The sequence below is a fragment of the Carcharodon carcharias genome, chromosome 19 (genome assembly GCF_017639515.1).
Source record: "Carcharodon carcharias isolate sCarCar2 chromosome 19, sCarCar2.pri, whole genome shotgun sequence".
Taxonomy (NCBI): domain Eukaryota; kingdom Metazoa; phylum Chordata; class Chondrichthyes; order Lamniformes; family Lamnidae; genus Carcharodon; species Carcharodon carcharias.
This window is the reverse complement of record NC_054485.1, coordinates 64,260,912-64,405,090: the sequence shown is the minus strand read 5'-3', so window position 1 is coordinate 64,405,090 and position 144,179 is coordinate 64,260,912. Positions and strand designations below refer to the sequence as shown.

The following is a 144,179-nucleotide window of genomic DNA, read 5'->3' as shown; positions in this document are numbered from 1 at the left end:
AATATTGCTGTGTGTGGGATCCTGGTGTGTACGAACATTGCAGTGCTTGGGATCCTGATGTGTACAAACACTGCTCTGTACGGGATCCAGATGTGTACAAACATTGCTGTGTGTGGGATCCAGCTGTGTACAAACATTGCTGTTTGTGGGATCCTGCTGTGTACAGACATTGCAGTGCATGGGATTCTGGCGTGTACAAATATCGCTGCGTGTGGGATCCTGCTGTGTACAAACATTGCAGTTTGTGGGATTATGATGTGTACAAACATTGCAGTGTTTGGGATCCTGCTATGAACAAACATTGCAGTTTGTGGGATTATGATGTGTACAAACATTGCCATGTGTGCGTCCCTGCTGCAGACAAACATTGCTAAGTATGGGATCCTGCTGTGTACGAATTTTACTGTGTGTGGGATCCTGCTGTGTGAAAACATTGCTGTGTGTGGGATCCTGCTGTGTTCAAACATTGCTGTGTGTGCACCAGCTTTGTACAAACCTTGCTGTGTAAGGGATCCTGCTCTGTACAAACATTGCTGTGTGTTTAATCCTGCTCTGTACAAACATTGCTATGTGTGGGATCTTGCTGTGTACAAACATTGCCGAGCATGGATCTTGCTGTGTACAAACATTGCCGAGCATGGATCTTGCTGTGTACAAACATTGCCGAGCATGGATCATGCTGTGTACAAACATTGCTGTGTGTAGGATCATGCTGTGTACAAATATTGCTGTGTGTAGGAACCTGCTGTGTACTAACATTGCTGTGTGTGAGTTCCTACTGTGCACAAACATTGCTGTGTGTGGGATCTTGCTGTGTACAAACATTGCTGCGTGTGGGCTCTTGCTGTATACATTCATTGCTCTGTGTGGGATCCTGCTGTGTTCAAACATTGCAGTTTGTGGGACCCTACTGTGTACAAACATTGCCAAGCATGGGATCCCGCGGTATGCAAACATTGCCGAGCATGGATCATGCTGTGTACAAACATTGCTGTGTGTAGGATCATGCTGTGTACAAATATTGCTGTGTGTGGGAACCTGCTGTGTACTAACATTGCTGTGTGCGAGATCCTACTGTGCACAAACATTGCTGTGTGTGGGATCTTGCTGTGTACAAACATTGCTGCGTGTGGGCTCTTGCTGTATACATTCATTGCTCTGTGTGGGATCCTGCTATGTTTAAACATTGCTGTGTGTGGCATCCTGCTGTGTACAAATATTGCTGCATGTGGGATCCTGCTGTGTACAAACAGTGCTGTGTGTGGGATCCTGCTTTGTTCAAACATTGCTGTGTAAGGGATCCTGCTGTGTACAATCATTGCTATGTGTGGGATCTTGCTGTGTTCAAACATTGCAGTTTGTGGGTTCCTACTGTGTACAAACATTGCTGTGTGTGGGAACCTGCTGTGTACAATCATTGCTGTGTATGGGATCCTGCTGTGTACAAACATTGCAGTGCTTGGGATCCTGCTGTGTACAAACATTGCTGTATGTGGGATCCTGATGTGGGCAAACATTGCTGCTCGTGGGATCTTGCTGTGTACAAACATTGCTGGGTGTTTTAGCCTGCTCTGTACAAACATTGCTGTGTGTGGGATCTTGCTGTATGCAAACATTGCTGTGTGTGAGATCTTGCTGTGTACAAACATTGCTGTGTGTGGGATCCTGCTGTGTACAAACATAGTTGTGCATGGGTTCCTGCTGTGTACAAACATTGCTGCATATGGGATCTTGCTGTGTACAAACATTGCTTTGTGTGGGAGCCTGCTGCGTATAAACATTCTTCTGTCCGGCATCCTGCTGTGTACAAACATTGCTTTGTGTGGGATCGTCCTGGTTACAAACATTGCTGTTTGTGAGATCATCCTGTGTACAACCATTGCTGTGTGCGGGATCATGTTGTGTACAAACATTGCTGTGTGTGTCATCCTTCTTTGTACAAACATTGCTGTGCGTGGGTTCCTGCTGTGTACAAACATTGCTGTGTACGGGATCCTGCTGTGTACAAACATTGCTGTGTGTCGGATCCTGGTGTGTACAAACATTGCTGCATGAAGGATCCTGCTGTGTACAAACTTTGCTGTCTGTGAGAACCTCCTGTGTACAACCATTGCTGTGTGTGGGATCCTGCTGTGTACAAACATTGCTGTGTGCGGGATCATGTTGTGTACAAACATTGCTGTGTGTGGGATCCTGCTGTGTACAAACTTTGCTGTGTGTGGCAACCTGCTGTGTACAACCATTGTTCTGTGTGTGATCCTGCTGTGTACAAACATTGCTGTGTATTGGATACTGCTGTGTACAAACATTGCTGTGTATGGGGTCCTGCGGTGTACAAACATTGCTGTGTTTGGGATCTTGCTGTGTACAATCAATGCTGTGTGTGGGATCCTGCTGTGTACAAACATTGCTGTGTGTGCGTCCCTGCTGCATACAAACATTGATGAGTACGGGATCCTGCTGTGTACAAACATTGTTGTGTGTGGGATCCTGCTGTGTTCAAACATTGCAGTGCTTGGGATCCTGCTGTGTACAAACATTGCTGTGTATGGGATCCTGCTGTGTACAAACATTGCTGTGTGTGGGATCGTGCTGTGTGCAAACGTTGCTGCTTGTGGGATCCTGCTGTGTACAAACATTGCTGGGTGTTTTAGCCTGCTCTGTACAAACATTGCTGTGTGTGCGTCCCTGCTGCATACAAACATTGTTGTGTGTACGGGAACCTGCTGGGTAAAAACATTGCTCTGTGTGGGATCCTGCTGTGTTCAAACATTGCTGTGTGTGGGATCCTGCTGTATGCAAACGTTGCTGTGTGTGGGATCCTGCTGTGTACAAACATTGCTGTGTATGGGATCTTGCTGTGTACAAACATTGCTCTGTGTGGGACCCTGCTGCGTATAAACACTGTTCTGTCTGGCATCCTGCTGTGTACAAATATTGCTTTGTGTGGGATCCTCCTGGTTACAAACATCGCTGTGTGTGGGATCCTCCTTTGTACAACCATTGCTGTGTGTGGGATCATGTTGCGTACAAACATTGCTGTGTATGGGATCCTGCTGTGTAAAAACATTGCTCTGTATGGGATCCTGCTGTGTATAAACGTTGCTGTGTACGGGATCCTGCTGCGTATAAACATTGCTGTGTGTGTCATCCTTCTTTGTACAAACATTGCTGTGCGTGAGTTGCTGCTGTGTACAAACATGGCTGTGTACGGGATCCTGCTGTGTACAAACATTGCTGTGTGTGGGATCCTGCTGTGTACAAACATTGCTGTGTACGGGATCCTGCTGTGTACAAGCATTGCTGTGTGTGGGATCCTGCTGTGTACAAACATTGCTGTGTGCGGGATCATGTTGTGTACAAATATTGCTGTGTATTGGATCCTGCTGTGTACAAACATTGCTTTGTGTGGGAACCTGCTTTGTACGAATATTGCTGTGTATTGGATCCTGCTGTGTACAAACATTGCTTTGTGTGGGATCCTGCTTTGTACGAATATTGCTGTGTATTGGATCCTGCTGTGTACAAACATTGCTGTGTGTGGTATCCTGGCTTGTACAATCATTGCTGTGTTTGGGATCCCGCTGTGTACAAACATTGCTTTGTTTGGTATCCTGTTTTTTACAAACATTGCTGTGTGTGGGATCTTGCTGTGTACAAACATTGCTGTGTGTGGGATCATGCTGTGTAAAAACATTACTGTGTGTGCGTCCCTGCTGCATACAAACATTGCTGAGTACGAATCCTGCTGTGTACGAAAATTGCTGTGTGGGATCCTGCTGTGTACAACATGGCTGTGTTTGAGATCGTGCTGTGTACAAACATTGTTGTGTGTACGGGATCCTGCTGTGTAAAAACATTGCCGTGTGTGGGATCCTGCTGTGTTCAAACATTGCAGTGCTTGGGATCCTGCTGTGTACAAACATTGCTGTGTGTGGGATCCTGATGTGTACAAACATTGTTGTGTGTGAGATCTTGCTGTGTACAAACATTGCTGCGTGTGGGATCTTGCTGTATACATTCATTGCTCTGTGTGGGATCCTGCTGTGTACAAACATTGCTGTGTATGGGATCCTGCTGTGTACAAACATTGCAGTGCTTGGGATCCTGCTGTGTACAAACATTGCTGTGTGTGGGATCCTGCTGTGGGCAAACATTGCCGCTCGTGGGATCCTGCTGTGTACAAACATTGCTGGCTGTTTTAGCCTGCTGTGTACAAACATGGCTGTGTGTGTTATCTTGCTGTGTACAAACATTGCTGCTTGTGTGTTCCTGCTGTATGCAAACATTGCTGTGTGTGAGATCGTGCTGTGTACAAACATTGCTGTGTGTGGGATTCTGCTGTGTACAAACATAGTTGTGCATGGGTTCCTGCTGTGTACAAACATTGCTGTGTATGAGATCTTGCTGTGTACAAACGTTGCTCTGTGTGCGACCCTGCTGCGTATAAACATTGTTCTGTCTGGCATCCTGCTGTGTAAAAATATTGCTTTGTGTGGGATCCTCTTGGTTACAAACATTGCTGTGTGTGAGATCCTCCTGTGTACAACCATTGCTGTGTGCGGGATCATGCTGTGTACAAACATTGGTGTGTATGGGATCCTGCTGTGTACAAACATTGCTGTGTGTGGGATCCTGCTGTGAACAAACACTGCTGTGTACAGGATACTGCTGTGTACAAACATTGCTGTGTACAGGATTCTGCTGTGTACAAACATTGCTGTGTACAGGATTCTGCTGTGTACAAACATTGCTGTGTACGGGAGCCTGCTGTGTACAAACATTGCTGTGTGTGTCATCCTTCTTTGGACAATCGTTGCTGTGCATGGGTTCTTGCTGTGTACAAACATTGTTGTGTACGGGATCCTGCTGTGTACAAACATTGCTGTGTGTGGCATCCTGTTGTGAACAAACATTGCAGTTTGTGGAATCCTGCTGTGGACAAACATTGCTGTGTATGGGATCCTGCTGTGTATAAACATTGCAGTGCTTGGGATCCTAATGTGTACAAAGATTGCTCTGTACGGGATCCAGCTGTGTACAAACATTGTTGTGTGTGGGATCCAGCTGTGTACAAACATTGCTGTGTAAGGGATCTGCTGTGTACAAACATTGCTGTTTGTGGGATCCTGCTGTGTGCAAATATTGCTGTGTGTGGGAACCTGCTTTCTACAAACGTTGCTGTGCATGGGATCCTGCTGTGTACAAACATTGCTGCATGTGGGATCTTGCTGTGTACAAACATTGCTCTGTGTGGGACCCTGCTGCGTATAAACATTGCTCTGTGTGGCATCCTGCTGTGTACAAACATTGCTGTGTACGGGATCCTGCTGTTTACAAACATTGCTTTGTCTGAGATCGTCCTGGTTACAAACATTGCTGTGTGTGAGATCCTCCTGTGTACAACCATTGCTGTGTGCGGAATCATGTTTTGTAGAAACATTGCTGTGTATGGGATCCTGCTGTGTACAAACATTTCCGTGTGTGGGATCCTGCTGTGTGCAAACATTGCTGTGTGGGGGAAGGTGCTTTGTACAATCTTTGCTGTGTGTAGGATCCTGCTGTGAACCAACATTGCTGTGTTTGGTATCCTGTTTTGTACAAACATTGCTGTGTGTGTGATCCTGCTGTTTACAAACATTGCTGTGTGTACGGGATCCTGCTGTGTACAAACATTGCTGTGTACTGGAGCCTGTTGTGTACAAGCATTGCCGTGTACGGGATCCTGCTGTGTATAAGCATTGCTGTGTTTGTCATCCTTCTTTGCACAAACATTGCTGTGCATGGGTTCCTGGTGTGTACAAACATTGCAGTTTTTGGGATCCTGCTGTGTACAAACACTGCTCTGTATGGGATCCAGCTGTGTACAAACATTGCTGTGTGTTGGATCCTGCTGTGTACAAACATTGCTGTGTGTGGGATCCTGCTGATTGCAAGTACTGCTGTGTGTACGGGATCCTGCTGTGTACAAACATTGCTGTGTGTGGGATCCTGCTGTGTACAAACATTGCAGTTTGTGGGATTATGATGTGTACAAACATTGCAGTGCTTGGGATCCTGCTATGAACAAACATTGCAGTTTGTGGGATTATGATGTGTACAAACATTGCCGTGTGTGCGTCCCTGCTGCAGACAAACATTGCTGAATACGGGATCCTGCTGTGTACGAATTTTACTGTGTGTGGGATCCTGCTGTGTAAAAACATTGCTGTGTGTGGAATCCTGCTGTGTACAAACATTGCTGTGTGTGTACCAGCTTTGTACAAACATTGCTGTGTAAAATATCCTGCTCTGTACGAACATTGCTATGTGTGGGATCTTGCTGTGTACAAACATTGCTGTGTGTGGGATCCTCTTGTGTACTAACATTGCTGTGTGTGGAAATTTGCTGTGTAGAAACCTTGCTGTGTAAGGGATCCTGCTGTGTGCAAACATTGCTTTGTGTGGGATCCTGCTTTGTACGAATTTTGCTGTGTGTAGGACCCTGCTGTGTACAAACATTGCTGTGTGTGGGATCCTGACTTGTACAATCATTGCTGTGTGCGTGATCATGTTATGTACAAACATTGCTGTGTGTGGGATCCTGCTGTGGACAAACATTGCTGTGTGTGGGATCCTGGTGTGTACAAACATTGCTGTGTGTGCGTCCCTGCTGCATACAAACATTGCTGTGTGTGGGATCCTGCTGTGGACAAACATTGCTGTGTGTGGGATCCTGCTGTGTAAAAACATTGCTGTGTGTGGGATCCTGCTGTGTTCAAACTTTGCAGTGCTTGGGATCCTGCTGTGTACAAACATTGCTGTGTGGGGAATACTGCTTTGGACAAACATTGCTTTGTGTGAGATCTTGCTGTGTACAAACATTGCTGCGTGTGGGATCTTGCTGTATACATTCATTGCTGTGTGTGGGATCCTGCTGTGTATAAACATTGCTGTGTGTGGCATCCTGCTGTGTACAAACATTGCTGTGTATGGGATCCTGCTGTGTACAAACATTGCAGTGCTTGGGATCCTGCTGTGTACAAACATTGCTGTTAGTGGGTTCCTGCTGTGTTGAAACATTGCCGCTTGTGGGATCCTGCTGTGTACAATCATTGCTGGGTGTTTTAGCCTGCTCTGTACAAACATTGCTGTGTGTGAGATCGTGCTGTGTACAAACATTGCTGTGTGTGGGATCCTGCTGTGTACAAACATAGTTGTGCATGGGTTCCTGCTGTGTACAAACATTGCTCTGTGTGGGACCTGCTGCGTATAAACATTGTTCTGTCTGGCATCCTACTGTGTACAAACATTGCTTTGTGTGGGATCCTCCTGGTTACAAACATTGCTGTGTGTGAAATCCTCCTGTGTACAACCATTGCTGTGTGCGTGATCATGTTATGTACAAACATTGCTGTGTGTGGAATCCTGCTGTGGACAAACATTGCTATGTGTGGGATCCTGGTGTGTACAAACATTGCTGTGTGTGCGTCCCTGCTGCATACAAACATTGTTGTGTGTGGGATCCTGCTGTGTAAAAACATTGCTGTGTGTGGGATCCTGCTTTGTACGAACATAGTTGTGCATGGGTCCCTGCTGTGTACAAACGTTGCTGCGTATGGGATCTTGCTGTGTACAAAAATTGCTCAGTGTGGGATCGTCCTGGTTACAAACATTGCTGTATGTGAGATCCTCCTGTGTACAACCATTGCTGTGAGCGGGATCCTGCTCTTGTACAAACATTGCTGTGTGTGGGATCCTGCTGTGTACAAACATTGCTGTGTGCGGGATCCTGCTGTGTACAAACATTGCTGTTTGTGGGATCCTGCTGTGTACAAACATTGCTCTGAGCGGGATCCTGCTCTTGTACAAACATTGCTGTGTGTGGGATCCTGCTGTGTACAAACATTGCTGTGTGTGGGATCCTGCTGTGTACAAACATTGCTGTGTGGGGGAACCTGTTGTGTACAAACATTGTAGTGCCTGGGATCCTGATGTGTACAAACATTGCTCTGTTCGGGATCCAGCTGTGTACAAACATTGCTGTGTGTAGAATCCTGCTGTGTACAAACATTGCTGTGTGCGGGATCCTGCTCTTGTATAAACATTGCTGTGTTTGGGATCCTGCTGTGTACAAACATTGCTGTGTGTGGGACCCTGCTGTGAACAAACAATGCAGTGTGTGGAATCCTGCTGTGTGCAAATATTGCTGTGTGTGGGATCCTGCTGTGTACAAACATTGCTGTGTGTGGGATCCTGCTGTGTACAAACATTGCTGTGTGTGGGATCCTGCTGTGTACAAACATTGCTGTGTGTGGGATCCTGCTGTGTACAAACATTGCTGTGTGTGGGATCCTGCTGTGTACAAACATTGCTGTGTGTGGGATCCTGCTGTGTACAAACATTGCTGTGTGTGGGATCCTGCTGTGTACAAACATTGCTGTGTATGGGATCCTGCTGTGTACAAACATTGCTGTGTACGGGATCCTGCTGTGTATAAACATTGCTGTGTATGGGATCCTGCTGTGTACAAACATTGCTGTGTGTGGGATCCTGCTGAGAACAAACAATGCAGTGTGTGGAATCCTGCTGTGTGCAAACATTGCTGTGTGTGGGATCCTGCTGTGTACAAACATTGCTGTGTGTGGTTCCTGCTGTGTACAAACATTGCTGTGTGTGGGATCCTGCTGTGTACAAACATTGCTGTGTGTGGGATCCTGCTGTGTACAAACATTGCTGTGTGCGGGATCCTGCTCTTGTATAAACATTGCTGTGTATGGGATCCTACTGTGTACAAACATTGCTGTGTGTGGGATCCTGCTGTGAACAAACAATGCAGTGTGTGGAATCCTGCTGTGTGCAAATATTGCATGTGTGTGGGATCCTGCTGTGTACAAACACTGCTGTGTGTGGGATCCTGCTGTGTACAAACATTGCTGTGTGTGGGATCCTGCTGTGTACAAACATTGCTGTGTGTGGGATCCTGCTGTATACAAACATTTCTGTAAATGGTTTCCTGCTGTGTACCAGCATTGCTGTGTGTGGGATCCTGCTGTGTACAAACATTGCTGTGTGTGGGATCCTGCTGTGTACAAACATTGCTGTGTATGGGATCCTGCTGTGTACAAACATTGCTGTGTACGGGATCCTGCTGTGTATAAACATTGCTGTGTATGGGATCCTGCTGTGTACCAGCATTGCTGTGTGTGGGATCCTGCTGTGTACAAACATTGCTGTGTGTGGAATCCTGCTGTGTGCAAATATTGCTGTGTGTGCGATCCTGCTGTGTACAAACATTGCTGTGTGTGGGATCCTGCTGTGTACAAACATTGCTGTTACGGGATCCTGCTGTGTATAAACATTGCTGTATATGGGATCCTGCTGTGTACAAACATTGCTGTGTGTGTGATCCTGCTGAGAACAAACAGTGCAGTGTGTGGAATCCTGCTGTGTGCAAACATTGCTGTGTGTGGGATCCTGCTGTGTACAAACATTGCTGTGTGTGGTTCCTGCTGTGTACAAACATTGCTGTGTGTGGGATCCTGCTGTGTACAAACATTGCTGTGTGTGGGATCCTGCTGTGTACAAACATTGCTGTGTGTGGGATCCTGCTGTGTACAAACATTGCTGTGTGCGGGATCCTGCTCTTGTATAAACATTGCTGTGTATGGGATCCTACTGTGTACAAACATTGCTGTGTGTGGGATCCTGCTGTGAACAAACAATGCAGTGTGTGGAATCCTGCTGTGTGCAAATATTGCTGTGTGTGGGATCCTGCTGTGTACAAACATTGCTGTGTGTGGGATCCTGCTGTGTACAAACATTGCTGTGTGTGGGATCCTGCTGTGTACAAACATTGCTGTGTGTGGGATCCTGCTGTATACAAACTTTTCTGTAAATGGGATCCTGCTGTGTACAAACATTGCTGTGTGTGGGATCCTGCTGTGTACAAACATTGCTGTGTGTGGGATCCTGCTGTGTACAAACATTGCAGTGCTTGGGATCCTGATGTGTACAAACACTGCTCTGTACGGGATCCAGATGTGTACAAACATTGCTGTGTGTGGGATCCTGCTGTGTACAAACATTGCTGTGTGTGGGATCCTGCTGTGTACAAACATTGCTGTTTGTGGGATCCTGCTGTGTACAAACATTGCTGTGAGCGGGATCCTGCTCTTGTACAAACATTGCTGTGTGTGGGATCCTGCTGTGTACAAACATTGCTGTGTGTGGGATCCTGCTGTGTACAAACATTGCTGTGTGTGGGATCTCTTGCTGTGTACAAACATTGCTGTGTATGGGATCCTGCTGTGTACAAACATTGCTGTGTACGGGATCGTGCTGTGTATAAACATTGCTGTGTATTTGATCCTGCTGTGTACAAACATTGCTGTGTACGGGATCCTGCTGTGTATAAACATTGCTGTGTGTGTCATCCTTCTTTGTACAAACATTGCTGTGCGTGGGTTCCTGGTGTGTACAAACATTGGTGTGTGTGGGATCTTGCTGTGTACAAACATTGCTGTGTTTACGAGATCCTGATGTGTATAAACATTGCTGTGTGTGGCATCCTGCTGTGAAGAAACATTGCAGTGTGTGGAATCCTGCTGTGTACAAATATTGCTGTGTGTTAGGTATACTACTGTGTACAAACAGTGCTGTGTGTGGGATCCTGCTGTGTACAAACATTGCAGTGCTTGGGATCCTGATGTGTACAAACACTGCTCTGTACGGGATCCAGATGTGTACAAACATTGCTGTGTGTGGGATCCTGCTGTGTACAAACATTGCTGTTTGTGGGATCCTGCTGTGTACAGACATTGCAGTGCATGGGATTCTGTCGTGTACAAACATTGCAGTGTTTGGGATCCTGCTATGAACAAACATTGCAGTTTGTGGGATTATGATGTGTACAAACATTGCTTTGTGTGCGTCCCTGCTGCAGACAAACATTGCTAAGTATGGGATCCTGCTGTGTACGAATTTTACTGTGTGTGGGATCCTGCTGTGTAAAATCATTGCTGTGTGTGGGATCCTGCTGTGTACAAACATTGCAGTGTGTGCACCAGCTTTGTACAAACCTTGCTGTCTAAGGGATCCTGCTCTGTACAAACATTGCTGCGTGTTTAATCCTGATCTGTACAAACATTGCTATGTGTGGGATCTTGCTATGTACAAACATTGCTGCGTGTGGGATCCTACTGTGTACAAACTTTGCCGAGCATGGATCTTGCTGTGTACAAATATTGCCGAGCATGGATCTTGCTGTGTACAAACATTGCCGAGCATGGATCTTGCTGTGTACAAACATTGCCGAGCATGGATCATGCTGTGTACAAACATTGCTGTGTGTAGGATCATGCTGTGTACAAATATTGCTGTGTGTAGGAACCTGCTGTGTATTAACATTGCTGTGTGTGAGATCCTACTGTGCACAAACATTGCTGTGTGTCTGATCTTGCTGTGTACAAACATTGCTGCGTGTGGGCTCTTGCTGTATACATTCATTGCTCTGTGTGGGATCCTGCTATGTTTAAACATTGCTGTGTGTGGCATCCTGCTGTGTACAAATATTGCTGCATGTGGGATCCTGCTGTGTACAAACAGTGCTGTGTGTGGGATCCTGCTTTGTTCAAACATTGCTGTGTAAGGGATCCTGCTGTGTACAATCATTGCTATGTGTGGGATCTTGCTGTGTTCAAACATTGCAGTTTGTGGGATCCTACTGTGTACAAACATTGCTGTGTGTGGGAACCTGCTGTGTACAATCATTGCTGTGTATGGGATCCTGCTGTGTACAAACATTGCAGTGCTTGGGATCCTGCTGTGTACAAACATTGCTGTATGTGGGATCCTGATGTGGGCAAACATTGCTGCTCGTGGGATCTTGCTGTGTACAAACATTGCTGGGTGTTTTAGCCTGCTCTGTACAAACATTGCTGTGTGTGGGATCTTGCTGTATGCAAACATTGCTGTGTGTGAGATCTTGCTGTGTACAAACATTGCTGTGTGTGGGATCCTGCTGTGTACAAACATAGTTGTGCATGGGTTCCTGCTGTGTACAAACATTGCTGCGTATGGGATCTTGCTGTGTACAAACATTGCTTTGTGTGGGAGCCTGCTGCGTATAAACATTCTTCTGTCCGGCATCCTGCTGTGTACAAACATTGCTTTGTGTGGGATCGTCCTGGTTACAAACATTGCTGTTTGTGAGATCATCCTGTGTACAACCATTGCTGTGTGCGGGATCATGTTGTGTACAAACATTGCTGTGTGTGTCATCCTTCTTTGTACAAACATTTCTGTGCGTGGGTTCCTGCTGTGTACAAACATTGCTGTGTACGGGATCCTGCTGTGTACAAACATTGCTGTGTGTCGGATCCTGGTGTGTACAAACATTGCTGCATGAAGGATCCTGCTGTGTACAAACTTTGCTGTCTGTGAGATCCTCCTGTGTACAACCATTGCTGTGTGTGGGATCCTGCTGTGTACAAACATTGCTGTGTATGGGATCCTGCTGTGTACAAACATTGCTGTGTTTGGGATCTTGCTGTGTACAATCTTTGCTGTGTGTGGGATCCTGCTGTGTACAAACATTGCTTGGTACAGGATACTGCTGTGTGCAAACATTGATGCCTATGGTATGCTGCTGTGTACAAACAATACTATGTGTGGGATCCTGATGTGTAAAATATTGCTGTCTGTGGGATCCTGCTGTGTACAAACATTGCTGTGTATGGGATCTGCTGTGTACGAAACTTGCTGTGTGTGGGATCCTCCTGTGTACAACATGGCTGTGTTTGAGATCCTGCTGTGTACAAAAATTGTTGTGTGTACGGGATCCTGCTGTGTACAAACATTGCTGTGTGTGGGATCCTGCTGTGTTCAAACATTTTGTGTGTGAGATCTTGCTGTGTACAAACATTGCTGCGTGTGGGATCTTGCTGTATACATTCATTGCTCTGTGTGGGTTCCTGATGTGTACAAACATTGCTGTGTATGGGATCCTGCTGTATATGAACATTGCTGTGTATGGGATCCTGCTGTGTACAAACATTGCTGTGTATGGGATCCTGCTGTGTACAAACATTGCAGTGCTTGGGATCCTGCTGTGTACAAACATTGCTGTGTGTGGGATCCTGCTGTGTGCAAACATTGCCGCTTGTGGGATCCTGCTGTGTACAAACATTGCTGGGTGTTTTAGCCTGCTCTGTACAAGCATAGCTGTGTGTGGGATCCTGCTGTGTGCAAACATTGCCGCTTGTGGGATCCTGCTGTGTACAAACATTGCTGGGTGTTTTAGCCTGCTCTGTACAAACATAGCTGTGTGTGAGATCTTGCTGTGTACAAACATTGCTGTGTGTGGGATCCTGCTGTGTACAAACATAGTTGTGCATGGGTTCCTGCTGTGTACAAACATTGCTGCGTATCGGATCTTGCTGTGTACAAACATTGCTCTGTGTGGGACCCTGCTGCGTATAAACATTGTTCTGTCTGGTATCCTGCTGTGTACAGACATTGCTTTGTGTGGGATCCTCCTGGTTACAAACATTGCTGTGTGTGAGATCCTCCTGTGTACAACCATTGCTGTGTGCGTGATCATGTTGTGTACAAACATTGCTGTGTACGGGAGCCTGCGGTGTACAAACATTGCCGTGTACGGGATCCTGCTGTGTATAAACATTGCTGTGTGTGTCATCCTTCTTTGTACAAACATTGCTGTGTGTGGGTTCCTGCTGTGTACAAACTTTGCTGTCTGTGAGATCCTGCTGTGTACAAACATTGCTGTGTGTAGGATCCTGCTGTGTACAAACATTGCTGTGTGGGGGAACCTGCTGTGTACAAACATTGCTGTGTACGGGAGCCTGCTGTGTACAAACATTGCCGTGTACGGGATCCTGCTGTGTGCAAACATTGCTGTGTGTATGGTATCCTGCTCTGTACAAACATTGTAGTGCTTGGGATCCTGATCTGTACAAACATTGCTGTGTATTGGATCCTGCTGTGTACAAACATTTCTGTGTGTGGGATCCTGCTGTGTACAAACATTGCTGTGTGGGGGAACCTGCTTTGTACAATCTTTGCTGTGTGTAGGATCCTGCTGTGAACCAACATTGCTGTGTTTGGTATCCTGTTTTGTACAAACATTGCTGTGTGTGTGAACCTGCTGTGTACAAACATTGCTGTGTGTACGGGATCCTGCTGTGTACAAGCATTGCCGTGTACGGGATCCTGCTGTGTGTAAACATTGCTGTGTGTGTCATCCTTCTTTGTACAAACATTGCTGTGCGTGGCTTCCTGGTGTGTACAAACATTGCAGTGCTTGGGATCCTGATGTGCACAAACCCTCTTCTGTATGGCATCCAGCTGTGTACAAACATTGCTGTGTGTGGGATCCTGCTGTGTACAAACATTGCTGTGTGTGGGTTCGTGCTGATTGCAAGCATTGCTGTGTGTATGGGATCCTGCTGTGTACAAACATTGCTGTGTGTGGGATCCTGCTGTGTACAGACATTGCAGTGCATGGGATTCTGGTGTGTACAAATATTGCTGCACGTGGGATCCTGCTGTGTACAAACATTGCAGTTTGTGGGATTATGATGTGTACAAACATTGCAGTTTTTGCGATCCTGCTATGAACAAACATTGCGGTTTGTGGGATTATGATGTGTACAAACATTGCTGTGTGTGCGTCCCTGCTGCAGACAAACATTGCTGAATACCGGATCCTGCTGTGTACGAATTTTACTGTGTGTGGGACCCTGCTGTGTAAAAACATCGCTGTGTGTGGGATCCTGCTGTGTACAAACATTGCTGTGTGTGTACCAGCTTTGTACAAACCTTGCTGTGTAAGGGATCCTGCTGTGTACAAACATTGCTGTGTGTTTTATCCTGCTCTGTACAAACATTGCTGTTTGTGGGATCTTGCTGTGTACAAACATTGCTGTGTGTGGGATCCTCTTGTGTACTAACATTGCTGTGTGTGGAAATTTGCTGTGTAGAAACCTTGCTGTGTAAAGGATCCTGCTGTGTGCAAACATTGCTTTGTTTGGTATCCTGTTTTTTACAAACATTGCTGTGTGTGGGATCTTGCTGTGTACAAACATTGCTGTGTGTGCGTCCCTGCTGCATACAAACATTGATGAGTACAGGATCCTGCTGTGTACGAAAATTGCTGTGTGTGGGATCCTGCTGTGTACAACATGGCTGTGTTTGATATCCTGCTTTGTACAAACATTATTGTGTGTACGGGATCCTGCTGTGTAAAAACATTGCTGTGTGTGGGATCTTGCTGTGTTCAAACATTGCAGTGCTTGGGATCCTGCTGTGTACAAACATTGCTGTGTGGGGAATACTGCTTTGTACAAACATTGTTGTGTGTGAGATCTTGCTGTGTACAAACATTGCTGCATGTGGGATCTTGCTGTATACATTCATTGCTGTGTGTGGGATCCTGCTGTGTATAAACATTGCTGTGTGTGGCATCCTGCTGTGTACAAACATTGCTGTGTATGGGATCCTGCTGTGCACAAACATTGCAGTGCTTGGGATCCTGCTGTGTACAAACATTGCTGTGTGTGGGATCCTGCTGTGAACAAACATTGCAGTGTGTGGAATCCTGCTGTGTACAAATATTGCTGTGTGTACGGTATCCTGCTGTGTACAAACATTGCTGAGTGTGGGATCCTGCTGTGTACAAACATTGCAGTGCTTGGAATCCTGATGTGTACAAACACTGCTCTGTACGGGATCCAGCTGTGTACAAACATTGCTGTGTGTGGGATCCTGCTGATTGCAAGCGTTGCTGTGTGTAGGGGATCCTGCTGTGTACAAACATTGCTGTGTGTGGGATCCTGCTGTGTACAGACATTGCAGTGCATGGGATTCTGGCATGTACAAACATTGCTGTGTGTAGGATCCTGCTGCGTACAAACATTGCAGTTTGTGGGATTATGATGTGTACAAACATTGCTGTGTGTGCGTCCCTGCTGCAGACAATCATTGCTGAGTACGGGATCCTGCTGTGTACGAATTTTACTGTGTGTGGGAACCTGCTGTGTAAAAACATTGCTGTGTGTGGGATCCTGCTGTGTACAAACATTGCTGTGTGTGTACCAGCTTTGTACAAACATTGCTGTGTAAGGGATCCTGCTGTGTACAAACATTGCTATGTGTGGGATCTTGCTGTGTACAAACATTGCTATGTGTGGGATCTTGCTGTGTACTAACATTGCTGTGTGTTGAAATTTGCTGTTTAGAAACATTGCTGTGTGTGGGTTCCTGCCGTGTGCAAACATTGCTGTGTTTGGGATCCTCCAGTCTGCGTACATTGCTGTGTGTTTTATCCTGCTCTGTACAAACATTGCTATGTGTGGAATCTTGCTGTGTACAAACATTGCTGTGTGTGGGATCCTACTGTGTACAAACTTTGCCGAGCAAGCGATCCTGCTGTGTACAAACATTGCTGTGTGATGATGCTGTGTACAAACATTGCTGTGTGTGCATTCCTGCTGTGTGCAAACATTGCTGTCTGTGGATCTTGCTGTGTACAATCATTGCAGTTTTTGGGATCCTGCTGTGTATAAGCATTGCTATGTGTGCATCCTGCTGTGTACAATTTTGCTGTCTGTGGGATCCGGCTGTGTACAAACATTGCTGTATGAGGGATCCTAGTGTGTACGAACATTGCTGTGTGTGTGATCCTGCAGTGTACAAACTTTGCTGTGTTTGGTATCCTGTTTTGTACAAACATTGCTGTGTGTAGGATCATGCTGTGTACTAACATTGCTGTGTGTGTGATCCTACTGTGCACAAACATTGCTGTGTGTGAGATCTTGCTGTGTACAAACATTGCTGTGTGTGGGCTCTTGCTGTATACATTCATTGCTCTGTGTGGGATCCTGCTATGTTTAACCATTGCTGTGTGTGGCATTCTGCTGTGTACAAATATCGCTGCATGTGGCATCCTGCTTTGTTCAAACATTGCTGTGTAAGGGATCCTGCTGTGTACAAACATTGCTATGTGTGGGATCTTGCTGTGTTCAAACATTGTAGTTTGTGGGATCCTACTGTGTACAAACATTGCCAAGCATGGGATCCTGCTGTGTGCAAACATTGCTGTGTGTGAGATCCTCCAGTGTACAAACATTGCTGTGTGTGAGATCCTCTTGTGTACAAACATTCCTGGGTTTGGAATTCTGCTTTGTACAAACATTGCCCTGTATGGGATCATGCTGTTTACAAACATTGCTGTATGTGCGATCATGTTGTGTACAAACATTGCTCTGTGTGAAATCCTGCTGTGTACAAACACTGCTGTCTACGGGATCCCACTATGTCCAAACATTGCTGTGCGTGGGATCATATTGTGTACAAATACCGCTGTCTGTGGGATCCTGTGTGTGCATCCCTGCTGTGTACAAACATTGCTGAGTACAGTATTCTGCTGTGTACGAACCTTGCTGTGCGTGGGATCCTGCTGTGTACAAACATTGCTGTCTGGGGGATCTTGCTGAGTACAAACATTACTGTGTGTGAGATCCTGCTGTGCACATACATTGCTGTGTGTGGGATCTTGTTGTGTACAAACATTTCTGCGTGTGGGATATTGCTGTGCACAAACATTGCTCTGTGTGGGATGCTGCTGTGTATAAACATTGCTGTGTGTGGCATCCTGCTGCGTACAGACATTGCTGTGCCTGGGATCATCCTGTTTGCAAACATTGCTGTGTGTCTGATCCTCTTGTGTACAAACATTGCTGTGTGTGAGATCCTGCTGTGCACAATCATTGCTGTGTGTGGCATCCTGGTGTGTACAAACATTGCTGTGTGTGGGATCCTGCTGTGTACAAACATTGCTGTGTGTGGGATCCTGGTGTGTACAAACATTGCTGTGTGTGGGATCCTGCTGTGTACAAACATTGCTGTGTGTGGGGTCCTGCTGTGTACAAACATTGCTGTGTGTGGGATCCTGCTGTGTACAAACATTGCTGTGTGTGGGAGCCTGCTGTGTATAAACATTGCTGTGTGTGGGATCCTGCTGTGTATAAACATTGCTGTGTGTGAGATCTTGCAGTGTACGATAATTGTTGTGTATGGGATCTTGCTCTGTGCAAACGTTGCTGTCTATGGATTCCTGCTGTGTACAAATCTTGCTGTGTGTGAGATCCTGCAGTGTACGATAATTGTTGTGTGTGGGATCTTGCTCTGTGCAAACGTTGCTGTCTATGGATTCCTGCTGTGTACAGATCTTGCTGTGCGTGGGATTCTGCTGTGCATACACATTGCTGTACATGGCATCCTGGTGTGTACAAACATTGCTGTGCGTGGGATTCTGCTGTGTATAAATATTGCTCTGCGTGGGATCCTGATCTGTGCAACCATTGCTGCATGTGGAGTCCTGCTGTGTACAAACATTGCTGTATGTGGGATCCTGCTGTGTAGAAACATTGCTGGGCATGGGATCCTGCTGTGTACAAACATTACTATGTGTGGGATCCTCCTCTTTGCAAACATTGCTGTGCTGAGATCCTCTTGTGTACAAACATTGCTGTGTGTGGGATCCTGCTGTGTACAAACATTGCTGTGTGTGGGATCATGCTGTGTACAAACATTGCTGTGTATACAACCCTGCTGTGTACACACATTGCTGTGTGTGGGATACTGCTGTGTACAAACATTGCTGTGTAAGGGATCCAGCTGTGTACAAACATTGCTGCATGTGGGATCTTGCTGTGTACAAACATTGCTGTGTACGGTATCCTCCTGTGTACAATCATTGCTGTGTGTGGGATCATGCTGTGTACAAACATTGCACTGTGTGGGATTTGTTGTGAGAGGGCGAGAGAGAATCACATAGTGGGCCAGAGAGAGAGAGAGAGAATTAGAGAGTTGATTAGAGAGAGAGATAAGCAGAGAGTTGATCAGAGAGGAGGAGAGCATTAGAGAGTGGGTCAGGAAGGGAAAAAGAGAGAGAATCAGAGAGTGAATCAGAGAGTGGGAGAAAGAATTAGAGAGTGGTTCAGAGAGAGAGACAGACAGACAGCGCGCCAGAGAGAGAGAGAGAATCAGAGAGTGGACCAGAGACAGAGAGAGAATCAACGAGTGGACCATGGCGAGAGAGAGAAAGAATCAGAGAGTGGACCAGAGAGAGAGAGAGAGAATCAGAGAGTGGGCCAGAGAGAAAGAGAATCAGAGAGTGGATCGGAGAAAGAGAGAATCTGAGAGTTGAGCAGAGCGAGAGAGAGAATCAGAGAGTGGACCAGAGAGAGGGTGAGAGAGAGTAATTAGAGAGTGGGTCAGGGAGAGAAAGAGAGAGAGTATCAGAGAGTGGATCAGAGAGAGAGAGAATCAGAGAGTGGACCAGAGAAAGAGAGGGAGAATCAGAGAGTGGGCCCGAGAGAGACAGAGAGAGAGAGTATCAGAGAGTGGACCAGAGAGAGAGAGAGAGAGAGAATCAGAGAGTGGATCAGAGTGAAAAAGTGAGAATCAAAGAGTGGGGCATAGAGGGAGAAAGAATGAAAGAGTGGGTCAGGGGAAGAAAGAGAGAGAGAGTATCAGGGAGTGGATCAGAGAGAGAGGCAATCAGAGAGAGTGAGAGACAGCGAGAATCAGAGAGTGAACCAGAGAGAGAGAGAGTGAGAATCAGAGAGGGGATCAGAGAGAGAGAAGGCGAATCAGAGTGTGAAGCAGAGAGAGAGAGAGAATTAGAGAGTGGGTCAGGAAGAGAAACAGAGAGAGAATCAGAGATTGGATCAGAGAGAGAGAGAGAGTCAGAGAGTGAGTGAGAGGAAGCGAGAATCAGAGAGTGGACCAGAGAGAGAGACAGAGAGAGAATCAGAGAGTGGAGGAGAGCGAGAGAGAATCAGAGAGTGGAGCAGAGAGAGAATCAAAAAGTGGACCAGAGAGAGAGAGAGAGAGAATCAAAGAACGGAGCAGAGCGAGACAGAGGGAGAATCAGAGAGTGGATCAGAGCGAGAGAGAGAGAGAGTGAGAATCAAAGAGTGGAGCAGAGTGAGAGAGACAGAGAGAGAGAGACAATCAGAGAGTGGATCAGAGCGAGGGAGAGGGAGAGAATCAGAGAGTGCATCAGAGTGAGAGAGAGAGTGAGAATCAGAGAGTGGAGCAGAGTGACAGAGAGAGAGAGTGACAATGAGAGAGTGGATCAGAATGAGGGAGAGAGAGAGAATCAGAGATTGGAGCACAGGAGAGAGAGGGGATTAGAGATTGGAGCAGAGCGAGAGAGAGAGAATCAGAGAGTGGAGCAGAGCGAGAGAGAGAGAATCAGAGAGTGGTTCAGAATGAGAGAGGGAGAACCAGAGAGTGGAGCTGAGAGAGAGAGAGAGAATTTGAGAGTGGGTCAGGGAGAGAAAGAGAGAGAGAATCAGAGATTAGATCAGAGAGAGAATCATAAAGTGAGTGAGAGAGAGCGAGAATTAGAAAGAGGATCAGAGAGATGGAGAGAGAGAGAATCAGAGAGTGGAGCAGAGCGAGAGAGAATCAGAGAGTGGACCAGAGAGGGAGAGAGAATCACAGAATAGAGCAGAGAGAGACAGAGAGAGAATCAGAGAGTGGACCAGAGAGAGAGAGACAGAGAATCAGAGAGTGGAGCAGAGCGAGAGAGAGAGAGAGAGAGAAAATCAGAGAGTAGATCAGAGCGAGAGAGAAAGAGAGAATCAGAGAATAGAGCAGAGTGAGAGAGAGTGAGAATCAGAGAGTTGAGCAGAGCGAAAGAGAAAATAAGAGAGTGGACCAGAGAGAGAGAGAATCCAAGAGTTGAGCAGAACGAGAGAGAGAATCAGAGTGTGGACCAGAGAGAGAGCGGGTGGGGGGCAGGAAATTAGAGAGTGGGTCAGGGAGCGAAGGAGAGAATCAGAGAGTGGACCAAAGAAAGAGAGAGAGAATCAGAGAGTGGACCAGAGAGAGAGAGAGTGAGTATCAGAGAGGGGATCAGAGACAGAGAAGTAGAACCAGAGTGTGAAGCAGAGAGATAGAGACAATTAGAGAGTGGGTCAGGAAGAGAAACAGAGAGGGAATCAGAGAATGGATCAGAGAGAGAGTGAGAGTCAGAGTGTGAGTGAGAGAGAGCGAGAATCAGAGAGTGGAGCAGAGCGACAGAGAGAGAGAGACAATGAGAGAGTGGATCAGAATGAGGGAGAGAGAGAGAATCAGAGATTGGAGCACAGGAGAGAGAGGGGATTAGAGATTGGAGCAGAGCGAGAGAGAGAGAATCAGAGAGTGGTTCAGAGTGATAGAGGGAGAATCAGAGAGTGGAGCAGAGAGAGAGAGAGAGAATTTGAGAGTGGATCAGGGAGAGAGAGAGAGTGAGAATCAGAGAGTTGAGCAGAGAGAAAGAGAAAATCAGAGAGTGGACCAGAGAGAGAGAGAGGGGGGGGTGGAATTAGAGAGTGGGTCAGGGAGCGAAAGAGAGAATCAGAGAGTGGACCAAAGAAAGAGAGAGAGAATCAGAGAGTGGACCAGAGAGAGAGAGAGAGTGTCAGAGAGTGGAGCAGAGCGATAGAGAGAGAGAGACAATCAGAGAGTGGATCAGAGTGAGAGAGAGAGAGACAATCAGAGAATGGAGCACAGCGAGAGAGAGAGAGTGAGAATCAAAGAGTAGAGCAGAGCGAGAGAGAGAGAGACAATCAGAGAATGCATCAGAGCGAGGGAGAGGGAGAGAATCAGAGATTGGAGCACAGGAGAGAGAGGGGAATAGAGATTGGAGGAGAGCTAGAGAGAGAGAATCAGAGAGTGGTTCACAGTGAGAGAGGGAGAATCAGAGAGTGGAGCTGAGAGAGAGAGAGAGAATTTGAGAGTGGACCAGAGAGAGAGAGAGTGTCAGAGAGTGGACCAGAGAGAGAGAGAGAGAATCAGAGAGTGGATCAGAGTGAAAAAGTGAGAATCAAAGAGTGGGGCATAGAGGGAGAAAGAATTAAAGAGTGTGTCAGGGGAAGAAAGAGTGAGAGAGAGTATCAGAGAGTGGATCCGAGAGAGAGAGAATCAGAGTGAGTGAGAGAGAGCGAGAATCAGAGAGTGGACCAGAGAGAGAGAGATTGAAAATCAGAGAGGGGATCAGAGAGAGAGAGAAGGCGAATCAGAGTGTGAAGCAGAGAGAGAGACAATAAGAGAGTGGGTCAGGAAGAGAAACAGAGAGAGAATCAGAGAATGGATCAGAGAGAGAGAGAGTCAGAGAGTGGAGCAGAGAGAGAATCAGAAAGTGGACCAGAGAGAGAGAGAGAGAATCAAAGAGTGGAGCAGAGCGAGAGAGAGAGAATCAGAGAGTGGTTCAGAATGAGAGAGGGAGAACCAGAGAGTGGAGCTGAGAGAGAGAGAGAGAATTTGAGAGTGGGTCAGGGAGAGAAAGAGAGAGAGAATCAGAGAGTAGATCAGAGAGAGAATCATAAAGTGAGTGAGAGAGAGCGAGAATCAGAGAGTGGATCAAAGAGATGGAGAGAGTATCAGAGAGTGGATCAGAGCGAGGGAGAGGGAGAGAATCAGAGAGTGGAACAGAGCAACAGAGAGAGAGAGAGGCAATGAGAAAGTGGATCAGAGTGAGGGAGAGAGAGAGAATCAGAGATTGGAGCACAGAGAGAGAGAGTAGATAGGAAAATGGACCAGAGCGAGACAGAGACAGAATCAGAGAGTGGACCAGAGAGAGAGTGAGAGAGAATCAGAAAGTGGACCAGAGAGAGAGAGAGAGAGAGAGAATCCGAGAGTTGAGCAAAGCGAGAGAGAGAGACAGAGAATCAGAGAGTGGAGCAGAGCGACAGAGAGAGAGAAACAATGAGAGAGTGCATCAGAATGAGGGAGAGAAAGAGAATCAGAGATTGGAGCACAGGAGAGAGAGGGGATTAGAGATTGGAACAGAGCAAGAGAGAGAGAGAATCAGAGAGTGGTTCACAGTGAGAGAGGGAGAATCAGAGAGTGGAGCTGAGAGAGAGAGAGAATTTGCGAGTGGGTCAGGGAGATAAAGAGAGAGAGTAGATCAGAGAGAGAGAAAATCATAAAGTGAGTGAGAGAGAGCGAGAATCAGAGAGTGGATCAGAGAGATGGAGAGTATCAGAGAGTGGATCAGAGCGAGGGAGAGGGAGAGAATCAGAGAGTGCATAAGAGTGAGAGAGAGCGTGAGAATCAGAGAGTGGAACAGAACAACAGAGAGAGAGAGAGACAATGAGAGAGTGGATCAGAGTGAGGGGGAGAGAGAGAATCAAAGATTGGAGCACAGAGAGAGAGAGGAGATCAGAGAATGGAGCAGAGCGAGACAGAGAGAGAATCAGAGAGTGGATCAGAGAGAGAGTGAGAGAGAATCAGAAAGTGGACCAGAGAAAGAGAGAGAGAGAAATTCCGAGAGTTGAGCAGAGCGAGAGAGAGACAGAGAATCAGAGAGTGGACCAGGGAGAGAAAGAGAGAGAGAGAATCAGAAAGTGGAGCAGAGCAACAGAGAGAGAGAGAGACAATGAGAGAGTGGATCAAAGTGAGGGAGAGAGAGAGAATCAGAGATTGGAGCACAGAGAGAGAATCCGAGAGTTGAGCAGAGCGAGAGAGAGACAGAGAATCAGAGAGTGGACCAGAGAGAGAGAGAGAGAGAATCAGAAAGTGGACCAGAGTGAGAGAGAGAATCAGAGAATGGAGCAGAGCGAGACACAGAGAGAATCAGAGAGTGGACCAGAGAGAGAGAGAGACAGAGAATCAGAGAGTGGAACAGAGCACGAGAGAGAGAGAGACAATCAGAGAGTGGATCAGAGCGAGAGAGAGAGAGAGAATCAGAGAATGGATCAGAGAGAGAGAGAGTGAGAATCAGAGAGTTGAGCAGAGAGAAAGAGAAAATCAGAGAGTGGACCAGAGAGAGAGAGAGGGGGGGGGGCAGAATTAGAGGGTGGGTCAGGGAGCAAAAGAGAGAATCAGAGAGTGGACCAAATAAAGAGAGAGAGAATCAGAGAGTGGACCAGAGAGAGAGAGTGTCAGAGAGTGGACCAGAGAGAGAGAGAGAGTATCAGAGAGTGGAGCAGAGTGAGAGAGAGAGAGAGAGAATCAGAGAATGGAGCAGAGAGAGAGAGAGAGAGTGAGAATCAGAGAGTTGAGCAGAGCTAAAGAGAAAATCAGAGAGTGGACGAGGGAGAGAGAGAGAGGGTGGGGGATTTAGAGAGTGGGTCAGGGAGCGAAAGAGAGAATCAGAGAGTGGACCAAAGAAAGAGAGAGAGAATCAGAGAGTGGACCAGAGAGAGAGAGAGTGTGTCAGAGAGTGGACCAGAGAGAGAGAGAGGGAGAGAATCAGAAAGTGGATCAGAGTGATAAAGTGAGAATCAAAGAGTGGGGCATAGAGGGAGAAAGAATGAAAGAGTGGGTCAGGGGTAGAAAGAGAGAGAGAGTATCAGGGAGTGGATCAGAGAGAGAGGCAATCAGAGAGAGTGAGAGAGAGCGAGAATCAGAGAGTGGACCAGAGAGAGAGAGAGAGTGAGAATCAGAGAGGGGATCAGAGAGAAGGTGAATCAGAGTGTGATGCAGAGAGAGAGAGACAATTAGTGAGTGGGTCAGGAAGAGAAACAGAGAGAGAATCAGAGAATGGATCAAAGAGAGAGAGAGAGTCAGAGAGTGAGTGAGAGGGAGCGAGAATCAGAGAGTGGACCAGAGAGAGAGAGAGAGAGAATCAAAGAGTGGAGCAGAGTGAGAGAGAGAGAGAGAGAGAAAATCAAAGAGTGGAGCAGAGTGAGAGAGAGGCAGAATCAAAGTGTGGAGCAGAGCGAGAGAGAGAGAGAGAATCAGAGTGTGGAGCAGAGAGAGAGAGAGAGAAAGGATCTGAGAGTTGAGCAGAGCGAGAGAGAGAGACAGATAATCAGAGAGTGGACCAGAGAGAGAGAGAGAGAAAGAATCTGAGAGTTGAGCAGAGCGAGACAGAGAATCAGAGTGTGGACCAGAGAGAGAGAGAAGGGGCGAATTAGAGAGTGGGTCAGGGAGCGAAAGAGAGAATCAGAGAGTGGAGCAGAGAGAGAGAGAATTAGAGAGTGGGTCAGGGAGAGAAAGAGAGAATCAGAGAGTGGACCAGAGAAAGAGAGAGAGAGAGAGTGTATCAGAGAGTGGACCAGAGAGAGAGAGAGAGAGAGAATCAGACAGTGGACCAGAGAGAGAGAGAGAGAGAGTATCAGAGAGTGGACCAGAGAGAGAGAGAGAGAGAGAATCAGAGAGTGGATCAGAGTGAAAAAGTGAGAATCAAAGAGTGGGGCATAGAGGGAGAAAGAATTAAAGAGTGGGTCAGGGGGAGAAAGAGAGAGAGTATCAGAGAGTGGATCAGAGAGAGAGAAAATCAGAGAGAGTGAGAGAGAGCAAGAATCAGAGAGTGGACCAGAGAGAGAGAGAGTGAGAATCAGACAGTGGAGCAGAGCGAGAGACAGAGAATCAGAGTGGATCAGAGCGAGAGAGAGAGAGAGAGAGAATCAGAGAATGGAGTAGAGCAAGAAAGAGAGAGAGACAATCAGAGAGTGGATCAGAGTGAGAGAGAGAGAGAGAATCAGAGAATGGAGCAGAGCGAGAGAGAGAGAGTGAGAATCAAAGAGTGGAGCAGAGCGAGGGAGAGGGAGAGAATCAGAGAGTGCATCAGAGTGAGAGAGAGAGTGAGAATCAGAGAGTGGAGCAGAGCGACAGAGAGAGAGAGACAATGAGAGAGTGGATCAGAATGAGGGAGAGAAAGAGAATCAGAGATTGGATCACAGGAGAGAGAGGGGATTAGAGATTGGAACAGAGAGAGAGAAAGAATCAGAGAGTGGTTCACAGTGAGAGAGGGAGAATCAAAGAGTGGAGCTGAGAGAGAGAGAGAATTTGAGAGTGGGTCAGGGAGAGAAAGAGAGAGAGAATCAGAGAGTAAATCAGAGAGAGACAGAATCATAAAGTGAGTGAGAGAGAGCGAGAATTAGAGAGTGGATCAGAGAGATGGAGAGAGTGAGTATCAGAGAGTGGATCAGAGCGAGGGAGAGGGCGAGAATCAGAGAGTGCATAAGAGTGAGAGAGAGAGTGAGAATCAGAGAGTGGAACAGAACAGAGAGAGAGAGAGACAATGAGAGAGTGGATCAGAGTGAGAGAGAGAGAGAGAATCAGAGAATGGAGCAGAGCGAGAGAGAGAGAGTGAGAATCAAAGAGTGGAGCAGAGCGAGGGAGAGGGAGAGAATCAGAGAGTGCATCAGAGTGAGAGAGAGAGTGAGAATCAGAGAGTGGAGCAGAGCGACAGAGAGAGAGAGACAATGAGAGAGTGGATCAGAATGAGGGAGAGAAAGAGGATCAGAGATTGGATCACAGGAGAGAGAGGGGATTAGAGATTGGAACAGAGAGAGAGAAAGAATCAGAGAGTGGTTCACAGTGAGAGAGGGAGAATCAAAGAGTGGAGCTGAGAGAGAGAGAGAATTTGAGAGTGGGTCAGGGAGAGAAAGAGAGAGAGAATCAGAGAGTAAATCAGAGAGAGACAGAATCATAAAGTGAGTGAGAGAGAGCGAGAATTAGAGAGTGGATCAGAGAGATGGAGAGAGTGAGTATCAGAGAGTGGATCAGAGCGAGGGAGAGGGCGAGAATCAGAGAGTGCATAAGAGTGAGAGAGAGAGTGAGAATCAGAGAGTGGAACAGAACAGAGAGAGAGAGAGAGACAATGAGAGAGTGGATCAGAGTGAGGGGGAGAGAGAGAATCAGAGATTGGAGCACAGAGGGAGTGAGGAGATCAGAGAATGGAGCAGAGCGAGACAGAGAGAGAATCAGAGAGTGGACCAGAGAGAGTGAGAGAGAATCAGAAAGTGGACCAGAGAAAGAGAGAGAGAGAATCCGAGAGTTGAGCAGAGCGAGAGAGAGACAGGGAATCAGAGAGTGGACCAGAGAGAGAGAGAGAGAGAATCAGAAAGTGGAGCAGAGAAACAGAGAGAGAGAGAGAGACAATGAGAGAGTGGATCAAAGTGAGGGAGAGAGAGAGAATCAGAGATTGGAGCACAGAGAGAGAATCCGAGAGTTGAGCAGAGCGAGAGAGAGACAGAGAATCAGACAGTGGACCAGAGAGAGAGAGAGAGAGAATCAGAAAGTGGAGCAGAGAAACAGAGAGAGAGAGAGAGACAATGAGAGAGTGGATCAAAGTGAGGGAGAGAGAGAGAATCAGAGATTGGAGCACAGAGAGAGAATCCGAGAGTTGAGCAGAGCGAGAGACAGAGAATCAGAGAGTGGACCAGAGAGAGAGAGAGAGAGAGAGAATCAGAAACTGGACCAGAGTGAGAGAGAGAATCAGAGAATGGAGCAGAGCGAGACAGAGAGAGAATCAGAGAGTGGACCAGAGAGAGAGAGACAGAAAATCAGAGTGGAGCAGAGCGAGAGAGAGAGAGAGACAATCAGAGAGTGGATCAGAGCGAAAGAGAAAATCAGATAGTGGACCAGAGAGAGAGAGAATCCAAGAGTTGAGCAGAGCGAGGGAGAGAATCTGGGTGTGGACCAGAGAGAGAGAGGGGGGGGTGGAATTAGAGAGTGGGTCAGGGAGCGAAAGAGAGAATCAGAGAGTGGACCAAAGAAAGAGAGAGAGAATCAGAGAGTGGACCAGAGAGAGAGAGAGTGTGTCAGAGAGTGGACCAGAGAGAGAGAGAGAGAGAGAATCAGAGAGTGGATCAGAGTGAAAAAGTGAGAATCAAAGAGTGGTGCATAGAGGGAGAAAGAATTAAAGAGTGGGTCAGCAGAAGAAAGAGAGAGAGTATCAGAGAGTGGATCAGAGAGAGCGAGAATCAGAGAGAGTGAGAGAGAGCAAGAATCAGAGAGTGGATCAGGGAGAGAGAGAGTGAGAATCAGAGAGGGGATCAGAGAGAGAGAAGGCGAATCATGGTGTGAAGCAGAGAGAGAGAGACAATTAGAGAGTGGGTCAGGAAGAGAAACAGAGAGGGAATCAGAGAATGGATCAGAGAGAGAGAGAGATCAGAGAGTGAGTGAGAGGGAGCGACAATCAGAGAGTGGAGCAGATCGAGAGAGAGAGAGAGAGACAATCAAAGAGTGGAGCAGAGCGAGACAGAGAGAGAATCAGAGAGTGGAGCAGAGAGAGAATCAGAAAGTGGACCAGAGAGAGAGAGAGAGAGAGAATCAAAGTGTGGAGCAGAGCGAGACAGAGCGTGAATCAGAGAGTGGAGCAGAACAAGAGAGACAGAGAATCAAAGAGTGGAGCTGAGAGAGAGAGAGAGAATTTGAGAGTGGGTCAGGGAGAGAAAGAGAGAGAGAATCAGAGAGTAGATCAGAGAGAGAGAGAATCATAAAGTGAGTGAGAGAGAGCGAGAATCAGAGAGTGGATCAGAGAGATGGAGAGAGTATCAGAGAGTGGATCAGAGCGAGGGAGAGGGAGAGAATCAGAGAGTGCATTAGAGTGAGATAGAGAGTGAGAATCAGAGAGTGGAGCAGAGCACCAGAGAGAGAGAGAGAGACAATCAGAGAGTGGAGCAGAGAGAGGGAGGGAGAGAGAATCTGAGTGGACTAGGGAGAGAGAGGATCAGAGAGAGAGTGGATCAGAGAGAAGTAGATTCAGCGTGTGGATCAGAGAGAGGGTCAGAGAGAGAGACAATCAGAGAGTGGGTCAGAGAGAGGGAGCGACAATCAGTGAGTGGGTCAGAGAGAGAGAGAGACAGACAGTTGGTCAGAGAGTTAGAGAATTAGAGTGTGGTTCAGGGAGAGAAAAAGAGAATCAGAGAGTGGACCAAAGAAAGAGAGAGAGAGAGAGTTTCAGAGAGTGGACCAGAGAGAGAGAGAGAGAATCAGAGAATGGATCAAAGTGAGAAAGTGAGAATCAGAGAGTGGGGCATAGAGGGAGAAAGAATTAAAGAGTGGGTCAGGGGGAGAAAAAGAGTATCAGAGAGGGGATCAGAGAGAGAGAGGGCGAATCAGAGTGTGAAGCAGAGAGAGAGAGACATTTAGAGAGTGGGTCAGGAAGAAAAACAGAGAGAGAATCAGAGAGTGGACAAGAGAGAGAGAGGGAGAGAATCAGAGAGTGGAGCAGAGCAAGAGAGAATCAGAGAGTGGAGCAGAGAGAGAGAAAGAATCAGAGAGTGGGTCAGAGAGAGAGAGAATCAGAGAGACTGAGAGAGAGCGAGAATCAGAGAGTGGACCACAGAGAGCGAGAGAGAATAAGAGAATGGATCAGAGAGAGGGAGAGAGAATCAGAGAGTGGATCAGAGAGAGAGAGAATCAGAAAGTGGACAAGAGAGAGAGAGAATCAGAGAGTGGAGCAGAGAGATAGAGAGAGAGAGAGAGAGAAATAGAGAGTGGAGCAGAGCAAGAGAGAGAGAGACAATCAGAGAGTGGATCAGAGCGAGAGGGAGAGAGAGAATCAGGAGTGGAGCAGAGAGAAAGGGTGAGGGAGAGGGTTAGTTATTGCACAGAACAAGATATGAGGGAATGTTTGATTCAGTGCCGATTTCCACTCCATGGGATGAGTTTAATTACACATCTGTTTCAGCAAGTATTCTTTATTGAACAGTGCCTACCTCAGTAACATCAGAAACATCAAAATATTTAAAAGCTAATCATTCAACAGGCTGTTTACAATGCAGGGTGACATGTAATACTTCATTTGATATGCAAAGTCAAGGAGTTGCCATGAAAAATCTGTCTGATCACTCAGACTGGGCCCTGTGTCTGGCCTCTGTCTGCATCTGGTCTCTATCTGCGACTGGTCCCTGTCTGTGTCTCTGTGCTGTGACATCCCAGCCTAACATAGGCAGCCCACTACTAAATATTACACACTCCCGTTCTTTCAATTCTCTATTTCATCTATTTCTTCATCTGCCATCCTCTTTCCAAAGCCCTGGAAGTGTTTGCGGAGCAGCCTCTGGTAACAGCCACCCCTTTCTCGTAGCTCCTCGTGAGTCCCCTGTTCCACCACAATCCCGCCCTCCAGCACCACAATCCAGTCAGCTCTCTCTATCGTACTGAGGCGGTGGGCAATTACCAGCACTGCACGATCCCCATCTCCATCGTAAACAGATCGCAGGACCTGCAGGAGGCACAAACAGCAACACCGGAGTTAATCAGAGTGGAGTCTGAGGGGGCAGAGTGTGTGTGAGAGAGGGACGGTGAGACCAAGAATTGTGAGAGAGAGAGCATGAGATCAAGTGTGTGTGAGAGAGAGCAATTGTGAGAGAAACAGAGACAGAGGTAGAGGAGTGTTTGAGGGAGAGAGAGAGACAGACAGATGGAGTTTGCGTGAGAGGGACTGAGAGAGGGACAGATGTGAGATAGAGGGTGTGTGAAAGATAGAATGAGAGATTGAATGTGAGATTCCCGACAGAGAGGTAGGGTAGTGTCTGAGGGAGACTGGGAGGGAGACAGTTGGTGTGTGTGTGAGAGTGGGAGAGGGAGAGGCAAGAGAGACAGTATAAAATAGAGAGAAAGAGAGAGAGAGACAAAGACACAAACGTGAGAGACACACGCAAAGGTCGGAGACTGTCAGTGAGAGGTGGAGACAGACTGACAGAGAGGGTGAGAGAGAGACACAGAAAGATATAAGGTGAGGGAGAGGGAGAGAGAGATAGGGAGAGAGAGAAATGTTGAGTGTGAGAGAGATATAGAGTCAGTGTAAACAAATAATAGAGAGAGAGATACAGTGTGGGCTGCGTATTACAGGGGATAAGGGGTCCTCCCCGGAAGCAGTCAGCGTGAAGCCCACTCGCTCCACATCAACCCTTCTACCCCACACCCACACCCCCAGCTCCAACACCCTGGGGAGGGAGTCCCATTCTTGGGAGCTGTCAGCCAATCAGACCAGCCAGCAGTTCCAGCAGGCCTGGCAGTGTCAAGGGCGCATTAGTGGGCACTGCCAGGCCAGCAAACAGGCCTCAGGAGAAGTCCCGATGGATCCCAGAGCAAGGTGGGTCCTGGGGTATTAGCCAGGGAAGAGTTGGGAAGCTAAGGAAGAGGGCCGAGGTGAGGCAGGGTGGGGGCGGGCCTGAGGTAGCAGGTGGGCAGGAGGAAACTTATGCGCAAATGGCACCCCCTGGAAGTTAGTACCACCCCCTTCTCGCCCTTTAAAAAATATTTAATTTTAAAAATGGCCTGACCACTATCCCCTGCCTGTCAAGGCCAACTATATTATGATGTGCCAAAACAAAAACAAAAATACCTGCAAAAACTCAGCAGGTCTGACAGTATCTGCGGACAGGAACACAGTTAACGTTTCGAGTCCTCATGACCCTTCAACAGAACTAAGTAAAAATAGGAAAGGGGTGAAATATAAGCTGGTTTAAGGTGGGGGGGGGGTGTTGGGACAAGAAGAGCTAGTTAAAGGGCCAGTGATAGGTGGAGATAACCAAAAGATGTCACAGACAAAAGGACAAAGAGGTGTTGAAGGTGGTGATATTATCTAAGGAATGTGCTAATTAAGGGTAGAAAGCAGGACAAACAAGGTACAGATAGCCTTAGTGGGGGTGGGGTGGGGTGAAGGAATCAAAATAGGCTAAAAGGTAGAGATAAAACAATGGATGGAAATACATTTAAAAATAATGGAAATAGGTGGGAAAAGAAAAATCTATATAATTTATTGGAAAAAACAAAAGAGAGGGGGAAGAAACAGAAAGGGGGTGGGGATGGAGGAGGGAATTCAGGACCTAAAGTTGTTGAATTCAATATTCAGTCCGGAAGGCTGTAAAGTGCCTAGTCGGAAGATGAGGTGCTGTTCCTCCAGTTTGCGTTGGGCTTCACTGGAACAATGCAGCAAGCCAAGGACAGACATGTGGGCAAGAGAGCAGGGTGGTGTTTGGTCTCTCCAATGTAGAGGAGACCGCATTGGGAGCAATGAATGCAGTAGACTAAGTTGAGGGAAGTGCAAGTGAAATGCCTCTTCACTTGAAAGGAGTGTTTGGGCCCTTGGACGGTGAGGAGAGGGGAAGTGAAGGGGTAGGTGTTGCATCTTCTGTGGTTGCATGGGAAGGTGCCGTAGGAGGGGGTTGAGGAGTAGGGGGTGATGGAGGAGTGGACCAGGGTGTCACGGAGGGAACAATCCCTACGGAATGCCGCCAGGCCGGGGGGGGGGGTGAAGGGAAGATGTGTGTGGTGGTGGCATCATGCTGGAGTTGGCGGAAATGGCAGAGGATGATCCTTTGAATGCGGAGGCTGTTCGGGTGATAAGGGAGGACAAGGGGGACCCTATCATGTTTCTGGGAGGGAGGAGAAGGCGTGAGGGCGGATGCGCGGGAGATGGGCCGGACACGGTTGAGGGACCTGTCAACCACCGTGGGTGGAAAACCTCGGTTAAGGAAGAAGGAGGACATGTCAGAGGAACTGTTTTTGAAAGTGGCATCATCAGAACAGATGCGACGGAGGTGAAGGAACTGAGAGAATGAGATGGAGTCCTTACAGGAAGCGGGGTGTGAGGAGTGTTGTTGAGGTAGTTGTGGGAGTCGGTAGGCTTGTAATGGATATTGGTGGACAGTCTATCACCAGAGATTGAGACAGAGAGGTCAAGGAAGGGAAGGGAAGTGTCAGAGATGGACCATGTGAAAATGATGGAGGGGTGGAAATTGGAAGCAAAATTAATACATTTTTCCAGATCCAGACGAGGGCATGAAGCAGCACCGAGTAATCATCGATGTACCGGAGAAAGAGTTGTGGAAGGGGGCCGGAGTAGGACTGGAACAAGTTATGTTCCACATACCCCATAAAGAGACAGGCATAGCTGGGGCCCATGCGGGTACCCATAGCCACACCTTTTATTTGGAGGAAGTGAGAGGAGTTTAAATAGAAATTGTTCAGTGTGAGAACAAGTTCAGCCAGACGGAGGAGAGTAGTGGTGGATGGGGATTGTTCAGGCCTCTGTTCGATGAAGAAGCGGAGAGCCCTCAGACCATCCTGGTGGGGGATGGAGGTGTAGAGGGATTGGACGTCCATGGTGAAGAGGAAGCGGTTGGGGCCAAGGATCTGGAAATTGTTGATATGATGTAGGGTGTCAGAGGAATCACGGATGTAGGTGGGAAGGGACTGGACAAGGGGAGAGAGAAGGGAGTCAAGATAGCAAGAAATGAGTTCCGTGGGACAGGAGCAGGCTGACACAATCGGTCTGCCAGGACAGTTCTGTTTGTGGATTTTGGGCAGGAGTTAGAAGCGGGCCGTCCGAGGTTGGGCGACTATCAGGTTGGAAGCTGTGGGAGGAAGATCCCCAGAGGAGATGAGGTCAGTAACAGTCCTGGAAACAATGGCTTGATGTTCAGTGGTGGGGTCATGGTCCAGGGAGAGGTAGGAGGAAGTGTCTGCGAGTTGACGTTCAGCCTCCGCGAGGTAGAGGTCAGTGCGCCAACAACAACAGCACCACCCTTGTCAGCGGGTTTGATGACAATGTCAGGGTTGGACCTGAGAGAACGAAGTGCAGCAAGTTCAGAGAGAGACAGGTTAGAATGGGTGAGAGGAGCAAAGAAATTGAGACAACTAATGTCACACCGACAGTTCTCAATGAAAAGATCAAGAGTATTATGGTGTAGGCAGTGTATTATCAGGGTTAACTGACTTCTAACAAGCTCAATTGACCCTTGAATATTTATTTAAGTACGGCCTGTGGTTTGCCTTATGGGGCTGACATTGGGAGTGGGCAGGAAGATGGTGGGGTGGGAATCTGCCCTGTTTTACTTGCCCCACTCCAACTCCACTTCCCCAGCTCCCCCTCCTGGAAAACAAGTCCGGCAGAGGCATGTAAAGTGCAGCCTGTGAATGAGAAAGTGACAGAGAGAGAGAGAGACATACAGGGGGACAGAGAGAAAGACAGAATGTGAGATAGAGAAGGTGTTTGTGGAGTGGGACAGGGGAAGAGAGAGAAATGGGGAGATTATAAATTGAATGTTAGACAGAGATAGACAGAGAGCAAGAACACAATAGAAACAGAGAGAGGGAAAGAGGGAGTTGTACAGAAAGAGAGATAGAGAGAGGGACAGCGGTACTGAGCAAAAGATAGACAGAAAGTGAGAGACGGGGTTAAGAAGAGGCAGAAAGGGAGGGAATGAAAATTGGGGAAAGTGATAGGGGAAGATAGCTAATTTTACTATTTGTCCTTCATTCCATGAACCAATTATCAGGAGTGACGGTGACTCCATTACTCACTGTGTTCACTCTCCCTGTCCCCATTATCAGGAGTGACGGTGACTCCATTACCTAGTGTGTATTCACTCTCCTTGTCCTCATTATCAAGAGTGATGGTGACCCAGTACTGATCCTGTGTTCACCCTCCCTGTGCCCACGATCAGGAATGATGGATACTCCAGTGATCACCGTGTGTTTACTCTCCCTCTCCCCGATATCAGGAGTGAAGGTTAGTTCAGTATTCACCGTGTGTTCACTCTGACTCTTCCCACCATCAGGAGTGACAGTGACCCCAGTACTCACCCTGTGTTCACTCTCCCTGTTCCCATTATCAGGTATATTGGTGACTCCATTACTCACACTGTGCCCAATATCAGGAATGATGGTAACCCCCATTACTTACCCTGTGTTCACTCTCCCTGTCCCCATTATCAGGAATGATGGTGACTCCAGTACTCACCCTGTGTTCACTCTCCCTGTGCCCAGTATCAGGATTGACGAGGACCCCAGTACTCACCGTGCGTTCACTCTCCCTGTGCCCAGTATCAGGAGTGACGAGGACCCCAGTACTCACCGTGTGTTCACTCTCCCTGTGCCCAGTATCAGGATTGACGAGGACACCAGTACTCACCGTGTGTTCACTCTCCCTGTGCCCAGTATCAGGAGTGATGAGGACCCCAGTACTCACCGTGTGTTCACTCTCCCTGTGTCCAGTATCAGGAGTGACGAGGACCCCAGTACTCACCGTGTGTTCACTCTCCCTGTGCCCAGTATCAGGAGTGACGAGGACCCCAGTACTCACCCTGTGTTCACTCCCCCTGTGCCCAGTATCAGGAGTGACGAGGACCCCAGTACTCACCCTGTGTTCACTCTCCCTGTGCCCAGTATCAGGAGTGACGGGGACCCCAGTACTCACCGTGTGTTCACTCTCCCTGTGCCTAATATCAGGAGTGACGAGGACCCCAGTACTCACCGTGTGTTCACTCTCCCTGTGCCTAATATCAGGAGTGACGAGGACCCCAGTACTCACCGTGTGTTCACTCTCCCTGTGCCTAATATCAGGAGTGACGAGGACCCCAGTACTCACCGTGTGTTCACTCTCTGCGTCCAGGCAGCTGGTGGCATCATCGAGGATCAGCACCTGGGGGTCTCGGATTAGAGCACGTGCAATGGCTACTCGCTGTTTCTGTCCCCCAGACAGCTGGCCGCCCTTCTCACCAGCGTCTGTGGGTTTAGATAGAGAAGAGGGGGGGGGCAGACATGTCAGATGGGGAGAAGACCTCCACAACAGGTTTCAATAATGGCATTGAGCTTTTACACCACAGCCAGTAACTCACATCGAGAAGTTGAGGGAGCTGTTCCCAATCATGTCCACCTACAAATTAAACAACCCCTTCACTCCGTGTTCAATGTAGCCTCTTACCATCACCCAACTCAGTGTAATATCCCCTTCACTCTGTGGTTTAATCTCCCCCCTCACTGTGTTTTTAATCGCTCCCCCTCATTCTGTTTTAATCTCTACCCCTCACACTGTTTTTAATCTCTCCCCCTCACTCTGTGTTTAACCTCCCCCCACACACTGTGTTCAAACTCCCTCACTGTGTTAAACTCGCCCCCTCACTTTGTGTTTAATATGCCCCTCAATGTGAGTTTAATCTCCCCGCACTCTGTGATTAATCTCCCCCCTCTCTATGTTCAATCTACCCCTTCACTCTGTGTTTAATCTCCCCGCCTCACTCTGTGTTTAGTCCCTCCCCTCACTCGGTGTTTAATCCCCCCCTTCACTCTGTGTTTAACCACCCCCCTCACTTTGTGTTTAATCTCCCCCCCACTCTATGTTTAATCCTCCCTCACTCTGTGTTTAATCCCCCCTCCCTGTTTTTACTCTCTCCCCCTCACTCTGTGTATAATCTCCTCCTCACTGTGTTTAACCACACCACTCTGTGTTCAATCTACCACTTCACTCTGTGTATAATCTCTACCCCCTCACTCTGGGTTTAATCCCCTCACTCTGTATTTAACCTGCCCGCCTCACTCTGTGTTTAATTCCCATCCCTCATTCAGTGTTTAATCCCTCCACCTCACTCTGTGTTTAATACCTCCCCCCTCACTCTGTCTTTAATGTCCACTCACTCTGTGTTTAATCTCCCCGCTCACTCTGCGTTAAAACCACCCCACTCTGTGTTTAATCTCTCCCCACTCACTCAGTGTTTAAACACCACCCCCACTCTATGTTTAAACCCCCCCTCAATCAGTGCTTAAATCCTGCCCTCACACTGTGTTTAATCTCCTTCCTCACTCTGTGTTTAATCTCCCCCTCAGTCTGTGTTTAATCTTCCCCTCACTCTGTGTTTAATCCCTCTGATCACTCAGTGTTTAATCTGCCCCCTCATTGTATTTAATTTCCTCCCCCTCACTCTGTTTTCAATCTCTCCCCCTCGCTATGCATTTAATCTCTCCCCCTCACTCTGTGTTTAATCTCCCCCCCTCATTCTGTGTTTAATCCCCCCTCCTCACTCTATGTTTAATCCCTTCCCTCACTCAGTGTTTAATCTCCCCCCTCATAATGTTTAATTTCCCCCACTCACTCTGTTTTCAATCTCTCCCCCTCACTCTGTGTTTAACCCCCCACTCTGTGTTTAATCACCACCTCACCATGTGTTTAATCTGCCCCTCAGTCTGTATTTAATCTCCCCTCACTCTGTGCTTAAACCTTCCGCTCACTTTGTGCTTAATACCCTGACTCACTCTGTTTAACTCCCCTCACTCTGGGTTTAATCTCTCCCCCTCACTCTGTGTTTAACCGCCATCCTTATCCTGTGTTTAACCTCCCCCCCTCACTCTGTGTTAAATCTTCCCCGCCCCCTCACTCTGTGTTTACTGTCCCCCTCACTCTGTGTTTAACCCCCCCCACTCTGTGTTTACTGTCCCCTTCACTCTGTGTTTAATCCCTCACCTCACTCTGTGTTGAATACCCCCAATTCTTTGTTTAAGCACCACCTCACTCTGTGATTAATCTCCCCTCACTCTGAGTTTATTCCCTCCGCTCACTCTGTGTTTAATCCCCCTCACTCTACGTTTAATCTCCCCCATCCCTCACTCTGTGTTTAATTCCCCTTTACTCTGGGTTTAATCTCCCCCCTCACTCTGTGTTTAATCTCCCCCCCCACTCTGTGTTTAATCTCCCTCCTCACGCTATGTTTAATCTGCCCCCTCACTCTGTGTTTAATCCCTCCAGTCACTCTGTTTACATTCTCTCCCCTCACTAGATGTTCCCCCCCAAACTCTGTGTTTAATCCCCCACTCACTCTGGGTTTAATCTCCCCCCATAACTCTGTTTTTAATCCCCCCTCACTCTGTCTTTAATCTCCCCTCACTCTGTCTTTAATCTCCCCCCTCACTCTGCGTTTAATCTCCCCCCTCACTCTGCATTCAACCCACCCCACTCTATGTTTAAACCCCCCCTCACTCTGTGCTTAAATCCTCCCTTCACACTGTGTTTAACCACCCCCAATTCTGTTTATAATCCCCCCTCACTCTGTGTTTAATCTCCCCCCTCATTGTGTTTTATCTCCCCTCACAGTTTGTTTAACCCCCCTCACTCTGTGTTTAATCTCCCTCCTCACTCTGTGTATAATTCCACCCCCTCATTCTGTGTTTAATCCCCCCTCCTCACTCTATGTTTAATCCCTTCCCTCACTCAGTGTTTAATCTCCCCACTCACAATGTTTAATTTCCCCCACTCACTCTGTTTTCAACCTCTCCCCCTCACTCTATGTTTAATCTCTCCCCCTCACTCTGTGTTTAACCCCCCACTCTGTGTTTAATCACCACCTCACCCTGTGTTTAATCTGCCCCTCAGTCTGTGTTTAATCTCCCCTCACTCTGTGCTTAAACCTTCCGCTCACTCTGTGCTTAATACCCCGACTCACTCTGTTTAACACCCCTCACTCTGGGTTTAATCTCTCACCTCTCACTCTGTGTTTAACCCCCCTCACTCTGTTTTTAATCTCTCCCCCTCACTCTGTGTTTAACCGCCATCCTTATCCTGTGTTTAACCTCCCCCCCTCACTCTGTGTTTAATCTCTCCCCTCACAATGTTTTTAACCCACCCCCAAAACTCTGTTTTTAATCCCTCCCCCTCACTCTGTGTTAAATCTTCCCCGCCCCCTCACTCTGTGTTTACTGTCCCCCTCACTCTGTGTTTAACCCCCCCAACTCTGTGTTTAATCTATCCCCACTCATTCGGTGTTTAACCCCCCCAATCACTCTGTGTTTACTGTCCCCTTCACTCTGTGTTTAATCCCTCACCTCACTCTGTGTTGAATACCCCCAATTCTTTGTTTAAGCACCACCTCACTCTGTGTTTAACCTCCCCTTCAGTCTGTGATTAATCTCCCCTCACTCTGAGTTTATTCCCTCCGCTCACTCTGTGTTTAATCCCCCTCACTCTACGTTTAATCTCCCCCATCCCTCACTCTGTGTTTAATTCCCCCTTACTCTGGGTTTAATCTCCCCCCTCACTCTGTGTTTAATCTCCCCCTCACTCTAGGTTTAATCTCCCCCCCCCACTCTGTGTTTAATCTCCCTCCTCACGCTATGTTTAATCTTCCTCCTCACTCTGTGTTTAATCCCCCTCACTCTACGTTTAATCTCCCCCATCCCTCACTCTGTGTTTAATTCCCCCTTACTCTGGGTTTAATCTCTCCCCTCACTCTGTGTTTAATCTCCCCCTCACTCTGTGTTTAATCTCCCTCCTCACGCTATGTTTAATCTGCCCCCTCACTCTGTGTTTAATCCCTCCACTCACTCTGTTTACACTCTCTCCACTCACTAGATGTTCCCCCCTCACTCTGTCTTTAATCTCCCCTCACTCTATGTTTAATCTCCCCCCTCACTCTGCGTTTAATCTCCCCCCTCACTCTGCATTCAACCCACCCCACTCTATGTTTAAACCCCCCCTCACTCTGTGCTTAAATCCTCCCCTCACACTGTGTTTAACCGCCCCCAATTCTGTTTATAATCCCCCCCTCACTCTGTGTTTAATCTCCCTCCTCACTGTGTATAATTCCACCCCCTCATTCTGTGTTTAATCCCCCTCCTCACTCTCTGTTTAATCCCTCCCCTCACTCAGTGTTTAATCTCCCCCCCCACAGTGTTTAATTTCCCTCACCCACTCTGTTTTCAAACTCTCCCCCTCACTCTGTGTTTAATCTCTCCCCCTCACTCTGTGTTTAGCCCCCCACTCTGTGTTTAATCACGACCTCACCCTGTGTTTAATCTGCCCCTCAGTCTGTATTTAATCTCCCCTCACTCTGTGTTTAAACCCTCCGCTCACTCTGTGTTTAATACCCCGACTCACTCTGTTTAACCCCCCTCACTCTGGGTTTAATCTCTCCCCCCTCACTCTGTGCTTAACCCTCCTCACTCTGTTTTTAATCTCTCCCCCTCACTCTATGTTTAACCTCCACCCTTATTCTGTGTTTAACCTCCCCCCTCACTCTGTGTTTAATCCCTCCAGTCACTCTGTTTACACTCTCTCCACTCACTAGATGTTCCCCCCCCACTCTGTGTTTAATCCCCCACTCACTCTGCGTTTAATCTCCCCCCTCACTCTGCATTCAACCCACCCCACTCTATGTTTAAACCCCCCTCACTCTGTGCTTAAATCCTCCCCTCACACAGTGTTTAACCGCCCCCAATTCTGTTTATAATCCCCCCCTCACTCTGTGTTTAACCCCCCCTACTCTGTGTTTAATCTCCCTCCTCACTCTGCGTTTAATCTCCCCCCTCACTCTGCATTCAACCCACCCCACTCTATGTTTAAACCCCCCCTCACTCTGTGCTTAAATCCTCCCCTCACACTGTGTTTAACCACCCCCAATTCTGTTTATAATCCCCCCTCACTCTGTGTTTAATCTCCCCCCTCATTGTGTTTTATCTCCCCTCACAGTTTGTTTAACCCCCCTCACTCTGTGTTTAATCTCCCTCCTCACTCTGTGTATAATTCCACCCCCTCATTCTGTGTTTAATCCCCCCTCCTCACTCTATGTTTAATCCCTTCCCTCACTCAGTGTTTAATCTCCCCCCTCACAATGTTTAATTTCCCCCACTCACTCTGTTTTCAACCTCTCCCCCTCACTCTATGTTTAATCTCTCCCCCTCACTCTGTGTTTAACCCCCCACTCTGTGTTTAATCACCACTTCACCCTGTGTTTAATCTGCCCCTCAGTCTGTGTTTAATCTCCCCTCACTCTGTGCTTAAACTTTCCGCTCACTCTGTGCTTAATACCCCGACTCACTCTGTTTAACACCCCTCACTCTGGGTTTAATCTCTCACCTCTCACTCTGTGTTTAACCCCCCTCACTCTGTTTTTAATCTCTCCCCCTCACTCTGTGTTTAACCGCCATCCTTATCCTGTGTTTAACCTCCCCCCCTCACTCTGTGTTTAATCTCTCCCCTCACAATGTTTTTAACCCACCCCCAAAACTCTGTTTTTAATCTCTCCCCCTCACTCTGTGTTAAATCTTCCCCGCCCCCTCACTCTGTGTTTACTGTCCCCCTCACTCTGTGTTTAACCCCCCCAACTCTGTGTTTAATCTATCCCCACTCATTCTGTGTTTAACCCCCCCAATCACTCTGTGTTTACTGTCCCCTTCACTCTGTGTTTAATCCCTCACCTCACTCTGTGTTGAATACCCCCAATTCTTTGTTTAAGCACCACCTCACTCTGTGTTTAACCTCCCCTTCAGTCTGTGATTAATCTCCCCTCACTCTGAGTTTATTCCCTCCGCTCACTCTGTGTTTAATCCCCCTCACTCTACGTTTAATCTCCCCCATCCCTCACTCTGTGTTTAATTCCCCCTTACTCTGGGTTTAATCTCCCCCCTCACTCTGTGTTTAATCTCCCCCTCACTCTAGGTTTAATCTCCCCCCCCCCACTCTGTGTTTAATCTCCCTCCTCACGCTATGTTTAATCTTCCTCCTCACTCTGTGTTTAATCCCCCTCACTCTACGTTTAATCTCCCCCATCCCTCACTCTGTGTTTAATTCCCCCTTACTCTGGGTTTAATCTCTCCCCTCACTCTGTGTTTAATCTCCCCCTCACTCTGTGTTTAATCTCCCTCCTCACGCTATGTTTAATCTGCCCCCTCACTCTGTGTTTAATCCCTCCACTCACTCTGTTTACACTCTCTCCACTCACTAGATGTTCCCCCCTCACTCTGTCTTTAATCTCCCCTCACTCTATGTTTAATCTCCCCCCTCACTCTGCGTTTAATCTCCCCCCTCACTCTGCATTCAACCCACCCCACTCTATGTTTAAACCCCCCCTCACTCTGTGCTTAAATCCTCCCCTCACACTGTGTTTAACCGCCCCCAATTCTGTATATAATCCCCCCCTCACTCTGTGTTTAATCTCCCTCCTCACTGTGTATAATTCCACCCCCTCATTCTGTGTTTAATCCCCCTCCTCACTCTCTGTTTAATCCCTCCCCTCACTCAGTGTTTAATCTCCCCCCCCACAGTGTTTAATTTCCCTCACCCACTCTGTTTTCAAACTCTCCCCCTCACTCTGTGTTTAATCTCTCCCCCTCACTCTGTGTTTAGCCCCCCACTCTGTGTTTAATCACGACCTCACCCTGTGTTTAATCTGCCCCTCAGTCTGTATTTAATCTCCCCTCACTCTGTGTTTAAACCCTCCGCTCACTCTGTGTTTAATACCCCGACTCACTCTGTTTAACCCCCCTCACTCTGGGTTTAATCTCTCCCCCCTCACTCTGTGCTTAACCCTCCTCACTCTGTTTTTAATCTCTCCCCCTCACTCTATGTTTAACCTCCACCCTTATTCTGTGTTTAACCTCCCCCCTCACTCTGTGTTTAATCCCTCCAGTCACTCTGTTTACACTCTCTCCACTCACTAGATGTTCCCCCCCCACTCTGTGTTTAATCCCCCACTCACTCTGCGTTTAATCTCCCCCCTCACTCTGCATTCAACCCACCCCACTCTATGTTTAAACCCCCCTCACTCTGTGCTTAAATCCTCCCCTCACACAGTGTTTAACCGCCCCCAATTCTGTTTATAATCCCCCCCTCACTCTGTGTTTAACCCCCCCTACTCTGTGTTTAATCTCCCTCCTCACTCTGCGTTTAATCTCCCCCCTCACTCTGCATTCAACCCACCCCACTCTATGTTTAAACCCCCCCTCACTCTGTGCTTAAATCCTCCCCTCACACTGTGTTTAACCACCCCCAATTCTGTTTATAATCCCCCCTCACTCTGTGTTTAATCTCCCCCCTCATTGTGTTTTATCTCCCCTCACAGTTTGTTTAACCCCCCTCACTCTGTGTTTAATCTCCCTCCTCACTCTGTGTATAATTCCACCCCCTCATTCTGTGTTTAATCCCCCCTCCTCACTCTATGTTTAATCCCTTCCCTCACTCAGTGTTTAATCTCCCCCCTCACAATGTTTAATTTCCCCCACTCACTCTGTTTTCAACCTCTCCCCCTCACTCTATGTTTAATCTCTCCCCCTCACTCTGTGTTTAACCCCCCACTCTGTGTTTAATCACCACTTCACCCTGTGTTTAATCTGCCCCTCAGTCTGTGTTTAATCTCCCCTCACTCTGTGCTTAAACTTTCCGCTCACTCTGTGCTTAATACCCCGACTCACTCTGTTTAACACCCCTCACTCTGGGTTTAATCTCTCACCTCTCACTCTGTGTTTAACCCCCCTCACTCTGTTTTTAATCTCTCCCCCTCACTCTGTGTTTAACCGCCATCCTTATCCTGTGTTTAACCTCCCCCCCTCACTCTGTGTTTAATCTCTCCCCTCACAATGTTTTTAACCCACCCCCAAAACTCTGTTTTTAATCTCTCCCCCTCACTCTGTGTTAAATCTTCCCCGCCCCCTCACTCTGTGTTTACTGTCCCCCTCACTCTGTGTTTAACCCCCCCAACTCTGTGTTTAATCTATCCCCACTCATTCTGTGTTTAACCCCCCCAATCACTCTGTGTTTACTGTCCCCTTCACTCTGTGTTTAATCCCTCACCTCACTCTGTGTTGAATACCCCCAATTCTTTGTTTAAGCACCACCTCACTCTGTGTTTAACCTCCCCTTCAGTCTGTGATTAATCTCCCCTCACTCTGAGTTTATTCCCTCCGCTCACTCTGTGTTTAATCCCCCTCACTCTACGTTTAATCTCCCCCATCCCTCACTCTGTGTTTAATTCCCCCTTACTCTGGGTTTAATCTCCCCCCTCACTCTGTGTTTAATCTCCCCCTCACTCTAGGTTTAATCTCCCCCCCCACTCTGTGTTTAATCTCCCTCCTCACGCTATGTTTAATCTTCCTCCTCACTCTGTGTTTAATCCCCCTCACTCTACGTTTAATCTCCCCCATCCCTCACTCTGTGTTTAATTCCCCCTTACTCTGGGTTTAATCTCTCCCCTCACTCTGTGTTTAATCTCCCCCTCACTCTGTGTTTAATCTCCCTCCTCACGCTATGTTTAATCTGCCCCCTCACTCTGTGTTTAATCCCTCCACTCACTCTGTTTACACTCTCTCCACTCACTAGATGTTCCCCCCTCACTCTGTCTTTAATCTCCCCTCACTCTATGTTTAATCTCCCCCCTCACTCTGCGTTTAATCTCCCCCCTCACTCTGCATTCAACCCACCCCACTCTATGTTTAAACCCCCCTCACTCTGTGCTTAAATCCTCCCCTAACACTGTGTTTAACCGCCCCCAATTCTGTTTATAATCCCCCCCTCACTCTGTGTTTAATCTCCCTCCTCACTGTGTATAATTCCACCCCCTCATTCTGTGTTTAATCCCCTTCCTCACTCTCTGTTTAATCCCTCCCCTCACTCAGTGTTTAATCTCCCCCCTCACAGTGTTTAATTTCCCTCACCCACTCTGTTTTCAAACTCTCCCCCTCACTCTGTGTTTAATCTCTCCCCCTCACTCTGTGTTTAGCCCCCCACTCTGTGTTTAATCACGACCTCACCCTGTGTTTAATCTGCCCCTCAGTCTGTATTTAATCTCCCCTCACTCTGTGTTTAAACCCTCCGCTCACTCTGTGTTTAATACCCCGACTCACTCTGTTTAACCCCCCTCACTCTGGGTTTAATCTCTCCCCCCTCACTCTGTGCTTAACCACCCCTCACTCTGTTTTTAATCTCTCCCCCTCACTCTATGTTTAACCTCCACCCTTATTCTGTGTTTAACCTCCCCCCTCACTCTGTGTTTAATTCCTCCAGTCACTCTGTTTACACTCTCTCCACTCACTAGATGTTCCCCCCCCACTCTGTGTTTAATCCCCCACTCACTCTGCGTTTAATCTCCCCCCTCACTCTGCATTCAACCCACCCCACTCTATGTTTAAACCCCCCTCACTCTGTGCTTAAATCCTTCCCTCACACAGTGTTTAACCGCCCCCAATTCTGTTTATAATCCCCCCCTCACTCTGTGTTTAACCCCCCCTACTCTGTGTTTAATCTCCCTCCTCACTCTGTGTTTAATCCCTCTCACTCTGCGTTTAATCTCCCCCACCCCTCACTCTATGTTTAATCCCCACCTCACTCTGGGTTTAATCTCGCCCCCCCTCTCACTCTGTGTTTAATCTGCCCTCCTCACTCTGTGTTTAATTCCCCCCTCACACTGTGTTTAATTCCCCCCTCACTCTATGTTTAATCTCCACCCTCACTCTGTGTTTAATCTCCCCCCTCACTCTGCGATCAACCCACCCCACTCTGTGTTTAATATCCCTCCTCACTCTATGTTCAATCTGGCCTCTCACTCTGTGTTTAATCCCGCCCCTCACTCTGTGTTTACTCTCTCTCCCCTCACTCTATGTTTCCCCCCCACACTCCTTGTTTATTGTCCCCCCCAACTCTGTGTTTATCCCCCACTCACTCTGCGTTTAATCTACCCCCCTCACTCTCTTTTTACTCCCCCCTCACTCTGTGTTTACACTCTCTCCACTCACTCTATGTTCAACCTTCCCCCCCACCCCCGCACTCTGTGTTTAATGTCCCCCCAAACTCTGTGTTTAATCCCCACCTCACTCTGGGTTTAATCTCACCCCCGCACTCTGTGTTTAATCTGCCCTCACTCTGTGTTTAATCTCCCCTCACTCTGTCTTTAATCTCCCCCCTCACTCTGCGTTTAATCTCCCCCCTCACTCTGCATTCAACCCACCCCACTCTATGTTTAAACCCCCCCTCACTCTGTGCTTAAATCCTCCCCTCACACTGTGTTTAACCACCCCCAATTCTGTTTATAATCCCCCCTCACTCTGTGTTTAATCTCCCCCCTCATTGTGTTTTATCTCCCCTCACAGTTTGTTTAACCCCCCTCACTCTGTGTTTAATCTCCCTCCTCACTCTGTGTATAATTCCACCCCCTCACTCTGTGTTTAATCTCCCCCTCAGTCTGTGTTTAATCTCCCCACAATCTGTGTTTAATCCCTCCACTCACTCTGTGTTTAATACCTCCCCCCTCACTCTGTCTTTAATCTCCACTCACTCTGTGTTTAATCTCCCCGCTCACTCTGCGTTCAACCCACCCCACTGTGTTTAATCTCTTCCCGCTCACTTAGTGCTTAACCACCACCCCCACTCTATGTTTAAACCCCCACTCACTCTGTGCTTAAATCCTCCCCTCACACTGTGTTTAACTGTCCCCCCACTCTGTGTTTAGTCTCCATCCTCACTCTGTTTAATCACCTCCTCACTCTGTGTTCAATCTCCCTCCTCACTCTATGTTTAATCTGCCCCCTCACTCTGTGTTTACAATCTCTCCACTCACTCTATGTTCAACCGCGCCCCTCCCCCCAACTCTGTATTTAATCTGCCTGCCTCACTCTGTGTTTAATTCCTATCCCTCATTCTGTGTTTAATCCCCCCTCCTCACTCTGTGTTTAATCTCCGCCCCTCACTTTGTTTTTAATCCCCCCCTTCATTCTGTGTTTAACAACCCCCACTCTGTGTTTAATTTCCCTCCTCACTCTGTGTTTAATTTCCCCTCCTCACTCAGTGTTTAAGCACCCCCTCACTATGTGTTTAATCTCCTTCCTCACTCTATGTCTAATCTCTCCCCCCTCAATCTGGGTTTAATCCCTTCACTCTGTGTTTAATCTGCCCGCCTCACTCTGTGTTTAATTCCCATCCCTCATTCTGTTTTTAATCCCCCCTCCTCACTCTGTGTTTAATCCCTCCCCTGACTCAGTGTTTAATCTCCCCCCTCATATGTTTAATTTCCCCCATTCACTCTGTTTTCAATCTCTCCCCCTCACTCTGTGTTTAACTCCCCAACTCTGTGTTTATTCACCACCTCACCCTGTGTTTAATCTGCCCCTCAGTCTGTGTTTAATCTCCCCTCACTCTGTGTTTAAACCCTCCACTCACTCTGTGCTTAATACCCCGACTCACTCTGTGTTTAACCCCCCTCACTCTGGATTTAATCTCTCCCCCCTCACTCTGTGTTTAACCTCCCCTCACGCTATTTTTAATCTCTCCCCATCACTCTGTGTTTAACCTCCACCCTTATTCTGTGTTTAAACTCCCACCTCACTCTGTGTTTAAGCTCCCCCTCACTTTGTTTAACCTCTCCCCCTCACTCTGTGTTTAGTCTCTCCCCTCACTCTGTGTTTATTCTGCCCCCTCACTCCGTGTTTAATCTCTCCCTTCACTCTGCGTTCATCCCACCCCACTCTGTGTTTAATCTCTCCCCGCTCACTCAGTGTTTAACCACCACCCCCACTCTGTTCTTAAATCCTCCCCTCACACTGTGTTTAATCGCGCCCCCACCACTCTGTGTATAATCCCCCCCTCACTCCGTGTTTAACACCCCCCCCCACTCTGTGTTTAATCTCCCTCCTCGCTCTATATTTAATCACCTCCTCACTCTGGGCTTAATCTCCCTCCTCACTCTATGTTTAATCTGCCCCCTCACTCTATGTTTATTCTCCCTCCTCACTCTATGTTTAATCTGCCCCCTCACTCTGTGTTTAATCCCTCCCCACACTCTGTGTTTACACTCTATCCACTCACTCTATGTTCAACCGCCCCCCCACTCTGTGTTTAATCCCCCACTCACACTGCGTTTAATCTCCGCCCTCACTCTGTTTTTAATCCTCCCCTCACTTTGTGTTTAACACCCCCCCCCAATCTGTGTTTAATCTCCCTCCTCACTCTGTGTTTTATTTCCCCCCCCGACTCTGGATTTAATCCCCTCACTCTGCGTTTAATCTGCCCGCCTCACTCTGTATAATTCCCATCCCTCATTCTGTGTTTAATCCCTCCACCTCACTCTGAGTTTAATCCCTCCCCTCACTCAGTGTTTAATTTCCCCCACCTCACTGTGTGTTTAAGCGCCCCCTCACTTTGTGTTTAACCCGCCCACTCTGTGTTTAATCTCACTCCTCACTCTGGTTTAATCCCCTCACTCTGTGTTTAATCTGCCCGCCTCACTCTGTGTTTAATTCCCATCCCTCATTCTGTGTTTAATCCCCCCTCCTCACTCTGTGTTTAATCCCTCACCTCACTCAGTGTTTAATCTCCCCCCTCACTGTGTTTAATTCCCCACCCTCATTCTGTGTTTATCCCTCCTTCTCACTCTGTGTTTAATACCTCCCTCACTCTGTGTTTAATCTCACCCCTAACTCTGTGTTTAACACCCCCTCCCCAACTCTGTGTTTAATCTATCCCTGCTCATTCTGTGTTTAACCCCCACCCCCCATCACTCTGTGTTTACAGTCCCCCTCGCTGTGCTTAATCCCTCCCCTCACACTGTGTTGAAGGCCCCCCTCGCTCGGTGTTTAATCTCCCCTCACTCTGTGTTTAATCAACACCTCACTCTGTGTTACTCTCCCCTCACTCTGTGTTTGATCCCTCTGCTCACTCAGTGTTTAATCTCCTCCCTCACTGTATTTAATTTCCCTCCCTCACTCTGTTTTCAATCTCTCCCCCTCGCTATGTGTTTAATCTCTCCCCCTCACTCTGTGTTTAACACCGCCCAACTCTGTTTAATTTCCCTCCTCACTCTGTGTTTAATTTCCCCTCCTCACTCAGTGTTTAAGCACCCCCTCACTATGTGTTTAATCTCGTTCCTCACTCTGTGTCTAATCTCTCCCCCCTCAATCTGGGTTTAATCCCCTCACTCTGTGTTTAATCTGCCCGCTCTCACTCTGTGTTTAATTCCCATCCCTCATTCTGTGTTTAATCCCCCCTCCTCACTCTGTGTTTAATCCCTCCCCTCACTCAGTGTTTAATCTCCCCCCTCATATGTTTAATTTCCCCCATTCACTCTGTTTTTAATCTCTCCCCCTCACTCTGTGTTTAACTCCCCCACTATGTGTTTAATCACCACGTCACCCTGTGTTTAATCTGCCCCTCAGTCTGTGTTTAATCTCCCCTCACTCTGTGTTTAAACCCTCCGCTCACTCTGTGCTTAATACCCCGACTCACTCTATGTTTAAGCCCCCTCACTCTGGATTTAATCTCTCCCCCCTCACTCTGTGTTTAAACCCTCCACTCACTCTGTGCTTAATACCCCGACTCACTCTGTGTTTAACCCCCCTCACTCTGGATTTAATCTCTCCCCCCTCACTCTGTGTTTAACCTCCCCTCACGCTATTTTTAATCTCTCCCCATCACTCTGTGTTTAACCTCCACCCTTATTCTGTGTTTAAACTCCCACCTCACTCTGTGTTTAAGCTCCCCCTCACTTTGTTTAACCTCTCCCCCTCACTCTGTGTTTAGTCTCTCCCCTCACTCTGTGTTTATTCTGCCCCCTCACTCCGTGTTTAATCTCTCCCTTCACTCTGCGTTCATCCCACCCCACTCTGTGTTTAATCTCTCCCCGCTCACTCAGTGTTTAACCACCACCCCCACTCTGTTCTTAAATCCTCCCCTCACACTGTGTTTAACCGCCCCCCCACCACTCTGTGTATAATCCCCCCCTCACTCCGTGTTTAACACCCCCCCCCACTCTGTGTTTAATCTCCCTCCTCGCTCTATATTTAATCACCTCCTCACTCTGGGCTTAATCTCCCTCCTCACTCTATGTTTAATCTGCCCCCTCACTCTATGTTTATTCTCCCTCCTCACTCTATGTTTAATCTGCCCCCTCACTCTGTGTTTAATCCCTCCCCACACTCTGTGTTTACACTCTATCCACTCACTCTATGTTCAACCGCCCCCCCACTCTGTGTTTAATCCCCCACTCACACTGCGTTTAATCTCCGCCCTCACTCTGTTTTTAATCCTCCCCTCACTTTGTGTTTAACACCCCCCCCCAATCTGTGTTTAATCTCCCTCCTCACTCTGTGTTTTATTTCCCCCCCCTCACTCTGGATTTAATCCCCTCACTCTGCGTTTAATCTGCCCGCCTCACTCTGTATAATTCCCATCCCTCATTCTGTGTTTAATCCCTCCACCTCACTCTGAGTTTAATCCCTCCCCTCACTCAGTGTTTAATTTCCCCCACCTCACTGTGTGTTTAAGCGCCCCCTCACTTTGTGTTTAACCCGCCCACTCTGTGTTTAATCTCACTCCTCACTCTGGTTTAATCCCCTCACTCTGTGTTTAATCTGCCCGCCTCACTCTGTGTTTAATTCCCATCCCTCATTCTGTGTTTAATCCCCCCTCCTCACTCTGTGTTTAATCCCTCACCTCACTCAGTGTTTAATCTCCCCCCTCACTGTGTTTAATTCCCCACCCTCATTCTGTGTTTATCCCTCCTTCTCACTCTGTGTTTAATACCTCCCTCACTTGTGTTTAATCTCACCCCTAACTCTGTGTTTAACACCCCCTCCCCAACTCTGTGTTTAATCTATCCCTGCTCATTCTGTGTTTAACCCCCACCCCCCATCACTCTGTGTTTACAGTCCCCCTCGCTGTGCTTAATCCCTCCCCTCACACTGTGTTGAAGGCCCCCCTCGCTCGTTGTTTAATCTCCCCTCACTCTGTGTTTAATCAACACCTCACTCTGTGTTACTCTCCCCTCACTCTGTGTTTGATCCCTCTGCTCACTCAGTGTTTAATCTCCTCCCTCACTGTATTTAATTTCCCTCCCTCACTCTGTTTTCAATCTCTCCCCCTCGCTATGTGTTTAATCTCTCCCCCTCACTCTGTGTTTAACACCGCCCAACTCTGTTTAATTTCCCTCCTCACTCTGTGTTTAATTTCCCCTCCTCACTCAGTGTTTAAGCACCCCCTCACTATGTGTTTAATCTCGTTCCTCACTCTGTGTCTAATCTCTCCCCCCTCAATCTGGGTTTAATCCCTTCACTCTGTGTTTAATCTGCCCGCCTCACTCTGTGTTTAATTCCCATCCCTCATTCTGTTTTTAATCCCCCCTCCTCACTCTGTGTTTAATCCCTCCCCTGACTCAGTGTTTAATCTCCCCCCTCATATGTTTAATTTCCCCCATTCACTCTGTTTTCAATCTCTCCCCCTCACTCTGTGTTTAACTCCCCAACTCTGTGTTTATTCACCACCTCACCCTGTGTATAATCTGCCCCTCAGTCTGTGTTTAATCTCCCCTCACTCTGTGTTTAAACCCTCCACTCACTCTGTGCTTAATACCCCGACTCACTCTGTGTTTAACCCCCCTCACTCTGGATTTAATCTCTCCCCCCTCACTCTGTGTTTAACCTCCCCTCACGCTATTTTTAATCTCTCCCCATCACTCTGTGTTTAACCTCCACCCTTATTCTGTGTTTAAACTCCCACCTCACTCTGTGTTTAAGCTCCCCCTCACTTTGTTTAACCTCTCCCCCTCACTCTGTGTTTAGTCTCTCCCCTCACTCTGTGTTTATTCTGCCCCCTCACTCCGTGTTTAATCTCTCCCTTCACTCTGCGTTCATCCCACCCCACTCTGTGTTTAATCTCTCCCCGCTCACTCAGTGTTTAACCACCACCCCCACTCTGTTCTTAAATCCTCCCCTCACACTGTGTTTAACCGCCCCCCCACCACTCTGTGTATAATCCCCCCCTCACTCCGTGTTTAACACCCCCCCCCCACTCTGTGTTTAATCTCCCTCCTCGCTCTATATTTAATCACCTCCTCACTCTGGGCTTAATCTCCCTCCTCACTCTATGTTTAATCTGCCCCCTCACTCTATGTTTATTCTCCCTCCTCACTCTATGTTTAATCTGCCCCCTCACTCTGTGTTTAATCCCTCCCCACACTCTGTGTTTACACTCTATCCACTCACTCTATGTTCAACCGCCCCCCCACTCTGTGTTTAATCCCCCACTCACACTGCGTTTAATCTCCGCCCTCACTCTGTTTTTAATCCTCCCCTCACTTTGTGTTTAACACCCCCCCCCAATCTGTGTTTAATCTCCCTCCTCACTCTGTGTTTTATTTCCCCCCCCCTCACTCTGGATTTAATCCCCTCACTCTGCGTTTAATCTGCCCGCCTCACTCTGTATAATTCCCATCCCTCATTCTGTGTTTAATCCCTCCACCTCACTCTGAGTTTAATCCCTCCCCTCACTCAGTGTTTAATTTCCCCCACCTCACTGTGTGTTTAAGCGCCCCCTCACTTTGTGTTTAACCCGCCCACTCTGTGTTTAATCTCACTCCTCACTCTGGTTTAATCCCCTCACTCTGTGTTTAATCTGCCCGCCTCACTCTGTGTTTAATTCCCATCCCTCATTCTGTGTTTAATCCCCCCTCCTCACTCTGTGTTTAATCCCTCACCTCACTCAGTGTTTAATCTCCCCCCTCACTGTGTTTAATTCCCCACCCTCATTCTGTGTTTATCCCTCCTTCTCACTCTGTGTTTAATACCTCCCTCACTCTGTGTTTAATCTCACCCCTAACTCTGTGTTTAACACCCCCTCCCCAACTCTGTGTTTAATCTATCCCTGCTCATTCTGTGTTTAACCCCCACCCCCCATCACTCTGTGTTTACAGTCCCCCTCGCTGTGCTTAATCCCTCCCCTCACACTGTGTTGAAGGCCCCCCTCGCTCGGTGTTTAATCTCCCCTCACTCTGTGTTTAATCAACACCTCACTCTGTGTTACTCTCCCCTCACTCTGTGTTTGATCCCTCTGCTCACTCAGTGTTTAATCTCCTCCCTCACTGTATTTAATTTCCCTCCCTCACTCTGTTTTCAATCTCTCCCCCTCGCTATGTGTTTAATCTCTCCCCCTCACTCTGTGTTTAACACCACCCAACTCTGTTTAATTTCCCTCCTCACTCTGTGTTTAATTTCCCCTCCTCACTCAGTGTTTAAGCACCCCCTCACTATGTGTTTAATCTCGTTCCTCACTCTGTGTCTAATCTCTCCCCCCTCAATCTGGGTTTAATCCCCTCACTCTGTGTTTAATCTGCCCGCTCTCACTCTGTGTTTAATTCCCATCCCTCATTCTGTGTTTAATCCCCCCTCCTCACTCTGTGTTTAATCCCTCCCCTCACTCAGTGTTTAATCTCCCCCCTCATATGTTTAATTTCCCCCATTCACTCTGTTTTTAATCTCTCCCCCTCACTCTGTGTTTAACTCCCCCACTATGTGTTTAATCACCACGTCACCCTGTGTTTAATCTGCCCCTCAGTCTGTGTTTAATCTCCCCTCACTCTGTGTTTAAACCCTCCGCTCACTCTGTGCTTAATACCCCGACTCACTCTATGTTTAAGCCCCCTCACTCTGGATTTAATCTCTCCCCCCTCACTCTGTGTTTAAACCCTCCACTCACTCTGTGCTTAATACCCCGACTCACTCTGTGTTTAACCCCCCTCACTCTGGATTTAATCTCTCCCCCCTCACTCTGTGTTTAACCTCCCCTCACGCTATTTTTAATCTCTCCCCATCACTCTGTGTTTAACCTCCACCCTTATTCTGTGTTTAAACTCCCACCTCACTCTGTGTTTAAGCTCCCCCTCACTTTGTTTAACCTCTCCCCCTCACTCTGTGTTTAGTCTCTCCCCTCACTCTGTGTTTATTCTGCCCCCTCACTCCGTGTTTAATCTCTCCCTTCACTCTGCGTTCATCCCACCCCACTCTGTGTTTAATCTCTCCCCGCTCACTCAGTGTTTAACCACCACCCCCACTCTGTTCTTAAATCCTCCCCTCACACTGTGTTTAACCGCCCCCCCACCACTCTGTGTTTAACCTCCACCCTTATTCTGTGTTTAACCTCTCCCCTTATTCTGTGTTTAAACTCCCACCTCACTCTGTGTTTAAGCTCCCCCTCACTTTGTTTAACCTCTCCCCCTCACTCTGTGTTTATTCTGCCCCCTCGCTCTGTGTTTAGTCTGCCCCCTCATTCCGTGTTTAATCTCCCCCCTCACTCTGCGTTCAACCCACCCCACTCTGTGTTTAATATACCTCCTCACTCTATGTTTAATCTGGCCTCTCACTCTGTTTAATCCCTCCCCTCACTCTGTGTTTACCTTCTCTCCCCTCACTCTATGTTCCCCCCCACTCTGTGTTTAATCCCCCACTCACACTGCGTTTAATCTCCCCCCCTCACTCTGTGTTTAATCAACACCTCACTCTATGTTTAATCTCCCCCTCAGTCTGTGTTACTCTCCCCTCACTCTGTGTTTAATCCCTCTGCTCACTCAGTGTTTAATCTCCTCCCTCACTGTATTTAATTTCCCTCCCTCACTCTGTTTTCAATCTCTCCCCCTCACTATGTGTTTAATCTCTCCCCCTCACTCTGTGTTTAATCTCCCCCTCAGTCTGTGTTTAATCTCCCTTCAATCTGAGTTTAAACCCTCCACTAACTCTGTGTTTAATACCTCCCCCCTCACTCTGTCTTTAATCTACACTCACTCTGTGTTAAATCTCCCCCCTCACTCTGCGTTCAACCCACCCCACTCTGTGTTAAATCTCTCCCCCTCACTCTGTGTTTAGTCCCACCCCTCACTCAGTGTTTAATCCCCCCTTTCACTCTGTATTTAATCTCACCCAATCTGTGTTTAACACCACCCCCCCATCTGCATTTACTGTCCCCCTCACTCTGTGTTTAATCCCTCCCCTCATTCTGTTCTTAATCCACCCTCACTCTGTGTTTAATCTCCCCTTACTCTGTGTTTAATCTTCCCCCGACTCTGTGTTTACTCCCCCCCTTCACTCTGTGTTTAACCCGCCCCCGCCCACTCTGCGTTTACTGTCCCCTCACTCTGTGTTTAACCCTCCCCTCATTCTATTCTTAATCCCCCCTGACTCTGTATTTAATCTCCCCCATCACTCTGTGTTTAACACCCCTGACTCTGTGCTTAATCATTCCCCTCACTCTGTGTTTAACCCACTGCACTCTTTGTTTAATCTCCCCCTCACTCTGTGTTTAATCTCCTCCTCGCTCTGTGTTTAATCTCCCTCTGCACTCTGTGTTTAATCATCCCGTCATAATGTGCTTAATCTCCCCCTCATTCTGTGTTTAATCTCTCCCGCACTCTTGGTTCATTCTCTCCCATCCTCACTCTGTGTTTAACCTCCCCTTCACTCTGTGTTTAATGCCCCCCCTCACTCTGTGTTCAATCTCTCCCCCAACTCACTCTGTGTTTAGTCACCCCACTCACACTGTTTGATCTCCCCCTCACTCTTTGTTTAATCTCCCAACCTCACTTTGTGTTTAATGTCCCCCCCTCACTCTGTGTTTAATCTCCCCCCTCCCCCTCACTCTGTGTTTAATCCCCCCTCACTCTGTGTTTAATCTCCCCTCACTCTGTGTTTAATCTCCCCCCTCACTCTGTGTTTAATCTCTCCCCTCACTCTGTGTTTAAACCCCCCTCACTCTGTGTTTAATACCCCTCTCACTCTGTGTTTAATCTCCCCCCTCACTCTGTGTTTAATCTCCCCCCTCACTCTGTGTTTAATCTCCCCCCTCACTCTCTGTTTAATCTCCCCTCACTCTGTGTTTAACCCCCCCTCACGCTATTTTTAATCTCTCCCCATCACTCTGTGTTTAACCTCCACCCTTATTCTGTGTTTTAACTCCCACCTCACTCTGTGTTTAAGCTCCCCCTCACTTTGTTTAACCTCTCCCCCTCACTCTGTGTTTAGTCTCTCCCCTCACTCTGTGTTTATTCTGCCCCCTCACTCCGTGTTTAATCTCTCCCTTCACTCTGCGTTCATCCCACCCCACTCTGTGTTTAATCTCTCCCCGCTCACTCAGTGTTTAACCACCACCCCCACTCTGTTCTTAAATCCTCCCCTCACACTGTGTTTAACCGCCCCCCCCCCACTCTGTGTTTAACCTCCACCCTTATTCTGTGTTTAACCTCTCCCCTTATTCTGTGTTTAAACTCCCACCTCACTCTGTGTTTAAGCTCCCCCTCACTTTGTTTAACCTCTCCCCCTCACTCTGTGTTTATTCTGCCCCCTCGCTCTGTGTTTAGTCTGCCCCCTCATTCCGTGTTTAATCTCCCCCCTCACTCTGCGTTCAACCCACCCCACTCTGTGTTTAATATACCTCCTCACTCTATGTTTAATCTGGCCTCTCACTCTGTTTAATCCCTCCCCTCACTCTGTGTTTACCTTCTCTCCCCTCACTCTATGTTCCCCCCCACTCTGTGTTTAATCCCCCACTCACACTGCGTTTAATCTCCCCCCCTCACTCTGTGTTTAATCAACACCTCACTCTATGTTTAATCTCCCCCTCAGTCTGTGTTACTCTCCCCTCACTCTGTGTTTAATCCCTCTGCTCACTCAGTGTTTAATCTCCTCCCTCACTGTATTTAATTTCCCTCCCTCACTCTGTTTTCAATCTCTCCCCCTCACTATGTGTTTAATCTCTCCCCCTCACTCTGTGTTTAATCTCCCCCTCAGTCTGTGTTTAATCTCCCTTCAATCTGAGTTTAAACCCTCCACTAACTCTGTGTTTAATACCTCCCCCCTCACTCTGTCTTTAATCTACACTCACTCTGTGTTAAATCTCCCCCCTCACTCTGCGTTCAACCCACCCCACTCTGTGTTAAATCTCTCCCCCTCACTCTGTGTTTAGTCCCACCCCTCACTCAGTGTTTAATCCCCCCTTTCACTCTGTATTTAATCTCACCCAATCTGTGTTTAACACCACCCCCCCATCTGCATTTACTGTCCCCCTCACTCTGTGTTTAATCCCTCCCCTCATTCTGTTCTTAATCCACCCTCACTCTGTGTTTAATCTCCCCTTACTCTGTGTTTAATCTTCCCCCGACTCTGTGTTTACTCCCCCCCTTCACTCTGTGTTTAACCCGCCCCCGCCCACTCTGCGTTTACTGTCCCCTCACTCTGTGTTTAACCCTCCCCTCATTCTATTCTTAATCCCCCCTGACTCTGTATTTAATCTCCCCCATCACTCTGTGTTTAACACCCCTGACTCTGTGCTTAATCATTCCCCTCACTCTGTGTTTAACCCACTGCACTCTTTGTTTAATCTCCCCCTCACTCTGTGTTTAATCTCCTCCTCGCTCTGTGTTTAATCTCCCTCTGCACTCTGTGTTTAATCATCCCGTCATAATGTGCTTAATCTCCCCCTCATTCTGTGTTTAATCTCTCCCGCACTCTTGGTTCATTCTCTCCCATCCTCACTCTGTGTTTAACCTCCCCTTCACTCTGTGTTTAATGCCCCCCCTCACTCTGTGTTCAATCTCTCCCCCAACTCACTCTGTGTTTAGTCACCCCACTCACACTGTTTGATCTCCCCCTCACTCTTTGTTTAATCTCCCAACCTCACTTTGTGTTTAATGTCCCCCCCTCACTCTGTGTTTAATCTCCCCCCTCCCCCTCACTCTGTGTTTAATCCCCCCTCACTCTGTGTTTAATCTCCCCTCACTCTGTGTTTAATCTCCCCCCTCACTCTGTGTTTAATCTCTCCCCTCACTCTGTGTTTAAACCCCCCTCACTCTGTGTTTAATACCCCTCTCACTCTGTGTTTAATCTCCCCCCTCACTCTGTGTTTAATCTCCCCCCTCACTCTGTGTTTAATCTCCCCCCTCACTCTCTGTTTAATCTCCCCTCACTCTGTGTTTAACCCCCCCTCACTCTGTGTTTAATACCCCCCTCACTCTGTGTTTAATACCCCCCTCACTCTGTGTTTAATCTCCCCTCACTCTGTGTTTAATCTCCCCTCACTCTGTGTTTAATACCCCCCTCACTCTGTGTTTAATACCCCCCTCACTGTGTGTTTAATACCCCCCTCACTCTGTGTTTAACCCCCCCTCACTCTGTGTTTAATCTCCCGCTTCACTCGGTGTTTAATCTCCCCTCACTCTGTGTTTAATCTCCCGCTTCACTCTGTGCTTAATCCCCCTCACTCTGTGTTTAATCTCCCCCTCACTCTGTGTTTAATCTCTCCCCTCACTGTGTTTAATCCCCCCCCCCACTCTGTGTTTAATCTCTCCCCTCACTCTGTGTTTAATCTCCTCTTCGCTCTGTGTTTATTCTTCCCCCTGACTCTGTGTTTACTCCCCCCCTTCACTCTGTGTTTAACCCGCCCCCGCCCACTCTACGTTTACTGTCCCCTCACTCTGTGTATAATCCCTCCCCTCATTCTATTCTTAATCACCCCTGACTCTGTATTTAAACTCCCCAATCACTCTGTGTTTAACACCCCTGACTCTGTGCTTAATCATTCCCCTCACTCTGTGTTTAACCCACTGCACTCTTTGTTTAATCTCTCCCTCACTCTGTGTTTAATCTCCTCTTCGCTCTGTGTTTAATCTCCCTCCGCACTCTGTGTTTAACCCACTGCACTCTTTGTTTAATCTCTCCCTCACTCTGTGTTTAATCTCCTCTTCGCTCTGTGTTTAATCTCCCTCCGCACTCTGTGTTTAATCATCCCGTCATAATGTGCTTAATCTCCCCCTCATTCTGTGTTTAATCTCTCCCACACTCTTGGTTCATTCTCTCCCATCCTCATTCTGTGTTTAACCTCCCCCTCACTCTGTGTTTAATTTCTCCCCCCACTCACTCTGTGTGTAGTCACCCCACTCGCACTGTTTGATCTCCCCCTCACTCTTTGTTTAATCTCCCACCCTCACTTTGTGTTTAATGTCCCCCCCTCACTCTGTGTTTAATCTCCCCCTCACTCTGTGTTTAATCCCCCCTCACTCTGTGTTTAATCTCCCCTCACTCTGTGTTTAATCTCCCCTCACTCTGTGTTTAATCTCCCACTTCACTCTGTGTTTAATCCCCCTCACTCTGTGTTTAATCCCCCCCTCACTCTGTGTTTAATCTCTCCCCTCACTCTGTGTTTAACCCCCCCCTCACTCTGTGTTTAATCTCTCCCCTCACTGTGTGTTTAATCCCCCCCCTCACTCTGTGTTTAATCTCCTCTTCGCTCTGTGTTTAATCCTTCCCCTCATTCTGTTCTTAATCGCCCCTCACTCTGTGTTAAATCTCTCTCACTCCATTTTTAATTTCTCCCCGTCATTCTGTGTTTAATCCCTCCCCTCACTCAGGGTTTAATCTCCCCCCTCACTGTCTTTAATTTCCCCCCACACTGTTTTTAATCACTCCCTCTCGCTATGTGTTTAATCTCTCCCTCTTGCTCTGTGTTTAATCTCGACATCAATGTTTTTAATCTCACTCCCTCACTGTGTTTAATCTCTCCCCTCACTCTATATTTAATCTCTCCCTCACTCTGTTTTTAATCTCTCCCCCTCACTCTGTGTTTAATCTCTCTCCCTCACTCTATATTTAATGTCTCCCCTCACTCTCTATTTAATCTCTCCCTCACTCTGTTTTTAATCTCTCCCCCTCACTTTGTGTTTAACCACCCCCACACACACTGTGTTCAAACTCCCCCTCACTGTGTTTAATCTGACCCAACTGCACTCTGTGTTTAACCTCCCCCTCACTCTTTGTTTAATCTCCCACACTCACTCTGTGTTTAATGTCCCCCCCTCACTCTGTGTTAATCTCCCCCTCACTTTGTGTTTAATCTCCCCCTCACTCTGTGCTTAATCTCCCCTCACACTGTGTTTAATCTACCCCCTCTCTCCAAATTCAATCTACCCCTTCACTCTGTGTTTAATCTCCCCAATCTGTGTTTAATCTCTCCCCCTCACTCTGTGTTTAATCTCTCCCCCCTCACTCTGTGTTTCATCCCCCCTCACCCTGTGTTTAATCTCCCGCTTCACTCTGTGTTTAATCCCCCACTCACTTTAAACCCCCCCTCACTCTGTGTTTAATCTCCCCCCTCACTGTGTGTAATGTCTCCCCTCAGTCTGTTTTTAATCTCTCCCCCTCACTCTGTGTTTAATCTCTCTCCCTCACTCTATATTTAAGCTCTCCCTCACTCTGTTTTTAATCTCTCCCCCTCACTCTGTTTTTAATCTCTCCCCCTCACTCTGTGTTTAATCTCTCCCCCTCACTCTATATTTAATCTCTCCCCCTCACTCTATATTTAATCTCTCCCCCTCACTCTGTGTTTAACCCCCCCAACACACACTGTTTTCAAACACCCCCTCGCTGTGTTTAACCTCTCCCCCTCACTTTGTGTTTAATCTGCCCCTCACTTTGTGTTTTATCTCTCCCCCTCTCTGTGTTCAATCTACCCTTCACTGTGTTTAATCTCCCCAACCTGTGTTTTATCTCTCCCCATCGCTGTGTGTTTAGTCCCTCCCCTCACTCAGTGTTTAATCCCCCCCTTCATTCTGTGTTTAATCTCACCCACTCTATGTTTAACCCCGCTCCCCCCGCAACTCTGCGTTTACTGTCCCCCTCATTCTGTGTTTAATCCCTCCCCTCATTCTGTTCTTAATCCTCCCCCCAACTATGTGTTAAATCTCCCTTTACTCTGTGTTTAATCCCCCCTTCACTCTGTGTTTACTGTCCCCCTCACTCTGTGTTTAATCCCTACCCTCATTCTGTTCTTAATCCGCCCTCCTCACTCTGTGTTTAATCTCCCCAATCTGTTTTATCTCTCCCCCTCACTCTGTGTTTAGTCCCTCCCCTCACTCAGTGTTTAATCCCCCCTTCACTCAGTGTTTAATCTCACCTGCTCTGTGTTTAACACCCCCCAAAACTCTGCATTTACTGTCCCCCTCATTCTGTGTTTAATCCCTCCCCTCATTCTGTTCTTAATCCCCCCTCACTCTGTGTTTAATCTACCCTTACTCTGTGTTTAATCTCCCCCCTGACTCTGTGTTTATTCCCCCCCTTCACTCTGTGTTTAACCACCCCACTCTGCGTTTACTGTCCCCCTCACTCTGTGTTTAATCCCTACCCTCATTCTGTTCTCAATCCCCCCCTCACTCTGTGTTAAATACCCCTTTACTCTCTGTTTAATCTCCCCCCGACTCTGTATTTAATCTCCCCCATCACTCTGTGTTTAACCCCCCTGACTCTGTGCTTAATCATTCCCCTCACTCTGTGTTTAACCCACTCCACTCTGTGTTTAATGTCCCCTCACTCTGTGTTTAAGCTCCTCCTCGCTCTGTGTTTAATCTCCCTCCTCACTCTCTGTTTAATCGTCCCGTCATAATGTCCTTAATCTCCCCCTCATGCAGTGTTTAATCTCTCCCTCACTCTTGGTTCATTCTCTCCCATCCTCACTCTGTGTTTAACCTCCCCCTCACTCTGTGTTTAACCACCCCCCCTCACTCTGTCTTTCATCTCCCCCTCACTCCGTGTTCAATCTCTCCCCCCACTCACTCTGTGTTTGGTCTCCCCACTCACACTGTTTTATCACCTCCTCACTCTGTGTTTAATCTGACCCCCTCACACTCTGTGTTTAATCCCTACCCTCATTCTGTTCTCAATCCCCCCCTCACTCTGTGTTAAATACCCCTTTACTCTAATGTTTAATCTCCCCCGACTCTGTATTTAATCTCCCGCATCACACTCTGTTTAACCACCCTGACTCTGCTTAATCATTCGCCTCACTCTGTGTTTAATCTCCCCTTCACTCTGTGTTTGATCTCCCACTCACTCTGTGTTTAACCCACCCCACCATGTCTTTAATCCCCCCTCACTCTGTGCTTAATCCCCCCTCACTTTGTGTTTAATCTCCCCCTCACTCTGTGTTTAATCTCTCCCTCACTTTATGTTTAATCTGCCCTTCACTTTGTGTTTAATCTCCCCTCACAATGTGCTTAACCTTCCCTCACTCTGTGCTTAATCTCCCCCCTCTCTCTGTATTCAATCTACACCTTCACTCTGTGTTTAATCTCCCCAATCTGTGTTTAATCTCTCCCCCTCACTCTGTGTTTAGTCCCTCCCCTCACTCAGTGTTTAATCCTCCCCACTTCACTCTATGTTTAATCTCACCCAATCTGTGTTTAACCCCCCTCACCAACTCTGCGTTTACTGTCCCCCTCACTCTGTGTTTAATCCCTACCCTCACTCTGTTCTTAATTCCCCCCCCCTCACTCTGTGTTTAATCTCCCCAATTTGTGTTTAATCTCTCCCCCTTACTCTGTGTTTAGTCCCTCCTCTCACTCAGTGTTTAATCCCCCCCTTCACTCTGTGTTTAATCTCACCCACTCTGTGTTTAACCCCCACCCCCAACTCTGCGTTTACTGTCCCCCTCATTCTGTGTTTAATCCCTCCCCTCATTCTGTTCTTAATCCCCCCCACTCTGTGTTAAATCCCCCCTCACTCTGTCTTTAATCTCCCCCCAACTGTGTTTAATCTCCCTCTTCACTCTGTGTTTAATCGCCCCCTCACTCTGTGTTTAATCCCACCTCACTCTGTGTTTAATCCCCCTCTCACTCTGTGTTTAATCCCCCCTCACTCTGTGTTTAACCTCTCCCACTCACTCTGTGTTTAACCCCCCCTCACTCTGTTTTAATCTCCCCCCCACTCTGTGTTTAACCTCCCTCTTCACTCTGTGTTTAATCGCCCCCTCACTCTGTTTAATCCCACCTCATTCTGTGTTTAATCCCCCTCTCACTCTATGTTTAATCCCCCTTCACTCTGTGTTTAATCTCCCCCCTCACTCTGTGTTTAATACTCTCCCTCACTCTGTGTTTAACCCCCCCTCACTCTGTGTTTAATCTCCCCCCTCACTCTGTGTTTAATCCCCCCCTCACTCTGTGTTTAATCTCCCCCCTCACTCTGTGTTTAATACTCTCCCTCACTCTGTGTTTAATACTCTCCCTCACTCTGTGTTTAATCTCCCCCTCACTCTGTGTTTAATCCCCCCCTCACTCTGTGTTTAATCTCCCCCTCACTCTGTGTTTAATACCCCCCTCACTCTGTGTTTAATCTCCCCCCTCACTCTGTGTTTAATACCCCCCTCACTCTGTGTTTAATCTCCCCCCTCACTCTGTGTTTAATACCCCCCTCACTCTGTGTTTAATACCCCCCTCACTCTGTGTTTAATCTCCCCCCTCACTCTGTGTTTAATCTCCCCCCTCATTCTGTGTTTAATCTCCCCCCTCATTCTGTGTTTAATCCCACCTCACTCTGTGTTTAATCCCCCTCTCACTCTGTGTTTAATCTCCCCCCTCACTCTGTGTTTAATTCCCATCCCTCATTCTGTGTTTAATCTCCCCTCCTCACTCTGTGTTTAATCCCTCACCTCACTCAGTGTTTAATCTCCCCCCTCACTGTGTTTAATTCCCCACCCTCATTCTGTGTTTATCCCTCCTTCTCACTCTGTGTTTAATACCTCCCTCACTCTGTGTTTAATCTCACCCCTAACTCTGTGTTTAACACCCCCTCCCCAACTCTGTGTTTAATCTATCCCTGCTCATTCTGTGTTTAACCCCCACCCCCCATCACTCTGTGTTTACAGTCCTCCTCGCTGTGCTTAATCCCTCCCCTCACACTGTGTTGAAGGCCCCCCTCGCTCGGTGTTTAATCTCCCCTCACTCTGTGTTTGATCCCTCTGCTCACTCAGTGTTTAATCTCCTCCCTCACTGTATTTAATTTCCCTCCCTCACTCTGTTTTCAATCTCTCCCCCTCGCTATGTGTTTAATCTCTCCCCCTCACTCTGTGTTTAACACCGCCCAACTCTGTTTAATTTCCCTCCTCACTCTGTGTTTAATTTCCCCTCCTCACTCAGTGTTTAAGCACCCCCTCACTATGTGTTTAATCTCGTTCCTCACTCTGTGTCTAATCTCTCCCCCCTCAATCTGGGTTTAATCCCCTCACTCTGTGTTTAATCTGCCCGCTCTCACTCTGTGTTTAATTCCCATCCCTCATTCTGTGTTTAATCCCCCCTCCTCACTCTGTGTTTAATCCCTCCCCTCACTCAGTGTTTAATCTCCCCCCTCATATGTTTAATTTCCCCCATTCACTCTGTTTTTAATCTCTCCCCCTCACTCTGTGTTTAACTCCCCCACTATGTGTTTAATCACCACGTCACCCTGTGTTTAATCTGCCCCTCAGTCTGTGTTTAATCTCCCCTCACTCTGTGTTTAAACCCTCCGCTCACTCTGTGCTTAATACCCCGACTCACTCTATGTTTAAGCCCCCTCACTCTGGATTTAATCTCTCCCCCCTCACTCTGTGTTTAACCCCTCACTCTGTTTTTAATCTCTCCCCATCACTCTGTGTTTAACCTCCACCCTTATTCTGTGTTTAACCTCTCCCCTTATTCTGTGTTTAAACTCCCACCTCACTCTGTGTTTAAGCTCCCCCTCACTTTGTTTAACCTCTCCCCCTCACTCTGTGTTTATTCTGCCCCCTCACTCTGTGTTTAGTCTGCCCCCTCATTCCGTGTTTAATCTCCCCCCTCACTCTGCGTTCAACCCACCCCACTCTGTGTTTAATATACCTCCTCACTCTATGTTTAATCTGGCCTCTCACTCTGTTTAATCCCTCCCCTCACTCTGTGTTTACCTTCTCTCCCCTCACTCTATGTTCCCCCCCACTCTGTGTTTAATCCCCCACTCACACTGCGTTTAATCTCCCCCCCTCACTCTGTGTTTAATCAACACCTCACTCTATGTTTAATCTCCCCCTCAGTCTGTGTTACTCTCCCCTCACTCTGTGTTTAATCCCTCTGCTCACTCAGTGTTTAATCTCCTCCCTCACTGTATTTAATTTCCCTCCCTCACTCTGTTTTCAATCTCTCCCCCTCACTATGTGTTTAATCTCTCCCCCTCACTCTGTGTTTAATCTCCCCCTCAGTCTGTGTTTAATCTCCCTTCAATCTGAGTTTAAACCCTCCACTAACTCTGTGTTTAATACCTCCCCCCTCACTCTGTCTTTAATCTACACTCACTCTGTGTTAAATCTCCCCCCCTCACTCTGCGTTCAACCCACCCCACTCTGTGTTAAATCTCTCCCCCTCACTCTGTGTTTAGTCCCACCCCTCACTCAGTGTTTAATCCCCCCTTTCACTCTGTATTTAATCTCACCCAATCTGTGTTTAACACCACCCCCCCATCTGCATTTACTGTCCCCCTCACTCTGTGTTTAATCCCTCCCCTCATTCTGTTCTTAATCCACCCTCACTCTGTGTTTAATCTCCCCTTACTCTGTGTTTAATCTTCCCCCGACTCTGTGTTTACTCCCCCCCTTCACTCTGTGTTTAACCCGCCCCCGCCCACTCTGCGTTTACTGTCCCCTCACTCTGTGTTTAACCCTCCCCTCATTCTATTCTTAATCCCCCCTGACTCTGTATTTAATCTCCTCCATCACTCTGTGTTTAACACCCCTGACTCTGTGCTTAATCATTCCCCTCACTCTGTGTTTAACCCACTGCACTCTTTGTTTAATCTCCCCCTCACTCTGTGTTTAATCTCCTCCTCGCTCTGTGTTTAATCTCCCTCTGCACTCTGTGTTTAATCATCCCGTCATAATGTGCTTAATCTCCCCCTCATTCTGTGTTTAATCTCTCCCGCACTCTTGGTTCATTCTCTCCCATCCTCACTCTGTGTTTAACCTCCCCTTCACTCTGTGTTTAATGCCCCCCCTCACTCTGTGTTCAATCTCTCCCCCAACTCACTCTGTGTTTAGTCACCCCACTCACACTGTTTGATCTCCCCCTCACTCTTTGTTTAATCTCCCAACCTCACTTTGTGTTTAATGTCCCCCCCTCACTCTGTGTTTAATCTCCCCCCTCCCCCTCACTCTGTGTTTAATCCCCCCTCACTCTGTGTTTAATCTCCCCTCACTCTGTGTTTAATCTCCCCCCTCACTCTGTGTTTAATCTCTCCCCTCACTCTGTGTTTAAACCCCCCTCACTCTGTGTTTAATACCCCTCTCACTCTGTGTTTAATCTCCCCCCTCACTCTGTGTTTAATCTCCCCCCTCACTCTGTGTTTAATCTCCCCCCTCACTCTCTGTTTAATCTCCCCTCACTCTGTGTTTAACCCCCCCTCACTCTGTGTTTAATACCCCCCTCACTCTGTGTTTAATACCCCCCTCACTCTGTGTTTAATCTCCCCTCACTCTGTGTTTAATCTCCCCTCACTCTGTGTTTAATACCCCCCTCACTCTGTGTTTAATACCCCCCTCACTGTGTGTTTAATACCCCCCTCACTCTGTGTTTAACCCCCCCTCACTCTGTGTTTAATCTCCCGCTTCACTCGGTGTTTAATCTCCCCTCACTCTGTGTTTAATCTCCCGCTTCACTCTGTGCTTAATCCCCCTCACTCTGTGTTTAATCTCCCCCTCACTCTGTGTTTAATCTCTCCCCTCACTGTGTTTAATCCCCCCCCCCACTCTGTGTTTAATCTCTCCCCTCACTCTGTGTTTAATCTCCTCTTCGCTCTGTGTTTATTCTTCCCCCTGACTCTGTGTTTACTCCCCCCCTTCACTCTGTGTTTAACCCGCCCCCGCCCACTCTGCGTTTACTGTCCCCTCACTCTGTGTATAATCCCTCCCCTCATTCTATTCTTAATCCCCCCTGACTCTGTATTTAATCTCCCCAATCACTCTGTGTTTAACACCCCTGACTCTGTGCTTAATCATTCCCCTCACTCTGTGTTTAACCCACTGCACTCTTTGTTTAATCTCTCCCTCACTCTGTGTTTAATCTCCTCTTCGCTCTGTGTTTAATCTCCCTCCGCACTCTGTGTTTAATCATCCCGTCATAATGTGCTTAATCTCCCCCTCATTCTGTGTTTAATCTCTCCCACACTCTTGGTTCATTCTCTCCCATCCTCATTCTGTGTTTAACCTCCCCCTCACTCTGTGTTTAATCCCCCCCCTCACTCTGTGTTCAATTTCTCCCCCCACTCACTCTGTGTGTAGTCACCCCACTCGCACTGTTTGATCTCCCCCTCACTCTTTGTTTAATCTCCCACCCTCACTTTGTGTTTAATGTCCCCCCCTCACTCTGTGTTTAATCTCCCCCTCACTCTGTGTTTAATCCCCCCTCACTCTGTGTTTAATCTCCCCTCACTCTGTGTTTAATCTCCCCTCACTCTGTGTTTAATCTCCCACTTCACTCTGTGTTTAATCCCCCTCACTCTGTGTTTAATCCCCCCCTCACTCTGTGTTTAATCTCTCCCCTCACTCTGTGTTTAACCCTCCCCTCACTCTGTGTTTAATCTCTCCCCTCACTGTGTGTTTAATCCCCCCCCTCACTCTGTGTTTAATCTCCTCTTCGCTCTGTGTTTAATCCTTCCCCTCATTCTGTTCTTAATCGCCCCTCACTCTGTGTTAAATCTCTCTCACTCCATTTTTAATTTCTCCCCGTCATTCTGTGTTTAATCCCTCCCCTCACTCAGGGTTTAATCTCCCCCCTCACTGTCTTTAATTTCCACCCACACTGTTTTTAATCACTCCCTCTCGCTATGTGTTTAATCTCTCCCTCTTGCTCTGTGTTTAATCTCGACATCAATGTTTTTAATCTCACTCCCTCACTGTGTTTAATCTCTCCCCTCACTCTATATTTAATCTCTCCCTCACTCTGTTTTTAATCTCTCCCCCTCACTCTGTGTTTAATCTCTCTCCCTCACTCTATATTTAATGTCTCCCCTCACTCTCTATTTAATCTCTCCCTCACTCTGTTTTTAATCTCTCCCCCTCACTTTGTGTTTAACCACCCCCACACACACTGTGTTCAAACTCCCCCTCACTGTGTTTAATCTGACCCAACTGCACTCTGTGTTTAACCTCCCCCTCACTCTTTGTTTAATCTCCCACACTCACTCTGTGTTTAATGTCCCCCCCTCACTCTGTGTTAATCTCCCCCTCACTTTGTGTTTAATCTCCCCCTCACTCTGTGCTTAATCTCCCCTCACACTGTGTTTAATCTACCCCCTCTCTCCAAATTCAATCTACCCCTTCACTCTGTGTTTAATCTCCCCAATCTGTGTTTAATCTCTCCCCCTCACTCTGTGTTTAATCTCTCCCCCCTCACTCTGTGTTTCATCCCCCCTCACCCTGTGTTTAATCTCCCGCTTCACTCTGTGTTTAATCCCCCACTCACTTTAAACCCCCCCTCACTCTGTGTTTAATCTCCCCCCTCACTGTGTGTAATGTCTCCCCTCAGTCTGTTTTTAATCTCTCCCCCTCACTCTGTGTTTAATCTCTCTCCCTCACTCTATATTTAAGCTCTCCCTCACTCTGTTTTTAATCTCTCCCCCTCACTCTGTGTTTAATCTCTCCCCCTCACTCTATATTTAATCTCTCCCCCTCACTCTATATTTAATCTCTCCCCCTCACTCTGTGTTTAACCCCCCCAACACACACTGTTTTCAAACACCCCCTCGCTGTGTTTAACCTCTCCCCCTCACTTTGTGTTTAATCTGCCCCTCACTTTGTGTTTTATCTCCCCCCCTCTCTGTGTTCAATCTACCCTTCACTGTGTTTAATCTCCCCAACCTGTGTTTTATCTCTCCCCATCGCTGTGTGTTTAGTCCCTCCCCTCACTCAGTGTTTAATCCCCCCCTTCATTCTGTGTTTAATCTCACCCACTCTATGTTTAACCCCGCTCCCCCCGCAACTCTGCGTTTACTGTCCCCCTCATTCTGTGTTTAATCCCTCCCCTCATTCTGTTCTTAATCCCCCCCCCAACTATGTGTTAAATCTCCCTTTACTCTGTGTTTAATCCCCCCTTCACTCTGTGTTTACTGTCCCCCTCACTCTGTGTTTAATCCCTACCCTCATTCTGTTCTTAATCCGCCCTCCTCACTCTGTGTTTAATCTCCCCAATCTGTTTTATCTCTCCCCCTCACTCTGTGTTTAGTCCCTCCCCTCACTCAGTGTTTAATCCCCCCTTCACTCAGTGTTTAATCTCACCTGCTCTGTGTTTAACACCCCCCAAAACTCTGCATTTACTGTCCCCCTCATTCTGTGTTTAATCCCTCCCCTCATTCTGTTCTTAATCCCCCCTCACTCTGTGTTTAATCTACCCTTACTCTGTGTTTAATCTCCCCCCTGACTCTGTGTTTAATCCCCCCCTTCACTCTGTGTTTAACCACCCCACTCTGCGTTTACTGTCCCCCTCACTCTGTGTTTAATCCCTACCCTCATTCTGTTCTCAATCCCCCCCTCACTCTGTGTTAAATACCCCTTTACTCTCTGTTTAATCTCCCCCCGACTCTGTATTTAATCTCCCCCATCACTCTGTGTTTAACCCCCCTGACTCTGTGCTTAATCATTCCCCTCACTCTGTGTTTAACCCACTCCACTCTGTGTTTAATGTCCCCTCACTCTGTGTTTAAGCTCCTCCTCGCTCTGTGTTTAATCTCCCTCCTCACTCTCTGTTTAATCGTCCCGTCATAATGTCCTTAATCTCCCCCTCATGCAGTGTTTAATCTCTCCCTCACTCTTGGTTCATTCTCTCCCATCCTCACTCTGTGTTTAACCTCCCCCTCACTCTGTGTTTAACCACCCCCCCTCACTCTGTCTTTCATCTCCCCCTCACTCCGTGTTCAATCTCTCCCCCCACTCACTCTGTGTTTGGTCTCCCCACTCACACTGTTTTATCACCTCCTCACTCTGTGTTTAATCTGACCCCCTCACACTCTGTGTTTAATCCCTACCCTCATTCTGTTCTCAATCCCCCCCTCACTCTGTGTTAAATACCCCTTTACTCTAATGTTTAATCTCCCCCGACTCTGTATTTAATCTCCCGCATCACACTCTGTTTAACCACCCTGACTCTGCTTAATCATTCGCCTCACTCTGTGTTTAATCTCCCCTTCACTCTGTGTTTGATCTCCCACTCACTCTGTGTTTAACCCACCCCACCATGTCTTTAATCCCCCCTCACTCTGTGCTTAATCCCCCCTCACTTTGTGTTTAATCTCCCCCTCACTCTGTGTTTAATCTCTCCCTCACTTTATGTTTAATCTGCCCTTCACTTTGTGTTTAATCTCCCCTCACAATGTGCTTAACCTTCCCTCACTCTGTGCTTAATCTCCCCCCTCTCTCTGTATTCAATCTACACCTTCACTCTGTGTTTAATCTCCCCAATCTGTGTTTAATCTCTCCCCCTCACTCTGTGTTTAGTCCCTCCCCTCACTCAGTGTTTAATCCTCCCCACTTCACTCTATGTTTAATCTCACCCAATCTGTGTTTAACCCCCCTCACCAACTCTGCGTTTACTGTCCCCCTCACTCTGTGTTTAATCCCTACCCTCACTCTGTTCTTAATTCCCCCCCCCTCACTCTGTGTTTAATCTCCCCAATTTGTGTTTAATCTCTCCCCCTTACTCTGTGTTTAGTCCCTCCTCTCACTCAGTGTTTAATCCCCCCCTTCACTCTGTGTTTAATCTCACCCACTCTGTGTTTAACCCCCACCCCCAACTCTGCGTTTACTGTCCCCCTCATTCTGTGTTTAATCCCTCCCCTCATTCTGTTCTTAATCCCCCCCACTCTGTGTTAAATCCCCCCTCACTCTGTCTTTAATCTCCCCCCAACTGTGTTTAATCTCCCTCTTCACTCTGTGTTTAATCGCCCCCTCACTCTGTGTTTAATCCCACCTCACTCTGTGTTTAATCCCCCTCTCACTCTGTGTTTAATCCCCCCTCACTCTGTGTTTAACCTCTCCCACTCACTCTGTGTTTAACCCCCCCTCACTCTGTTTTAATCTCCCCCCCACTCTGTGTTTAACCTCCCTCTTCACTCTGTGTTTAATCGCCCCCTCACTCTGTTTAATCCCACCTCATTCTGTGTTTAATCCCCCTCTCACTCTATGTTTAATCCCCCTTCACTCTGTGTTTAATCTCCCCCCTCACTCTGTGTTTAATACTCTCCCTCACTCTGTGTTTAACCCCCCCTCACTCTGTGTTTAATCTCCCCCCTCACTCTGTGTTTAATCCCCCCCTCACTCTGTGTTTAATCTCCCCCCTCACTCTGTGTTTAATACTCTCCCTCACTCTGTGTTTAATACTCTCCCTCACTCTGTGTTTAATCTCCCCCTCACTCTGTGTTTAATCCCCCCCTCACTCTGTGTTTAATCTCCCCCTCACTCTGTGTTTAATACCCCCCTCACTCTGTGTTTAATCTCCCCCCTCACTCTGTGTTTAATACCCCCCTCACTCTGTGTTTAATCTCCCCCCTCACTCTGTGTTTAATACCCCCCTCACTCTGTGTTTAATACCCCCCTCACTCTGTGTTTAATCTCCCCCCTCACTCTGTGTTTAATCTCCCCCCTCATTCTGTGTTTAATCTCCCCCCTCATTCTGTGTTTAATCCCACCTCACTCTGTGTTTAATCCCCCTCTCACTCTGTGTTTAATCTCCCCCCTCACTCTGTGTTTAATCTCCCCCCTCACTCTGTGTTTAATCTCCCCTCACTCTGTGTTTAATCCCACCTCACTCTGTGTTTAATCTCCCCCCTCACTCTGTGTTTAATCTCCCCCCTCACTCTGTGTTTAATCTCCCCCCTCACTCTGTGTTTAATACCCCCCTCACTCTGTGTTTAACCCCCCCTCACTCTGTGTTTAACCCCCCCTCACTCTGTGTTTAATACCCCCCTCACTCTGTGTTTAATCTCCCCCCTCACTCTGTGTTTAATCTCCCCCCTCACTCTGTGTTTAATCTCCCCCCTCACTCTGTGTTTAATCTCCCCTTACTCTGTGTTTAATACCCCCCTCACTCTGTGCTTAGTACCCCCCTCACTCTGTGGTTAATACCCCCCTCACTGTGTTTAACCCCCCGTCACTCTGTGTTTAATACCCCCCTCACTCTGTGTTTAATCTCCCCCCACTCTGTGTTTAATACCCCCCTCACTCTGTGTTTAATACCCCCCTCACTCTGTGTTTAATACCCCCTCACTCTGTGTTTAATACACCCCTCACTGTGTTTAACCCCCCTCACTCTGTGGTTAATACCCCCCTCACTCTGTGTTTAATCTCCCCTCACTCTGTGTTTAATACCCCCCTCACTCTGTGTTTAATACCCCCCTCACTCTGTGTTTAATACCCCCCTCACTGTGTTTAACCCCCCCTCACTCTGTGTTTAATACCCCCCTCACTCTGTGTTTAATCTCCCCCCACTCTGTGTTTAATACCCCCCTCACTCTGTGTTTAATACCCCCCTCACTCTGTGTTTAATACCCCCCTCACTCTGTGTTTAACCCCCCCTCACTCTGTGTTTAATACCCCCCTCACTCTGTGTTTAATCTCCCCTCACTCTGTGTTTAACCCCCCCCACTCTGTGTTTAATACCCCCCTCACTCTGTGTTTAATACCCCCCTCACTCTGTGTTTAAGCCCCCCTCACTGTGTTTAAGCCCCCCTCACTCTGTGTTTAACCCCACCCCACTCTGTGTTTAATACCCCCCTCACTGTGTTTTATCCCCCCTCACTCTGTGTTTAACCCCCCCCTCATTCTGTGTTTAACCCCCCTCACTCTGTGTTTAACCCCCCCTCACTCTGTGTTTAATCTCCCCCCTCACTCTGTGCTTAATCTCCCCTCACTCTGTGTTTAATCCCCCCCCCCACTCTGTGTTTAATACCCCCCTCATTCTGTGTTTAATCTCCCCTCACTCTGTGTTTAACCCCCCCCCCCACTCTGTGTTTAATACCCCCCTCACTCTGTGTTTAATCTCCCCTCACTCTGTGTTTAATCTCCCCCCTCACTCTGTGTTTAATCTCCCCCCTCACTCTGTGTTTAATCTCCCCCCTCACTCTGTGTTTAATACCCCCCTCACTCTGTGTTTAACCCCCCCTCACTCTGTGTTTAATCTTCCCTCACGCTGTGTTTAACCTCTCTCCATTCACCCCTCACCGGTTTTATATTGATCTTTCAGTTTAGAGATGAACCGGTCAGCATCAGCGCGCTCCGCTGCACGTTTTACCGCTTGCGTGGGTTTCCCATCAAGTCCGTAGGCAATGTTTGTCTCCACTGAGCGAGCAAACAGCACGGGCTCCTGACTCACAAGAGCCACCTGAGGAAGAACCACAAGGCAACAATTCAGAAAAAGGCAACTGGCACCAGAGAAACTCCATATGATCAGCATTCACTTTGCATTCACAAGGCTGTGATCACATTTCCACACGAAAGACTTTTGTCCAGGGCAGGCCAGGGGGCTGGAGGAGGGTCTGGAGCTGAGGATACAGTATACTTGAGGACGCACATTGCCAAGGTCTTTAAGGAGGCAGGGATTATGGTATGCTGCAATTGATGGGGCCTCCACCTCCTGGGTTGCCAAGTGCCTTAACGAAAGGTACAACGTTACAAAGGAGCAGTGAACAATAACGATGGAGGATACAGGGGCATCGGGTGGAGAGCAGTAAGTCTGGGGATACAGGGGGATTTAGAAGACGGCTGTAAGACTGAAGATACAGGGAGATCGTGAGGAGAGCAGTAAGTCTGAGGATACAATGGGATTACATGTTGTCCCTGTGTACATTACATTCTGTCACTGTCTCAGTGCATATTACACTCTGTCACTGTCCTTGCACATATTACAATCTCTCAATGTCACAATGTATATTACACTCTGTCACCGTCTCTGTGTGGATTACACACTTTCACTGGCTTTCTGTATATTACACTCTGTCGCTGTCTCAGTCCATGTTATACTATGTCACAGTCCCTGTGTAGATTACACTCTCTCACTGTCCCTGTGTATTTAAACTCTGTCACTGTCCCTGTGTATATTACACTCACTGTCCGTCTGGATATTACATTCTGTCGCTGTCTCAGTGCATGTTGCACTCTGTCACTATTCCTGTGTACAATACACTCTGTCACTGTCCCGGTGTATATTACACTCTGTCACGGACCCTAAGTATATTATGCTCTGTCACTATCCCAGTGTATATTGCACTCTCTTAATGTCCCCGTCTATATTACACTCCGTCACTGTCCCTGTGCATATTACACTCTGTCACTGTCCCTATGTGTATTACACTCTCCCACTGTCCCTGGGCATATTACACTCTGTCGCTGTCGCTGTATATATTAGGCTCTCTCACTGTACCTGTGTATATTACACTCTCTCACTGTGTGTGTATCTTAAACTCTTTCACTGTCCGTGTGCATATTACACTCTGTCGCTATCCCTGTATATATTAGGCTCTCTCACTGTCTCTGTGTATATTGCACTCTCTCACTGTCCCTGAGTATACTACACTCTCTCACTGTCCCTGAGTATATTACGCTCTGTCGCTGTCCCAGTCTATATTACAATCTCTCATTGTGTCTGTGTATATTACACACTCTCACTATCCCTGAATATATTACACTCTGTCGCTGTCCCTGACTATATTAGAATCTCTCATTGTGTCTGTGTATATTACACTCTCTCACTGTCCCTGTGTATATTACATTCTGTCACTGTCCCTGCGCACATTACACTCTGTCACTGTTCTTGTGTATATTACACTCTGCCATGTCCCTGTGAACATTACACTTTCTCACTGTCCCTGTGTATATTACACTCTGTCGCTGTGTCTAATTATTTTTCACTCTCTCGCTGTCCCTGTTCATTATTACACTCTGTCGCTGTCCCTGTGCATATTACGCTCTCTCACTGTCTCTGTGTATATTGCAGTCCCTCACTGTCCCTGCGTATATTACACTCTGTCACTGTCCCTGTGTATATTATACACTGTCACTGTCCCTGTGTATACTACACTCTGTTGCTGTGTCAGTGTGCATATTACACTCTGTCACAGTCCCTGTGCATATTACACTCTCTCACTGTCCCTGTGTATATTACATTCTGTCACTGTCCCTGCGCACATTACACTCTGTCACTGTTCTTCTGTATATTACACTCTGCCATGTCCCTGTGAACATTACACGCTCTCACTGTCCCTGTGTATATTACACTCTGTCGCTATGTCTAATTATTTTTCACTCTCTCGCTGTCCCTGTTCATTATTACACTCTGTCGCTGTCCCTGTGCATATTACGCTCTCTCACTGTCTCTGTGTATATTGCAGTCCCTCACTGTCCCTGCGTATATTACACTCTGTCATTGTCCCTGTGTATATTATACACTGTCACTGTCCCTGTGTATACTACACTCTGTTGCTGTGTCAGTGTGCATATTACACTCTGTCACAGTCCCTGTACATATTACACTCTCTCACTGTCCCTGTACATATTACACTCTCTCACTGTCCCTGTGTATATTATACACTGTCACTGTCCCTGTGTCTATAACACTCTCTCACTGTCCCTGTGAATATCACACTCTGCCATGTCCCTGTGAACATTACACTCTCTCACTGTCCCTGTGTATATTACACTCTGTCACTGTGTCTATTTATATTTCACTCTCTCGCTGTCCCTGTTCATTACTACACTCTGTCGCTGTCCCTGTGCATATTACACTCGCTCACTGTGTCTGTGTATATTGCACTCTCTCACTCTCCCAGAGTATATTACAATCTGTCGCTGTGTCTGTGTATATTACACACTCTCACTGTCCCTGTGCATATTACACTCTGTCGCTGTCCCTGTATATATTAGGCTCTCTCACTGTCTCTGTGTATATTATACTCTCTCACTGTCCCTGAGTATATTACACTCTGATGCTGTGTCGGTGTATATTGCAATCTCTCATTGTCCCTGTTCATTACTACACTCTGTCGCTGTCCCTGTGCATATTACACTCTCTCACTGTCCCTGTGTATATTACGCTCTCTCACTGTCTCGGTGTATATTGCACACTCTCACCATCCCTGAGTATATTACACTCTCACTGTCCCTGTATATAGTACACACACTCATTGTCCCCAGGGATATTTCATTCTGTCACTGTCCCTGTGTACATTACACTCTGTCACTGTTCTTATGTATATTACACTCGCTCACTGTGTCTGTATATATTGCACTCTCTCACTGTCCCTGAGTATATTACACTCTGTTGCTGTCTCTGTGCATATTGCACTCTCTCACAGTCCCTGGGTATACTACACTCTGTTGCTGTATCTGTGTATATTACACTCTGTCACAGTCCCTGTGCATATTACACTCTCTCACTGTCCCTGTGTATATTATACTCTGTCACTGTACCTGTGTATATAACACTCTCTCACTGTCCCTGTGAATATTACACTCTGTTGCTGTTTCTGTGCATATTACACTCTCTCCCTATCCCTGTGTACAATACACTCTCTCACTGTCCCTGTGTATGTTGCACTCTGTCACGGTCCATGTGTATATTGCACTCTGTCACTGCCCCTCTGTCACAGTCCCTGTGTATATTACACTCTGTCACTGTCCCTGTGTATATTACACACTGTCGCTGTGCCTCTTTACATAATCTCTGTCACTGTACCTGTGTATATTACACTCTCTCAGCGTGTGTATATTAAACACTCTCACTGTCCCTGTGCATATTACACTCTGTCGCTGTCCCTGTATGTATTAGGCTCTCTCACTGTCTCTGTGTATATTATACTCTCTCACTGACCCTGAGTATATTACACTCTGATGCTGTGTTGGTGTATATTGCAATCTCTCATTGTGTCTGTGTATATTACACTCTGTCACAGTCCCTGTGTATATTACACTCTGTTGCTGTGTCTGTGTATATTACATTCTGTCTCTGTCCCTGTGTATATTACACTCTGTCACTGACCCTGTGTATATTACACTCGCTTACTGTCCCTGTGTATATAACACTCTCTTACTGTCCCTGCGTATATTACACTCTCTCACTGTCCCTGTGTATATAACACTCTCTTACTGTCCCTGCGTATATTACACTCTCTCACTATCCCTGTGTATATTACCCACTGTCACTGTCCCTGTGTATATTATACACTGTCACTGTCCCAGTGTATAAAACTCTCTCTCACTGTCCCTGTGAATATCACACTCTGTTGCTGTCTCTGTTCATGTTACACTCTCTCCCTATCCCTGTTTACATTACACTCTCTCACTGTCCCTGTGTATGTTGCACTCTGTCGCTGTCTCGGTGCATAGTACACTCTGTCACAGTCCCTGTGCATATTACACTCTCTCACTGTCCCTGTGTATATAACACTCTCTTACTGTCCCTGCGTATATTACACTCTCTCACTGTCTCTCTGTATATTATACACTGTCACTGTCACTGTGTCTATAACACTCTCTCACTGTCCCTGTGAATATCACACTCTGTTGATGTCTTTGTGCATATTACACTCTCTCCCTATACCTGTGTACATTATACTCTCACTGTCCCTGTGAATGTTGCACTCTGTCACTGTCCCTGTGTATATTACACTCCGTCACTGTCCTTCTGTCATGGTTCCTGTGTATATTACACTCTCTCACTGTTTCTGTGTATATTGCACTCTCTCACTGTCCCTGAGTATATTACAGTCTGTCGCTGTCTCGGTGCATAGTACACTCTGTCACAGTCCCTGTGCATATTACACTCTCGCACTGTCCCTGTGTATATAACACTCTCTCACTGTCCCTGAGTATATTAAACTCTGTCGCTGTGTCGGTGTATATTACAATCTCCCATTGTGTCTGTGTATATTACACTCTGTCACAGTCCCTGTGTATATTACACTCTGTCGCTGTCCCTATGTATATTACACTCTCTCACTGACCCTGTGTATATTACACTCTTACTGTCCCTGCATGTATTACACTCTCTCACTGTCCCTGTGTATATTGAAAACTGTCACTGTTCTTGTGTATATTACACTCTCTCACTGTCCCTGTCTACATTACACTCTGTCACTGTACCTGTGTATATTACACTCTCTCACTGTGTGTGCATATTACACTCTCTCACTGACCCTGTGTATATTACACTCTTACTGTCCCTGTATGTATTACACTCTCTCACTGTCCCTGTGTATATTGAAAACTGTCACTGTTCTTGTGTATATTACACTCTCTCACTGTCCCTGTGTATATTACACAATGTCACTGTGCCTGTCTACATTACACTCTGTCACTGTACCTGTGTATATTACACTCTCTCACTGTGTGTGCATATTAAACTCTCTCACTGTCCCTGTGTATATTATACTCTGTCACTGTCACTGTATATATTAGGCTCTCTCACTGTCTCTGTGTATATTATACTCTCTCACTGTCCCTGAGTATATTAAACTCTGTCGCTGTGTCGGTGTATATTACAATCTCACATTGTGTCTGTGTATATTACACTTTGTCACAGTCCCTGTGTATATTACACTCTGTCGCTGTCCCTATGTATATTACACTCTCTCACTGACCCTGTGTATATTACACTCTTACTGTCCCTGCATGTATTACACTCTCTCACTGTCCCTGTGTATATTGAAAGCTATCACTGTTCTTGTGTATATTACACTCTCTCACTGTGTCTGTGTATATTGCACTTTCTCACTGTCCCTGTGTATATTGGAAACTGTCTCTGTCCCTGTATATATTAGGCTCTCACACTTTACCTATGTATATTACACTCTCTCACTGTGTGTGCATATTAAACTCTCTCACTGTCCGTGTGCATATTACACTCTGTCGCTGTCCCTATATATATTAGGCTCTCTCACTGTTTCTGTGTATATTGCACTCTCTCACTGTCCCTGAGTATATTACACTCAGTCGCTGTCCCTGAGTATACTACAATCTCTCATTGTATCTGTGTATATTACACTCTCTCACTGTCCCCGTGTATATTACATTCTGTCACTGTCCCTGTGTACATGACACTCTGTCACTGTTCTTGTGTATATTACACTGTCTCACTGTCCCTGTATACAGTACACTCTCTCACTGTCCCTGTGTATATTGCATTCTGTCACTGTCCCTGTGTATATTATACTCTGTCACTGTACCTGTGTATATAACACTCTCTCACTGTCCCTCTGAATATCACACTCTGTTGCTGTCTCTGTGCATATTACACTCTCTCCCTATCCCTGTGTACAATACACTCTCTCACTGTCCCTGTGTATGTTGCACTCTGTCACAGTCCCTGTGTATATTACACTCTGTCACTGTCCCTGTGCATATTACACTCTGTCGCTGTCCCTATATATATTAGGCTCTCTCACTGTCTCTGTGTATATTGCACTCTCTCAATGTCCCTGAGTATATTATACTCTGTCGCTGTCCCTGAGTATACTACAATCTCTCATTGTATCTGTGTATATTACACTCTCTCACTGTGTGTGCATAATAAACTCTCTCACTGTCCCTGTGCATATTACACTCTGTCGCTGTCCCTATATATATTAGGCTTTCTCACTGTCTCTGTGTATATTGCACTCTCTCACTGTCCCTGTGTATATAACACTCTCTTACTGTCCCTGAGCATATTACACTCTGTCACTGTCCCTGTGTATATAACATTCTCTCACTGTCCCTGTGAATATCACACTCTGTTGCTGTCTCTGTGCATATTACACTCTGTCACAGTCCCTGTGCATACTACACTCTGCCATGTCGCTGTGAACATTACACTCTCTCACTGTCCCTGTGTATATTACACTCTGTCGCTGTCCATGTACATATTACACTCTCTCACTGTCCCTGTGAATATCACACTCTGTTGCTGTCCCTGTGTATATTACACTCTGTCGCTGTGTCTATTTATATTTCACTCTCTCGCTGTCCCTGTTCATTACTATACTCTGTCGCTGTCCCTGTGCATATTACACTCTCTCACTGTCCCTGTGTATATTACACTCTGTTGCTGTCTCTGTGCATATTGCACTCAGTCACAGTCCCTGGGTATACTACACTCTGTTGCTGTGTCTGTGTATATTACACTCTGTCACAGTCCCTGTGTATATTACACTCTCTCATTGTCCCTGTGTATATAACACTCTCTCACTGTCCCTGCGTATATTACACTCTCTCACTGTCCCTGTGTATATTATACTCTGTCACTGTACCTGTGTATATAACACTCTCTCACTGTCCCTGTGAATATCACACTCTGTTGCTGTTTCTGTGCATATTACACTCTCTCCCTATCCCTGTGTACATTACACTCTCTCACTGCCCCTGTGAATGTTGCACTCTGTCACTGTCCCTGTGTATATTACACTCTGTCGCTGTCCCTCTTTCATGGTTCCTGTGTATATTACACTCTGTCACTGTCCCTGTGCATATTACACTCTGTCGCTGTCCCTGTATATATTAAGCTCTCTCACTGTCTCTGTGTATATTATACTCTCTCACTGACCCTGAGTATATTAATCTCTGTCGCTGTGTCGGTGTATATTACAATCTCCCATTGTGTCTGTGCATATTACACTCTGTCACTGTCCCTGTGCATATTACACTCTGCCATGTCCCTGTGAACATTACACTCCCTCACTGTCCCTGTGTATATTACACTCTCTCACTGTCCCTGTGCATATTACACTCTGTCGCTGTCCCTGTGCATATTACACTCTGTCGCTGTCCCTGTGCATATTACACTCTCTCACTGTCCCTGTGTATATTACACTCTGTTGCTGTCTCTGTGCATATTGCACTCAGTCACAGTCCCTGGGTATACTACACTCTGTTGCTGTGTCTGTGTATATTACACTCTGTCACAGTCCCTGTGTATATTACACTCTCTCATTGTCCCTGTGTATATAACACTCTCTCACTGTCCCTGCGTATATTACACTCTCTCACTGTCCCTGTGTATATTATACTCTGTCACTGTACCTGTGTATATAACACTCTCTCACTGTCCCTGTGAATATCACACTCTGTTGCTGTTTCTGTGCATATTACACTCTCTCCCTATCCCTGTGTACATTACACTCTCTCACTGCCCCTGTGAATGTTGCACTCTGTCACTGTCCCTGTGTATATTACACTCTGTCGCTGTCCCTCTTTCATGGTTCCTGTGTATATTACACTCTGTCACTGTCCCTGTGCATATTACACTCTGTCGCTGTCCCTGTATATATTAAGCTCTCTCACTGTCTCTGTGTATATTATACTCTCTCACTGACCCTGAGTATATTAATCTCTGTCGCTGTGTCGGTGTATATTACAATCTCCCATTGTGTCTGTGCATATTACACTCTGTCACTGTCCCTGTGCATATTACACTCTGCCATGTCCCTGTGAACATTACACTCCCTCACTGTCCCTGTGTATATTACACTCTCTCACTGTCCCTGTGCATATTACACTCTGTCGCTGTCCCTGTGCATATTACACTCTGTCGCTGTCCCTGTATATATTAGGCTCTCTCACTGTCTCTCTGTATATTATACTCTCTCACTGTCCCTGAGTACATTACACTCTGTCGCTGTGTCGGTGAATGCTAAACTCTCACATTGTGTCTGTGTATATTACATTCTGTCACAGTCCCGCTGTATATTACACTCAGTTGCTGTTACTGTGTATATTACACTCTGTCGCTGTCGCTGTGTATATTACACTCTCTCACTGACCCTGTGTATATTACACTCTCTTACTGTCCCTGCGTATATTACACTCTCTCACTGTCCCTGTGAAAATTGTGCACTGTCACTGTTCTTGTGTATATTATACTCTCTCACAGTATCCGTGTATATTGTACTCTCTCACTTCCCGTGTGCATATTATACTCTGTCGCTTTCCCTGTATATATTAGGCTCTCTCACTGTCTTTGTGTATATTGCACTCTCTCACTGTCCCTGAGTATACTACACTCTCTCACGGTCCCTGAGTATATTACGCTCTGTCGCTGTCCCTGACTATATTACAATCTCTCATTGTGTCTGCGTATATTACACTCTCTCACTGTCCCCAAGTATATTACTTTCTGTCACTGTCCCTGCGCACATTACACTCTGTCACTGTTCTTGTGTATATTACATTCTCTCACTGTCCCTTAATACAGTACACTCTCTCACTGTCCCTGTGTTTATTACATTCTGTCACTGTCCCTGTGTACATTACACTCTGTCACTGTTCTTGTGTAAAATACATTCTCTCACTGTGTCTGTCTATATTGCACTCTCTCACTGTCCCTGAGTATATTATACTCTGTCGCTGTCTCTGCATGTTACACTCTGTCACAGTCACTGTGTATGTTACACGCTGTTGCTGTGTCTGTGTATATTACACTCTGTCGCTGTCCCTGTGTATATTACACTCTCTCACTGTCCCTGTGAATAGTACACTCTGTCACTGTTCTTATGTATATTACACTCGCTCACTGTGTCTGTGTATATTGCACACTCTCACTGTCCCTGAGTATATTACACTCTGTTGCTGTCTCTGTGCATATTACACTCTGTCACAGTCCCAGGGTATACTACACTCTGTTGCTGTGTCTGTGTATACTACAATCTGTCACAGTCCCTGTGCATATTACACTCTCTCACTGTCCCTGCATATATAACACTCTCTCACTGTCCCTGCGTATATTACACTCACTCACTGTCCCTGTATATTATACTCTGTCACTGTACCTGTGTATATAACACTCTCTCACTGTCCCTGTGAATATCACACTCTGTTGCTGTCTCTGTGCATATTACACTCTCTCCCTATCCCTGTGTACAATACACTCTCTCACTGTCGCTGTGTATGTTGCACTCTGTCATGGTCCCTGTGTATATTACACTCTGTCACTGTCCCTGTGTATATTACACACTGTCGCTGTGCCTGTCTACATAACACTCTGTCACTGTACCTGTGTATATTACACTCTCTCACTGTGTGCATATTAAATTCTCTCACTGTCCCTTTGCATATTACACTCTGTCACAGTCCCTGTGAATATTACACTCTCTCACTGTCCCTGTGTATATAACACTCTCTTACGGTCCCTGCGTATATTACACTCCCTCACTGTCCCTGTGTATATTATACACTGTCAATGTCCCTGTGTCCATAACACTCTCTCACCGTCCCTGTGAGTATCACACTCTGTTGATGTCTTTGTGCATATTAAACTCTCTCCCTACATTACATTATCTCACTGTCCCTGTGAATGTTGCACTCTCTCACTGTCCCTGTATACAGTACACTCTCTCAATGTCCCTGTGTATATTACATTCTGTCTCTGTCCCTGTGTACGTTACACACTGTCACTGTTCTTGTGTATATTACACTCTCTCACTGTGACTGTGTATATTGCACTCTCTCACTATCCCTGTGTATATTACACTCTGTCACTGTCCCTGTGCATATTACACTCTCTCACTGTCCCTGTGTATATTACGCTCTCTCACTGACCTTGTATATAGTACACTCTCACACTGTCCCCATGTATATTAGATTCTGTCACTGTCCCTGTGTACATTATATTCTATCACTGTCCCTGTGTACGTAACACTCTGTCACTGTCCCTGTGTATATTACACTCTCTCACTGTGTCTGTGTATATTGTACTCTCTCATTCTCCCTGAGTATATTAGACTCTGTCGCTGTGTCTGTGTATATTGCACTCTCTCACTGTCCCTGAGTATATTACACTTTGTCTCTGTCTCTGTGCATATTACACTCTGTTACAGTCCCTGTGTATGTTACACTCTGTTGCTGTGTTGGTGTATATTACACTCTCTTACTGTCCCTGCATATAATACACTTGGTCACTGTCCCTGTGTTTATTATACACTGTCACTCTCCCTGTGTATATAACACTCTCTTACTGTCCCGGCATATATTACACTCTGTCACAATCCCTGTGCATATTACTCTCTCTCACTGTCCGTGTGAACGTTACACTCTCTCACTTTCCATGTATATATTACACTCTGTCGCTGTGTCTGTGCATATTGCACTCTCTCACTGTCGCTGAGTATATTACACTCTGTCGCTATCGCTGTGCATATTACACTCTGTCACAGTCCCTTTGTATATTACACTCTCTCACTGACCCTGTATATAGTACACTCTCTCACTGTCCTCATGTATATTACATTTTGTCACTGTCCCTGTCTACATTACACTCTGTCACAGTTCTTGTGCATATTACACTCTCTCACTGTCCCTGTATATAGTAAACACTCTCACTGTCCCTGTGTATATTAGATTCTGTGACTATCCCTGTGTACATTACACTCTGTCACTGTTCTTGTGTATATTATACTCTCTCAATGTGTCTGTGTATATATCGCACTCTCTCACTGTCCCTGAGTATATTACACTCGGTCGCTGTGTCTGTGTATATTATAATCTCTCATTGTTTCTGTGTATATTGCACTCTCTCACTATCCCTGGGTATATTACACTCTGTCACTGTCCCTTTGTATATTACACTCTCTCACTGACCCTGTATATAGTACACTCTCTCACTGTCCTCATGTATATTACATTTTGTCACTGTCCCTGTCTACAATACACTCTGTCACAGTTCTTGTGCATATTACACTCTCTCACTGTCCCTGTATATAGTAAACACTCTCACTGTCCCTGTGTATATTACATTCTGTGACTATCCCTGTGTACATTACACTCTGTCACTGTTCTTGTGTATATTATACTCTCTCACTGTGTCTGTGTATATATCGCACTCTCTCACTGTCCCTGAGTATATTACACTCTGTCGTTGTCTCAGTGCATATTACACTCTGTCACAGTCCCTGTGTATATTACACTCTCTCACTGTCCCTGTGTATATAACACTCTCTTACTGTCCCCCTGCGTATATTACACTCTCTCACTGTCCCTGTGTATATTATACACTGTCACTGTCCCTGTGTATAAAACACTCTCTCACTGTCATGGTGAATATCACTCTCTGTTGCTGTCTCTGTGCATATTACACTCTCTCCCTATCCCTGTGTACATTACTTTCTCTCACTGTCCCTGTGTATGTTGCACTCTGTCACAGTCCCTGTGTATATTACACTCTCTCACTGTCCCTGTGTATATAACACTCTCTTACTGTCCCTGCGTATATTACACTCTCTCACTGTCCCTGTGTATATTATACACTGTCACAGTCCCTGTGTATAAAACACACTCTCACTGTCGTGGTGAATATCACTCTCTGTTGCTGTCTCTGTGCATATTACACTCTCTCCCTATCCCTGTGTACATTACTTTCTCTCACTGTCCCTGTGTATGTTGCACTCTGTCACAGTCCCTGTGTATATTACACTCTGTCACTGTCCCTCTGTCACGGTCCGTGTGTATATTACACACTGTCGCTGTCCCTGTGCATAAAACACTCTCTCGCTGTCCCGGTGAATATCACTCTCTGTTGCTGTCTCTGTGCATATTACACTCTCTCCCTATCCTGTGTACATTACTCTCTCTCACTTTACCTATGTATATTACACTCTCTCACTGTGTGTATATTAAACTCTCTCACTGTCCCTGTGCATATTACATTCGGTCGCTGTCCCTGTATATATTAGGCTCTCTCACTGTCTCTGTGTATATTACATTCTCTCACTGTCCCTGAGTATATTACACTCGGTCACTATGTCTGCGTATATTACAATCTCTCATTGTGTCTGTGTATATTACACTCTCTCACTGTCCTTGTATATATTACACTCTCTCACTATCCCTGGATATATTACACTCTCTCACTGTCCTTGTATATATTACACACTCTCACTGTGTGTATATTAAACTCTCTCACTGTCCCTGTGCATATTACATTCGGTCGCTGTCCCGGTATATATTAGGCTCTCTCACTATCTCTGTGGATATTACATTCTCTCACTGTCCCTGAGTATATTACACTCGGTCACTGTGTCTGTGTATATTACAATCTCTCATTGTGTCTGTGTATATTACACTTTCTCACTATCCCTGAGTATATTACACTCTGTCACTGTTCCTGTGTATATTACACTCTCTCACTGACCCTGTATATAGTACACTCTCTCACTGTCCTCATGTATATTACATTCTGTCACTGTCCCTGTGCATATTACACTCTCTCACCGTCCCTGTATATAGTACACACTCTCACTGTCCCTGTGTATATTACTTTCCGTGACTGTCCCTGTGTACATTACACTCTATCACTGTTCTTGTGTATATTACATTCTCTCACTGTCCCTGAGTATATTACACTCGCTCACTGTGTCTGCGTAGATTACAATCTCTCATTGTGTCTGTGTATATTACACTTTCTCACTATCCCTGAGTATATTACACTCTGTCACTGTTCCTGTGTATATTACACTCTCTCACTGACCCTGTATATAGTACACTCTCTCACTGTCCTCATGTGTATTACATTCTGTCACTGTCCCTTTGTATATTACACTCTCTCACTGACCCTGTATATAGTACACTCTCTCACTGTCCTCATGTATATTACATTTTGTCACTGTCCCTGTCTACAATACACTCTGTCACAGTTCTTGTGCATATTACACTCTCTCACTGTCCCTGTATATAGTAAACACTCTCACTGTCCCTGTGTATATTAGATTCTGTGACTATCCCTGTGTACATTACACTCTGTCACTGTTCTTGTGTATATTATACTCTCTCACTGTGTCTGTGTATATATCGCACTCTCTCACTGTCCCTGAGTATATTACACTCGGTCGCTGTGTCTGTGTATATTATAATCTCTCATTGTTTCTGTGTATATTGCACTCTCTCACTATCCCTGGGTATATTACACTCTGTCACTGTCCCTTTGTATATTACACTCTCTCACTGACCCTGTATATAGTACACTCTCTCACTGTCCTCATGTATATTACATTTTGTCACTGTCCCTGTCTACAATACACTCTGTCACAGTTCTTGTGCATATTACACTCTCTCACTGTCCCTGTATATAGTAAACACTCTCACTGTCCCTGTGTATATTACATTCTGTGACTATCCCTGTGTACATTACACTCTGTCACTGTTCTTGTGTATATTATACTCTCTCACTGTGTCTGTGTATATATCGCACTCTCTCACTGTCCCTGAGTATATTAAACTCTGTCGTTGTCTCGGTGCATATTACACTCTGTCACAGTCCCTGTGTATATTACACTCTCTCACTGTCCCTGTGTATATAACACTCTCTTACTGTCCCTGCGTATATTACACTCTCTCACTGTCCCTGTGTATATTATACACTGTCACTGTCCCTGTGTATAAAACACTCTCTCACTGTCGTGGTGAATATCACTCTCTGTTGCTGTCTCTGTGCATATTACACTCTCTCCCTATCCCTGTGTACATTACTTTCTCTCACTGTCCCTGTGTATGTTGCACTCTGTCACAGTCCCTGTGTATATTACACTCTGTCACTGTCCCTCTGTCACGGTCCGTGTGTATATTACACACTGTCGCTGTCCCTGTGCATAAAACACTCTCTCGCTGTCCCGGTGAATATCACTCTCTGTTGCTGTCTCTGTGCATATTACACTCTCTCCCTATCCTGTGTACATTACTCTCTCTCACTTTACCTATGTATATTACACTCTCTCACTGTGTGTATATTAAACTCTCTCACTGTCCCTGTGTATATTACATTCGGTCGCTGTCCCTGTATATATTAGGCTCTCTCACTGTCTCTGTGTATATTACATTCTCTCACTGTCCCTGAGTATATTACACTCGGTCACTGTGTCTGCGTATATTACAATCTCTCATTGTGTCTGTGTATATTACACTCTCTCACTGTCCTTGTATATATTACACTCTCTCACTATCCCTGGATATATTACACTCTCTCACTGTCCTTGTATATATTACACACTCTCACTGTGTGTATATTAAACTCTCTCACTGTCCCTGTGCATATTACATTCGGTCGCTGTCCCGGTATATATTAGGCTCTCTCACTATCTCTGTGTATATTACATTCTCTCACTGTCCCTGAGTATATTACACTCGGTCACTGTGTCTGTGTATATTACAATCTCTCATTGTGTCTGTGTATATTACACTTTCTCACTATCCCTGAGTATATTACACTCTGTCACTGTTCCTGTGTATATTACACTCTCTCACTGACCCTGCATATAGTACACTCTCTCACTGTCCTCATGTATATTACATTCTGTCACTGTCCCTGTGCATATCACACTCTCTCACCGTCCCTGTATATAGTACACACTCTCACTGTCCCTGTGTATATTACTTTCTGTGACTGTCCCTGTGTACATTACACTCTATCACTGTTCTTGTGTATATTACACCCTCTCACTGTGTCTGTGTATATTGCACTCTCTCACTGTCCCTGAGTATATTACACTCTGTCGCTGTCTCGGTGTATATTACACTCTGTCACAGTCCCTGTGCATATTACACTCTCTCACTGTCCCTGTGTATATAACACTCTCTTACTGTCCCTGCGTATATTACACTCTCTCACTGTCCCTGTGTATATTATACACTGTCAATGTCCCTGTGTCTATAACACTCTCTCACTGTCCCTGTGTACATTACACACTGTCACTGGTCTTGTGTATATTGCACTCTCTCACTATCTCTGAGTATATTACACTCTGTCGCTGTCTCGGTGCATATTACACTCTGTCACAGTCCCTGTGCATATTACACTCTCTCACTGTCCCTGTGTATATTATACACTGTCAATGTCCCTGTGTCTATAACACTCTCTCCCTGTCCCTGTGTACATTACACTCTGTCACTGTTCTTGTGTATATTACATTCACTCACTGTCCCTGTATATAGCACATTCTCTCACTGTCCCTGTGCATGTTACATTCTGCCTTTGTTTCTGTGTACATTACACTCTGTCACTGTTCTTGTGTATATCACACTCTCTCACTGTGTCATCGTATATTGCACTCTCTCACTGTCCCTGAGTATATTACACTCTGTCACTGTGTCTGTGTATATTGCACTGTCTCACTGTCCCTGAGTATATTACACTCTGTCACAGTCCCTGTGTAGACTACACTCTGTTGCTGTGTCTGTGTATATTACACTCTGTCACTGTCCCTGTGCATATTACACTCTCTCACTGTCCCTGTGTATATAACACTCTCTTAATGTCCCTGCGTATATTACACTCTATCACTGTCCCTGTGTATATTATACACTGTCACTGTCCCTGTGTATATAACACTCACTGTCCCTATGAATAACACAATCTGTTGCTGTCTCTGTGCATATTATACTCTCTCGCTATCCCTGTGTACATTACACTCTGTCACTGTCCTGTGTATGTTGCACTCTGTCACGGTCCCTGTATATATTACACTCTGTCACAGTCCCTCTGTCACGGTCCCTGTGTATAATACACTCTCTCACTGTCCCTGTGTATATTACACTCTGTCGCTGTCCCTGCATATATTAGGCTCTCACACTGTCTCTGTGTATATTACACTCTCTCACTGTCCCTGAGTATATTACACTCTGTCACTGTGTCTGTGTATGTTGGAATCTCTCATTGTGTCTGTGTATATTAGATTCTGTCACTGTCCCTGTGTACATTACACACTGTCACTGGTCTTGTGTATATTGCACTCTCTCACTATCTCTAAGTATATTACACTCTGTCGCTGTGTCTGTGTATATTGCACTCTCTCACTATCCCTGAGTATATTAAACTCTGTCACTGTTCTTGTGTATATTACACTCTCTCACTGTGTCTGTGTGTGTTGCACTCTCTCACTGTCCCTGAGTATATTACACTCTGTCACTGTCTCTGTGCATATTACACTCTGTCACAGTCCCTGTGTATACTACACTCTGTTGCTCTGTCTGTGTATATTACACTCTCTTACTGTCCCTGCATATAATACACTCTGTCACAGTCCCTGTGTATATTATACACTGTCACTGTCCCTGTGTATATAACACTCTCTTACTGTCCCTCCAAATATTACACTCTGTCACAATCCCTGTGCATATTACACTCTCTCACTGTCCCTGTAAATGTTACACTCTCTCACTTTCCCTGTGTATATTACACTCTGTCGCTGTGTCTGTGTATATTGCACTCTCTCACTGTCCCTGAGTATATTACACTCTGTCTCTGTGCATATTTCACTTTGTCACAGTCCCTGTGTATACTACACTCTGTTGCTCTGTCTGTGTATATTACACTCTGTCACAGACCCTGTGCATATTACACTCTCTCACTGTCCCTGTGTATATTATACACTGTCACTGTCCCTGTGTGTATAACACATTCTCACTGTCCCTGTGAATATCACTCTCTGTTGCTGTCTCTGTGTATATCACACTCTCTCCCTATCCCTGTGTACATTACACTCTCTTAATGTCCCTGCGTATATTACACTCTATCACTGTCCCTGTGTATATTATACACTGTCACTGTCCCTGTGTATATAACACTCACTGTCCCTGTGAATAACACAATCTGTTGCTGTCTCTGTGCATATTATACTCTCTCGCTATCCCTGTGTACATTACACTCTGTCACTGTCCTGTGTATGTTGCACTCTGTCACGGTCCCTGTATATATTACACTCTGTCGCTGTGTCTGTCTACATTACACTATGTCACTGTACCTGTGTATATTACACTCTGTCACTGTCTCTGTGCATATTACACTCTGTCACAGTCCCTGTGTATGTTACACTCTGTTGCTGTGTCTGTGTATATTACACTCTCTTACTGTCCCTGCGTATATTACACTCTGTCACTGTCCCTGTGTATATAACACTCTCTTACTGTCCCTGCGTATATTACACTCTGTTGCTGCCTCTGTGTATATTACACTCTGTCACAGTCCCTGTGCATATTATACTCTGTCATGTCCCTGTGAACATTACACTCTCTCACTGTCCCTGTGTATATTACTCTCTGTCGCTGTGTCTATTTATATTTCACTCTCTCATGGTTCCTGTTCATTATTACACTCTGTCACTGTCCCTGTGCATATTACACTCTCTCACTGTCCCTGTGTATTGCAAACTCTGTCACTGTCCCTCTGTATATTACGCTCTCTCACTGTCCCTGTGTACATTACACTCTGTCACTGTTCTTGTGTATATTACACTCTCTCACTGTGTCTGTGTATATTGCACTCTCTCACTGTCCCTGAGTATATTACATTCTGTAGCTGTGTCTGTGTATATTGCACTCTCTCATTGTGTTTGTGTATATTACACTCTGTCTCTGTCTCTGTGCATATTACACTCTGTCACTGTCCCTGTGTATATTAACCACTCTCACTTGTCCTGTGTATATTACACCCTGTCACTGTTCCTGTATATATTACACTCTCTAACTATCCCTGGGTATATTACACTCTCTCACTGTCCTTGTATATATTACACTCTCTCACTCTCCTTGTATATATTACACTCTCTCACTATCCCTGGATATATTACACTCTCTCACTGTCCTTGTATATATTACATTCTCTCACTGTCCCTCTGTATATTACACTCTGTCCCTGTCCCTCTGTATATTACATTCTGTCACTGCTCCTGTGTACACTACCCTCTTGTGACTCACCTTGTTATGATAATATTTGTGTTCATATTCCTCAATTGGTATCCCATCCAGCAGAATCTCTCCAGACTGTGGTTGATAAAATCGCTCCAGCAGAGCCACACAGGTAGTCTTCCCGCCACCAGAGGGACCCACCAGGGCTGTGATCTCTCCACGCTTCAGCTCAAAGGACACATTCTGAAAAGAGGAAGCATCAGCCATCATTACAGATATAAAAACAAAAAACTGCGGATGCTGGAAATCCAAAACAAAAACAGAATTACCTGGGAAAACTCAGCAGGTCTGGCAGCATCGGCGGAGAAGAACAAAGTTGACGTTCCAAGTCCTCATGACCCTTCAACAGAACTGAGTGAATATTAGGAGAGGGGAGAGGGGTGAAATATAAGCTGGTTTAAGGTGGGGGGGGCATGGGCGGAGAGAAGTGGGGGTGTGGGGGTGGTTGTAGGATCAAGCAAGCAGTGATAGGAGCAGATAATCAAAAGATGTCACAGACAAAAGAACAAAGAGGTGTTGAAGGTGGTGATATTATCTAAGAGAATGTGCTAATTAAGAATGGATGGTAGGACACACAAGGTACAGCTCTAGTGGGGCTGGGGTGAAATAAGACTAACAGGGCATAAAAGGTATAGATTTAAAATTAATGGAAATAGGTGGGAAAAGAAAAATCTATATAAATTATTGGAAAAAACAAAAGGGAGGGGGAAGAAACAGAAAGGGGGTGGGGATGGAGGAGGGAGTTCAAGACCTACAGTTGTTAAATTCAATATTCAGTCCGGAAGGCTGTAAAGTGCCTAGTCGGAAGATGAGGTGCTGTTCCTCCAGTTTGCGTTGGGCTTCACTGGAACAATGCAGCAAGCCAAGGACAGACATGTGGGCAAGAGAGCAGGGTGGAGTGTTAAAATGGCAAGCGACAGGGAGGTTTGGGTCATTCTTGCGGACAGACCGCAGGTGTTCTGCAAAGCGGTCGCCCAGTTTGCGTTTGGTCTCTCCAATGTAGAGGAGACCACATTGGGAGCAACGAATGCAGTTGACTAAGTTGGGGGAAATGCAAGTGAAATGCTGCTTCACTTGAAAGGAGTGTTTGGGCCCTTGGACGGTGAGGAGAGAGGAAGTGGAGGGGCAGGTGTTACATCTTTTGCGTGGGCATGGGGAGGTGCCATAGGAGGGGGTTGAGGAGGAGGGGGTGATGGAGGAGTGGTTTCAAAGCTGCGCGTGCTCCCAGTTTCATTTTATTCTTCGTCTCATCCAACGCCTCAACAAGAAACTTTTTCTCTTTCTCTCAAGTGCTAAGGAACGCAAGCTCCAGCAACTCATCGACACCAACACCCATCTAGGACCCTCCACCCCTGCCTGTCCCTCCGTCCCCACCCCATCTTCCAATCCCGGCCCCAGCCGTGTATTCACTATACCCCCTGACCTTCCCCTCTCCGATGCTGAACGTTCAGTGCTCAGCAAAGGACTTAGCTTCATACCCTTATGCCCTCACCTTAATGAATTTCGGGCTCGGCACGATGCTGAACTCTTCTTCCACCGTCTTCGTCTCCGTGCTCACTTCTTTGGGCAGGAGTCGTCTCCCCGTTCAAAGGATCCTTTTACCCATCTCCAATATTCTCCCTCCACCTGGACCCCTCCCTCTGGATTCTTACCTTCTCTTGATCTTTTCATTGAGAACTGTCGGTGCGACATCAGTCGTCTCAATTTCTCTGCTCCTCTCACCCATTCTAACCTGTCTCTCTCTGAACTTACTGCACTCCGTTCTCTCAGGTCCAACCCCGACATTGTCATCAAACCCGCTGACAAGGGTGGTGCTGTTGTTGTCTGGCGCACTAACGTCTACCTCGCGGAGGCTGAGCGTCAACTCGCAGACACTTCCTCCTACCTCTCCCTGGACCACGACCCCACCACTGAACATCAAGCCATTGTTTCCAGGACTGTCACTGACCTCATCTCCTCTGGGGATCTTCCTCCCACAGCTTCCAACCTGAGAGGCCCAACCACAGACGGCCCGCTTCTACCTCCTACTCAAAACCCACAAACAGGACTGTCCCGGTGGACCGATCGTGTCAGCCTGTTCCTGCCACACGGAACTCAGTTCTCGCTATCTTGACTCCCTTCTCTCTCCCCTTGTCCAGTCCCTTCCCACCTACATCCGTGATTCCTCTGACACCTTACGTCACATCAACAATTTCCAGTTCCCTGGCCCCAACCGCTTCCTCTTCACCATGGACGTCCAATCCCTCTACACCTCCGTCCCCCACCAGGATGGTCTGAGGGCCCTTACCTTCTTCCTCGAACAGAGGCCCAAACAATCCCCATCCACCACTACTCTCCTCCGTCTGGCTGAACTTGTTCTCACACTGAACAATTTCTCCTTTAACTCCTCTCACTTCCTCCAAATAAAAGGTGTGGCTATGGGTACCCGCATGGGCCCCAGCTATGCCTGTCTCTTTATGGGGTATGTGGAACATTCCTTGTTCCAGTCCTACTCCGGCCCCCTCCCACAACTCTTTCCCCGGTACATCGATGATTACTTCGGTGCTGCTTCATGCTCTCGTCTGCACCTGGAAAAAATTGTTAATTTTGCTTCCAATCTCCACCCCTCCATCATTTTCACATGGTCCATCTCTGACACTTCCCTTCACTTCCTTGACCTCTCCGTCTCAATTTCTGGTGATAGACTGTCCACCAATATCCATTACAAGCCCACCGACTCCCACAGCTACCTCGACTACAGCTTCTCACACCCCGCTTCCTGTAAGGACTCCATTCCATTCTCTCAGTTCCTTCACCTCCGTCGCATCTGTTCTGATGATGCTACCTTCAAAAACAGTTCCTCTGACATGTCCTCCTTCTTCCTTAACCGAGGTTTTCCACCCATGGTCGTTGACAGGGCCCTCAACCGTGTCCGGCCCATCTCCCGTGCATCCGCCCTCACACCTTCTCCTCCCTCCCAGAAACATGATAGGGTCCCCCTTGTCCTCACTTATCACCCCACCAGCCTCCGCATTCAAAGAATCATCCTCCGCCATTTCCGCCAACTCCAGCAAGATGACATCACCAAACACAGCTTCCCTTCACCCCCCCGGCGGCATTCCGTAGGGTTCGTTCCCTCCGGGACACCCTGGTCCACTTCTCCATCACTCCCTACTCTCCAACCCCCTCCTATGGCACCTCCCCATGCCCACGCAAAAGATGTAACACCTGCCCCTCCACTTCCTCTCTCCTCACTGTCCAAGGGCCCAAACACTCCTTTCAAGTGAAGCAGCATTTCACTCGCATTTCCCCCAACTTAGTCAACTGCATTCGTTGCTCCCAATGCGGTCTCCTCTACATTGGAGAGACCAAACGCAAACTGGGTGACCGCTTTGCAGAACACCTGCGGTCTGTCCGCAAGAATGACCCAAACCTCCCTGTCGCTTGCCATTTTAACACTCCACCCTGCTCTCTTGCCCACATGTCTGTCCTTGGCTTGCTGCATTGTTCCAGTGAAGCTCAGCGCAAACTGGAGGAACAGCACCTCATCTTCCGACTAGGCACTTTACAGCCTTCTGGACTGAATACTGAATTCAACAACTTTAGATCTTGAACTCCCTCCTCCATCCCACCCCCTTTCTGTTTCCTCCCCCTCCCTTTTGTTTTTTCCAATAATTTATATAGATTTTTCTTTTCCCACCTATTTCCATTATTTTTAAATCTATACCTTTTATGCCCTGTTAGTCTTATTTCATCCCACCCCCACTAGAGCTGTACCTTGTGTGTCCTGCCATCCATTCTTAATTAGCACATTCTCTTAGATAATATCACCACCTTCAACACCTCTTTGTTCTTTTGTCTGTGACATCTTTTGATTATCTGCTCCTGTCACTGCTTGCTTGTCCCTACAACCGCCCACCCCCATTTCTCTCCCCCACCCCCCCACCTTAAACCAGCTTATATTTCACCCCTCTCCTAATTTTACTCAGTTCTGTCGAAGGGTCATGAGGACTCAAAACGTCAACTCTTTTCTTCTCCGCCGATGCTGCCAGACCTGCTGAGTTTTTCCAGGTAATTCTGTTTTTGTTTCAGGTATCATTACAAGTTTGTGCCAGTTTCCCATGTTCCTCCTGCTGGTGGATCATGGCAACAGGAGGAGGCCATTCAGCCCCTCGAGTGTTTCATTCTTCAGTGAGATGATGGCTGATCTTTACCTTCACTGAACCACCTTTATTCCATAACCCTCCACAACCTCAGCTAAAACTAATCCACCAATTCCAATTTTGAATTTTCGATTAGACTTCCAGCGCTATGGTTTTTCTGGAGGACCGTCGGGGTGGACAAGTGTGTTCCATATTTCTATTACCCTCTGTGTGACCAATTTCTTCCTCATGCCACCCCTGAACAGTTTGCATCTAAGTTTAATGTTTAGCCGCCCCACCCCCGCTCCCCACCTTGTTCTGGACTGCTCCTGTCGGAGGAAATATTTTTTTCTGTTGACCCTATCAATTTTTTAAATCCCTCCTTAGCTTCTACATTCAAGCTCAGTCTGTACAACATCCTCAAAATTTAATCCTTTTAGACCCAGGAACATTCTGGTGAATCTACGATGCACTCCCTCCAAGGTCAATATATCCTTCCTGAGGTGCGGTGCCCAGAACTGAACGCAGTTCTCCAGATAGGGTCAAAACAGAGCTCTGTACAGCTGGAACAGAACTTCCACTTCTCTGTATTCCAGCCCTCAGGATAAAGGGCAATATTCCAGGAGGATTTGGAATTATTTTTTCTGTCTCTTTATTTCTCACTCCCTCTACTTATCTCTCTCCCTATCTAACTCTATCCCTCTATCACTCCCTCTCTATTTCTCATCCTATCTCTCTCTCCATCTTTCTCATCAGTGACCCCCTGGTTCGTGCAGCCTCTGGCATTCCCTCACCAATCCATTGCAGTCCCAGAGAGTGACGTGACACCAAAGAGCCACCATACCTTCAACACTTGGGTGTCTGCTCGCGTGGGGTAGGCGAACGTCACATTATTGAACTGAATGTGGCCTCTCAGCCTATCAGGGGCAAGGGTCCCCACTGTGGAAAGGGCAGGCGTACGATCCATATATTCGAAAACCTTCTCCGAGGCCCCAATAGCTTTCTTCACATTCGGGTAGACTGACATCAGGACCTGGTGCCAGGCACAGAGAGAAGCAATGTTAGGACAGCTAACCTGATTGGAGATACGTTCACAGGTCAGACACCTCACAGGAACATCCCTTCAGACCAAACAGGGAGTCAGGAGACACCATCTAAACTGAGCGATTCCCAGCCCAAGGAGTTCATTATAGGCCTTCCCAAAACTTCCACCCTCCCCGCTCCTTCAGGACACATCACCAAGTGTGAGGCACCTACTCCTCCCCCCACACACGGGGGCGAAGGACTGGGAGAGCCGGTCAGCTCAGAGCAATGACTTTCATTGAAAATGTCAAGGAGGATGAAGGTGAGGGGAACAAGAATGAGACGCCAGGCACTGGCACAGGGAGTGCCCAGTCAGTCTCATGGCTTGAAATACAGTGTGACCAGTCAATGCGCTGTCCATGTACACAGTGCGACCAGTCAATGCGCTGTCCATGTACACAGTGTGACCAGTCAATGCCCTGTCCATGTACACAGTGCAACCAGTCAATGCGCTGTCCATGTATGCAATGCGACCAGTCAGTGTCCTGTCCATGTACACAGTGCGACCAGTCAGTGTGCTATCCATGTACACAGTGCGAACAGTCAGTATCCTGTCCATGTACGCAGTGCGACCAGTCAGTATCCTGTCCATGTACGCAGTGCGACCAGTCAGTGCCCTGTCCATGTACACAGTGCGACCAGTCAGTGCCCTGTCCATGTACACAGTGCGACCAGTCAGTGTCCTGTCCATGTACACAATGCGACCAGTCAATATCCTGTCCATGTACACAGTGCGACCAGTCAATGCCCTGTCCATGTACACAGTGCGACTAGTCAGTACCCTGTCCAAGTACACAGTGCAACTAGTCAGTGCCCTGTCCATGTACACAGTGTACACCAATCAGTGTCCTGTCCATGTACACAGTGCGACCAGTCAGTGCCCATTCCATGTACACAGTGCGACCAATCAGTGTCCTGTCCATGTACACAGAGCGACCAATCAGTGTCCTGTCCATGTACACAGAGCGACCAGTCAATGTCCTGTCCATGTACACAGTGTGACCAGACAGTGCCCTGTCCATGTACACAGAGCAACCTGTCAATGTCCTGTCCATGTACACAGTATAACCAGTCATTGCCCTGTCCATGTACACAGTGCGATCAGTCAGTGTCCTGTCCATGTACACAGAGTAACCAGTCAATGTCCTGTCCATGTACACAGTGCGACCAGTCATTGCCCTGTCCATGTACACAGTGTGAGCAGTCAGTTCCCTGAGACATGTACACAGTGCGATCAGTCAGTGTCCTGTCCATGTACACAGTGCGAGCGCTCACTATCCTGTCCATGTACAGATTGCGACCAGTCAGTCTCATGGCTTGATATACAGTGCAACCAGTCAGTGCCCTGTCCATGTACACAGTGCGATCAGTGTCCTGTCCATGTAAACAGTGCAAGCAGTCAGTGTCCTGTCCTTGTACACAGTGCGACCAATCAGTGTGCTGTCCATGTACACAGTGCAACCAGTCAGTGCCCTGTCCATGTACACAGTGCAAACTGTCAGGGTCCTGTCCATGTACACAGTGCGACCAGTCAATGTCCTGTCCATGTACACATTGCAACCAGTCAGTCTCATGGCTTGATATACAGTGCAACCAGTCAGTGCCCTGTCCATGTACACAGTGCAACCAGTCAGTGCCCTGTCCATGTACACAGTGTGACCAGACAGTGTCCTGTCCATGTACACATTGCGACCAGTCAGTGCCCTATCCATGTACACAGTGCGACCAGTCAGTCTTATGGCTTCATATACAGTGCGACCAGTGAGTGCCCTGTCCATGTACACAGTGCGACCAGTCTGTCTCATGGCTTCATATACAGTGCGACCAGTGAGTGCCCTGTCCATGTACACAGCGTGTCCAGTCAGTGTCCTGTCCATGTACACAGTGCAACCAGTCAGTGCCCTGTCTATGTACACAGTGTGAGCAGTCAGTGTCCTGTCCATGTACACAGTGCGACCAGGCAGTGCCCTATCCATGTACACAGTGCGACCAATCAGTGTCCTGTCCATGTACACAGTGCGACCAATCAGTGTCCTGTCCATGTACACAGTGCGACCAGTCAGAGTCCTGACCAAGTACACATTGCAACAAGTCAGTGCCCTGTCCATGTACACAGTGCGACCAGGCAGTGCCCTATCCATGTACACAGTGCGACCAGGCAGTGCCCTATCAGAGTACACAGTGCGACCAGTCAGTGTCCTGTCCATGTACACAGTGAGACCAGGCAGTGCCCTATCAGAGTACACATTGCAACAAGTCAGTGCCCTATCCATGTACACAGTGCGATCAGTCAGTGTCCTGTCCATGTACACAGTGCGACCAGTCAGTGTCCTATCAGAGTACACAGTGCGACCAGTCAGTGTCCTGTCCATGTACACAGTGCGACCAATCAGTGTCCTGTCCATGTACACAGTGCGACCAATCAGTGTCCTGTCCATGTACACAGTGCGAGCAGTCAATCTCATGGCTTCATATACAGTGCGACCAGTGAGTGCCCTGTCCATGTACACAGTGTGTCCAGTCAGTGTCCTGTCCATGTACACAGAGCGACCAGTCACTATCCTGTCCATGTACACATTGCGACCAGTCAGTGTCATGGCTTCATATACAGTGCAACCAGTCAGTGCCCTGTCCATGTACACAGTGCAACCAGTCAGTGTCCTGTCCAATGTACACAGTGTGAGCAGTCAGTGTCCTGTCCTTGTACACAGTGCGACCAGACAGTGTCCTGTCCATGTACACAGTGCGACCAATCAGTGTCCTGTCCATGTACACAGTGCGACCAGTCAGTGTCCTGTCCATGTACACAGTGCGACCAGTCAATGCCTTGTCCATGTACACAGTGCGACCAGTCAATGCCCTGTCCATGTACACAGTGCGACCAGGCAATGCCCTATCCATGTACACAGAGCGACCAGTCACTATCCTGTCCATGTACACAGTGCGAACAGTCAGTGTCCTGTCCATGTACACAGTGCGAAAAGTCAGTGTCCTGTCCATGTACACAGTGCGACCAGTCAGAGTCCTGTCCATGTACACAGTACGACCAGTCAGTCTCATGGCTTAATATATAGTGCAACCAGATAGTGTCCTGTCCATGTACACAGTGCGACCAGTCACTATCCTGTCCGTGTACACAGTGCGAACAGTCAGAGTCCTGTCCATGTACACAGTGCGACCAATCAGTGTCCTGTCCATGTACACAGTGCGACCAATCAGTGTCCTGTCCATTTACACAGTGCGACCAATCAGTGTCCTGTCCATGTACACAGTGCGACCAATCAGTGTCCTGTCCATGTACACAGTGCGAACAGTCAGTGTCCTGTCCATGTACACAGTGCGACCAGACAGTGGCCTGTCAAAGTACACAGTGCGACCAGACAGTGTCCTGTCAAAGTACACAGTGCGATGCTCCTTATGTTTAGTGACCCGGCTGACCTGCGGAGGTTGCGCGAGTGCCAGGAGGTCTAATCTGCCGCTTCTTCTGCCAGGATCAACTGGGGTAAATGTTCTGGACTCCTGGTCGGTCAGTGGCAGATGGATCCCTTACCCGAGGAGCTCAGGCCTTTCACCTGGAGCAGGACCAGCCTCCTCTACCTGGGGGTCCATCTCTGCCCTGCTGAGGAATCCTGGCCAGCAAACTGGCAGGAACTGGAGACGAAAGTCACCGCTCGCCTGCGGCGATGGACAGGACTGCTCCGAGTGCTATCTTACCGAGGTCGAGTTCTGGTCATAAACCAGCTGATCGCCGCCATGTTGTGGTATCGGCTGGTCACTTTGACCCCTCCCCCGGACTTTGTCACAAGAATCCAGAGATTGTTAGTCGACTTCTTCTGGGACAAAAGATTGCACTGGGTCGCTGCCGAGGTTCTGAGTCTCCCGCTTAGGGAGGGTGGTCAGGCGCTAGTGTGCCTACGCACACAGGTGGCGACTTTCCGCCTTCAGACCCTGCAGCAATACCTCTACGTCGAGCCTCCTCCTAGATGGTGTGCCCTGATGATGTATTTCTTCCGTCAGGTGCACGGCCTGAATTATGACGTGCAGCTCCTGTTTATAGAACAGCTGGGCCTCAGTGGCTCCTTGCAGGCGTTGCCCGTCTTTTACCAGGACCTGATCAAAGTCTGGAAAGTGGTCGCCTCGCGCGCAGCTCTCCCCCGTCAGGAGTAGCGGCCATCGTCAGAGAGCCGCTGCTCAGGAATCCGCCCCTCCGTCCTTTTCAGTGGTTGGCGGAGAGGAGGGCTGTGGCCGCAGGGGTGACCAGGATCGGGGACGTGCTGGGTGGCGGAGGACTGGGCTGGATGCTCCCGCAGGAGTTGGCGCGACACGCGTCTGTGAGTGTCCAGGTCGCAGCCGATGCCATCCAAGACCTGAGAACGGTCGTGCTCGGACCCGACGTTATTTTGGGTCTTGAGGTGGCCCAGGTGCGCGGTGGTCTTCCGTCTGAACGTTCCCCTGTTCGGACGGAATTCCACATTGGCCCCAAGCCCCGAACCCTCCCTCGGGTGCTGGTGCCCCGCAATATGAGCCGCCTCGGGGACATGCCCTCCGTGCCTTTTGGCACGGCAAAGAGGGGCTTTTTGTACGGACTGCTGCTGCACACCTTCCATTTTCTCGCCCTTGTCCGTCGACCGGACATGCCCTGGCGTGCCTTGTTGCCGTCCGGCGGCAGAGGCCCCCGATGGGAGGCCCTCTACGGAGGTGTCCTCCCCCTTTCTATCGGGGACCTGGGTTGGAGGGTGTTGCATGCAGCAGTCCCCTATAATAAGAGGATGCATAGGTTCACGGACTCTCAGGACACGTGCCCTTTTTGCGGTCTTGTGGAGTCCGTGGACCATGTATACATAGGGTGTTGTAGGCTGCACTCCCTTTTTAGTTACTTGAAAAACCTTTTATTGATGTTTTGTTTGCACTTCAGCCCCACGCTCCTGATCTATGGGCACCCGGTGCGGAAGGGGGTCGGGAAGGAGGAGGACCTCCTCGTGAACCTGCTCCTGGGCCTGGCCAAGTTGGCCGTTAACAGGTCCAGGCAGCGGGCGATCGACGGGGGAGTCCCGCCCGATTGTTTGTCACTCTTCCGCGGCTACGTTCGCTGCCGGATGTCCCTGGAGAGGGAGCACGCGGTGTCTGCTGACACTCTCGAGGCCTTCCGTGCTCGGTGGGCACCGCGGGGACTGGGGTGTTTTGTTGACCCATTTAATCACATTTTGATTTAAAGTTTGTAAGTTTCCTTTAAACTTTGTTCTTGGTTTTACAGCTGACCTGAATTAGGGGCTGTGCCTGACTTATCCCAATTTTGTTAACTTGGTTTTATTGGTTTTAACTAGAAAGAGTTTCACAATGCGACCAGTGAGTGCCCTGTCCATGTACACAGTGCGACCAGTGAGTGCCCTGTCCATGTACACAGTGCGACCAGTCAGTGCCCTGTCCATGTACACAGTGCGACCAGTCAGTGTCCTGTCCATGTACACATTGCGACCAGTCAGTCTCATGGCTTGATACACAGTGCAACCAGTCAGCGCCCTGTCCATGTACTCAGTGCAGTCAGTGTCCTGTCCATGTACACAGTGCGACCAGTCAGTGTCCTGTCCATGTACACAGTGCGACCAATCAGTGTCCTGTCCATGTACACAGTGCGAACAGTCAGTGCCCTGTCCATGTACAAAGTGCGAACAGTCAGTGTCCTGTCCACGTACAGTGCGAACAGTCAGTGTCCTGTCCATGTACACAGTGCGAACAGTCAGTGTCTTGTCCATGTACACAGTGCGAACAGTCAGTGTCCTGTCCATGTACACAGTGCGACCAGTCAGTGCCTTGTCCGTGTACACAGTGCAAACAGTCAGTGTCCTGTCCATGTACACGTGCGACCAGTCAGTGCCTTGTCCGTGTACACAGTGCGAACAGTCAGTGTCCTGTCCATGTACACAGTGCGACTAGTCAGTGCCTTGTCCGTGTACACAGTGCGAACAGTCAGTGTCCTGTCCATGTACACAGTGCGACTAGTCAGTGCCTTGTCCATGTACACAGTGCGAACAGTCAGTGTCCTGTACCATGTACAGTGTCTGGTTTTCACACAATGTCCTGTCCATGTGTACAGCATGCGGTTTTCAGACAGTGAGTTCTGGTTTACATGTTTCTGGACATCAGGAGGTGGAAGTAATGAAGATTCTCTCCTAACGACTCTCCGACCCTCACCTCAACAGCCGTGGTAAACTGCAGCTCGTAGAATATGAGGGAGACGAGATCCCCAGTTGTGACATTTCCTGTTGCCACCAGGCAACCACCGCAGTACAAGAGGCTAACTTTCAGCACCAGGTCCGAGAGCTGAGGCAGGAGAAACGGAAAGAGAAAGACGGCTTCATAGTCAGAAGAGATCGACATGTCCCAAATCCTCCCACTGCCAGGATAAATTACTCCAGCATCACAAAGGCATTGGGCAGGATACTCATGCTGGAGTGTGGGCCGGCGCTCGATATGATCAGACACAAAATCACAAGAGATGATATCGGGCGAGGGTCCCGACGCCATCCTGAGCTCAGGTTCACTCCCTCAATCACACCGTCACTCCTCCCCTCGATCACACCGTCACTCCTCCCCTCGATCACACCGTCACTCCTCCCCTCGATCACACCGTCACTCCTCCCCTCGATCACACCGTCACTCCTCCCCCTCGATCACACCGTCACTCCTCCCCCTCGATCACACCGTCACTCCTCCCCCTCAATCACACCGTCACTCCTCCCCCTCGATCAAACCGTCACTCCTCCCCTCGATCACACCGTCACTCCTCCCCTCGATCACACCGTCACTCCTCCCCTCGATCACACCGTCACTCCTCCCCCTCAATCACACCATCACTCCTCCCCCTCAATCACACCGTCACTCCTCCCCCTCAATCACACCGTCACTCCTCCCCCTCAATCACACCGTCACTCCTCCCCCTCAATCACACCGTCACTCCTCCCCCTCAATCACACCGTCACTCCTCCCCCTCAATCACACCGTCACTCCTCCCCCTCGATCACACCGTCACTCCTCCCCTCGATCACACCGTCACTCCTCCCCCTCAATCACACCGTCACTCCTCCCCCTCAATCACACCGTCACTCCTCCCCCTCAATCACACCGTCACTCCTCCCCCTCAATCACACCGTCACTCCACCCCCTCAATCACACCGTCACTCCTCCCCTCAATCACACCGTCACTCTTCCCCCTCAATCACACCGTCACTCCTCCCCCTCAATCACACCGTCACTCCTCCCCCTCAATCACACTGTCACTCCTCCCCTCGATCACACCGTCACTCCTCCCCCTCAATCACACCGTCACTCCTCCCCCTCAATCACACCATCACTCCTCCCCCTCAATCACACCGTCACTCCTCCCCCTCAATCACACCGTCACTCCTCCCCTCGATCACACCGTCACTCCTCCCCCTCAATCACACCGTCACTCCTCCCCCTCAATCACACCGTCACTCCTCCCCCTCAATCACACCGTCACTCCTCCCCCTCAATCACACCGTCACTCCTCCCCCTCAATCACACCGTCACTCCTCCCCCTCAATCACACCGTCACTCCTCCCCCTCAATCACACCGTCACTCCTCCCCCTCAATCACACCGTCACTCCTCCCCCTCAATCACACCGTCACTCCTCCCCCTCAATCACACCGTCACTCCTCCCCCTCAATCACACCGTCACTCCTCCCCATCAATCACACCGTCACTCCTCCCCCTCAATCACACCGTCACTCCTCCCCCTCAATCACACCGTCACTCCTCTCCCTCAATCACACCGTCACTCCTCCCCTCAATCACACCGTCACTCCTCCCCCTCAATCACACCGTCACTTCTCCCCCTCAATCACACCGTCACTCCTCCCCCTCAATCACACCGTCACTCCTCCCCCTCAATCACACCGTCACTCCTCCCCCTCAATCACACCGTCACTCCTCCCCTCAATCACACCGTCACTCCTCCCCCTCAATCACACCGTCACTCCTCCCCCTCAATCACACCGTCACTCCTCCCCTCAATCACACCGTCACTCCTCCCCCTCAATCACACCGTCACTCCTCCCCCTCAATCACACCGTCACTCCTCCCCCTCAATTACACCGTCACTTCTCCCCTCAATCACACCGTCACTCCTCCCCTCAATCACACCGTCACTCCTCCCCCTCAATCACACCGTCACTCATCCCCCTCAATCACACCGTCACTTCTCCCCTCAATCACACCGTCACTCCTCCCCTCAATCACACCGTCACTCATCCCCTCAATCACACCATCACTCCTCCCCTCAATCACACGATCACTCCTCCCCCTTAATCAAACCATCACTATTCCCCCTCAATCACACCATCACTCCTCCACCCTCAGTCACACCATCACTCCTCCCCTCGATCACACCGTCATTCCTCCCCTCAATCACACCATCACTCCTCCCCTCAATCACACCATCACTTCTCCCCTCAATCACACCATCACTCCTCCCCTCAATCACACCGTCACTCATCCCCCTCAATCGCAATATCACTCATCTCCCTCAATCACACCATTATTCCTCCCCTGCTCGATCACACCGTCACTCCCCTGCTCGATCACACCGTCACTGCCCTGCTCGATCACACCGTCACTGCCCTGCTCGATCACACCGTCACTCCCCTGCTCGATCACACTGTCACTCCCCTGCTCGATTACACCTTCACTCTCCTGCTCGATCACACCGTCACTCCCCTGCTCGATCACACCGTCACTGCCCCCGGTCACATCATCCCCTGCGTCAGTCACTCTAAGTCATACCCAACGAGCCTCCTTTCCTAATAAAGGCCTGCATCACTCTCGCTATTGAACCTTCACAGCCACCGAGCCTCCCATTGAGCTCCATACTCATCGGAATTCACCGGGAAGGAGGTCACTTACACTGTTCGTCCACATGAAGCCAGCGTAGGCTGCTGCCTCCTTCTTATTGAGTCTGTAGGTATCCTCAAGACGGTCAGCGTATCGCCGAGCCTGACCATCCTCACTCGCAAAGCTGCGCACAGTCTTCATGGATGAAAAGGTTTCCACTGCAACATCATTAGCGTTCGCAAGAGACTCCTGTACCTCGGCAGAGAGTTTCTGTCACACAAAAGACAAACCAGAGTCAGGGGCCAGTCTAAAGGACACCGCTAGGTGTGACTCCAACCAGCGGAGAGTTTTCCCCCTGATTCACACTGACTCCAGTTTTGCTAGGGCTCCTTGATGCCACACTCGGTCAAATGCTGCCTTGATGTCAAGGGCAGTCACTCTCACTTCACCTCGGGAGCTCAGCTCTTTTGTCCATGTTTGAACCAAGGCTGTAATGAGGTCAGGATCTGAGTGACCCTGGTGGAACTCTGACTGTCAGTGAGCAGGTTATTGCTAAGCAATTGCTGCCTGATAGCCCTGTTGATGACCCCTTCCATTATTTTACTGATGATCGAGGTAGACTGATGGGGCAGTAATTGGCCGGGTTGGATTTGTCCTGCTTTTTGTGTACAGGACACCTTGGACAATTTTGCACATTGTCAGTTAGATGCCAGTGTTGTAGCTGTACTGGAGCAGTTTGGTTAGGGGTGCGGAATGTTCTGGAGCACAAGCCATCAGTACTATTGCCAGAATATTGTCAGGGCCCACAGCTTTTGTAGTATCCAGTGCCTTCAGCCATTTATTGATATCACGTGGAGTGAATCGAATTGGCTGAAGACTGGCATCTGTGATGCTGGGAACCTCCGGAGGAAGGCGAGGTGGATCATCCACTCGGCACATCTGGCTGAAGATTATAGCAAATGCTTCAGCCTTATAGTGATCAGTGAGGAATCTGTCAAATATTAAACACTATTATACACAGTGATTAATGGTGAATGAGAGAGACTGAACAGTAAGGTAATGAAATCAACCTGATAGTACTTTCCGGTGTACTTAGGGATGATGCTGATGATGAACGTCCCGATGATTGTGAAAAGGGTGAGCTTAAATGACAAGTTGACCATGAAGACAAGGAGACAGCCCGCCCGCATCAGATACCACATCAGCAGGCTCAACTTCTCTGTCAACGACTCACTCATTGTGTTCGTATCCGTGGTGACACGAGACGTGATATCACCTAGGCAACATACAAAGAGATATAATCAAAATCTGTTTGCTGTCTGACTATAATATCCAAAGAACCTATTTTACAGGCCCATTCTTCTATCATCCCTACAGTAAGAAGTAATTATCACTTATGCCCATAAAAATTGTTATAATCCCATAAATGGATATATCCTTTCAAAATTATCAATAATCTCCATGAATGGTTCTGTACTGCAAGTTACCATGGTTCAGAGTTACCCTACCATCATTATCTATCTCTTTCTCATTCTCTCTCTCTGATCATTGCCTCCCGCTCTTATCTCTCTGTTCTCTCTCTCATCACTGTGTGATTGTAACCATGGCTTCAAAGCTTTATATTCTTTGAGACAGACCCTAACTAGAACTGAAACAGAAACTTCAGTTAACTGAAAGGGAAACTAAAGCTTCAGATTTCTAGGAAAACTAAGACGGTTATAGAAAAAGCAACTTCAGGTTTCTGGGGAAACTGACACCATTTGAAAGCAGATAAAAAGGCACTGAGCCATTCAAGCTCAGATCACAGTGGTGCAGTTCAGGCAGGCTAAAGAAGACAGAGGCTGGATGCAGGAGCTGAGGATAGGTAAATACAAATTTGCTGCATCTGTCTCTGTTACTTGAAGATAACATTGGTGGTTCTAGGCCATCCAGATCTAGATGAAGAGATTCTGCAGCAGTATGACATTTTGGTGAAGACTGCCTGTGGAAATTGGGTTGGTTGGGAGCTGCTGTTGGCTGAGAATCAGGCTAAACCTCGCGAGAAAGGCCCTGGAATTCGACCTGAGGAAGCTCCGAGCTTTGAAGGACTTGGTGGCTGAAATTGATGCCATATATGCTGAGTGTGCTGTACAGTAAACAAACCTGTGTGACCTGTCTTTGTTATATCAGCTATTTAATGTGTAAATGATAGGTTACACTGACTGCAATTTGCCTGTTAATTCATGGTGATTTTGGTTTGATTGTAAAGTAAAAGTTGTAAAAAGTGAAGTATCTCTCTAGTCACTGACTATCTCTGTATCTCTCTCTCTATCTATCTATCTAACTGTCTCTCCCTGGTCACTGTGTCTCCATCTCTCTCTCTCTCTCTCTAGTTACTGTGTCTCCATTACTCTCCTCTCTCTATCCATCACTTTCTGGCCACTGCTTCTCTCATCTCTTATCTCTCTCTCTCTCTCTCTTTCTCTATTTCTGATCCCACCTCTATCTCTCTGTCTCATCACTCCCTCTTTGTCTCTCTCTTTCCCTTTATCTTTCTCTCTCTATCCCTCTCTCTGGTCACTGCCTCTTCATCTCTTGCTCTCTGGTCATTGTATGTCTGTCTGTCCCTTCTCTCTCTCAGCTCTCTCTCTTTATGTCTGTCTCCAACTGTGTCTCCATACTTGTTTGGCGCTCACTCTCCCCTCTCTGTGCCTGGGACTCTTCCCTTACCTGTGTGCACAGTGTCGAAGAAGGCAATCTCCTGCTGCACCACAGATCGAAACACAGAGCTCTGGAAACGAGTGTGGATCCCAGTCATTGTAACATTATAGATACAGTCACAAACAAACTCCGTCAAAGCACTGTGTGAGACACACAAACAGGGATCACTGGGTTAATCCACACTGCACTGTGTAAAAAACAGGAATCACTGGCAATACAACCACTGCACTGTGTGTGAAGCAGGAATCAATGGAGATACAATCACTGCACTGTGTGAAAACAGGAATCACTAGAGATACAATCACTGCACTGCATGAAAACAGGGTCACTGGTGATACAATCACTGCATTGTGTGACAACAGGAATCACTAGAGATAAAATCACTGCACTGCGTGAAAACAGGGTCACTGGAGATACAATCACTGCATTGTGTGAAAACAGGAATTACTTGAGATACAATCACTACACTGCATGAAAACAGGAACCACTAGAGATACAATCATTGCACTACGTGAAAACAGGGTCACTGGAGATACAATCAATGCACTGCGTGAAAAACAGGAATCACTTGCAGTACAACCACTGCTCTGTGTGTGAAACAGGAATCACTGGCAAAACAATCACTGCGCTGTGTGAAAAATAGGAATCACTGGCAATACAACCACTGCACTGGATGAAAACAGGAGTTACTGGAGATGCAATCACTGTACTGTGTGAAAAACAGGAATCAATGGAGATATGATCATTGCACCAATGGAACCTGTGTGGGGATTTTTGATGCTGTTTGGAAAGCAGATGGGCTTGTTAAGGTCCAGAGCTGTTTGTGACTCTGATCAGATATGATTAATGCCAGAATATCTGTCTCTATCCCCATATCCCACTGCAGTGAGCCGGCACTTCCTGCTACATTAACCCTCGCATGCTGCAGAACAGCACTATGCATACCTGCCACTGGTGATAAGGGACATAGCTATGATGGAATTGGTGAATGCTGATGGGTCCTCTTCATTCATCACCCAGTCTGTCATCCGCCCAGTGTAATAGGGTATCGCCATCTCCCCTGGGAACACGTGAAGCAAGACTCCCATCAATCATCAGCAATCACTAAGACAATTCACAGAGCCTTCATCAAGGAGGGAATACAACCTACACTCATACAGAGCTTCAGTGAGACAGAATCAAACTGGGAGCCCCAGACAGGACATTAAAGAGGGTCCTAACCAAAATATCGTTCAAGGCAATGGTATTTAGGTGGTGTTTCAGAGTGGTTGAGAGAGGGAATTCCAAGGCTTAGGGCTCTGGCAGCTGAAGGCATGGCTACCAGTGCTGGGGCAAAGGAAATCAGGATTACAGGAGCACAGAGATCTTGGAGGGCTGCGGAGCTGGAGGAGATTCCAGTGATGGGGAGAGGACAAGATCCCTGGAGAGATTTGAAAACAAGGATGATCATTTAAAAATCAAGACACTGCTGGATTGGGAGCCAATGCAGATACAGTGAGCACAGAGGTGATGAGCGAATAGGAATTAAGAGACAGGCAGCAGAGTTTTGAATGACCTCACGTTTATGGAGGGTTTTTTTTCAATATTATTCTTTCATGGGCTTCACTGGCTGGGCCAGCATTTATTGCCCTTGAGAAGGCGATTGAGTAGCCTTCTTGAACCGTTGCAGTCCATGTGGTGTAGGTACACCCACAGTGCCCTTAGGGAGGGATTTCCAGGATTTTGACCCAGCAACAGTGAAGGAACGGCGATATATTTCCAAGTGTGGTGAGTGACTTGGAGGAGAACTTCCAGGTGGTGGTAATCCCATGTATCTGCTGCCCTTGTCCTTCCAGATGGTAGTGGTCATGGGTTTGGAAGATGCTGTCAAAGAAGGCTTGGTGAATTCCTGCAGTGCATCTTGTAGGTGATACACACTGCTGCTACTGTGCATTGGTGGTGGAGGCACCGAATGTTTAAGGTGGTGGATGGGGTGCCAATCAAGTGGGCTGCTTTGTCCTGGATGGTGTCAAGCTTCTCGAGTTTGTGGGAGCTGCACCCACCCAGGCAAGTGGGGAGTATTCCATCACACTCCTGATTTCTGCCTTGTAGATGGTGGACAGGCTTGGGGGAGTCAGGAGGTGACTGCAGGATTCCCAGCCTCTGACCTGTTCTTGTAGCCCCAGTATTAAATGACTCAGCCACTTCGGTTTCTGGTCAATGGTAACCACCAGGATGTTAATAGTGGGGGATTCAGTGATGGTAATGCCATTGAATGTCAAGGGGAGACAGTTGGATTCTCTGTCTCGTTGGAGATGCTCATTGCTTGGCACTTGTGTGGTGCGAATGTCAGCCCAAGAATGTGGTACCAAAAAAGGGTAGAATGTGGTAGGCTGGGCAGGAGGGCGTTGGAATGGTCAAGACTAGAGGTAACCAAGGTGTGGGTGAAGGTTTCAGCAGCAGACGAGTTGAGACGATTATGCTGCAAAGATGGTGCTAATGATGGCATGATAATGTGGTTGAAAGTTCATCTGAGGTTCAGATATAACGATGAGGCTGTGAGCAGTCTGGTTCGGCCTCACACAATTGCCTGGGAGAGGGATAGAGTCAATGACTGAGCCATCTTTGAATGGACATTAACCTGCCATACCTGTCCTCCTGGTTCCCTCAAACAACGTTCCCACTCCCTGGACCTCGACCCCCATCTCACCTTTTCAGCATTTCCCAACTCCCACCCACCCCATCCATTCCAACCCTCCCCACCCCACACTTCACCTCCTAACCCAGCACCTTGTTTCCTCCTAGCCGACTGTCCATTTCTTAACCCATGACCTCCACCTAACCACCCCCAAACCCCATGCGACACTATCACCCGATGCCCAGTCAGCGATGCCAGTGTCACTTACCCAGTGATGACAGGACCAGGAAGACAGCCACTAGGAGGAACCGGCCGATATCCGGCTTCATGTAAGACAGCAATCTGGTCAGGGTGCCCCTCGATCCCGCCTTATCCACTGAGTTCTGGTCCGGGAGGAAGTGCTGGCAAAAGAGGAAGACCAGGCCCGTGGTGACGTAGTTGAGGGCCAGCACACTCCAGTTGTGGGATCCATACAGGAGTTCACCCGAGGGGACCTGAGCAGCCATCGTCAGGCTGACGTACACTGGAGTGAGTAGGCAGGACATAGCCAGCATCCAGTACAGGTCCCTCCACTGTAGCCAGGCCGAGAGCCTCAATGCGCACTGTGGGAAAGCTTGGAGTAAGGCACATAGCAGGCCCAGCCGCAGCAGTGATGTGAGCCAGAGAGCCAGCACTGGCTCACACAGGCTCCAGTGTTGCAGGCTGATACTCAGGATCCAGGTAGCACTAACATCCAGCAGGAGCACATAGATTAGGGGACTGAATTCAGTCATCTTCAGTCCAGGAGTTAGCCCTCAGAGTCTGAAATACAGAGCAAAACCTGGGTTAAATGCCGTCACTCAGGATTTAACCTGGTCAGAAACTGTTACTGAGGGTTTAGCCTGTGTTAAATACTGTTACCAAAGATTTAACGTGGGTTAAATGCTGTTACTGAGGGTTTAACCTGGGTTAAATACTGTTACTGAGGGTTTAACCTGGGTTAAATACAGTTACTGACGACTTAATCTGGGTTAAACACTGTTACTCAGGATTTAACCTGGGTTACAGTTACTGATGATTTAATCTGGGTTAAACACTGTTACTCAGGGTTTAACCTGGGCTAAATACAGTTACTGACGATTTAATCTGAGTTAAACACTGTTACTCAGGATTTAACCTGGGTTAAATACAGTTACTGAGGATTTAACCAGGGCTCGAAACTATTACTGAGGGTTTAACGTGGGGTAGATACTGTTACTGAGAGTTTAACCTGGGTTAAATACAGTTACTGAGGAATTAACGTGGGTTACACACTGTTACTAAGGTTTAACCTGGGTTAAATACTGTTACTGAGAGTTTAATGTGGGTTAAATACTGTTGCTGAGCACTTAACTGGGCCTAAATACTGTTACTGAGGGTTTAACCTGGGTTAAATACTGTTACTGAGGGTTTAACCTTGGTTAAATACTGTTACTCAGGGTTTAACCTGGGTTAAATACAGTTACTGACGACTTAATCTGGGTTAAACACTGTTACTCAGGATTTAACCTGGGTTACAGTTACTGATGATTTAATCTGGGTTAAACACTGTTACTCAGGGTTTAACCTGGGCTAAATACAGTTACTGACGATTTAATCTGGGTTAAACACTGTTGCTCAGGATTTAACCTGGGTTAAATACAGTTACTGAGGATTTAACCAGGGCTCGAAACTATTACTGAGGGTTTAACGTGGGGTAGATACTGTTACTGAGAGTTTGACCTGGGTTAAATACAGTTACTGAGGAATTAACGTGGGTTACACACTGTTACTAAGGTTTAACCTTGGTTAAATACTGTTACTGAGAGTTTAATGTGGGTTAAATACTGTTGCTGAGCACTTAACTGGGCCTAAATACTGTTACTGAGGGTTTAACCTGGGTTAAATACTGTTACTGAGGGTTTAACCTGGATTAAACACTATTACTGAGGGTTTAATCTGGGGTAAATAATGTTACTGAGGGTTTAACCTGGGTTAAATACTGTTACTGAGGGTTTAACATGGGGTAAATACTGTTACTGCGGGTTTAATGTGGGGTAAATACTGTTACTGAGGGTTTAACCTGGGTTAAATACTGTTACTGAGGGTTTAACATGAGTTAAATACAGTTATTCAGGATTTAACCTGGGTTAAATACAGCTACTGAGGGTTTAACCTAATACTATTACTGAGGATTTAACCTGGGTTAAATACTGCTGCTGAGGGTTTAACCTGGGTTAAATACTGATACTGAGGATTTGTTCCTGAGGGCTTAGCCTGGGTTAAATACTGTTACTGAAGGTTTGTTACTAAGAATTTAGCCTGGGTTAAATACTGTTACTGAGGGTTTGTTACTGAGAGTTTAGCCTGGGTTAAATACTGTTACTGAGGGTTTAGCCTGGGTTAAATACTGTTACACAGGGTTTGTTACTGAGGGTTTAGCCTGTGTTAAATACTGTTACTGAGGGTTTGTTACTGAGGGTTTAGCCTGGGTTAAATACTGTTACTGAGGGTTTGTTACTGAGGGTTTAGCTTGGGTTAAATACTGCACTATGACTTCTGCCAATGCAAGCTGGCCAGTCTGCACATGCATGGAATGCCAATGACCTTATTCTGCTGCACCCTGTCTGCCAGTATACCTCTGCGCATGTGTGAGAAGCTTTTATATCTGTATGGACACAGGGCCTGTAATGAATACAGTTGTACATGTAGATTTAGCCCGAAGAACAATAAAGCTATCTATTAATTTGTTCGGGACAGGGACAGGCATCCTTCCAAATTCCAATGTTCAGCCAGCCAAACTCAGTAACAAAAGAGTGCCCTGGGCATACTGTGCACAGCCCTGGCTCATGTATCACATTGTTGAGTCTGCCAGGGAGGACAGGCTGAATCCCAATCTCCCATGGTTAAAACTCATCCCTAAGGAGACCCTGCTCACACAGCCTGCCAGACTCAGCCCCCTGCCCCACTAGATCATCTGCTACGTCAGCGGGAAAACATGTCGACGTGTTTCACAACAGCACATAAGCGGCGTGCACCTTGCGAGCTGCACTTCACTCGGGACTTTGACGTTTGTTTCCCCCCCCCTTGCTTCGGGCAGCTTTGGTGTCATCAGCGCCAGGCTTCACAGACAGCACCACATCACTTTTAAGGGGGCTCACGGGCAGGTCTCTACCTACCAGATCAGCCATGGCTTTCTAATGGCTGCAGGGCTAGGTCTTGCTTGGTGAAGGGGGAGAAGTGGCCTCAGGCAAGGGAAGAGGCTGCAGGACGAGGGCTGAACTGTGGAAGGGAGGTAACCCAGGGTGTGTGTGGGAGCACGTTGATCTGTGCAAGTGGCCTCAAGATGGTGAGGGCTGAGGAGGCAGTCTCCTGGGGAGATGAGGCCAGATGGACGTGTGAGGGTGTGTGTGTGAGAATGGATGGTGATGCCCCTTGAGCTGGCAGTGAGTGAGATGCCAGTGAATGTGTGATGGGCTTGAATGTGGGAGTTTAGAGTGATGGGATGGCTGCCATACCTTGGCTGCACGAATGGGACTATTCATCTTCTATCTGCATTGGATGGCCAACCTGTTCTTTGCAACATTGGCACTGACCACCAAGGCCATCACCTATCAAGCCAGAGTGGTAAAGTAGCTGCCCCTCCTGCAGCCAGAGTGGGGTTAGAGGACATCACAGCTGGCCTCTATGGTGACCAAAAGGCACTCAAGGGCTGCAGTCTTCTTGCCTTTAGGGGCCATGTCTTCTTTGCTGCAGTCCTGATCTGGAAGCACTGAGTGCGGCTCTACTTTAAATGCGGTGCCTGGCGTGATGAAGCGACGAGGTGACAGAGTGGCAGGCAAATCACAGTCACCAGCCATTGAAATGGCATGTGTCCTGGAATGCATAATTAATGTGGCGGGTTTGGGATGATACGGAGTGAAAAGCCGCCATTGCAGCCGGTGGATAAAATGTCGTGACAGATGGGGTTCAGTGAGGCCGGTTGGATCACAGTGTGACAAGTGCCTGGGGGGGTGTTGAGGAGAGATCCATAACATCTGTTTGAGGTGGCATCTGCCACTTGGTATCAGTGAGTGGTGTATATGACCACAGGGTGCCTATTGGTTGACATGGATTGTGTACTTGCTGTGTACATGAGAGTATAAGATAGCCTTTGTAACTCGTGTTATCCTTACAATCTATATACACCTGTAAAAGTGAAGTTGTGGGTGAAGGAGTATTGTAATATAGTTAATCTTTTCTTGTTTAATTAATGTTTTATTCTTTTGTTAAAAGTACATCAGCTGCCTCCTGTGACTTTGTTAGCCGCCTTCCACATTTCTAAAAAAAAGTTAGGATCTATCGAGCTGGGTTTCACTCTGGGATCTGGCTTGTCCAGTAGTAACCTCAGATCAGATCCTAACAAATGGGATTCAGTTACTGCTTGGTCTGTTGCATGGGCTTTGGTTTATGCAAATTACAGCCAGTATTTTTAGATTCATGTATGAACACATCTGATGTTCCCCCAAAGTCTCACTCCATAGGGTGGCATTAAAAGACATTAAAAACAGCATTTTAATTTGTCTATACAAACAATGATGCATTGGACATTGTGCGGTACATTTAATATTGACGCCAGGTTTAAGACAAAGAGGGTACAGTTTAAGATTTCTGCCTTTCTTCTTAAAAAGATAACAGTGAAGTCATTATTCACAAAGGTAATTAATTCGAGTTCTAAACTGAGAATTATATCATCTTTAACAAGGGGATGGCTTTGACTATTGCCTAATCAGGGGAGAAAACACAGCTGTGATTATTTGAGCTGTGCCATTTTTGGTCCTGGCTGCTACTGATGCAGTCGCTTGCTATGATGTAAGGGAGCAATAGAATTGATTGTGCATTGGTAGCAAATGCAGCCTAGATACTGTTACTTGGGATTTAACTCTGATTAAAAACAATTCCTCAGGGTTTAGCTTGGGTTAAATACTGCTCCTCAGGGTTTAACCTGGGTTAAATACTGCTCCTTAAGGTTTAACCTGGGTTAAATACTGCTCCTTAGGGTTTTACCTGGGTTAAATATTGTTACTGAGAGTTTAACCTGGGTTAAGTACTGTTACCAAGAGTTTAGCCTGGGTTAAATGCTGTTACCGAGGATTTAACCTGGGTTAAATACTGCTCCTTAGGGTTTAACCTGGGTTAAAAATTGTTACTGAGGATTTAGCCTGGGTTAAATACTGGCACTCAGGGTTTAATCTGGGTTACAAACTGCTCCCCAGGGTTTGACCTGAGTTAATTTCTGTCACTAAGTGTTTACCTGGGTTAAAAACTGCTCCTCAGGGTTTGACCTGGGTTAAATATTGTTAATGATGATTCAACCTGGGTTCAATACAGTTATTCAGCCTTTAATCTGGATTAAAAACTGTGTCTCAGGGATTAACCTGGGTTAAATACTGTCATTCAGGGTTTAACCCAGTTTAAAAACTGATTCTCAGGATTTAACTCGGGTTAAATGCTGTACCACTGGTTTGACCTGGGCTACGTCTAGAACTTTGGGGTTTAATACAAAATCAAAATACTGCAGATGCCAGAAATATTGAAATAAATACAAACCCATACATTCTCAACAGGTCTGGCAGCCTCTGTGGAGAGAAACAGAGTTAATGTATCAGCTCAATGAACTATCTTGAGAACTGAGGAAAGTTAGAAATGCGATTGGTTCTGAGCAAATGAAAGGGGGAGGCGGCAGGAGGAACAAAAGGGAGGATCGATGATAGGGAGAGGGCAGAGAGATTAAATGACCTAAAGAATTCATGGTACAAAAACCAAAGGGATTGGTAATGAGTATAGTAAAGAAACAAAAGACGTATCCAAATGAGGTGTGATTAGCTGCATAGCAGCGACCAAATGCAAAGCGAAGGAATAAAGAAACAAGAGAAAATGGCACCAACTAAAAATATGACCTAGATGCAGGCAGAGGTTATGCTCAAAAGTTGTTGAACTCAAAGTCGAGTCTAGCAGTTTGTAGAGTGCCGAGTCGAAAGATGAAGTAATGGGTTCCTCGAGTTTGGGTTGAGCTTCGCTGGACCACTGTAGCGAGGAGGAAAATTAAACTGACTAAGGATAGAGAGGTCAGAGTGAGAGCAAGGTACAGAATTGAACTGACCAAGGGCAGAGGCGGCAGGGTGGGAGCAAGGTGGAGAATTAAATTGGCCAAGGCCAGAGAGATCCGGGTGGGAGCAAGGTGGAGAATTAAATTGGCCAAGGCCAGAGAGATCAGGGTGGGAGCAAGGTGGAGAATTAAATTGTCCAAAGACGGAGAGGTCAGTGAGGGAGCAAGGTGTAGAATTAAACTGGCCAAGGACAGAGAGGTCAGGTTGGCAGCAAGGTGGAGAATTAAATGGGCCAAGGACAGAGAGGTCAGGTTGGCAGCAAGGTGGAGAATTAAATGGGCCAAGGACAGAGAGGTCAGGTTGGCAGCAAGGTGGAGAATTAAATGGGCCAAGGACAGAGAGGTCAGGTTGGCAGCAAGGTGGAGAATTAAACTAACTAAGGACAGAGAGGTCAGGGTGGGAGCAAGCTGGGGAATTAAACTGACTAAAGACAGGGAGGTCAGATTGGGAGCAAGGTGGAGAATTAAATTGGCCAAGGGCAGAGAGGTCAGGGTGGGAGCAAGGTGGAGAAATAAACTGACCAAGGACAGAGAAGTCAGGGTGGGAGCAAGGTCAAGAATTAAATTGGCCAAGGGCAGAGAGGTCAGGGTGGGAGCAAGGTGGAGAAGTAAACTGACCAAGGACAGAGAGGTCAGAATGTGAGCAAAATAGAGAATTAAATTGTCCAAGAACAGACAGGTCAGAGTGGGAGCAAGGTGGAGAATGAAACTGACTAAGGACAGAGAGGTCAGGTTGGGAGCAAGGTGGAGAATTAAGCTGACTAAGGACAGAAAGGTCACAGTGGGAGCAAGGTGGAGAATTAAATTGGTAAAGGACAGAAAGGTCAGAATGGGAGCAAGGTGGAGAATAAAACTGGCCAAGGACAGAGAGGTCAGGATGTCAGCCAGGTACAGAATTAAACTGACTAAGGACAGAGAGGTCAGGGTGGGAGCAAGGTGGAGAATTAACCTGACTAAGGACAGAGAAGTCAGAGTGGGAGCAAGGTGGAGAATTAAAATGTCAAGGACAGAGAGGTCAGGGCGGGAGCAAGGTGGAGAATTAAACTGACTAAGGACAGGGAGGTCAGGGTAGGAGCAAGTTGGAGAAGTAACCTGACTAAGGACAGAAAGGTCACAGTGGGAGCAAGGTAGATAATTAAATTGGCCAAGGACAGATAGGTCAGAATGGGAGCAAGGTGGAGAATTAAACTGGCCAAGGACAGAGAGATCAGGATGTGAGCAATGTACAGAATTAAATTGACTAAGGACAGAGAGGTCAGGGTGGGAGCAAGGTGGAGAATTAACCTGACAAAAGACAGAGAGGTCAGAGTGGGAGCAAGGTGGTGAATTAAACTCACCAATGACAGAGAGGTCAGGGTGGGAGCAATGTGGAGAATTAAACTGACTAAGGACAGAGAGGTCAGAGTGGGTGCAAAGTGGGAATTAAACTGACGAAAGACAGAGAGGTCAGAGTGGGAGCAAGGAAGAGAATGAAATTGTCAAAGGACGGAGAGGTCAGATTGGGAGCAAGGTGGATAAATAACCTGACTAAGGACAGCAAGGTCAGAGTGGGAGCAAGGTGGATAATTAAACTGGCCAAGGCCAGATAGGTCAAAGTGGGAGCCAGGTGGAGAATTAAACTGGCCAAGAACGGAGAGGTCAGGATGAGAGCAAGTTAGAGAATTAAACTAAGGACAGAGAGGTCAGAGATGGAGCAAGGTGGAGAATTAAACTGACCAATGACAGAGGGGTCAGGGTGGGAGCAAGGTGGAGAATTAAACTGACTAAAGACAGAGATCTCAGGGTGGTAGCAAGATGGAGAATTAAAGTGACTAAGGACAGACAGGTCAGGTTGCGAGCAAGGTGGAGAATTAACCTGACTAACGACAGAGAGGTCAGGGCAGGAGCCAGGTGGAGAATTAACCTCACTAAGGACAGAGTGGTCAGGGTGGGGGCAAGGTGGAGAATTAACCTAAGGACAGAACGGTCAGGGTGGGAGCAAGGTGGAGAATTAAACTGACTAAGGACAGAGAGGTCAGGTTGCGAGCAAGGTGGAGAATTAAACTGACTAAGGTCAGCGAGGTCAGGGTGTGAGCAAGGTGGAGAATTAACCTGACTAAGGACAGAAAGGACAGAGTGGGAATAAGGTGGAGAATTAAATTGGCCATGAACAGATAGGTCAGAGTGGGAACAAGGTGGAGCATTTAATTGTCCAAGGAAAGAAAGTCAGGATGAGAGCAAGGTGGAGAATTAAACTGACCAATGACAGAGAGGTCAGAGTGGGAGAAGGTGGAGAATTAACCTGACTAAGGACAGGAAGGTCTGAGTGGGAGCAAGGTGGAGAATTAAAATGGCCAAGACAGAGAGGTCAGAGTGGGAGCAAGATGGAGAATTAAAATGCCAAGGACAGAGAGTTCAGGGTGGGAGCAAGGAGGTGCATTAAACTGACCAAGGACAAAGAAGTCAGAGTGGGAGCAATGTGGATAATTAAACTGACTAAGGAGAGAGAGGTTAGAGGGGGAACAAGGTGGATAATTAAATTGTCCAAGGACAGAGAGATCAGAGTGGGAGCAAGGTGGAGAATTAAATTGACCAGGGGCAGAGAGGTCAGGGTGGGAGCAAGGTGGAGAATTAAATTGGCCGGGGCAGAGAGGTCAGGGTGGGAGCAATATGGAGAATTAAACTGACTAAGGACAGAGAGGTCACATTGGGAGCAAGGTAGAGAAATAAATTGTCCAAGGAAAGAGTGGTCAGAGTGGGAGCAAGGTGGGGAATTAAACTGACTAAGGACAGAAAGGTCAGGTTGGGAGCAAGGTGGAGAATTAAATTGGCCAAGGGCAGAGACGTCAGGGTGGTAGCAAGATGGAGAATTAAACTAACCAAGGACAGAGAGGTCAGGGTGGGGGTAAGGTGCAGAATTAACCTGACTAAGAACAGAACGGTCAGGGCGAGAGCAAGGTGGAGAATTAAACTGACTAAGGACAGAGAGGGCACAGTGGGAGCAAGGTAGAGAATTAAACTGACTAAGGACAGAGAGGTCAGGGTGGGAGCAAGGTGGAGAATTAACCTGACGAAGGACAGAACGGTCAGGGCGAGAGCAAGGTGAAGAATTAAACTGACTAAGGACAGTGAGGACAGATTGGGAGCAAGGCGGTGAATTAAACTGACTAAGGACAGAGAGAGCACAGTGGGAGCAGGTTAGAGAATTAAAGGGACTAAGGACAGAGAGGTCAGGGGTGGGAGCAAGGTGGAGATTTGACCTGACTAAGGACAGAGAGGTCAGGACGGGAGCCATGTGGAGAATTAATCTGACTAAGGACAGAGAGGTCAGGGAAGGATCAAGGTGGAGAACTAAAGTGATCAATGAAAGAGAGGTCAGGGTGGGAGCAAGGTGGAGAATTAACCTGACTAAGGACAGAGAGGTCTGAGTGGGTGCAAGGTGGAGAATTAAATTGGCCAAGGACAGAGAGGTCAGAGTGGGAGCAATGTGGAGAATTAAACTGACCAAGGACAGAAAGGTCAGGGTGGGAGCAATATGGAGAATTAAACTGACTAAGGACGGAGAGGTTAGAGTGGGAGCAAGGTGGAGAATTATATTGTCCAAGGACAGAGAGGTCAGAGTGGGAGCAAGGTGGAGAATTAAACTGACTAAGAACAGAGAGGTCAGTGTGGGAGCAAGGTAGAGAATTAAATTGTCCAAGGACAGAGAGGTCAGAGTAATAGCAAGTTGGGGAATTAAACTGACTTAAGGACAGAGAGGACAGAGTGGGAGCAAGGTGGAGAATTAAATTGGCCAGGGACAGAGAGGTTAGGGTGGGAGCAAGTTGGGGGATTAAACTGACTAAGGACAGAGAGGTCAGATTGCTGCAAGGTAGAGAATTAAATTGTACAAGGACAGAGAGCTCAGGGTGGTAGCAAGTTGGGGAATTAAACTGACTAAGGTAGAGAGGTCAGAATGGGAGCAAGGTAGACAATTACATTGCCCAAGGACAGAGTGGACAGGGTGGCAGCAAGGTGGAGAACAATATTGGCCAAGGGCAGAGAGGTCAAGGTGGGAGCAAGGTAGAGAAATAAATTGTCCAAGGACAGAGAGGTCAGAATGGGAGCAAGGTGGAGAATTAAACTGACCAAGGACAGAGAGGTCAGGGTGGGAGCAAGGTGGAGAATTAACCTGATTAAGGACAGAGAGGTCAGGATGGGAGCAAGGTGGAGAATAAAATTGGCCAAGTGCAGAGAGGTCAAGGTGGGAGCAAGGTAGAGAATTAAATTGTTCAAGGACAGAGAGCTCAGAGTCGGAGCATGGTGGGGAATTAAACTGACTAAGGACAGAGAGTTCAGGTTCGCAGCAAGGTGGAGAATTAAACTGGCAAAGGGCAGAAAGGTCAGGGTGGGAGCAAAGTGGGGAATTAAATTGACTAAGAACCAAGATATCAGACAGGGAGCCAGGTAGAGAATTAAATTGTACAAAGACAGAGAGGTCAGGGTGGGAACAAGGTGGGGAATTAAACTGATGAAGGACAGAGCGGTCAGGTTGGCAGCAAGGTGGAGAATTAAATTGGCCAAGGGCAGAGAGGTCAGGGTGGGAGCAAGGTGGGGAATTAAACTGATCAAGGACAGAGAGGTCAGGGTGGGAGCAATTTGGAGAATTAACCTAAGGACAGAACTGTCAGGGTGGGAGCAAGGTGGAGAAATAAACTGACTAAGGACAGATAGGTCAGGTTGGGAGCAAGGTGGAGAATTAAATTGTCCAAGGACAGAGAGGTCAGAGTGGGAGCAAGGTGGAGAATTAAACTGACTAAGGACAGAGAGGTCAGGGTGGGTGCAAGTTAGAGAATTACATTCTCCAAGTACAGAGAGGTCAGGGTGGGAGCAAGGTGGAGAATTAAACTTACTAAGGAAAGAGAGGTCAGAATGGGAGCAAGGTGGAGAATTAAACTGACCAAGGACAGAGAGCTCAGGGTGGGAACAAGCTGGAGAATTAACCTGACTAAGGACAGAGAGGTCTGAGTGGGAGCAAGGTGGTGAATTAAATTGGCCAAGGACAGAGAGGTCAGGGCGGGAGCAAGGTGGTGAATTAAACTGACTAAGGACAGAGAGGTCAGAGTGGGAGGAACCTAGAGAATTAAATTGTCCAAGGACAGACAGGTCAGAGTGGAAGCAAGGTGGAGCATTAAATTGTCCAAGGGCAGAGAGGTCAGGGTGGGAGCAAGTTAGAGAATTAAATTGTCCAAGGACAGAGAGGTCAGATTGGGAGCAAGGTGGAGAATTAAACGGACTAAGGACAGAGAGGTCAGGTTAGGAGCAAGGTGGAGAATTAACCTGAATAAGGACAGAAAGGTCAGAGTGGGAGCAAGGTGGAGAATTAAATTGTCCGAGGACAGAGAGGTCAGAGTGGAAGCAAGGTGGAGAATTAAATTGGCCAAGGGCAGAGAGGTCAGGGTGGGAGCAAGGTAGAGAATTAAATTGTCCAAGGACAGAGAGGTCAGAGTGAGAGCAAGGTGGGGAATTAAACTGACTAAGGACAGAGAGGACAGGATGGTAGCAAGGTGGAGAATTAATCTGACTAAGGACAGAAAGGACAGAGTGGGAGCAAGGTGGAGAATTAAATTGTCAGAGGACAGAGAGGTCAAAGTGGAAGAAAGGTGAAGAATTTAATTGTCCAAGGACACAGAGGTCAGAGAGGGAGCCAGGTGGGGAATTAAACTGACTAAGGACAGAGAGGACAGGTTGGTAGCAAGGTGGAGAATTAATCTGACTAAGGACAGAAAGGTCAGAGTGGGAGCAAGGTGGAGAACTAATCTGACTAAGGACAGAAAGGTCTGAGAGGGAGCAAGGTGGAGAATTAAATTGTCAGAGGACAGAGAGGTCAAAGTGGAGGAAAGGTGGAGAATTAAATTGGACAAGGGCAGAGAGATCAGGGTGGGAGCAATGTGGAGAATTAAACTGACTAAGGACAGAGAGGTCAGATTGGGAGCAAGGTGGAGAAATAAATTGTCCAAGGACAGAGCGGTCAGAGTGGGAGCAACGTAGAGAATTAAATTGTCTAAGGACAAAGATGTCAGAGTGGTAGCAAGTTGGGGAATTAAACTGGCTAAGGACAGAGAGGTCAGAGTGGGTGCAAGTTAGAGAATTACATTCTCCAAGGACAGAGAAGTCAGGGTGGGAGCAAGGTGGAGAATTAAACTGACTAAGGACAGAGAGGTCAGGTTGGGAGCAAGGTGGAGAATTAAACTGACTGAGGACAGAGAGATTAGGGTGGGAGCAAGGTGGAGAATTAACCTGACTAAGGACAGAAAGGTCAGAGTGAGAGCAAGGTGGAGAATTAACCTGACTAAGGACAGAAAGGTCATAGTGGGAGCAAGGTGGAGAATTAAACTGTCCGACGACAGAGAGGTCAGAGTGGAAGCAAGGTGGAGAACTAAATTGGCCAAGGGCAGAGAGGTCAGGGTGGGAGCAAGTTAGAGAATTAAATTGTCCAAGGACAGAGAGGTCAGGTTGGGAGCAAGGTGGAGAATTAAACTGACTAAGGACAGAGAGGTCAGGGTGGAAGCAAGGTGGAGAATTAACCTGACTAAGGACAGAAAGGTCTGAGTGGGAGCAAGGTGGCGAATTAAACTGACTAAGGACAGAGAGGTCAGGGTGGAAGCAAGGTGGAGAATTAACCTGACTAAGGACAGAAAGGTCAGAATGGGAGCAAGGTGGAGAATTAACCTGACTAAGGACAGAAAGGTCATAGTGGGAGCAAGGTGGAGAATTAAACTGTCCGACGACAGAGAAGTCAGAGTGGAAGCAAGGTGGAGAACTAAATTGGCCAAGGGCAGAGAGGTCAGGGTGGGAGCAAGTTGGAGAATTAAATTGTCCAAGGACAGAGAGGTCAGGTTGGGAGCAAGGTGGAGAATTAAACTGACTAAGGACAGAGAGGTCAGGGTGAAAGCAAGGTGGAGAATTAACCTGACTAAGGACAGAAAGGTCTGAGTGGGAGCAAGGTGGCGAATTAAACTGACTAAGGACAGAGAGGTCAGGGTGGAAGCAAGGTGGAGAATTAACCTGACTAAGGACAGAAAGGTCAGAGTGGGAGCAAGGTGGAGAATTAAATTGTCCGAGGACAGAGCGGTCAGAGTGGAAGCAAGGTGGAGAATTAAATTGGCCAACGGCAGAGAGGTCAGCGTGGGAGCAAGTTAGAGAATTAAATTGTCCAAGGACAGAGAGGTCAGAGTGGGAGCAAGGTGGGGAATTAAACTGACAAAGGACAGAGAGGACAGGTTGGTAGCAAGGTGGAGAACTAAATTGGCCAAGGGCAGAGATGTCAGGGTGGGAGCAAGGTGGCAAATTTAACTGACTAAGGGCAGAGAGGTCAGGTTGGGAGCAAGGTGGAGAATTAAACTGCCAAGGGCAGAGATGTCAGAGTGGAAGCAAGTTGGCGAATTAAACTGACTAAGGACAGAGAGGTCAGAGTGGGTGCAAGGTAGAGAATTACATTCTCCAAGGACAAAGAGGACAGGGTGGGAGTAAGGTGGAGAATTAAACTGACTAAGGGCAGAGAGGTCGGGGTGGTAGCAACATGGAGAATTAAACTGACAAAGGACAGGGAGGTCAGAGTGGGTGCAAGGCAGAGAATTAACCTGACTAAGGACAGAAAGGTCAGAGTGGGAACAAGGTGGAGAATTAAATTGTCCAAGGACAGAGAAGTCAGGATGAGAGCAAGGTAGAGCATTAAACTGACTAAGGACAAAGAGGTCAGGGACGGATCAAGGTGGAGAATTAAACTGACCAATGACAGAGAGGTCAGGGTGGGAGCTAGGTGGAGAATTAACCTGACTAAGGACAGAGAGGTCAGGGTGGGAGCAAGGTGGTGAATTACACTGACCAAAGACAGAGAGCTCAGGGTGGGAGCAATGTGGAGAATTAAACTGACTAAGGACAGAGAGGTCAGAGAGGGAGAAACGTAGAGAATTAAATTGTCTAAGGACAAAGATGTCAGAGTGGTAGCGAGTTGGGGAATTAAACTGGCTAAGGACTGAGAGGTCAGAGTGGGTGCAAGTTAGAGAAATACATCCTCCTAGGACAGAGAGGTCAGGGTGGGACCACGGTGGAGAATTAACCTGACTAAGGACAGAGAGGTCAGGGAGGGAGCAAGGTGGAGAATTAACCTGACAAAGGACAAAAAGGTCAGAGTGGGAACAAGGTGGAGAATTAAATTGGCCAAGGACAGAAAGGTCCGGATGAGAGCAAGGTAGAGTATTAAACTGACTAAGGAAAGAGAGGTCAGGGACGGTTCAAGGTGGAGAATTAAACTGACCAATGACCGAGAGGTCAGGGTGGGAGCAAGGTGGAGAATTAACCTGACTAAGGACAGAGAGGTCAGGGTGGGAGCAAAGTGGTGAATTACACTGATCAAGGACAGAGAGCTCAGGGTGGGAGCAATGTGGAGAATTAAACTGACTAAGGACAGAGAGGTCAGAGTGGGAGGAAGGTGGAGAAATAAATTGTCCAAGGACAGAGCGGTCAGAGTGGGAGCAACGTAGAGAATTAAATTGTCTAAGGACAAAGATGTCAGAGAGGCAGCAAGTTGGGGAATTAAACTGGCTAAGGACAGAGAGGTCAGAGTGTGTGCAAGTTAGAGAATTACATTCTCCAAGCACAGAGAGGTCAGGTTGGGAGCAAGGTGGAGAATTAAACTGACTAAGGACAGAGAGGTCAGAGTGGGTTTAAGTTAGAGAATTACATTCTCCAAGGACAGAGTGGTCAGGGTGGGAGCAAGGTGGAGAATTAAACTGACTAAGGACAGAGAGGTCAGAGTGGGTTTAAGTTAGAGAATTACATTCTCCAAGGACAGAGTGGTCAGGGTGGGAGCAAGGTGGTGAATTACACTGACCAAGGACAGAGAGGTCAGGGTGGGAGCAAGGTGGAGAATTAAACTGACTAAGGAAAGAGAGGTCAGAATGGGAGCAAGGTGGAGAATTAAACTGACCAAGGACAGAGAGCTCAGGGTGGGAACAAGCTGGAGAATTAACCTGACTAAGGACAGAGAGGTCTGAGTGGGAGCAAGGTGGTGAATTAAATTGGCCAAGGACAGAGAGGTCAGGGCGGGAGCAAGGTGGTGAATTAAACTGACTAAGGACAGAGAGGTCAGAGTGGGAGGAACCTAGAGAATTAAATTGTCAAAGGACAGACAGGTCAGAGTGGAAGCAAGGTGGAGCATTAAATTGTCCAAGGGCAGAGAGGTCAGGGTGGGAGCAAGTTAGAGAATTAAATTGTCCAAGGACAGAGAGGTCAGATTGGGAGCAAGGTGGAGAATTAAACGGACTAAGGACAGAGAGGTCAGGTTGGGAGCAAGGTGGAGAATTAACCTGAATAAGGACAGAAAGGTCAGAGTGGGAGCAAGGTGGAGAATTAAATTGTCCGAGGACAGAGAGGTCAGAGTGGAAGCAAGGTGGAGAATTAAATTGGCCAAGGGCAGAGAGGTCAGGGTGGGAGCAAGGTAGAGAATTAAATTGTCCAAGGACAGAGAGGTCAGAGTGAGAGCAAGGTGGGGAATTAAACTGACTAAGGACAGAGAGGACAGAATGGTAGCAAGGTGGAGAATTAATCTGACTAAGGACAGAAAGGACAGAGTGGGAGCAAGGTGGAGAATTAAATTGTCAGAGGACAGAGAGGTCAAAGTGGAAGAAAGGTGAAGAATTTAATTGTCCAAGGACACAGAGGTCAGAGTGGGAGCCAGGTGGGGAATTAAACTGACTAAGGACAGAGAGGACAGGTTGGTAGCAAGGTGGAGAATTAATCTGACTAAGGACAGAAAGGTCAGAGTGGGAGCAAGGTGGAGAACTAATCTGACTAAGGACAGAAAGGTCTGAGAGGGAGCAAGGTGGAGAATTAAATTGTCAGAGGACAGAGAGGTCAAAGTGGAGGAAAGGTGGAGAATTAAATTGGACAAGGGCAGAGAGGTCAGGGTGGGAGCAAGGTGGTGAATTACACTGATCAAGGACAGAGAGGTCAGGGTGGGAGCAATGTGGAGAATTAAACTGACTAAGGACAGAGAGGTCAGATTGGGAGCAAGGTGGAGAAATAAATTGTCCAAGGACAGAGCGGTCAGAGTGGGAGCAACGTAGAGAATTAAATTGTCTAAGGACAAAGATGTCAGAGTGGTAGCAAGTTGGGGAATTAAACTGGCTAAGGAGAGAGAGGTCAGAGTGGGTGCAAGTTAGAGAATTACATTCTCCAAGGACAGAGAGGTCAGGGTGGGAGCAAGGTGGAGAATTAAACTGACTAAGGACAGAGAGGTCAGGTTGGGAGCAAGGTGGAGAATTAAACTGACTGAGGACAGAGAGATTAGGGTGGGAGCAAGGTGGAGAATTAACCTGACTAAGGACAGAAAGGTCAGAGTGAGAGCAAGGTGGAGAATTAAACTGACTAAGGACAGAGAGGTCAGGGTGGAAGCAAGGTGGAGAATTAACCTGACTAAGGACAGAAAGGTCATAGTGGGAGCAAGGTGGAGAATTAAACTGTCCGACGACAGAGAGGTCAGAGTGGAAGCAAGGTGGAGAACTAAATTGGCCAAGGGCAGAGAGGTCAGGGTGGGAGCAAGTTAGAGAATTAAATTGTCCAAGGACAGAGAGGTCAGGTTGGGAGCAAGGTGGAGAATTAAACTGACTAAGGACAGAGAGGTCAGGGTGGGAGCAAGTTAGAGAATTAAATTGTCCAAGGACAGAGAGGTCAGGTTGGGAGCAAGGTGAAGAATTAACCTGACTAAGGACAGAGAGGTCTGAGTGGGAGCAAGGTGGCGAATTAAACTGACTAAGGGCAGAGAAGTCAGGTTGGGAGCAAGGTGGAGAATTAAATTGGCCAAGGACAGAGAGGTCAGGGTGGGAGTAAGGTGGTGAATTAAACTGACCAAGGACAGAGAGGTCAGGGTGGGAGCAAGGTAGAGAATTAAATTGTCCCAGGACAGAGAGGTCAGAGTGGGAGCAAGGTTGGGAATTACATTCTCTAAGGACAGAGAGGACAGGGTGGGAGCAAGGTGGAGAATTAAACTGACCAAGGACAGAGAGCTCAGGGTGGGAGCAAGGTGGAGAATTAATCTGACTAAGGACAGAGAGGTGTGAGTGGGAGCAAGGTGGTGAATTAATTGGCCAAGGACAGAGAGGTCAGGGTGGGAGCAAGCTGGGGACTTAAACTGACTAAGGACACAATGGTCAGAGTGGGTGCAAGGTAGAGAATTACATTCTCCAAGGACAGAGAGGTCAGGGTGGGAGCAATGTGGGGAATTAAACTGACCAAGGACAGACAGGAACGGTTGGTAGCAAGGTGGAGAATTAAATTGGACAAGGGCAGAGAGGTCAGGGTGGGAGCAATGTGGGGAATTAAAGTGACTAAGGACAGAGAGGTCAGGGTGGTAGCAAGATGGAGAATTAAACTGACCAAGGACAGAGTGGTCAGAGTGGGAGCAAGGCAGAGAATTAACCTGACTAATGACAGAGAGGTCAGGGAGGGAGCAAGGTGGAGAATTAACCTGACTAAAGACAGAAAGTTCAGAGTGGGAGCAAGGTGGAGAATTAAATTGGCCAATGACCGATAGTTCAGAGTGGGAGCAAGGTGGAGAATTAAATTGACTAAGGACAGAGAGGTCATGATGTGAGCAATGTAGAGAATTAAACTGACAAAGGACAGAGAGGTCAGGGAGGGAGCAATGTAGAGAAATGAACTGAACAATGACCGGGAGGTCAGAGTGGGAGCAAGGTGGTGAATTAAACTGAGTAAGGACAGAAAGGTCAGGGTGGGAGCAAGGTGGAGAATTAAACTGACCAAGGACAGGGAGGACAGGGTGGGAGCAAGGTGGAGAATTAAGCTGACTAATGACAGAGATGTCAGAGTGGGAGCACATTGGAGAATTAACCTGACGAAGGACAGAAAGTTCAGAGTGGGAGCAAGGTGGAGAATTAAATTGGCCAAGGACAGGTAGGTCAGAGTGGGAGCAAGGTGGAGATTTAAATTGACTAAGGACAGAGAGGTCATGATGAGAGCAAGGTGGAGAATTAAATTGTCCAAGGACAGAGAGGTCAGCGTGGGAGCAACGTCGAGAATTAAATTGTCTAAGGACAGAGATGTCAGAGTGGTAGCAAGTTGGGGAATTAAACTGACTAAGGATAGTGAGGTCAGAGTGGGTGCAAGTTCGAGAATTACATTCTCCAAGTACAGAGAGGTCAGGGTGGGAACAAGGTGGAGAATTAAACTGACCAAGGACAGAGAGCTCAGAGTGGGAGCAAGGTGGAGAATTAATCTGACTAAGGACAGAGAGGTGTGAGTGGGAGCAAGGTGGTGAATTAATTGGCCAAGGACAGAGAGGTCAGGGTGGGAGCAAGCTGGGGACTTAAACTGACTAAGGACACAAAGGTCAGAGAGGGTGCAAGGTAGAGAATTACATTCTCCAAGGACAGAGAGCTCAGGGTGGGAGCAATGTGGGGAATTAAACTGACCAAGGACAGAGAGGAACGGTTGGTAGCAAGGTGGAGAATTTAATTGGACAAGGGCAGAGAGGTCAGGGTGGGAGCAAGGTGGAGAATTAAAATGCCGAGGACAGAGAGGTCAGGTTGGGAGCAAGATGGAGAATTAAATTGCCCAAGGGCAGAGGTGTCAGAGTGGTAGCAAGTTGGGGAATTAAACTGACTAAGGACAGAGAGGTCAGAGTGGGTGCAAGGTAGAGAATTACATTCTCCAAGGACAGAGAGGACAGGGTGGGAGCAAGGTGGAGAATTAAACTGACTAAGGGCAGAGAGGTCAGGGTGGGAGCAAGGTGGAGAATTAACCTGACTAAGGACAGAAAGGTCAGAGTGGGAGCAAGGTGGAGAATTAAATTGGCCAAGGACAGAGAGGTCAGGGTGGGAGCAAGGTGGAGAATAAAGAGGACTAAGGACAGAGAGGTCAGGTTGGGAGCAAGGTGGAGAATTAAATTGTCCGAGGACAGAGAGGTCAGAGTGGAAGCAAGGTGGAGAATTAAATTGGCCAAGGGCAGAGAGGTCAGCGTGGGAGCAAGTTAGAGAATGAAATTGTCCAAGGACAGAGAGGTCAGAGTGGGAGCAAGGTGGAGAATTAAACGGACTAAGGACAGAGACGTCAGGTTGGGAGCAAGGTGGAGAATTAACCTGACTAAGGACAGAAAGGTCAGGGTGGAAGCATGGTGAAGAATTAACCTGACTAAGGACAGAGAGGTCTGAGTGGGAGCAAGTTGGTGAATTAATTGGCCAAGGACAGAGAGGTCAGGGTGGGAGCAAGCTGGGGACTTAAACTGACTAAGGACACAAAGGTCAGAGTGGGTGCAAGGTAGAGAATTACATTCTCCAAGGACAGAGAGGTCAGGGTGGGAGCAATGTGGGGAATTAAACTGACCAAGGACAGACAGGAACGGTTGGTAGCAAGGTGGAGAATTTAATAGGACAAGGGCAGAGAGGTCAGGGTGGGAGCAAGGTGGAGAATTAAAATGCCGAGGGGAGAGAGGTCAGGTTGGGAGCAAGATGGAGAATTAAATTGGCCAAGGGCAGAGATGTCAGAGTGGTAGCAAGTTGGGGAATTAAACTGACTAAGGACAGAGAGGTCAGAGTGGGTGCAAGGTAGAGAATTGCATTCTCCAAGGACAGAGAGGACAGGGTGGGAGCAAGGTGGAGAATTAAACAGACTAAGGGCAGAGAGGTCAGGGTGGGAGCAAGGTGGAGAATTAAGCTGACTAAGGACAGAAAGGTCAGAGTGGGAGCAAGGTGGAGAATTAAATAGGCCAAGGACAGAGAGGTCAGGTTGGGAGCAAGGTGGAGAATTAAATTGTCCGAGGACAGAGAGGTCAGAGTGGAAGCAAGAAGGAGAATTAAATTGGCCAAGGGCAGAGAGGTCAGAGTGGGAGCAAGGCAGAGAATGAAATTGTCCAAGGACAGAGAGGTCAGAGTGGGAGCAAGGTGGAGAACTAATCTGACTAAGGACAGAAAGGTCTGAGTGGGAGCAAGGTGGAGAATTAAATTGTCAGAGGACAGAGAGGTCAAAGTGGAAGAAAGGTGGAGAATTTAATTGTCCAAGGACAGAGAGGTCAGAGTGGGAGCAACATAGAGAATTAAATTGTCTAAGGACAAAGATGTCAGAGTGGTAGCAAGTTGGGGAATTAAACTGGCTAAGGACAGAGAGGTCAGAGTGGGTTTAAATTAGAGAATTACATTCTCCAAGGACAGAGTGGTCAGGGTGGGAGCAAGGTGGAGAATTAAACTGACTAAGGACAGAGAGGTCAGGTTTGGAGCAATGTGGTGAATTACACTGACCAAGGACAGAGAGGTCAGGGTGGGAGCAATTTGGAGAATTAAACTGACTAAGGACAGAGAGGTCAGAGTGGGAGCAAGGTGGAGAAATAAATTGTCCAAGGACAGCGAGGTCAGAGTGGGAGCAACGTAGAGAATTAAATTGTCTAAGGACAAAGATGTCAGAGAGGTAGCAAGTTGGGGAATTAAACTGGCTAAGGACAGAGAGGTCAGAGTGGGTGCAAGTTAGAGAATTACATTCTCCAAGTACAGAGAGGTCAGGGTGGGAGCAAGGTGGAGAATTAAACTGACTAAGGAAAGAGAGGTCAGAATGGGAGCAAGGTGGAGAATTAAACTGACCAAGGACAGAGAGCTCAGGGTGGGAACAAGCTGGAGAATTAACCTGACTAAGGACAGAGAGGTCTGAGTGGGAGCAAGGTGGTGAATTAAATTGGCCAAGGACAGAGAGGTCAGGGCGGGAGCAAGGTGGTGAATTAAACTGACTAAGGACAGAGAGGTCAGAGTGGGAGGGACCTAGAGAATTAAATTGTCCAAGGACAGACAGGTCAGAGTGGAAGCAAGGTGGAGCATTAAATTGTCCAAGGGCAGAGAGGTCAGGGTGGGAGCAAGTTAGAGAATTAAATTGTCCAAGGAGAGAGAGGTCAGATTGGGAGCAAGGTGGAGAATTAAACGGACTAAGGACAGAGAGGTCAGGTTGGGAGCAAGGTGGAGAATTAACCTGACTAAGGACAGAAAGGTCAGAGTGGGAGCAAGGTGGAGAATTAAATTGTCCGAGGACAGAGAGGTCAGAGTGGAAGCAAGGTGGAGAATTAAATTGGCCAAGGGCAGAGAGGTCAGGGTGGGAGCAAGGTAGAGAATTAAATTGTCCAAGGACAGAGAGGTCAGAGTGAGAGCAAGGTGGGGAATTAAACTGACTGAGGACAGAGAGGACAGGATGGTAGCAAGGTGGAGAATTAATCTGACTAAGGACAGAAAGGACAGAGTGGGAGCAAGGTGGAGAATTAAATTGTCAGAGGACAGAGAGGTCAAAGTGGAAGAAAGGTGAAGAATTTAATTGTCCAAGGACACAGAGGTCAGAGTGGGAGCCAGGTGGGGAATTAAACTGACTAAGGACAGAGAGGACAGGTTGGTAGCAAGGTGGAGAATTAATCTGACTAAGGACAGAAAGGTCAGAGTGGGAGCAAGGTGGAGAACTAATCTGACTAAGGACAGAAAGGTCTGAGAGGGAGCAAGGTGGAGAATTAAATTGTCAGAGGACAGAGAGGTCAAAGTGGAAGAAAGGTGGAGAATTAAATTGGACAAGGGCAGAGAGGTCAGAGTGGGAGCAAGGTGGTGAATTACACTGATCAAGGACAGAGAGGTCAGGGTGGGAGCAATGTGGAGAATTAAACTGACTAAGGACAGAGAGGTCAGATTGGGAGCAAGGTGGAGAAATAAATTGTCCAAGGACAGAGCGGTCAGAGTGGGAGCAACGTAGAGAATTAAATTGTCTAAGGACAAAGATGTCAGAGTGGTAGCAAGTTGGGGAATTAAACTGGCTAAGGAGAGAGAGGTCAGAGTGGGTGCAAGTTAGAGAATTACATTCTCCAAGGACAGAGAGGTCAGGGTGGGAGCAAGGTGGAGAATTAAACTGACTAAGGACAGAGAGGTCAGGTTGGGAGCAAGGTGGAGAATTAAACTGACTGAGGACAGAGAGATTAGGGTGGGAGCAAGGTGGAGAATTAACCTGACTAAGGACAGAAAGGTCAGAGTGAGAGCAAGGTGGAGAATTAAACTGACTAAGGACAGAGAGGTCAGGGTGGAAGCAAGGTGGAGAATTAACCTGACTAAGGACAGAAAGGTCATAGTGGGAGCAAGGTGGAGAATTAAACTGTCCGACGACAGAGAGGTCAGAGTGGAAGCAAGGTGGAGAACTAAATTGGCCAAGGGCAGAGAGGTCAGGGTGGGAGCAAGTTAGAGAATTAAATTGTCCAAGGACAGAGAGGTCAGGTTGGGAGCAAGGTGGAGAATTAAACTGACTAAGGACAGAGAGGTCAGGGTGGGAGCAAGTTAGAGAATTAAATTGTCCAAGGACAGAGAGGTCAGGTTGGGAGCAAGGTGAAGAATTAACCTGACTAAGGACAGAGAGGTCTGAGTGGGAGCAAGGTGGCGAATTAAACTGACTAAGGGCAGAGAAGTCAGGTTGGGAGCAAGGTGGAGAATTAAATTGGCCAAGGACAGAGAGGTCAGGGTGGGAGTAAGGTGGTGAATTAAACTGACCAAGGACAGAGAGGTCAGGGTGGGAGCAAGGTAGAGAATTAAATTGTCCCAGGACAGAGAGGTCAGAGTGGGAGCAAGGTTGGGAATTACATTCTCTAAGGACAGAGAGGACAGGGTGGGAGCAAGGTGGAGAATTAAACTGACCAAGGACAGAGAGCTCAGGGTGGGAGCAAGGTGGAGAATTAATCTGACTAAGGACAGAGAGGTGTGAGTGGGAGCAAGGTGGTGAATTAATTGGCCAAGGACAGAGAGGTCAGGGTGGGAGCAAGCTGGGGACTTAAACTGACTAAGGACACAATGATCAGAGTGGGTGCAAGGTAGAGAATTACATTCTCCAAGGACAGAGAGGTCAGGGTGGGAGCAATGTGGGGAATTAAACTGACCAAGGACAGACAGGAACGGTTGGTAGCAAGGTGGAGAATTAAATTGGACAAGGGCAGAGAGGTCAGGGTGGGAGCAATGTGGGGAATTAAAGTGACTAAGGACAGAGAGGTCAGGGTGGTAGCAAGATGGAGAATTAAACTGACCAAGGACAGAGTGGTCAGAGTGGGAGCAAGGCAGAGAATTAACCTGACTAATGACAGAGAGGTCAGGGAGGGAGCAAGGTGGAGAATTAACCTGACTAAAGACAGAAAGTTCAGAGTGGGAGCAAGGTGGAGAATTAAATTGGCCAATGACCGATAGTTCAGAGTGGGAGCAAGGTGGAGAATTAAATTGACTAAGGACAGAGAGGTCATGATGAGAGCAATGTAGAGAATTAAACTGACAAAGGACAGAGAGGTCAGGGAGGGAGCAATGTAGAGAAATGAACTGAACAATGACCGGGAGGTCAGAGTGGGAGCAAGGTGGTGAATTAAACTGAGTAAGGACAGAAAGGTCAGGGTGGGAGCAAGGTGGAGAATTAAACTGACCAAGGACAGGGAGGACAGGGTGGGAGCAAGGTGGAGAATTAAGCTGACTAATGACAGAGATGTCAGAGTGGGAGCACATTGGAGAATTAACCTGACGAAGGACAGAAAGTTCAGAGTGGGAGCAAGGTGGAGAATTAAATTGGCCAAGGACAGGTAGGTCAGAGTGGGAGCAAGGTGGAGATTTAAATTGACTAAGGACAGAGAGGTCATGATGAGAGCAAGGTGGAGAATTAAATTGTCCAAGGACAGAGAGGTCAGCGTGGGAGCAACGTCGAGAATTAAATTGTCTAAGGACAGAGATGTCAGAGTGGTAGCAAGTTGGGGAATTAAACTGACTAAGGATAGTGAGGTCAGAGTGGGTGCAAGTTCGAGAATTACATTCTCCAAGTACAGAGAGGTCAGGGTGGGAACAAGGTGGAGAATTAAACTGACCAAGGACAGAGAGCTCAGGGTGGGAGCAAGGTGGAGAATTAATCTGACTAAGGACAGAGAGGTGTGAGTGGGAGCAAGGTGGTGAATTAATTGGCCAAGGACAGAGAGGTCAGGGTGGGAGCAAGCTGGGGACTTAAACTGACTAAGGACACAAAGGTCAGAGAGGGTGCAAGGTAGAGAATTACATTCTCCAAGGACAGAGAGCTCAGGGTGGGAGCAATGTGGGGAATTAAACTGACCAAGGACAGAGAGGAACGGTTGGTAGCAAGGTGGAGAATTTAATTGGACAAGGGCAGAGAGGTCAGGGTGGGAGCAAGGTGGAGAATTAAAATGCCGAGGACAGAGAGGTCAGGTTGGGAGCAAGATGGAGAATTAAATTGCCCAAGGGCAGAGGTGTCAGAGTGGTAGCAAGTTGGGGAATTAAACTGACTAAGGACAGAGAGGTCAGAGTGGGTGCAAGGTAGAGAATTACATTCTCCAAGGACAGAGAGGACAGGGTGGGAGCAAGGTGGAGAATTAAACTGACTAAGGGCAGAGAGGTCAGGGTGGGAGCAAGGTGGAGAATTAACCTGACTAAGGACAGAAAGGTCAGAGTGGGAGCAAGGTGGAGAATTAAATTGGCCAAGGACAGAGAGGTCAGGGTGGGAGCAAGGTGGAGAATAAAGAGGACTAAGGACAGAGAGGTCAGGTTGGGAGCAAGGTGGAGAATTAAATTGTCCGAGGACAGAGAGGTCAGAGTGGAAGCAAGGTGGAGAATTAAATTGGCCAAGGGCAGAGAGGTCAGCGTGGGAGCAAGTTAGAGAATGAAATTGTCCAAGGACAGAGAGGTCAGAGTGGGAGCAAGGTGGAGAATTAAACGGACTAAGGACAGAGACGTCAGGTTGGGAGCAAGGTGGAGAATTAACCTGACTAAGGACAGAAAGGTCAGGGTGGAAGCATGGTGAAGAATTAACCTGACTAAGGACAGAGAGGTCTGAGTGGGAGCAAGTTGGTGAATTAATTGGCCAAGGACAGAGAGGTCAGGGTGGGAGCAAGCTGGGGACTTAAACTGACTAAGGACACAAAGGTCAGAGTGGGTGCAAGGTAGAGAATTACATTCTCCAAGGACAGAGAGGTCAGGGTGGGAGCAATGTGGGGAATTAAACTGACCAAGGACAGACAGGAACGGTTGGTAGCAAGGTGGAGAATTTAATAGGACAAGGGCAGAGAGGTCAGGGTGGGAGCAAGGTGGAGAATTAAAATGCCGAGGGGAGAGAGGTCAGGTTGGGAGCAAGATGGAGAATTAAATTGGCCAAGGGCAGAGATGTCAGAGTGGTAGCAAGTTGGGGAATTAAACTGACTAAGGACAGAGAGGTCAGAGTGGGTGCAAGGTAGAGAATTGCATTCTCCAAGGACAGAGAGGACAGGGTGGGAGCAAGGTGGAGAATTAAACAGACTAAGGGCAGAGAGGTCAGGGTGGGAGCAAGGTGGAGAATTAAGCTGACTAAGGACAGAAAGGTCAGAGTGGGAGCAAGGTGGAGAATTAAATAGGCCAAGGACAGAGAGGTCAGGTTGGGAGCAAGGTGGAGAATTAAATTGTCCGAGGACAGAGAGGTCAGAGTGGAAGCAAGAAGGAGAATTAAATTGGCCAAGGGCAGAGAGGTCAGAGTGGGAGCAAGGCAGAGAATGAAATTGTCCAAGGACAGAGAGGTCAGAGTGGGAGCAAGGTGGAGAACTAATCTGACTAAGGACAGAAAGGTCTGAGTGGGAGCAAGGTGGAGAATTTAATTGTCCAAGGACAGAGAGGTCAGAGTGGGAGCAACATAGAGAATTAAATTGTCTAAGGACAAAGATGTCAGAGTGGTAGCAAGTTGGGGAATTAAACTGGCTAAGGACAGAGAGGTCAGAGTGGGTTTAAATTAGAGAATTACATTCTCCAAGGACAGAGTGGTCAGGGTGGGAGCAAGGTGGAGAATTAAACTGACTAAGGACAGAGAGGTCAGGTTTGGAGCAATGTGGTGAATTACACTGACCAAGGACAGAGAGGTCAGGGTGGGAGCAATTTGGAGAATTAAACTGACTAAGGACAGAGAGGTCAGAGTGGGAGCAAGGTGGAGAAATAAATTGTCCAAGGACAGCGAGGTCAGAGTGGGAGCAACGTAGAGAATTAAATTGTCTAAGGACAAAGATGTCAGAGAGGTAGCAAGTTGGGGAATTAAACTGGCTAAGGACAGAGAGGTCAGAGTGGGTGCAAGTTAGAGAATTACATTCTCCAAGTACAGAGAGGTCAGGGTGGGAGCAAGGTGGAGAATTAAACTGACTAAGGAAAGAGAGGTCAGAATGGGAGCAAGGTGGAGAATTAAACTGACCAAGGACAGAGAGCTCAGGGTGGGAACAAGCTGGAGAATTAACCTGACTAAGGACAGAGAGGTCTGAGTGGGAGCAAGGTGGTGAATTAAATTGGCCAAGGACAGAGAGGTCAGGGCGGGAGCAAGGTGGTGAATTAAACTGACTAAGGACAGAGAGGTCAGAGTGGGAGGGACCTAGAGAATTAAATTGTCCAAGGACAGACAGGTCAGAGTGGAAGCAAGGTGGAGCATTAAATTGTCCAAGGGCAGAGAGGTCAGGGTGGGAGCAAGTTAGAGAATTAAATTGTCCAAGGAGAGAGAGGTCAGATTGGGAGCAAGGTGGAGAATTAAACGGACTAAGGACAGAGAGGTCAGGTTGGGAGCAAGGTGGAGAATTAACCTGACTAAGGACAGAAAGGTCAGAGTGGGAGCAAGGTGGAGAATTAAATTGTCCGAGGACAGAGAGGTCAGAGTGGAAGCAAGGTGGAGAATTAAATTGGCCAAGGGCAGAGAGGTCAGGGTGGGAGCAAGGTAGAGAATTAAATTGTCCAAGGACAGAGAGGTCAGAGTGAGAGCAAGGTGGGGAATTAAACTGACTGAGGACAGAGAGGACAGGATGGTAGCAAGGTGGAGAATTAATCTGACTAAGGACAGAAAGGACAGAGTGGGAGCAAGGTGGAGAATTAAATTGTCAGAGGACAGAGAGGTCAAAGTGGAAGAAAGGTGAAGAATTTAATTGTCCAAGGACACAGAGGTCAGAGTGGGAGCCAGGTGGGGAATTAAACTGACTAAGGACAGAGAGGACAGGTTGGTAGCAAGGTGGAGAATTAATCTGACTAAGGACAGAAAGGTCAGAGTGGGAGCAAGGTGGAGAACTAATCTGACTAAGGACAGAAAGGTCTGAGAGGGAGCAAGGTGGAGAATTAAATTGTCAGAGGACAGAGAGGTCAAAGTGGAAGAAAGGTGGAGAATTAAATTGGACAAGGGCAGAGAGGTCAGAGTGGGAGCAAGGTGGTGAACTACACTGATCAAGGACAGAGAGGTCAGGGTGGGAGCAATGTGGAGAATTAAACTGACTAAGGACAGAGAGGTCAGATTGGGAGCAAGGTGGAGAAATAAATTGTCCAAGGACAGAGCGGTCAGAGTGGGAGCAACGTAGAGAATTAAATTGTCTAAGGACAAAGATGTCAGAGTGGTAGCAAGTTGGGGAATTAAACTGGCTAAGGACAGAGAGGTCAGAGTGGGTGCAAGTTAGAGAATTACATTCTCCAAGGACAGAGAGGTCAGGGTGGGAGCAAGGTGGAGAATTAAACGGACTAAGGACAGAGAGGTCAGGTTGGGAGAAAGGTGGAGAATTAAACTGACTAAGGACAGAGAGGTCAGGTTGGGAGCATGGTGGAGAATTAAACCGACTAAGGACAGAAAGGTCAGGTTAGGAGCAAGGTGGAGAATTAACCTGACTAAGGACAGAAAGGTCATAGTGGGAGCAAGGTGGAGAATTAAACTGTCCGAGGACAGAGAGGTCAGAGTGGAAGCAAGGTGGAGAACTAAACTGGCCAAGGGCAGAGAGGTCAGGGTGGGAGCAAGTTAGAGAATTAAAATGTCCAAGGACAGAGAGGTCAGGTTGGGAGCAAGGTGGAGAATTAAACTGACTAAGGACAGAGAGGTCAGGGTGGAAGCAAGGTGAAGAATTAACCTGACTAAGGACAGAGAGGTCTGAGTGGGAGCAAAGTGGCGAATTAAACTGACTAAGGGCAGAGAGGTCAGGGTGGGAGCAAGGTGGAGAATTAATCTGACTAAGGACAGAGAGGTGTGAGTGGGAGCAAGGTGGTGAATTAATTGGCCAAGGACAGAGAGGTCAGGGTGGGAGCAAGCTGGGGACTTAAACTGACTAAGGACACAAAGGTCAGAGTGGGTGCAAGGTAGAGAATTACATTCTCCAAGGACAGAGAGGTCAGGGTGGGAGCAATGTGGGGAATTAAACTGACCAAGGACAGACAGGAACGGTTGGTAGCAAGGTGGAGAATTAAATTGGACAAGGGCAGAGAGGTCAGGGTGGGAGCAATGTGGGGAATTAAAGTGACTAAGGACAGAGAGGTCAGGGTGGTAGCAAGATGGAGAATTAAACTGACCAAGGACAGAGAAGTCAGAGTGGGAGCAAGGCAGAGAATTAACCTGACTAATGACAGAGAGGTCAGGGAGGGAGCAAGGTGGAGAATTAACCTGACTAAAGACAGAAAGTTCAGAGTGGGAGCAAGGTGGAGAATTAAAATGGCCAATGACCGATAGTTCAGAGTGGGAGCAAGGTGGAGAATTAAATTGGCCAAGGACAGGTAGGTCAGAGTGGGAGCAAGGTGGAGATTTAAATTGACTAAGGACAGAGAGGTCATGATGAGAGCAAGGTGGAGAATTAAATTGTCCAAGGACAGAGAGGTCAGCGTGGGAGCAACGTCGAGAATTAAATTGTCTAAGGACAGAGATGTCAGAGTGGTAGCAAGTTGCGGAATTAAACTGACTAAGGATAGTGAGGTCAGAGTGGGTGCAAGTTCGAGAATTACATTCTCCAAGTACAGAGAGGTCAGGGTGGGAACAAGGTGGAGAATTAAACTGACCAAGGACAGAGAGCTCAGGGTGGGAGCAAGGTGGAGAATTAATCTGACTAAGGACAGAGAGGTGTGAGTGGGAGCAAGGTGGTGAATTAATTGGCCAAGGACAGAGAGGTCAGGGTGGGAGCAAGCTGGGGACTTAAACTGACTAAGGACACAAAGGTCAGAGAGGGTGCAAGGTAGAGAATTACATTCCCCAAGGACAGAGAGCTCAGGGTGGGAGCAATGTGGGGAATTAAACTGACCAAGGACAGAGAGGAACGGTTGGTAGCAAGGTGGAGAATTTAATTGGACAAGGGCAGAGAGGTCAGGGTGGGAGCAAGGTGGAGAATTAAAATGCCGAGGACAGAGAGGTCAGGTTGGGAGCAAGATGGAGAACTAAATTGCCCAAGGGCAGAGGTGTCAGAGTGGTAGCAAGTTGGGGAATTAAACTGACTAAGGACAGAGAGGTCAGAGTGGGTGCAAGGTAGAGAATTACATTCTCCAAGGACAGAGAGGACAGGGTGGGAGCAAGGTGGAGAATTAAACTGACTAAGGGCAGAGAGGTCAGGGTGGGAGCAAGGTGGAGAATTAACCTGACTAAGGACAGAAAGGTCAGAGTGGGAGCAAGGTGGAGAATTAAATTGGCCAAGGACAGAGAGGTCAGGGTGGGAGCAAGGTGGAGAATAAAGAGGACTAAGGACAGAGAGGTCAGGTTGGGAGCAAGGTGGAGAATTAAATTGTCCGAGGACAGAGAGGTCAGAGTGGAAGCAAGGTGGAGAATTAAATTGGCCAAGGGCAGAGAGGTCAGCGTGGGAGCAAGTTAGAGAATGAAATTGTCCAAGGACAGAGAGGTCAGAGTGGGAGCAAGGTGGAGAATTAAACGGACTAAGGACAGAAAGGTCATAGTGGGAGCAAGGTGGAGAATTAAACTGTCCGAGGACAGAGAGGTCAGAGTGGAAGCAAGGTGGAGAACTAAATTGGCCAAGGGCAGAGAGGTCAGGGTGGGAGCAAGTTAGAGAATTAAATTGTCCAAGGACAGAGAGGTCAGGCTGGGAGCAAGGTGGAGAATTAAACTGACTAAGGACAGAGAGGTCAGGGTGGAAGCATGGTGAAGAATTAACCTGACTAAGGACAGAGAGGTCTGAGTGGGAGCAAGGTGGCGAATTAAAATGACTAAGGGCAGAGAGGTCAGGTTGGGAGCAAGGTGGAGAATTAAATTGGCCAAGGACAGAGAGGTCAGGGTGGGAGCAAGGTGGTGAATTAAACTGACCAAGGACAGAGAGGTCAGGGTGGGAGCAAGGTAGAGAATTAAATTGTCCCAGGACAGAGAGGTCAGAGTGGGAGCAAGGTTGGGAATTACATTCTCTAAGGACAGAGAGGACAGGGTGGGAGCAAGGTGGAGAATTAAACTGACTAAGGGCAGAGAGGTCAGGGTGGTAGCAAGATGGAGAATTAAACTGACCAAGGACAGAGAGGTCAGGGTGGGAGCAAGGTGGAGAATTAAACTGACCAAGGACAGAGAGCTCAGGGTGGGAGCAAGGTGGAGAATTAATCTGACTAAGGACAGAGAGGTGTGAGTGGGAGCAAGGTGGTGAATTAATTGGCCAAGGACAGAGAGGTCAGGGTGGGAGCAAGCTGGGGACTTAAACTGACTAAGGACACAAAGGTCAGAGTGGGTGCAAGTTAGAGAATTACATTCTCCAATTACAGAGAGGTCAGGGTGGGAACAAGGTGGAGAATTAAACTGACTAAGGACAGTGAGGTCAGGGTGGGAGCAAGGTGGAGAATTAAACTGACCAAGGACAGAGAGCTCATGGTGGGAGCAAGGTGGAGAATTCATCTGACTAAGGACAGAGAGGTATGAGTGGGAGCAAGTTGGTGAATTAATTGGCCAAGGACAGAGAGGTCAGGGTGGGAGCAAGCTGGGGACTTAAACTGACTAAGGACACAAAGGTCAGAGTGGGTGCAAGGTAGAGAATTACATTCTCCAAGGACAGAGAGGTCAGGGTGGGAGCAATGTGGGGAATTAAACTGACCAAGGACAGACAGGAACGGTTGGTAGCAAGGTGGAGAATTTAATAGGACAAGGGCAGAGAGGTCAGGGTGGGAGCAAGGTGGAGAATTAAAATGCCGAGGGGAGAGAGGTCAGGTTGGGAGCAAGATGGAGAATTAAATTGGCCAAGGGCAGAGATGTCAGAGTGGTAGCAAGTTGGGGAATTAAACTGACTAAGGACAGAGAGGTCAGAGTGGGTGCAAGGTAGAGAATTGCATTCTCCAAGGACAGAGAGGACAGGGTGGGAGCAAGGTGGAGAAATAAACAGACTAAGGGCAGAGAGGTCAGGGTGGGAGCAAGGTGGAGAATTAAGCTGACTAAGGACAGAAAGGTCAGAGTGGGAGCAAGGCAGAGAATTAAATAGGCCAAGGACAGAGAGGTCAGGTTGGGAGCAAGGTGGAGAACTAATCTGACTAAGGACAGAAAGGTCTGAGTGGGAGCAAGGTGGAGAATTAAATTGTCAGAGGACAGAGAGGTCAAAGTGGAAGAAAGGTGGAGAATTTAATTGTCCAAGGACAGAGAGGTCAGAGTGGGAGCAACATAGAGAATTAAATTGTCTAAGGACAAAGATGTCAGAGTGGTAGCAAGTTGGGGAATTAAACTGGCTAAGGACAGAGAGGTCAGAGTGGGTTTAAATTAGAGAATTACATTCTCCAAGGACAGAGTGGTCAGGGTGGGAGCAAGGTGGAGAATTAAACTGACTAAGGACAGAGAGGTCAGGTTTGGAGCAATGTGGTGAATTACACTGACCAAGGACAGAGAGGTCAGGGTGGGAGCAATGTGGAGAATTAAACTGACTAAGGACAGAGAGGTCAGAGTGGGAGCAAGGTGGAGAAATAAATTGTCCAAGGACAGCGAGGTCAGAGTGGGAGCAACGTAGAGAATTAAATTGTCTAAGGACAAAGATGTCAGAGAGGTAGCAAGTTGGGGAATTAAACTGGCTAAGGACAGAGAGGTCAGAGTGGGTGCAAGTTAGAGAATTACATTCTCCAAGTACAGAGAGGTCAGGGTGGGAGCAAGGTGGAGAATTAAACTGACTAAGGAAAGAGAGGTCAGAATGGGAGCAAGGTGGAGAATTAAACTGACCAAGGACAGAGAGCTCAGGGTGGGAACAAGCTGGAGAATTAACCTGACTAAGGACAGAGAGGTCTGAGTGGGAGCAAGGTGGTGAATTAAATTGGCCAAGGACAGAGAGGTCAGGGCGGGAGCAAGGTGGTGAATTAAACTGACTAAGGACAGAGAGGTCAGAGTGGGAGGGACCTAGAGAATTAAATTGTCCAAGGACAGACAGGTCAGAGTGGAAGCAAGGTGGAGCATTAAATTGTCCAAGGGCAGAGAGGTCAGGGTGGGAGCAAGTAAGAGAATTAATTTGTCCAAGGAGAGAGAGGTCAGATTGGGAGCAAGGTGGAGAATTAAACGGACTAAGGACAGAGAGGTCAGGTTGGGAGCAAGGTGGAGAATTAACCTGACTAAGGACAGAAAGGTCAGAGTGGGAGCAAGGTGGAGAATTAAATTGTCCGAGGACAGAGAGGTCAGAGTGGAAGCAAGGTGGAGAATTAAATTGGCCAAGGGCAGAGAGGTCAGGGTGGGAGCAAGGTAGAGAATTAAATTGTCCAAGGACAGAGAGGTCAGAGTGAGAGCAAGGTGGGGAATTAAACTGACTGAGGACAGAGAGGACAGGATGGTAGCAAGGTGGAGAATTAATCTGACTAAGGACAGAAAGGACAGAGTGGGAGCAAGGTGGAGAATTAAATTGTCAGAGGACAGAGAGGTCAAAGTGGAAGAAAGGTGAAGAATTTAATTGTCCAAGGACACAGAGGTCAGAGTGGGAGCCAGGTGGGGAATTAAACTGACTAAGGACAGAGAGGACAGGTTGGTAGCAAGGTGGAGAATTAATCTGACTAAGGACAGAAAGGTCAGAGTGGGAGCAAGGTGGAGAACTAATCTGACTAAGGACAGAAAGGTCTGAGAGGGAGCAAGGTGGAGAATTAAATTGTCAGAGGACAGAGAGGTCAAAGTGGAAGAAAGGTGGAGAATTAAATTGGACAAGGGCAGAGAGGTCAGAGTGGGAGCAAGGTGGTGAACTACACTGATCAAGGACAGAGAGGTCAGGGTGGGAGCAATGTGGAGAATTAAACTGACTAAGGACAGAGAGGTCAGATTGGGAGCAAGGTGGAGAAATAAATTGTCCAAGGACAGAGCGGTCAGAGTGGGAGCAACGTAGAGAATTAAATTGTCTAAGGACAAAGATGTCAGAGTGGTAGCAAGTTGGGGAATTAAACTGGCTAAGGACAGAGAGGTCAGAGTGGGTGCAAGTTAGAGAATTACATTCTCCAAGGACAGAGAGGTCAGGGTGGGAGCAAGGTGGAGAATTAAACGGACTAAGGACAGAGAGGTCAGGTTGGGAGAAAGGTGGAGAATTAAACTGACTAAGGACAGAGAGGTCAGGTTGGGAGCATGGTGGAGAATTAAACCGACTAAGGACAGAGAGGTCAGGTTGGGAGCAAGGTGGAGAATTAACCTGACTAAGGACAGAAAGGTCATAGTGGGAGCAAGGTGGAGAATTAAACTGTCCGAGGACAGAGAGGTCAGAGTGGAAGCAAGGTGGAGAACTAAACTGGCCAAGGGCAGAGAGGTCAGGGTGGGAGCAAGTTAGAGAATTAAAATGTCCAAGGACAGAGAGGTCAGGTTGGGAGCAAGGTGGAGAATTAAACTGACTAAGGACAGAGAGGTCAGGGTGGAAGCAAGGTGAAGAATTAACCTGACTAAGGACAGAGAGGTCTGAGTGGGAGCAAAGTGGCGAATTAAACTGACTAAGGGCAGAGAAGTCAGGTTGGGAGCAAGGTGGAGAATTAAATTGGCCAAGAACAGAGAGGTCAGGGTGGGAGTAAGGTGGTGAATTAAACTGACCAAGGACAGAGAGGTCAGGGTGGGAGCAAGGTAGAGAATTAAATTGTCCCAGGACAGAGAGGTCAGAGTGGGAGCAAGGTTGGGAATTACATTCTCTAAGGACAGAGAGGACAGGGTGGGAGCAAGGTGGAGAATTAAACTGACTAAGGGCAGAGAGGTCAGGGTGGTAGCAAGATGGAGAATTAAACTGACCAAGGACAGAGAGGTCAGGGTGGGAGCAAGGTGGAGAATTAAACTGACCAAGGACAGAGAGCTCAGGGTGGGAGCAAGGTGGAGAATTAATCTGACTAAGGACAGAGAGGTGTGAGTGGGAGCAAGGTGGTGAATTAATTGGCCAAGGACAGAGAGGTCAGGGTGGGAGCAAGCTGGGGACTTAAAC

General features: G+C 47.5%; 1 protein-coding gene across 3 annotated transcripts; it reads right to left on the bottom strand.

Moving 5' to 3' along the window:
- Positions 1–29,419: 29,419 nt before the first annotated feature.
- On the bottom strand, positions 29,420–115,525 carry tap1 (transporter 1, ATP-binding cassette, sub-family B (MDR/TAP)). 3 transcript variants are annotated; one of them, XM_041213673.1, is made up of 12 exons: positions 115,498–115,525; positions 110,174–110,706; positions 108,234–108,348; positions 107,298–107,428; positions 105,659–105,864; positions 104,661–104,858; positions 101,929–102,057; positions 95,498–95,686; positions 90,542–90,715; positions 72,062–72,221; positions 35,117–35,253; positions 29,420–29,962 (listed from the first exon to the last, which is right to left on the bottom strand). In XM_041213673.1, the coding sequence occupies exons 2-12, from the start codon at positions 110,676–110,678 to the stop codon at positions 29,723–29,725; spliced, it is 2,184 nt and encodes a 727-aa protein (XP_041069607.1). In that variant the 5' UTR covers positions 110,679–110,706; positions 115,498–115,525; the 3' UTR covers positions 29,420–29,722. The 3 variants fall into 3 exon arrangements, with proteins under 3 accessions (XP_041069607.1, XP_041069608.1, XP_041069609.1); XM_041213674.1 differs by having other exon boundaries at positions 115,492–115,524; XM_041213675.1 differs by lacking the exons at positions 107,298–107,428; positions 108,234–108,348.
- Positions 115,526–144,179: the final 28,654 nt, after the last annotated feature.

Bases quoted from the DNA above. Each gene is read 5' to 3' on its own strand.
- tap1 (XM_041213673.1), bottom strand. From the start codon at position 110,678: ATGACTGAATTCAGTCCCCTAATCTATGTGCTCCTGCTGGATGTTAGT. The intron at 102,058-104,660 runs GTAAGTGACCTC...CTCCTGCCTCAG, and splicing joins GCTTCATGTGGACGAACAGT to CTCTCGGACCTGGTGCTGAA. The intron at 95,687-101,928 runs GTGAGGGTCGGA...GCCTGGCACCAG, and splicing joins AGTTTACCACGGCTGTTGAG to GTCCTGATGTCAGTCTACCC.